The sequence below is a fragment of the Scyliorhinus canicula genome, chromosome 17 (assembly GCF_902713615.1).
Source record: "Scyliorhinus canicula chromosome 17, sScyCan1.1, whole genome shotgun sequence".
NCBI lineage: Eukaryota > Metazoa > Chordata > Chondrichthyes > Carcharhiniformes > Scyliorhinidae > Scyliorhinus > Scyliorhinus canicula.
This window is the reverse complement of record NC_052162.1, coordinates 113,563,600-113,707,778: the sequence shown is the minus strand read 5'-3', so window position 1 is coordinate 113,707,778 and position 144,179 is coordinate 113,563,600. Positions and strand designations below refer to the sequence as shown.

General features: G+C 47.4%; 5 protein-coding genes, 2 long non-coding RNA genes and 1 pseudogene across 7 annotated transcripts; 5 read left to right on the top strand and 3 right to left on the bottom strand.

Annotated features, from left to right (window-relative positions):
• Nucleotides 1–25,534: 25,534 nt before the first annotated feature.
• Nucleotides 25,535–26,728, top strand: LOC119952235 (gastrula zinc finger protein XlCGF8.2DB-like; the record flags this gene model as incomplete). Its single annotated transcript, XM_038775887.1, has 1 exon — nt 25,535–26,728. A coding segment is annotated over one exon (618 nt), but the record flags the coding sequence as incomplete, so codon positions are not given.
• A 5,890-nt stretch (nt 26,729–32,618) lies between these two features.
• LOC119952206 (zinc finger protein 239-like) lies at nt 32,619–36,916 on the bottom strand. Its single transcript, XM_038775838.1, has one exon. The coding sequence runs from the start codon at nt 36,904–36,906 to the stop codon at nt 36,121–36,123; it is 786 nt and encodes a 261-aa protein (XP_038631766.1). The 5' UTR covers nt 36,907–36,916; the 3' UTR covers nt 32,619–36,120.
• An 8,088-nt stretch (nt 36,917–45,004) lies between these two features.
• LOC119952258 lies at nt 45,005–47,735 on the top strand. The gene is made up of 2 exons (XR_005457798.1): nt 45,005–45,137; nt 45,974–47,735. It is a non-coding gene; the product is annotated as an uncharacterized LOC119952258 (long non-coding RNA).
• A 1,702-nt stretch (nt 47,736–49,437) lies between these two features.
• Nucleotides 49,438–93,194, bottom strand: LOC119952156 (oocyte zinc finger protein XlCOF6-like; the record flags this gene model as incomplete). The annotated part of the gene is made up of 5 exons (XM_038775750.1): nt 49,438–51,807; nt 51,880–52,450; nt 53,572–53,591; nt 78,957–78,993; nt 92,104–93,194. Coding segments are annotated over 5 exons (2,439 nt in total), but the record flags the coding sequence as incomplete, so codon positions are not given.
• Nucleotides 93,195–95,666: 2,472 nt separating this feature from the next.
• On the top strand, nt 95,667–102,753 carry LOC119952256. The gene is made up of 3 exons (XR_005457796.1): nt 95,667–95,756; nt 95,921–96,329; nt 102,554–102,753. It is a non-coding gene; the product is annotated as an uncharacterized LOC119952256 (long non-coding RNA).
• Nucleotides 102,754–118,944: 16,191 nt separating this feature from the next.
• On the top strand, nt 118,945–122,174 carry LOC119952164 (zinc finger protein 271-like). Its single transcript, XM_038775758.1, has one exon. It carries the CDS (start codon nt 119,210–119,212, stop codon nt 120,497–120,499), a length of 1,290 nt encoding a protein of 429 aa, XP_038631686.1. The 5' UTR covers nt 118,945–119,209; the 3' UTR covers nt 120,500–122,174.
• Nucleotides 122,175–135,466: 13,292 nt separating this feature from the next.
• LOC119952196 (gastrula zinc finger protein XlCGF7.1-like) lies at nt 135,467–138,002 on the bottom strand. The gene has a single exon (XM_038775816.1). The coding sequence runs from the start codon at nt 136,925–136,927 to the stop codon at nt 136,070–136,072; it is 858 nt and encodes a 285-aa protein (XP_038631744.1). The 5' UTR covers nt 136,928–138,002; the 3' UTR covers nt 135,467–136,069.
• A 362-nt stretch (nt 138,003–138,364) lies between these two features.
• LOC119951532 lies at nt 138,365–140,054 on the top strand (annotated as a pseudogene).
• Nucleotides 140,055–144,179: the final 4,125 nt, after the last annotated feature.

Below are 144,179 nucleotides of genomic sequence, written 5' to 3'. Positions count from 1 at the left end.
AGAATGAAAAGGTGTTTGCATGTTGGAAGATATTTAGTTCCCAAAGCAGCCATGTTGCCATGAAGATGGGCTATGGTGGTTACATGGTTCTTTTGTCTAATTTATCTGGGTGTTTCTCGCAGAAGGAAACTGTCATGGTTTGAGGGGCAAGTTGTCTGGGGTAGATTGGGAAATTACAATAAGCATATCACTGAAAGTGGCAACGCAGATGGATATGGTAGCTAAGAAGGCAGACGGCATGTTTGTCTTCATTGGTCGGGACAGTAAGAAGTCTTACAACACCAGGTTAAAGTCCAACAGGTTTGTTTCAAACACGAGCTTTCGGAGCACGGCTCCTTCTTCAGGTGAATGGAAAGGCTTGTTCCAGAAATATTTATATAGACACAGTCAGAGATGCCCCGGAATGCGAGCACCTGCAGGCAATCAAATCATCAAAGATGCAGAGAGAGAGGTAACTCCAGGTTAAAGAGGTGTGAATTGTCCCAAGCCAGTTCAGTCGGTAGGCCTCTGCAAGTCCAGGCTTGTTGGTGGGGGCCGAATGTAATGCGACATGAATCCCAGATCCCGGTTGAGTCCGCATTCATGCGTGCGGAACTTAGCTATAAGTTTTTGCTCAGCAATTTTGCGTTGTCGCGTCTCCTGAAGGCCTCCTTGTAGAATGCTGACCCGGAGATCAGAGGCTGAATGTCCTTGACTGCTGAAGTGTTCCCCAACTGGAAGGGAACAGTCCTGCCTGTTGATAGTCGCACGATGCCCGTTTATTCGTTGTCGCAGTGTCTGCATGGTCTCGCCAATGTACCACGCTTCGGGACATCCTTTCCTGCAGCGTATGAGGTAGACTACATTGGTCGAGTCGCACGAGTATGCGCCGCGTACCTGGTGGGTGGTGTTTCCACGTGTAATGGTGGTGTCCATGTCGATGATCTGGCATGTCTTGCAGAGATTACCCTGGCAGGGTTTTGTGGTGTTGTGGTTGCTGTTCTGAAGGCTGGGTAATTTGCTGCAAACAATGGTTTGTTTGAGGTTGCGCGGTTGTTTGAAGGCCAGTAGTGGGGGTGTGGGGATGACCTTGGCAAGATGTCCATCCTCGCTGATGATGTGTTGGAGGCTGCGAAGAAGATGTCGTAGTTTCTCCGCCCCAGGAAAGTACTGGACGACGAAGGGTACTCTGTCAGTGGTGTCCCGTGTTTGTCTTCTGAGGAGGTCGGTGCGGTTTTTTGCTGTGGCGCGGTGGAACTGTCGATCAATGAGTCGAGCGCCATATCCCGTTCGTACGAGGGCATCTTTCAGCATCTGTAGGTGTCTGTTGCGCTCCTCCTTGTCTGAGCAGATCCTGTGTATACGGAGGGCTTGTCCATAGGGGATGGCTTCTTTAATGTGTTTCGGGTGAAAGCTGGAGAAGTGGAGCATCGTGAGATTATCTGTGGGCTTGCGGTAAAGCGAGGTGCTGAGGTGACCGTCCTTGATGGAGACGAGTGTGTCCAAGAATGGAACTGAATTTGGAGAATAGTCCATGGTGAGTTTGATGGTGGGATGGAACTTATTGATGTCATTGTGTAGTCGTTTCAGTGATGTCTCGCCGTGGGTCCAAAGGAAAAAAATGTCATCGATGTATCTGGTGTATAGCATCGGTTGAAAGTCCTGTGTGGTGAGGAAGTCCTGTTCAAACTTGTGCATGAAGATGTTGGCATATTGAGGTGCAAATTTGGTCCCCATGGCTGTTCCGTGCGTCTGGATGAAGAATTTGTTGTCGAAGGTGAAGACGTTGTGGTCTAGAATGAAACGGATGAGTTGCAGAATTGCGTCTGGAGATTGGCAGTTGTCGGTGTTGAGGACTGAGGCTGTTGCAGCAATGCCGTCGTCATGGGGGATGCTGGTGTAGAGTGCCGAGACATCCATTGTGACGAGGAATGTTCCTGGTTCAACTGGTCCATGGGTGCTGAGTTTCTGTAGGAAGTCCGTCGTGTCGCGACAGAAGCTGGGTGTACCTTGTACGATGGGTTTCAAGATGCCCTCGATGTGGCCAGAGAGGTTCTCACACAGGGTCCCATTGCCTGAAACGATAGGACGGCCTGGTGTGTTGGCCTTGTGTATTTTCGGGAGGCAGTAGAGATCTCCAATGCGGGGATTACGTGGGATGAGAGCACGTAGGGTGTTCTGAAAGTCTGGATCTAAGGTCTTGATCAGTCTGCTGAGTTGGCGGATGTGTTCCTTGGTTGGATCTGCGGGTAACTGCCTGTAGTGTTCCTGGTTGTCGAGTTGTCGGTATACTTCTTTGCAGTAGTCTGTTCTGTTCAGTATGACGGTGGCCCCTCCTTTGTCTGCTGGTTTGATGACGATGTTGCGGTTGGTCTTGAGAGTGCGGATGGCGTTGCGTTGTGCTTGGGTGACGTTTGAGGCTGCCTTGTGATTGCGAGTGATGAATCTGGCATTGACACGACTTCTTAACCTGGTGTTGTAAGACTTCTTACTGTGCTCACCCCAGTCCAACGCCGGCATCTCCACTTCATTGGTCGGGGCATTGAGTATAAAAATTGGCAAGTCATGCTGCAGCTGTACAGAACCTTAGTTAGGCCACACATGGAATATTGCCTACAATTCTGGTCACCACATTACCAAAAGGATATGTCACCCAAGTCACATCCAAGGCTGGAATCGAACCTGTGTCTCTGGTATTGTGAGCAGCTGTACCACTGTGCTGCCAAACTGTATTGCTTGAGTAGAGATGGGTGTGCGGGAAAAACTTTATTTAGGAACAAGTTTTCAGGACTTCTAACTTCCTGTCTATGAGGTTAGTGGAAGCTGCGATGATTACTGATTTCAAAATGAAACAGCATGGGCGCATGAAGGAACTAAACTTGCAGCGGAACATGGTTATAGAGGGGTAATTGTACTGACTGGATTGCTCAACAGATTCGGTATGGGTTCAAATTAATGAATGGACTCTTTCTGTGCTATAATCACTCTGTGACTGGAAAAATAAAACATAGATACACAACTATATCACAAAAATAGAAACAATAACAAATATATTTTATTACTGAACCATCAATAATATATCTAATCTGTACCATATAACAACAGTAGACATATCTCTTTCTGATAATTTACTGCCCCCTTAAATGTCAGCCATCTCCTGGGGAAATCAGCGCTTTAATTGTGAACATTGGGATAGAGACCATCCTTTTAGCCAGACAAATAAATGTGTCAAGCTGAGGGAGCAAAGGGCGTCAATGCCTTTAAGAGAGAGAGAGAGCTGGGCCAAGCTTTCTAGAGTCTGCACCCTCCCTGGATTCACTTCCTTTCCCTTCAGTTGCTGCAAGTCACCAATTGAAGGTCGGAATGAGAAAATAAATGGAAAGGGGAGAAAAGAAAGTGTTTTACTCACAGATGTTGGAGAGAAGAGGAAGTTTCTGATTGGCAAGTTTGCAGATGACACTAAGATTGGTGGAGTAGCAGATAGTGAAGGGGACTGTCAGAGAACACAGCAGAATATAGATAGATTGGAGAGTTGGGCGGAGAAATGGCAGATGGAGTTCAATCCGGACAAATGCGAGGTGATGCATTTTGGAAGATCTAATTCAAGAGCGAACTATACGGTGAATGAAAAAGCCCCGGGGAAAATTGATGTCCGGAGAGATCTGGGTGTTCAGGTCCATTGTACCCTGAAGGTGGCAACGCAGGTCAATAGAGTGGTCAAGAAGGCATACAGCATGCTTGCCTTCATCGGAAGGGGTATTGAGTACAAGAGTTGGCAGGTCATGTTACAGTTATATAAGACTTTGGTTCGGCCACATTTGGAATACTGCGTACAGTTCTGGTCGCCACATTACCAAAAGGATGTCGATGCTTTGGAGAAGGTGCAGAGGAGGTTCACCAGGTTGTTGCCTGGTATGGAGGGTGCTAGCTATGAAGAGAGGTTGAGTAGATTAGGATTATTTTCATTAGGAAGATGGAGGTTGAGGGGGGACCTTATTGAGGTCTACAAAATCATGAGAGGCATAGACAGGGTGGATAGCAAGAAGCTTTTTCCCAGTGTGAGGGACTCAATTACTAGGGGTCACGAGTTCAAGGTGAGAGTGGAAAAGTTTAAGGGAGATCTGCGTGGAAAGTTCTTTACGCAGAGGGTGGTGGGTGTCTGGAATGCATTGCCAGTGGAGGTGGTAGAGGCGGGCACGATAGTGTCATTTAAGATGTATCTAGACAGATACATGAATGGGCAGGGAGCAGAGGGATACAGATCCTTAGAAAATAAGCAACAGTTTTAGATCGAGAATCTGGATTGGCGCAGGCTTGTAGGGCTGAAGGGCCTGTTCATGTGCTGTATTTTTTCTTTGTTCTTTGTTCTTTCAGTCTTTGTGGGGCTAAATCAGTCACACAAAGCCCACGCTTTGATTGGCTGGAGGAGCAGAGTCCTTCTGGTGTCACCTCTTTCTATTGGTCAAAACCTGAGTGGAACAGTCAGGGGGTGGGCACTCCACTACACATGCGCTGTTTCTCCTCTCCCTTGAACATGCGCAGTCCTGGGCTGCCTGCCGCACGGCGGATACATCGATTTCCCCAGAGGGATTGTGGGAGCGGCAGATGCCATTACTCATCCAGAGCCCAGTGTCCAAACACCTGGGACAGTGTTCAAAAGGGGGGCGGGGCACGGTGACCCCACCCGGTACAAAGTTCACCTGGGTGGTCCCTGGATTTGATTGTGACACCCCCTTACTGGGGGGGGGGGGGGGGGGGGGGGTAGCACAAGTGGATAGCACTGTGGCTTCACAGCACCAGGGTCCAAGGTTTGATTCCCCACTGGGTCACTGCCCGTTCTCCACATGTCTGCGTGGGTTTCCTCTGGGTGCTCCAGTTTCCTCCCACAGTCCAAAGACATGCAGGTTAGGTGGATTAGCCATGATAAAGCCACCAAAAAGGTTAGGAGGGGTTATTGTGTTACGGGGAGAGCGTTGAAGTTTGGGCTTAATTGGGTCCGTGCAGACTCGATGGGTCGAATGGCTTCCTTCTGCACTGTATGTTCTATGTTAACAAAACAGTCTGTTAACTTCAGGTGTAAAGATTTAGACATCTTGGTGACATATTGGGGAGGGAATAGGTGAGAGTGAAACTGAACCCAAGAGTCAGCACCTTCAGGGGAAGGTGTTTTGAATAACATGGCAGCAGAGGATCAACACTAAACTTTGGTGCTTTGTTGGTGTGTAAGAAGTTTTATTCTCCCTCTCTGTGAGAAGAAGCACATTGCTGCTGACATTTTAGTTACAGAAGGGCAGGCTTTGATTTTCCATGAATTTTCTCAGAGGGAGAACAATATCAGGAATAGAACAGTGAAGCTGTGATGTGGACATGGGTCACTTCCTTCCCCTGAAAGAGAAAGCTGGATAGGGCTTTGGCATCATCATTAACAGCAAAATACAAGATTATTTTTTTTTAAAAATAATTTTTATTGAGATTTTCACAAAATATCAAAAACAGAAAATATCAACAAGAAAACAGTATTAACAACAAAAAACGAAAAACACAAGAACCCCCAAACACCCCCCCCCCCCCCCCCCCCCCCCCGCAGTAACTACAAAAAGAAGAAATAGATAAGCACCCGGCATATTCAATAAACACATGTACACATTTCTCCCCTCTCCCGAAACAAACTCCTCCCCCCTCCCCCGGGTTGCTGCTGGCCTATTTTCCTACTGTTCTGCCAGGAAGTCAAGGAAAGGCTGCCACCGCCAAAAGAACCCCTGTACTGATCCACTCAGGGCAAATTTCACCATCTCCAATTTGATGAACCCTGCCATATCGTTGATCCAGGCCTCCACGCTTGGGGGCCTCGCATCCTTCCACTGAAGAAGAATCCTCCGCTGGGCTACTAGGGACGCAAAGGCCAGAACACCGGCCTCTTTCGCCTCCTGCACTCCCGGCTCCACTGCTACCCCATCAATTGCGAGTCCCCAGCCTGGCTTAACCCTGGATCCCACCACCCTCGACACCATCCTGGCTACCCCCTTCCAAAATTCCCCCAGCACTGGGCATGCCCAGAACATATGGGCATGGTTCGCTGGGCTCCCCGAGCACCTAGCACACCTGTCTTTGCGCCCGAAAAACCTATTCATCCTCGTCCCAGTCATGTGAGCCCTATGCAGCACCTTGAACTGTATGAGGCTAAGCCTCGCACAAGAAGAGGAGGAATTCACTCTTTCCAGGGCATCCGCCCACGTCCCCTCCTCAATCTCCTCACCCAGCTCCACTTCCTATTTACCCTTCAGCTCCTCCACCGAGGCCTCATCTACCTCCTGCATTATGTGGTACACGTCCAAAATCCTCCCTTCTCCAACCCACACCCCCGAGAGCACCCTGTCCCGTACCTCACGTGGGGGCAGCAGAGGGAACCCCTCCACCTGCCGCCTGGCAAACGCCCTAACCTGCATGTACCTAAACATGTTCCCCGGGGGGGAGCCCAAACTTCCCTTCTAACTCACCCAGGCTCGCAAACCTCCCATCCACAAACAGGTCCCTCAAACTCCTACCCTGTGCCAGCCAAGAAACCCGCCATCGATGCTCCCTGGAACAAACCGGTGGTCCCCCCGTATCGGGGACACCATCGAGCCCCCCACCTCCCCCCTATGCCGTCTCCATTGCCCCCAGATTTTGAGAGTAGCCGCCACCACCGGGCTCGTGGTATACCTCGTTGGAGGGAGCGGCAACGGCGCCGTTACCAGCGCCTCCAGGCTCGTGTCCACACAGGACGCCATCTCCACCCTCTCGCATGCTGCCCCTTCCCTGTCCATTGCCCACTTCCGCACCATCACTGCTTTGGCAGTCCAATAGTACCCACAGAGGTTGGGCAGCGTCAGCCCCCCCCCCCCTATCCCTGCCCCGCTCCAAAAACACCCTTCTCACCCTCGGAGTCCCATGCGCCCATACAAATCCCGTAATACTCCTGTTGACCCTCCTAAAAAAGGCCTTCGGGATAAGGATGGGGAGGCACTGGAACAGGAACAAAACCCTCGGGAGCACCATCACCTTGACTGACTGCACCCTGCCCGCCAGCAACATCGGCAACATGTCCCATCTTTTAAACTCCTCCTCTATTTGCTCCACCAGCCTAGTGAGGTTAAGTTTGTGTAGGGCCCCCCAGCTCCTAGCCACCTGGACTCCCTAAAGCTCCTCCCTGCCCTTTTCAGTGGGAGCCTACCAATCCCCTCCTCCTGACCCCCGGGTGCACGACGAACAATTCACTCTTACCCAGGTTGAGCTTGTACCCTGAAAAGCCCCCAAATTCCCTCAGAATCTTCATCACCTCCGGCATTCCCCCCACTGTGTCCGCCACATATAGCAACAAGTCATCTGCGTGAAGTGACACTCGGTGCTCCTCCCCACCCCGCACCAGACCCCTGTACTTCCTCGACTCCCTCAACGCCATGGCCAGGGGCTCAATTGCCAATGCAAAGAGCAAGGGGGACAGGGTCACCCCTGTCTCGTCCCCTGGTACAATCGAAAGTACTCCGATCTCCTCCTATTCGTGGCTACGCTTGCCTTCGGGGCCTCATATAACAGCCTCACCCAACTGACAAACCCCTCCCCGAACCCAAACCTTTCCAGCACCTCCCACAGGTACCCCCACTCAACCCTATCAAAGGCCTTCTCCGCGTCCAATGCTACCACTATCTCCGCCTCCCCATCTACCGCCGGCATCATTAGAACATTCAGAAGCCTACGTTTTTTGGTGTTCAGCTGCCTTCCCTTCACAAACCCCGTCTGGTCCTCATGAATGACCCCCGGCATACAGTCCTCTATCCTTGTAGCCAAGATCTTGGCCAACAGCTTGGCATCCACATTTAACAGCGAGATCGGCCTATATGATCCACACTGCAGGGGGTCCTTGTCCCGTTTAAGGATCAAGGAAATCAGCGCCCGTGACATAGTCGGGGGCAAAGCCCACCACCCCCCCCCCCCCCCCCCCCCCACCCCTCCCTTCCTTGCCTTGTTAAAGGTCCTAACCAAAAGCGGGCCCAGCAGGTCTGCGTACATTTTATAAAATTCGACCGGGAACCATCCGGCCCCGGCGCCTTCCCCGACTGCATGCTGCCTATCCCAGTAACCAGCTCCTCCAGCTCAATCGGCGCCCCCAGCCCCTCCACCTGCCCCTCCTCCAGCTTCGGAAATCTCAGCCTGTCCAAAAAGCGCCCCATTCCCCCCCCTCGACCGGGGGTACGGACCGGTACAATTCCCCATAAAAGTCCCTGAAGACCCCATTAATGTCCACCCCACTTCACACCACATTTCCTCCCCTATCCGTCACTCCACCAATCTCCCCGGCCGCATCCCGCTTACGGAGCTGATGCGCCAACATCCTACTCGCCTACCCGCCCGTAGCGGCTCATTCGGCTTGGGCCTCTTGGCCAGTATTCTGTGGGCCCCCTCCAGCTCTAGGGGCCCCTGGAAGGACCCAGCTCCCATCAGCGAGTTCAGCAAGACGACCACATTGGCCCCCAGGTCTGACCCCTCCAGCCCCTCCGTGAGGCCCAGGATCCGCAACTTATTCCACCTCGACCGGTTCTCCATCTCCTCGAACCGCTCCTGCCACTTCTTATGGAGCTTCTCATGCATCTCCACCTTTACCGCGAGGGCCGCGGCCTCATCCTCTCTTTCGGAGGCTTGTTGTCGGAGCTCCTGGATCTCCACCCCCTGGGCTGTCTGCGTCGCCCGCAGCTTGTCTGTATTAGCCTTCAGCGAGTCTAGCAGCTCCACTTTTAGCTCCCGAAAACAGCGCTGGAGAGTCTCCTGCGCCCACTGCCTCCATTCCTCGAGGCCTCCGCCGGCCTCCATCTTGTTTTTCTTCCCCCGCTTTTTTCTAGGCGCTGCCACCACTATTTTGCTGGCCCCACTCCTGGTCCAGACCATAGAATACTGGGGATCTGCTGCTGACACCTTCCCACGTCAGGAATCATTGATCAAGTACAGCTGGGACCCCTTAAAAGAGCCCAAAAGTCCGTTCCTGGTGGGAGCTGCCAAACGTGCAGCTTAGCTCCGCATAGCCGCAACCGGAAGTCAAAATACAAGATTATGAGGAAAGTATTTTCGGAAGTCATTGAGGGTGATTTGGATACTGAAAACTGATTGGATATTCCATTACTGTTTTGGATAAGTAGTATAAAAAAGATGAGTTGTTGGAAGCATATGAAGCATTTGATAGATTTCAGGAAATAGTTGGTCATCCACGGAGAAATATATTACGGACTTTGATAAGTCATGTGAGAGATGAAGGGGTTTCATCTTGAAATCCCAGGGTCTGTATTCTCAGTTAAGTTGCTCGATTGTGGAGGCATTTTTCATGCCGATAGCACTTTGTTGTTGAAGTGAATTTCAATTCCATGAGAAAACCTCTCTCCTCATCATGCTGCTCTTTAAAAGCACGTGTTGTGGAAAATACTCATTTCCAAGTACTTTCGTATTAAATACAGACTACCCTCAGTGAGGCAAAGGATGGAGGATTCCATTGTGGCCGTGTTTCAAGATCGACAAAATACTAGCCACAGATTCCAGAGGAAAGGTATGTTTGCTGATAGGTGACGTAAAAATAGTCAAACTGTTCATCAATTTGAAAGTTGAAACAAATTAATGGATGGTGACCGGAGGTGTTTGAACCCGGGAAATGCACAGGGGATGATTAATCAGTGTTTTCATCTTTGATTCTCAGTATCATTATGTCATGAATTGTCCTCAGCGAACCCAGTAACCCCACCTTACCTTTTTGGACACTAAGGACATTTTACTTTGGCCAATCCACCTAACCTGCACATCTTTGGACTGTGGCAGGAAACCAGAGCACCTGGAGCAGACTCGGGGAGAACGTGCAGACTCCGCACAAACAATGACCCAAGCAGGAATTGAACCTGGGACCCTGGAGCTGTGAAGCAACTGTGCTAACCACTGTGCTACTGTGCTGCCCCTACCCCTGTGCTACCGTGCTGCCCCTACCCCTGTGCTACCGTGCTGCCCCTATTACTGTGCTAACATCCTGCCCTATCACCGTGAAATATCTTGTGGATGGTACCCACACTGCCACCATTGTTCACTGGATGTCAAGAGAGTCACTGTTTCACGTGGTGGATGGGGTACTGAACAAGCAGATGCTTTGTCCTGTATAAAACATGATGTGGAGATGCCGACGTTGGACTGGGGTGGGCATAGTAAGAAGTCTCACAACACCAAGGTAAAGTCCAACAGCTTTATTTAAAATCACAAGCTTTCGAAGCACTGCTCACTTCACCTGATGAAGGAGCAGTGCTCCAAAAACTTTTGATTTCAAATAAACCTGTTGGACTTTAACCTGGTGTTGTGAGCCTTTTTACTGTATAAACAGACTCCATAATTTAAATAAGAGTGGCTGATAAATAATAATTGTTGCCGGAAAGGACTGTGATCGAGAAAATATAACCAATTCAGTCCACTTGAAAAAAGATCTGCTCTTCAATGATATATCAGAAGAAATCACATTCGATGTTTGTAGTTGAATTTATTGCCTCAGCAGCTCACTCAGACGCCAGACTGACAAAGGCATTGATTGGACAATAGCTCGAAACAATGATCTGAAATGTTCTGTGAGTGAAACTTCTCTCTTTAACCTGGAATGGACTATGTCAGAGTTAAAGGCAATACCAGGCTAAATTACATTGAATATACAGCACAGAAACAGGCCATTCAGCCAACCAATCTCTGCCAGTATTTCGACTTCACTTCATCCTCCTCCCATGCTTTATAGAATAGAAGATTCACCGAGAATGGGTGGGCTGGTCTGTATGAATTAGATAGTCAATCAGACTGTTCATGAACAGGTACTTGGTGTTGGGAGTAGTCGGGGAGTTCAAGTGGCCGTCTTCAATAAAACATAAATTTTCATTTGGACAGCACATTTTAAAAAAAATTGAGAATACACAATTATTTTGTTTCCAATTAAGGAGCAATTTAATGTGGCCAATCCACCTAACCTGCACATCTTTGAGTTGTGGGGGTGAAACCCATGCAGACACAGGTAGAATTTGCAAACTCCACACAGACAGTGACCCGGGACCAGGATCAAACCCAGGTCCTCAGAACCATAGGCAGCAGTGCTAACCAGTGCACCACCGTGCCGCCCTCTTTGATGGCGCATTTGACTTAATAAAATACACCAAGGATTTTCCAGGAAGATTGTAAAAGAAAGTTTCACGATTGTGATGTGACACAAATTCTACATCTCAATTCCCAGATATTCTCTTCTTCCTATTGATTTCAACACTAATTCATCCCATTGTCTCCTCCTGCTTTCCCCAAAATCTCCTCCCCTGAAGTCGCTGACTCTCGAGTTCAGTTTCACACTAATCTATGGTCCTCCCCAATATTTCACACAGGTGTCCAACCTTTTCACCTTAAGTTAACAAACTGTTTTGTTAAGGGGGCGCCACAATCAAATCCACTGACTACCCATGTGTACTGTGTATCAGGGTGGGGTCATTCGCCCCCCCCCCCCCCCCCCCCCCCACCCCCACATTTCATCCCGTTCCAAGGAGTTTGGAGACTGGACTCAGGATGAGTAATGGCGGCCATAGCTCCCATAATCCCCCGCGGTGGCGAAACCGCTCCATTCGCCGTGCGACTGCGCATGTCCCTGGGAGCGATGGGAAGCTGCGCATGTGCAAAATGGTCCCACCCCCTGACCTTTCTGCTGATGCTGACCAATGGGAACAGTTGGAGGACCGGAAGGACTCTGGTTCTGAAGGGGAAGGAAGTGAATCCAGGGAGGGTGCAGACTCTGGAAAGCTTGGCCCAGGTTTCTCAGTAAATTCACGGATTGTGCGAAAATTGGAGGGGTGGTAAATAGTGAGGAGGATAGTCTTTGGTTACAGGAGGATAATAATAATCTTTATTATTGACAAAAGCGTCCATCTAATTCAGTTAGAAATTATTGATCATCTCTGCTTGAGGACCTTCATCGGCAGAAAGTTCCAGATCATGATCAATCACTACCTCCTGTATCTTAACCAACTGGAAAAATCCTGTACATTAAACACAATTTTAGTCCTGTTACATATTTCTGTTAGGCTGGCAGTCTGCATGAAGATTTCCTGGGCTCTCTGTCCAGGACTGTAAGCAGTGAGCATGGATGTGTCAATCAGCCTGAATCAGCACCATCAGGAGAATTGGGAGGGTGAATATCAGATACAGCAGAGTGAGAATGGAGGGAGAGAGTGTGGGATGGAGATTTACAGCTTTTGGGAAATGAGAGAGGACAGAATGTTCCATAGAAACTAGAAATGTCTGTTCTGAATTCCGATCCTGTACTGACAATGATGTATTTTGTAAACTCCTTTTACAGGACATTAGAAGAGGAAGAATTACAGACAGAAATCTCAAAGCAAACCTCACGTCTCAATTTGACAGATTCACTCAATTCACGGGGACTTGAATATTATAGGCCTTTGAATCGAGAAGGAAAAGAGTTTGTCTATTCTTTCTGCTTCAGATGGTTTTAACCATCAGTGTGACTGGAAAATCACTGAGACACACACATCTGAATGAGAGTATTCCAGAGCACTGACTGGAAAGAGCTTTAACCAGTTACACAAACTGAAAATAAACAGCAGGGAGAGACCGTACACGAGTTCTGTTTTTGAGCCTTCAACTGATTGTCCAACCTGGAGAGACACAAGGACACCAGCACCATGGAGAAACCATGGAAATGCCAGGACTGTGGGATGGGATTCAGATTCCCATCTGTACTGGAAACTCATCGACGCATTCACACTGGAGAAAGGCCATTCACCTGCTCTCAGTGTGGGAAGGGATTCACTAAGTTATCCGGCTTGCACAGGCACCAGCCAGTCCACGTTAGGGAGAAGCCATTCACCTGCTCCACGTGTGGGAATGGGTTCAGTACTTCATCCGAACTGCGTACACACCAGCAAATTCACACTGGGGAGAAACCATTCACCCACAGTGAGTGTGGGAAGGGATTTACTCAGGTATCCAATATGCTGGGCCACACTGTCACTCACAGCAATGAGAGACCCTTTAAGTGCTCTGACTGTGGGAGCAGCTTCAAACGGTCTCACAAACTGATGAACCATCAGTGCATTCACACTAGGGAGAGACCGTTCAGCTGCTCTCACTGCACAAAGAGGTTTCAACACTCATCCCATCTGCTGACACACCAGCTCCTGCACACCGGAGAGAGGCTGTTCACCTGCTCTCAGTGTGGAAAGGAATTCACTCAAATAAGCAACCTCCGGAGACATGAGCGAATTCACACTGGGGAGAGGCCATTTACCTGCTCTGATTGTGGGAAAGGATTCACTCGGATATCCCACCTACAGACACACCAGCGAATTCACACTGGAGAGAGGCCATTCACCTGCCCTGACTGTGAGACAGGATTCACCCGGTTATCCCACCTGCAGGCACACCAGCGAGTTCACACGGGGGGAGGCCGTTCACCTGCTCTGACTGTGGAAAGAGATTCACTCAGCTCCCCAATCTGCAGGCACACCAGCGAGTTCACACTGGGGAGAGACCATTCACCTGCTCTGAGTGTGGGAAGGGATTCCCTCTCTTAGCCACGTTGCAGGCACACCAGCGTCTTTACACTGGGGAGAGGCCATTCACATGCACCATGTGTGGGAAGGGATTAACTCGGTCAACACTTCTGTTGAGACACCAGCAAGTTCACGAGTGATGACAGGGGTTGAATTCTGCTGTTATTGCTGCTGTTAATCACATCCAGGACTGAAGTGGGAGGGTCGGAGGGTTTCTTTCTGCTGGACTGGCTGGTCTCACAACTTTGCTTCCAGTGGGCTGATGCTCTTTGAGCCTGGGAGAGCATATTTCCATTGAAATGATTCACAAAAGCTGATGAAAGACATTTATTTTATCCTGAATAATAAATAGTGTTTCTCCCCCTCCGACTGGGAGATCTAAATTAAATACAGGAATTACTGGAAAAACGCAGCAGGTCTGGCAGCATCTGTGAGAGAGAAACAGAGTTAACGTTTCATGTCCAATGTAACTCTACTTCAGAACTAAAGAGAGGGAGAAATGTGATGGGTTTGATGCTGGTGAGAAAGGGGGAGGGTCAGGTAGAACAAAAGAGAAAGTCAGGGTTTGGTGAGATTAAATGACGAAAATGTCCTGGAATTACTTCCAGTGGAGGCCATGAATTTATCGGCCGCACACAAGGTGGCTCCTGCTTGGAAGCTTGGGTTTTGACCCTTTCTGCCCGGTTAATGGGGACTTAGTTTGTAAAAAAATCAAAATAGGTGGAGGGAGTTGGTTTCACCTCCAAAGTGGAATATCAGCCGTTACAACACCCGGCAAAAGTGGAGTAAAGCCTTGGCTTGAGATGGAGGATGTGTGGTGCAGCAACTGAGAGTTTGGCGGAGTTGGAGGGTGTTTCAGCAGCACTGGAAAGAGATGCAAGAGGACTGGTCCAGGGCGATTGAGGAAGCAGCAGCCCCTCTTCGTGGGACTTTGGAGCAGGTGGAGAAGCACCTTGAGTCACAAGGTGCGATGATCTGAGAGGGGAAAGGACGATGTTGGATCCCAGTGATCAGATCGTGTTGCTGGAGGCAGGGATAGTGATGCTGGGAGAGGCCTGCAAGGTGCTGAGGGCGAAGGTGGACAACCAGGAAAATCAGTCCAGGCGACAGAATCTGTGAATTATAGGTCTGAGGGAACGAGTGCCACGGGCTATGTATTGAAAATGTTCACGAAGCTGGTTGAGGAGGGGGTCTTCGGTAAGGTCCCGGAGGTGGATCGGGCCCCCGATCATTACAACGGAGGCCGAGAGCTGGGGAGCCGCCGTGGGCAATGATCGGCCGGATGCACAAGTTCCAGGAGAAGGAGAGGATTCTGAGGTGGGTGAGGTTGATGTGAGACTGCAGCTGGGAGGGGAATCTGATCCGGATCTACCAGGACATTGGGGCCGACCTGGCCAAATGGCAGGCGGGTTTTAACAGGGCTCAGGCGGCGCTCTTTCGGCCAAGGTCCGGTTTGGGGTGTTGTCCCCGGACAAACTCTGGGTGACTTTCACAAGGGTAAAGGACATTATTTTACAATGCCAGAGAAAGTGGATGACTTTGTCAAGGAGCATGGTTTGGGGGAGGACTAATGGTTGGATCTGTTCTGTCTCGATGTGTATATACAAGTTTTGTAAATGTTATATTTTTTGCACGTTATGACTCGGGCTCGTGTGGGTGGGTTCTTCCCTGAGGTTGAGGACAGATGTGAGAGGTACAGGAGGGGGCCTGTCAATCATGTTCACATGTTTTGGGTGTGCCCGAAGTTGGGGGATTCTGGCCATTGATTTCCGAGACCCTGCCGGAATTGTGGGGGTGACGATGACGCCGTGCCCTTTGGTGGGGCTTTCTGGTGTTTCCGATCTGCCAGAGCTGCTGGAGGGGAAAGGGGGTCTTCACCATTCTGATTGCCCGGCGGCAAATCTCACTGGGTTGGAGGTCGGTCGCCCCACCGAAGGTATCGGCATGGTTGGGGGATTTGGCGGAATTTCTACTGTTGGAGAAGACTAATTACTCCGAGGGTTAAGAGAGATTCGACGTAAGATGGAGGGTCTTTCTGTCTCTATTTGCAGATCTGTTTGTCATCCGGTGGGGGGGGGGGGGGGGGGGAAGGGGGTGGCAGTTGGGAAAGGGATGTTTGGGGTGTTTAGGGAAGAAAAGGGGGGAAATAACAACTGTTTGAAAGCCAATGGTATTTGATTGTTGTTTGTTTGTATAATTGATTGTGTTTGGAATAAAATACAGATATTAAAACCTCAAACTAAAAGTCAAATGATCTTGTCCATTGTTGGTAGTAAAACCCATCTGGTTTATTAATTCCCTTTAGGGAAGGAAATCTGCCTCCTTACCTGGTGTGGACTACATGTGACTCCAGATCCACAGCAATGTGGTTGACTCTAAAATGGCCCAGCACAAAGCTGTAAGAATCCGCAAGGATGTTTATTCCATAGAATGGAATTCTACAGTGCAGAAGGGAACCATTCGGCCCATCAAGTCTGCACGGACCCCACCAAGAGCAGCTACCTCAGTCTATTCCCCCGCCATATCCCCATAAACCCACTTAACCTGCATATCTTTGGACTGTGGGAGGAAACCCATGCAGACACGGGGAGAATGTGCAAACTCCACACAGACAGCCACCCAAGGCTGGAATTGAACCCAGGTCCCTGGCACTGTGAAGCAGCAGTGATATTATGAATGAAACCGGACTATTTGTGTGCCAAACATCAAAATCAGCAATCAATAGACAGAGCTAAATGATCCAACAACCAATGGATCAGATCTGAGCTCTGCAGTCCTGCAAGTAGCATTTAAGCCACACAAATGCCAGGCAATGACCTCCTCCCTTATGAGAGAATCTAACCACCTCCCCTTGACATTCAATGGCATTACCATTGCTGAATTCCCCACTATCAACATCTTGGGGGTTACCATTGACCAGAAACTGAACTGGACTAGCCATATAAATACTGTGGCTACAAGAGTGGGTCAGAGGCTGGGAATCCTGCTGTGAGTCATTCATCTCTTAACTCGTGAAAGCCTGTCCATTAACTCGAGTTCAGGAATGTGATGGATCACTCTCCACTTGCCTGGATGAGAGCCTCTACAAAATTAAAGAAACTCAACACCATCCAGGACAATGCAGCTTGTTTCATTGGCACCCCACCCACAAACATTCACTCCCTCCACCACCGAAGCACAGTAGCAGCAGTGTGTGTACCATCTACAGGATGCACAGCAGGAACTCACCAAGGCTCCTCGGGCAGTACCTCCCAAACCCATGACCACTACCATATAGGACAAGGACAGCAGACACACGGGACCAACACCGCCTGGATGTTCCTCTCCAAGCCACACACCATCCTGATTTGTAACCATATTGCTGTTCCTTCAGTCACTAATAGCACAGTGGATGTACCAACACCACATGGACTGCGGTGGTTCAAGAAGGCAGCTCACCACTACCTTCTCTAAGGCAACTAGGGATGTTCAATAAATGCTGGGTCGAGCCAGCAATGCCCACATCCTGTAACTGTATATTTTTATTTAAAAATTCAATTGGGCCAATAATGGACTTGGGAGAAATAATACAAGAAGTGCTCACAAGTTGGACGGGGGTAAAGAGAGAGCTGGAGAATCTTTTATGTCCATGTTTGATCTGCTCCTTGAAATATCTGTCCTAATGTACCAGTAACCTAGAACTCACGGCGTTCCTTCAGGAGAAGAAAAGAGCAAGTAGATGTTTTCCCAGGCGGAGCCAGAACAGAACTGGCATGGTGGCACAGGGACGGCTCGGTGGCACAGGGACGGCATGGTGGCACAGGGACGGCTCGATGGCACAGGGACGGCTCGATGGCACAGGGACGGCTCGGTGGCACAGGGAGGGCTCGGTGGCACAGGGAGGGCTCGGTGGCACAGGGACAGCTCGGTGGCACAGGGACAGCTCGGTGGCACAGGGACGGCTCGATGGCACAGTGGTTTCCACTCCTGCCTCACAGTGCCAGGGACCCGGGTTCAATTCCAGTTCGGGTGACTGTGTGGAGTTTGCACTTTCTGCCCATATTTCCGTGGGTTTCCCTCGAGTGCTCCGGTTTCCTTCCACAGACCAAAATGTGCAGGTTAGGTAGATTGGCCGTGCTAAATTGTCCCTACGTGTCCAAAAGAGGTTAGGTGAGGTTATTGGGTTACAGGACTAAGGGTCGGGGCGTGGGCCTAGGTGTGGTACACTTTCCAAGGGTCGGCACAGACTTGATGGGCCGAATGGCCTCCTATACTGCAGAGATTCTATGATTCTATGTTACAATTCAATCGTGGATGTGATTAACAGCAGCAATAACAACAGACCCCAACTCCTTTCACCGCTTGTGAACACACTGGTGCCTCAGCAGGTTGGTCACCTGAGTGAATCCCTTCGCACACTCAGAGCAGGAGAACGGTCTCTCCCCTGTGTGAACCCGCTGGTGAGTCAGCAGTTGGGTAGACTGAGCGAATCCTTTCCCACAGTCAGCAGGTGAACAGCCTCTCCCCAGTGTGAACTCGCTGGTGCTTCTGCAGGGCAATGAATCAGTGAATCCCTTTCCACGCTGAGAACAGGTGAATGGCCTCTCCCCAGTGTGAACTCGCTGGTGTATCAACAGGTAGGATGGATCAGCGAATCTCTTCTCACAGACAGAGCAAGTGAATGGCCTCTCCCCAGCGTGAACTCACTGGTATGTCCACAGTTGGGATAACCAACTGAATCCCTTGCCACACTCAGAGCAGGTGAATGGCTTTTCACCAGTGTGATCTCGCTGGTGTGTCACAAGGTGGGATAACTGACTGAATTCCTGGCGACACACAGAGCAGATGAATGGCCTCTCCCCAGTGTGGACCCGCTGGTGTGTCACAAGGTGGGATAACTGACTGAATTCCTGCCGACACACAGAGCAGGTGAACGGCCTCTCCCCAGTGTGGACCCGCTGGTGTGTTTGCAGGCTGGATAACTGAGTAAATCCTTTCCCACACTGAGAGCAGGTGAACGGCCTCTCCCCAGTGTGAACTTCGCTGGTGTCACAGCAGAGAGGATGAACGAGTGAATGCCTTCCCACATTCAGAGCAGTTGAATAGCCTTTCCCTAGTGTGAACTCGCTGGTGCGACAGCAGGTTGGATGAATCACTGAATCCCTTCCAACACTCAGAGCAGGTGAACGGCCTCTCCCCAGTGTGACTGCGCCGATGGGTTTCAAGTGCAGATGGGGACTGGAATCCTTTCCCACAGTCACCACATTTCCACGGTTTCTTCATGGTGCAGGTGTCCTTGTTCAGAAGATCGATGATGAGTTGAAGACTTGTCGACTCACAGAACACGTGTACGGTCTCTCCCCACTGTGAATGGTGTGATTTCTTTTAGGCAGCGTAACTGGTTAAAGCTCTTTCCACAGTTAGTGCACTGGAACACTCTTACTCGGGTGTGTGTGTCTCAGTGCTTTCCCAGTCACACCGATGTTCAAAATCTTTTGAAGCAGACAGATCTGGCAAACATTTCTCCTTCGAGATTCAAATGCCGTGATATTCAGGTCCCAAGAAATCAATTGACTCAGTCAGATCAAGATGTGCTGTTTGAGGTTTCTGCCTGCAATTCCTCCTCTTCTAATATCCTGTAAAAGGAGTTTAGAAAAGTCATCACTGTCAGTACAGGATAGAAATTCAGAACAAACAATTTTAGATTTACTGGAACATTCTTTCCTCTCTCGTTCCCCAAAACTGTAAATCTCCACCCCACACATTCTTCCTCCATTCTCACTCTGCTGTATCTAATATTCACCGTCCCAATTCTCCTGAAGGTGCTGATTCAGGCTGATTGACAGATCCATGCTTATCCCTTTCTTTCCAACCCTACAAATCTACTTTTAGCGGGAATGAATCCAAAAGAATCACTCGGCATTCAGCTCTGCTCCAAACGTCAAACATTTCATGATTACACCGGCGGGGAGTAAGCCACTGGGGACACAGTATCAGAATATTCACTCTGCCCACCTCGCCTGGACATGAGCCAATCGTATAGATTCTAGATTATGTATCAATCAAATGAAATTAGTTACTCGACATGATGGGGCTGCATGATCAGCTCATGGAAAGGCAGAGGCTTCTTAATAATGTTTTCTACAACCCTTATCAGCTGTCCTTGGGCCTTCACAATACGTCACAAGCTTGAGACTTCCTTATCCTGACTTCATTAGCTGGTTCCATTGTTCAGAGACAGCTGCCTGGGGACGGCCGGTAAGCGGAGTTCTGCTGAACAAACTATCCTCTGTGTGTCTACGTGACCTGATCCTCTGCAGGAATGTGGCAGCTAGGATTTATACATTTTTAGTGTAATAGCAAATAGTATACATTTAATATAAATATGACAGAAAATGCATGTGCCTTTGCCCTTGGAACTCACTTCAACAACTATATATAAGTATATTTACTGATTAGAGTTAACAGGAGAATCTAAGGAAGAGTTTAGATATTGAGTGGTCGTAATCTGGAATTCGCTTTATACAAGGGTGGTGGCAGTGGAGTGGATTAACGACTTTAATATGAAATTGGTATTTTAAGGAAATAAACTTGCAGTGGATTGGGGATATCAAGGGGGAATGGAACTGACTGGATTGTCCTGCAGAGAGTCGGCATGGACTCCAGTTGCTGAACACACTCGTTCTATGCCATAATGACTGGAACTATATAAAACACAGCCACAGTACATATTACACTGGAAATAATAATAAATGTACTTTATTATAGAGCTATAAACAATATATCTAATCTGTACCACATAATAACACTAGACATCCTATATTAATTTACTGTCCCCTTAAATGTCAGCCATCTTCTGGGGAAACCAGCCCTTTAATTGTGAAAATTGGGAAAGAGACCATCCTTTTAGCCAAATAAATGTGTCAAGCTGAGGGAGCAAAGGATGTCAATGTCTTTAAGAGAGAGAGACCTGGGCCAAGCTTTGCAGAGTCTGCACCCTCCCTCCATTCACTTCGTTTCCCTTCAGTTGGGGCAAGTGACCAATTGAAGGTGAGAATGAGAAAAGAAATGGAAAGGGGGAGAAAAGAAAGTGTTTTACTGACAGATGTTGGAGACAGGAGGATATTTTCGTCTGTGTGAAGTTCAATTAAGCAGACAAACAAAGAACGAGGTCTAATTGGCTGGTGGACCACAGTACTTCCGGTCTTCCAAGTCTTCCCATTGGTCAATACTCGGCAGGAAGGTCAGGGGATGCGCTCTCGTGCACATGCGCAACCTCCCCTCCCTTGCGCATGCTCAATTCCGGGCCGGGGGAGAGGGGAAGATCACTCGTTCTGGCTGGATTCGTCAGCCGGTTGCCGAGAAACCATCGAGGAGGTGCAGGGGGCGGGGCTTCCGTGTCCGCGAGTCGTGCCTTTGCGATGGAACCCGGGACATCACCACGAACAGAGTGATTCGTATTGGTTGGTTCAGGCAGGGCTGCATTGTGACCTCAAAAAATAAACAGTGAGTTTCACCCAGACTGAAACGTCCTCCTGTCTCCAACATCTGTCAGTAAAACACTTTCTTTTCTCCCCCTTTCCATTTATTTTCTCATTCTGACCTTCAATTGGTCACTTGCAGCAACTGAAGGGAAAGGAAGTGAACCCAGGGAGGGTGCAGACTCTGGGAACCTTGGCCCAGGTCTCTCTCTCTCTCTTAAAGACATTGACATCCTTTGTTCCCACATGGAAACTTTTCATAGATCATAGAATTTACAGTGCAGAAGGAGGCCATTCGGCCCATCGAGTCTGCACCGGCTCTTGGAAAGAGCACCCTACCCAAGTTCAACACCTCCACCCTATCCCAATAACCCAGTAACCCCACTTGGACACTAAGGGCAATTTATCATGGCCAATCCACCTAACCTGCACATCTTTGGACTGTGGGAGGAAACCAGAGCACCCGGAGGAAACCCACGCACACACGGGGAGGATGTGCAGACTCCGCACAGACAGTGACCCAAGCCGGAATCGAACCTGGGACCCTGGAGCTGGGAAGCCATTGTGCTATCCACAATGCTACCGTGCTGCCCTGAATGTGTTTGTCTTGACCCTCTCTGAATCTGAAATACAACAACCATAAACCATCCATGAGCCCTGCCCCTGACCAGCCTGTATATAACAGGGGCCGGTTCAGCTCAGTTGGCTGGACAGCTGTTTGGTGATGCAGAGCAAGGCCAGCAGCGTGGGTTTAATTCCCGGCTGAGGTTATTCATGAAGATCCCACCTTCTCAACCTTGTCCCTCACCTGAGGTGTGGTGATCCTCATATTAAATCACCACCAGTCAGCTCTACCCCTCAAAAGGGGAAAATAGCCAATGGTCTTCTGGAATTTTGGTGACTTTACCTTTTGGGGCAGCATGGTAGCATTGTGGATAGCACAATTGCTTCGCAGCTCCAGGGTCCCAGGTTCGATTCCGGCTTGGGTCACTGTCTGTGCGGAGTCTGCACGTTCTCCCCATGTGTGCGTGGGTTTCCTCCGGGTGCTCCGGTTTCCTCCCACAGTCCAAATATGTGCAGTTAGGTGGATTGGCCATGCTAAATTACCCTTAGTGTCCAAAAAGGTTAAGTGGGATTACTGGGTTAAAGGGATGGGGTGGAGGTGTGGGCTTGGGTAGGGTGCTCTTTCCAAGGGCCGGTGCAGACCCGATGGTGCAGACTTCTTCAGCACTGTAAATTCTATGATTCTATAAAAATTTAATCCACTCGATATAATCCTCACCCAATCTGAAGACTCGCACCAAATGCACCAAATAATTTGACTCGAGCAAAAGCTTTCTCTGCATTGAAGGAGATCACCAGCCCATCCAATGCATATTTCTGAAAAGCCTGAATCATATTCAGCAACCTTCCAACATTGTTACTGTAAAACCTTCCCCGTATAAACCCAGTCTGGTCCTCCCACATGATTGTCAGAAGGATGTCCTCCAGCCTTCTCGCCAGAACTTTAGACAGCAGTTTCAAATCAACATTCAAAAGAGAGATTAGCCAATACGAATCAAATAGATATTAGCCTCATGAAGAGTCAGTGGCAGCATCCCCGAGTCTAAAGAGTGACAATACAGGCCCTCAACGCGTCTAACAAACCCTCAAACCCCCGATTAAACTCACACCCACAGCCATCCGGTCCCGGTGCTTTACCCGGCTACAGCTCCTTCATGGTCTTTGACACCTCTTCCCCAGAAAGGGGAGCATTAAAGGCCACAATCGATGTTCACTACGGTGCAAGAGGACACCAGGTGTAGGATCATCCTTGATATTAAAAAAGTTGTCGATTCTAGTATGACAATGTGGGGCTGGAAAGAAGATTAAATCTCCGCCCCTCGGGTGCAAAGTTCTCCAAACATCCACAAGCCGATTGTCACACTCTTGCTACTTGATGAAAAGGAGGCAAAAAAAACCTGCCTCACCCAATCCCGCCTCAATTTAAAGTATTCCTCATCATCCAGATGAGTTTCCTGTAATAAAGCTATGTCAACTTTCTCCTAAAGAACGGAGAGGATCTTTTTCCTTCTGATAGGATGATGGATGCCCGTACATTCCCTGAGAAAACTTTTAGATTAACGGCTGCCATTAGTTAGGTACCTGCAGGTACCTAAACTTACTTCCTCTTGGGAGCTCTAACCTCTCCTTCGTTCCTCTATACTGGGAAACCCTTCTTCCAGGTACAGATCCCTCACCTTAAGCAACCCCACTTCTCTCCACTTCCTATACATGCCATCTATCCTCCCCAGCTGAAAACCGTGGTTTTTGCACAATGGCATTAACACCGACATCCCCATTATCCTAAAGTGCCTCCTCAGCTGGTTCCAGATCTTCACCATGGACTACACGACAGGGCTCTCCGAGTGTTTCCTTGGCGCCATTGGCTGTGCCACCGTCACCATCGTCCTCAAGCTGGACTCCCGACAGGATTCTTCCTCCATCCTCATCCATTCCACCCCTTCTCCTTCCCACCACAGCCTCACCTTCTCCACATTCATCGCCCAGTAATAATGTAGCAGGTTTGGCAATGCCAACCCTCCCTTCTTACCTCTGTCTCTGCAACAGGGTCTTAACCCTTGTCACCTTCCCTGCCCATATAAAGTCTGAAATAATCATATCCAGTTTTCGAAAGAAGGCCTTCGGTACAAAGATCAGGAGTGTCTGGAATATGAACCTCGGCAGAATGTTCATGTTCACCACTTGGACCCTCCCTGCCAAAGTCAAGTGCAGCGTGTAGCATTACCCTTTCCCTCACTACCTGAATCCCTAGGTATCTGAATCTGTCTCTGGCCAGCTTAAATGGCATGCCCCCTAGATTGCCTCACTGACCCAACTCGTTCACCGGGAACACTTCACTTTTCCCTACATTTAACTTGTATCCCGAGAACACCCCAAACTTCCCCAACAGTCCCATGATCCTCTCCATGCTCTCTAGCAGGTCAGAAACATACAATAGTAGATCGTCGGTGTATAGCGACACCCGATGCTCCCTACGTCCCCTCGGAATCCCTTGCCACTCAGCCGATCCCATAAGAGCCATTGCCAGAGGCTCTATGGCCAGCGCAAATAGCAGTGGCGACAGCGGGAACTCCTGCCTTGTTCCCCTGTGCACTCAAAGTTCCATGAACCCATGTCATTGGTCCGCACACTCGCCTGCGGTGCCACATATAACAGGCACCCATATCACAAACCTTGGCCCAAACCCGAACCTTCCCAGAACCTCCAACAGGAACCGCTACTCCATCCGGTCGAATGCCTTCTCATCCATGGACACCTGGAGCAATGCCTCATTGACCTCCGCTAAGAGCTGTGGTGCCAGGATTGTCGCAAACCCCTTATACAATTCCGCTGGGTAGCCATCGAGCTCTGGGGCGTTCCCCGACTTCATAACCCTTCTGCTATCCAATACCTTACTCAGCCCCATGAGCTTCCCTAGTGCCTGCCTCTTCTCTTCCTCCAAATGTGGAAACTAGTTCATCTAAAAACCGTCCCATGTGCCCCTCTTCACCCCCGGGTCCGCCCTGTACAATGTGCTCTCCGACTTCCTTTAACACCCTCGCTTAGAAACCGTCAGGTCCTGGGGATTTGTCACTCTTTAATTCCATTAGTTTCCTAGTTAGTGATGGTATAGTTATGTTAATTGTATTAAGTCCCTGTCCTCTATCGACTATTAATTTTGTCGGGACTTCTGGCAAGTTATGATCATCACCCGGGCACCGGGCAGGCAACATACCCTGTGGGACTCTCCGTCCTGCTTCCAAAGGATGTTATCAGTTCCCCTAATTATAGAATCCCTGATGTCGTGGAAATTATAACAGGTATGGGGAATAGGTATTGGAGATGAGGGATTGGGGGATGAGAGGAAGGAATGTTCCATAGAAACTAGAATTATCTGTTCTGAATTTCTATCCTGGACTGAGTGCTGACTTTTGTAAATTCCTTTTACAGATATTACAAGAGGAGGAATTACAGACTGAAATCTCAATTGTCACGTCTCGGTCTTACAGAATCACTTGATACCTTGGGATCTGAGTATTCGGCCTTTGAATCTAAAAGGAGAAATGTTTGCCGGATCTGTCAGCATCAAAAGATTTTAAACATCAGTGTGACTGGAAAAGCACCAAGACGAGAGTGTTCCAGATCACTGACTGTGGAAAGAGCTTTAACCTGCTACACAGCCTGAAAAAACATCACACAAGTCACAGCGGGGAGAGACCGTACACGTGTTCTGTGTGTGGACGAGGCTTCAACTAATCAACAAACCTGGAGAGACACAAGGACTCACCCACCCTGGAGAAACGGTGGAAATGTGGGGACTGTGGGAAGAGATTCAGAATCCCATCTCAGCTGGAGATTCATCGACGCATTCACACTGGGGAGAGGCCATTCACCTGCTCTCAGTGTGAGAAGGGATTCACACTGTGTTCCAGCCTGAAAAAACACCAGCGAGTTCACACTGGGGAGAAGCCGTTCACCTGCCCTCAGTGTGGGAAAGGATTCACTCAAATCTCCAGCCTGAAGTCCCACCAGCGAGTTCACACTGAAGAGAGGCCGTTCACCTGTTCTCACTGTGGGAAGGGATTCACTCAGTTATCTAACCTGAAGTCACACCAGCGAGTTCACACTGGGGAGAGGCCATTCCCCTGCTCTCAGTGTGGGAAGGGATTCACTCAATTATCCAGCCTGAAGAAACATCAGCGAGTTCACACTGGGGAGAAGCCGTTCACCTGCCCTCAGTGCGGGAATGGATTCAGTCAGTTATCCACTCTGCGGGTTCACCAGCGAGTTCACACCGGGGAGAGGCCATTCACCTGCTCTCAGTGTGGGAAGGGATTCAGAGATTCATCCCACCTATTGAGACACCAGCGAGTCCACACTGGGGAGAGGCCGTTCATCTGCTCTCAGTGTGGGAAGAGATTTACTCGGTTACCCAGACTGAAGTCACACCAACGAGTTCACACTGGGGAGAGGCCATTCACCTGCTCTCAGTGTGGGAAGGCATTCACTGACTTATCGAACCTGAAGAGACACCAGCAAGTTCACACTGGGGACAAAGCAATCACGTGCTCTGAGTAGGGGAAGGCATTGAGTGATCCATCCCACCTGCAGACACATCAGCGAGTTCACACTGGGTAGAGGCCGTTCATCTGCTCTCAGTGTGGGAAGGGAAACCATTATTCATCGCGCCTGCTGAGACACCAACAAGTTCACAAGTGATTATAGGGGTTGGATTCTGCTGTGATTGTTTCTGCTCTCAGTTACACCCAGGACTGCATTTTGTTCATTCTGTCAGTTGGTCAATGAGGATGGGTGATGGGTTTCTTTCTGCCGGACTGGCTGGTTTCATAGCTTTCCCTTCAGTGGGTTGAAGCTCTTCGAGCCTTGTTGCGAATATCTGGTTTCAAATTTCACAAGGGGTGAAGGGGTGTTTGGAAGTGAGACGGTATTCAGTTTTCATTTCTGTTTGGTTCCTCCAAAATCATGCCACATTGCCATGAAGATGGGCCCTGGTAGTTCTTTCGGGCTGGATTCTCCCATTGCCGACGGCGAAAATGCATTCAGCGATCGTGCGCAGAATCCATTTTTACCCCGAAATTGGGTGGCAGTGCCATTTTTCTGATGCTCTGCCCCCTCACAAATGGCGGACTCAAGCACTGCCATTGTCGGGGGAGGGGGGAGCCATTTCACTGGCTGGGGGGATTGTTGGGGGGTAGTCCGGCGGTTGTGAGGGAGGGGGTTACAGGGGGCTGTTTTTGGCAGGCCGTGTCCATGCGTGGCCGGCACCATGTTATGCAGCGCGGCTGCTGGAAGCGGCCACATGCAGGCCACAGACCCGGCCATTCTGCATCCGTATCGGCAGGTAATGCCGGGGGCTTTATGTGGTGCAGCTGCTAACCCCCCGCCGGACAGAGCATCGGTGGGGGGGGGGGGGGGGGGGGGCTGACGTTTTGGTTGTCGCAGCATCAGAGAATCCAGCCCATGTTTTTTTTGTTTAATTTATCTGGGTGTTTCCCACAGAAGAAAACTATCAGGGTAGGAGGGACAAGTTGTCTGACGGGGACTGGGAAACCACATTAAATGGTATGATGGGAGACAAGCAATAGCTAATATTTAATGAATTATTATATATCTACAGGAGGGTCAGTTAGCTCAGTTGGCTGGATGGCTGGTTCATGATGCGGAATGACTCCAATAGCCGGGGTTCAACTGTCACACTGGCTGAGGTTATCCATGAAGGGTCCACCGTCTCAACATTGCCCCTCGCCTGAGGTGTGGTGACCCTCAGGTTAACCACCAGTCATCTCTCTCGCTCTCGAAGAGGAGATCAGCCTGTGGTCCTCTGGTCCTTTGGCAACTTTCATTTCACATATATACAACAAATATAGATTCCTTCAGGGAACAAAAATCCAACGGTGATGCCACCGTGGCTAACAAGAAAAATTAATGATTCCATGAGATCAAAGGAAGAGGCTCATAAAGTGGCCAAACTATTAGCAAGCTTGAGGATTGGGAACTTGTTTTAGAATTCAGCAAAGGAGGATCAATAAACTGATCAAGAGAAAATAGAATATGAGAGCAAACTGGGGAGAAACATAAAAACCGACTGGAAAAGCTCCTATAGGAATGTGAAAAGGAAAAGATTAGCATAGACCAATGTGGGTCCATTCCAGGCAGAGACAGGAGAGTTTATAATGGGGAATAAGGAAATGGCAGAGAAACTAAACAATGTGTGTCTCTATACGGATGAAATTGTCCCAAAAACACTGGAGAAGCAAGGAATTAGTGAGCACGAGGAACTGAAAGAGATTAGTATTAGTGAGAAAGTAGTTCTGAAGAAATTAATGTGGTTGAAAGTTATAAATCCCCAAAAGCTGATGCTCTACATCCCAGAGTGTTGAAAGAGGCGGCTGTAGAGACAGTGGATACATTGGTGATCATCTTTCAAAATTCTATAGATTCTGGAATGGTTCCTGCAGATTGGAAGGTGGTAAATGTAACCCCACTATTTAAGGAGGGAGGGAGAAAATGGGGGAACCACAGACCCATTAGCCTGACATCAGAAGGTGGAGAAGGCCACTCGGCCCCTCAAGCCTGCTCCACCATTCAATATGTTTACAACTGATCTAATTGTAACCTCAACTCCACATTCCAGCTGACCTCCTGAAAACCTTTCATCCCCCATGCCTATCAAGAACCTATCCATCTCTGCCTTCAAAATATTCAAAGACTCTGCTTCCACTGCCCTTTGAGGAAGAGAGTTCCAAAGACTCCCAATCCTCGGAGAGAAAAAAGTTCTCCTCTGCCTTAAATGGGCAAGTTATTACTTTTAAAGTGACTCCAATTTCTAGTTTCTCCCACAAGAGGAAACATCCTTTCCACATCCACCCTGTCAAGACCCCTCAGGATCTTATACAGTTCAATCAAGTCACCTAAACTCCATCGGACACAAGCCCAGCCTGTCCAATCATTCCTCATAAGACCAGCCTCCAATTCCAGGTATGAGTCCAGTAAACCTTCTCTGAACTGCTTCCAACACATTGACATCATTCCTTAAATGAGAGCCATACTGTACACAGTGCTCCAGATGTGGTCTCACTAATGTCCTGTATAACTGAAGCATCACCTCCCTACTTTTGTATTCAATTCCCCTCACAATAAACAATAACATTCTATTAGCTTTCCTAATTACTTGCTGTACCTGTATACTCGCCTTTTGTGATTCATGCTCTTGGACACCCAGATCCCTCTGAGTCTCAGAGCTCTGCAATTTCTCACCATTTAGATAATAAGCTTTTTTATTCTTTGTGCCAAAATGGACAATTTCACATTTTCCCACATTATACACTGTTTGCACTCTTTTCCCACTCTGTTAACTTATCTATATCGCTTTGTAACCTCCTTCTATCCCCTTCACAATTTAGTTTCCTACATGTCTTTGATCATTGGAATATAGGAGCAGGCGTTGGCCATTCAGCCCATCGAGCCTATTCCACCATTCAATACGATCATGGCTGATTACCCACTTCAATGCTTTTCCCCACACTATCCCCATATCCCTTTGTGTTATTGGGATTTAGAAACCTGTCAGTCTCTGCTTTAAACACGCTCAGTGACTGAGCTTCTACAGCCCCCTGGGGTAGAGAATTCCAAAGATTCACAACCCTCTGAGTAAAGAAATGTCTCCTCTGAGATCGGTCCTAAGTGACTTCCCCTTTATTTTGAAATTGTGTCCCCTGGTTCCAGACTCTCCAACAGGGGAAACATCTCACCTGCACCCACCCTGTTAAGTCCTTGAAGTATTTTGTAGGTTTCAATGAGATCCCCTCTCATTGTTTAAAACTCGAGAGAATACAGGCCATGTTTCCCCAATCTCTCTTCATAGGACAGTCCTCCCATCCCCAGAACAAGTCTGGTGAACCTTCATTACCCTCCCTCTGTGGCAATAATACCTTTCCTAAGGTAAGGGCAGTAAAACTGCACACAGTACTCCAGCTGTGGTCTAACCAAGGTTCTGTACTATTGAAGCAAGTCTTCACTACTCCTGTACTCAAATCCTCTTATGATTAAGGCCAACATCCCATCAGCCTTCCTAATAACTTGCTGCACCTGTATGTTAGCCTTCAGTGACTTATTGACAGGACACCCAGGTCCCTTTGTACATCTACACTTTCTAATCTCTGACCATTTCAGAAATATTCTGCTCATCTGTTCCTCCTACCAAAGTGATAATCTTACATTTTTCCACATTATATTCCATCTGCCATGTCCTTGCCTACTCAATAAGTCAGTCCAAAGCCTCCTGTAGCCGTTTTACATCTTCCTCACAACACACATTCCCACCGAGCTTTGTGTCATCAACATTCTTGGAAATGTTACATTGGCCCCACATCCAAATCATTGTATAAACTGTGAGCAGCTGGGGCCCAAGTACTGATCCTTGTGGTACCCACTAGTCCCAACCTGCCAAGGTGAGAATGACCCATTTATTTATTTGACAAAGGGTCATCTGGACTTGAAACTTGAGCTCTTTTCTTTCCCTACAGAAGCTGCCAGACCTGCTGAGATTTTCCAGCATTTTCTTTTTGGTTTCAGATTCCAGCATCCGCAGTAATTTGCTTTTATCCATTTATTCCTCCTCTCTGTTTTCTGCCTGTTAGCCAATCCTCAGTCCATGCCAGTATATTACCTCCTCTCCCATGTGTTTTCATTTTGCTAACTGACCTCTGGCGACACAGTGGTTAGCACAACGCCTCACCACGCCAGACACCTGGGTTCGATTCCAACCTCAGGCAACTGTCTGTGTGGAGTTTGCATATTCTTCCCGTGTCTGCGTTGGTTTCCTCCCACAGTCCCAAGGTGTGCAGGATTGGTGGATTGACCATTCTAAATTGTCCCTAGGTGGGGTTACGGGGACAGGCAGGAAATTGTGTCTCGATACGGTGCTCTTTCACAGGGTCGGTGCAGACTTGATGGGCCAAATGGCCTCCTGCACTGTCGGGATTGTTGATTCTATGAGCTCCTGTGGGGTGTTTATCAAAAGCTTTCTGAAAATCCAAGTGTACTCCATCCACAGACGCCCCTTTATCAATTCTGACAGTAACATCCTCAAAAACCCCAAATGGTTCATCAAACATTATTTCCTCTTCCTAAATCCATGTTGACTATTCTTATCCAGGTCTCCATTTATCACATCCTTTATAATATTTTGTAGATTTTCCCAATACTGATGTCAGGCTAACAGGTTTGTAGTTCACCGTCTTCTCTCTCCCTCCCTTCCTGAACAGTGGGGTGACATTTGCCTCCAACCAATTAGGACACAGGAGGGGGTGACCAGGGCTGGTAGTGACGTGACCCCCGGTATTCAGTGCCTGTGTCCAAAATGGGGCATCATGGGAACCGAGAAACCATTTGGGTACTGAACATTGTGAACATCCTTTTACTCTGCTTGCTATTTATCCTCAAGTAATTTTCTGTTTGTTTTTTTAACCATGTTGTATCATTAATAAACAATTAACAGTAAAACTATTTGATTTTGCTGGATTTTTCATGATTAGATTGATGTTGAGAATTCGAGTTCTTTTTGCCCTCAGTCTGATCTTAGTAAATATACTAAGTCGGATTGTGGGTAAACACTTTAGTTTATTTACGCGTCTTGCAAGTTGACTCACTCCGCCAGAGTCTTGTCGAGTCCCCAGAGTGAGTGAGGCACAGAACAAAAGACTTTGTCTCAAATACATTGGTTATAGAAAAATGAGGTTACACACCCGACCAAATAAGGTAACTTGGCAATTGTAGGGTTTCCATAGGTTCCCTTACATTCCTTAACCTAGCCATATAAGGTAATCTTAGCAATTACTGGTCCCAATAGGCTGCCCTCACATTCCTTTTGCCTGAGGCCCCTGTGATCACCCATCCCCCTCACCATGATACTCCTGACTTAGCCTGACTACCCACAATGCTTCAGTGCCATCCCCTTTTGTTCATTTCCTCAATGTAGTTCAGGGAAAGTGGGTGAGAGGGGTTGGCAGGATCTTTAACAGAAAGTGAGTCCCGCTAAGAAGATTGGCAAAGGAGCCAGAGGAGTAGAGGAGATGTGATTTGTCTTTTGACAGACAAAATGGGGTTCAGGAAGTCAATTTTGATTGACTCATTTATTAAGGCTCCTTGAGGGAGTCACATGGGATGTCAATAAAGAGGAACCTGCAGATGTGGTTTATTTAGATTTCTAGAAGGTATTTCCCAAGGTGCCACATCAAAGATCACTGCACAACATAAGAGCTCATGGTGTAGAGGGCAACATATCAGCAGGGATAGAGGATTGGTTAGCTCACAGGAAGCAGAGAGTGGGTATAAATGGGTCATGTTTGGGTTACTAAGATGTGACAAGTGGATATCACAAGGATCAGTGCTGGGCCCTCAACTATTTACAATCTATATTAATGAGTTGGATGCAGTTAAATTTGCTGATGACACAAAGCGGGGTTGAAAACACAAAGTGGGGTTGAAAATTAATTTTTCAAGTGCTCTTCAGGAAAATGCAAACAGCAACAAATAGATTAAGTGAGTGGGAACAAATTGACAGCTGAAGCATAACTTGGGAAAATGTGAATGTGTCAACTTTGGCAGGAAGGATTAAATAGAACATTATTTAAATGGAGAGAGATTACATAACTCTGAGGTACAGAGGGATCTGAGTGTCCTGGTACAGGAATCACAAGTTAGTTTGTCGTGTTCCCACACTCTGGGCTTGTGCGCGGTCAATTCCAGCTCCACGTGCCCCGGAGTCACAGCACAAGTGAATTAACCAATAATTCTCATAAAAATACCCTGGGCGGGATTCTCCGCCGCCGGAATGCTACGCCGGCAGCCTGGGTGTTTCCCGGCAGCGTGGGTCTGCTGGCCCACAATGGGAAACCCCATTGACCAGCTGGTGAAACGGAGAATCCTGACGGCATACTGAACCAAAAATCTGGCACAGCAGGACGGCGAATCCAGCCCCCTATGTCTTTCCCCTCGGCTGCCCAATAATCAGTCTCCATAGTTGCAAATGTAAACACAATTACTGTTTATTTATAACAAGAACAATAATAAAATATGCAGCAAACACAACTGGTTAACTATAAGCCAATTCCTAATTTCCCACTTTAACCTGCCCCAGCCTCTATACACACACATAGACAGACAAACACAGAGGGGTGGAAAGGGATAAAATCATAAGTGAAAGAAATTATTTTTTCAGATGATGCTTTTTACTGCACTTTTCTTCACAGCAAGCTTGCAGATTAAAGTCTTTAGTTTACAGCCTGTAGTGATCTTCTCTGTAGATTAATTTGTTCAGGTTCTCTGTAGTTTAGAAATGCAGTACTCACACTTTTCTGCAGATGCACCTCACCTCTGCTCAAACTTTTCTTTCAGTTTGTGGTTTGTATTGGGGTCTCCATGGTTTCAGGAATACAGCAGCCACAGGCTATCTGGGAAGAGAGATATCACTCAGAGCGTCCTTCTGGAGACAGAGTTAGTCAGTTCTGCCTCTTGTGCTGCTAGAATCAAACTGAAAGCTTGGGACTCTGAAAAGCATCCCAGTGGGACAGGATCCAATCACCGCCCGTTACCGAGGAGCACAGCCTTTTGGGCCAATTCATTGGCCACCAGCCAATCAATCAAACCGAGTCCCAACCCCAATTCTCACACTGGTGCCGAAAGGTCTGCAGCTCCAGTTAAAACCAGCACAGACGCCTGGATTCTTCTGTTTGAATTAAAGATACAGGCTGCGTGCCTTAAAGTGACATGTCCATTAATCATCCATGAATTAAAAATGTAACAGCAAAAATAAATGAAAGGGGAAATAAGGGAATGAAAAGGAAAGGCCCTTACAGCCGGTACAGCAAGTGATTAGGAAGGTGAATGGAATATTGTTGTCTATTGCAAAGAGACTGGAATATAAAAGTTGGGGTGTTTTGCTGCAGTTGTGCAGGGCCGTGGTGAGACCATGGGCTGGATCTCCACTGACTGGATTCTCCATTGCACCGGCAGCGAACTCACGCCTGGGAATTTCCAGACGACGTGGGGCTGGCAACAATGGGAAATCCCAGTGGTCCTCTGGCAGGATGGAGAATTCCACTGCTGGCAGGGGCACACCGCAGGACAGAGAATCCCAGCCTATATTTCGAGCACTGTGTACAGTTTGGGTCTCCTTATTTCAGAAATTAGATAATTGCATCAGAAGCAGTTCAGAGGAGGTTGACTCCCCGGATTCATGGAATGAGGGGGTTATCCTCTGGGGAAAGGTTTGACAGGTTGTGCTCGTGTCCATTGCAGCTGAGAAGAATGAGAGATGATCTTATTGAAACAGGCGAGATCCTTAGTGGGATTGACAGAGAGAATGCTGAGAGAATGTTTCCCTTGTGGCAGAGACTAGAAATAGGAGAGACCCAGTTAAAATATGAAGTGTCCGAGCAAGCCACTCAGTTCAAGGGCAATAAATTCTGATCCAGCAACTCCCACATCCCATTAAGAATTGACAAAACTCTCTCTACAAATCCTCACACAATTTCACTCCATTATTATCCAGTTCTGTTCATGGCTCTGCTAGGGGTAACATCTACTCCATATTTTCTTCCTGTGCGGTGAATTCTAGGTTACTGGTACATAAGGACAGATGCTTCAAGCAACAGATCAAGCATGGATGTAAAAGATTCTCCAACTCCCTCTTTACCACAGCCAATTTGTGGACAGTTCTTACTCAGTATTATTTCTCCCAAGCCCTTCCTTGTCCCATTATCGCTTTAATTTCACTCCTACTTTGCCCGTGTCCAGTGTGTTTAATTCTATCCGGATTGTTTTAAAGTCAGTTTCTCTCTGGAGTGTGTGTCAGTGTCTTGATGATGTCACAATGGTGTCTCAATCCCCTGGCCACATTAACCATTTCATCTCCTGCTGTGTCTCCAGTAGCTGTGTGTGTTTGGGACTCGGACTTCAGTCCATTTCACCATGAATTGAGGCTTGTTATTTTTCACATGTAACAAATCACATCTGCACACCCACACCGGGATCCCAAAATCATGTCACATATACTTAACTCACAGATGCGCTGATGAAAAGATCAAAGTGAGTGTCTGCCTTATCTGCCCTGTTATGGTGCTGATATTTCATGTCGTGGCCGGGCTTTCAAATGTGGAATTCTTTTTAAAAAGTTCATGGTCCAGGATGTAAATATTTCCAGGAGAAAGTGATCAATTTATTCATCCCATCTAAACATTCCAGACTTTCAGTAGAACACAGGTGGATACCAGTTGATATAGGTTTACCTTTCAGTAGTCAATGGTCAGACGCCATGTACCATTTGCCAAACTGGACTATTTGACGAACTGCGCGTTTTAATTAACACCCCTCTTTCCTCCAGTTGCTCTACTGTGGGTAAAATCCCTTCGGTTGTGGACGGGTCAATGGGTATTGTTTGGTACACGGTGGAACATTACCATTTAATGATGCTGGTTCCATCTGTAATAGGCCACAACCATTCTTATCCATTGCCACATTGAATGTTCATAAAGCTGATCTTTCCTGATGGTTCTGATTGACCATGTTACTTTCCCATTCCCAAAGCTCAAGAGAGAATTCAATTGGGATAAATTATCCAGACCCAGAATAGCCTGATCCACTGGGCCTATCCAGACTGAAGATATCAGAGAGAGAGTGAGAGAGATGACTGGTGGTTTAACCTGAGGGTCACCACACCTCAGGCGAGGGGCAATGTTGAGAAGGTGGACCCTTCGTGGATAACCTCAGCCAGAGTGACAGTTGAACCCCGGCTATTGGAGTCACTCTGCATCATGAACCAACCATCCAGCCAACTGAGCTAACTGACCCCTCCATAGAGATATAATAATTCATTAAATATTAGCTATTGCCTGTCTCCCATCATACCATTTAATGCAGTTTCCCAGTCCACCCCAGACAATTTGCCCCTCATACCCTGATTGGGTGTTCACCCAGATAAATTAAACAAAAACATATAACCACCAATGCCCATCTTCATGGCAATGTGGCAGGATTTAGGGGGATCCAAACAGAAATGCAAACTGAATATCTTCTCACTTCCAAACACCCCTTCACTCTGTGATCCTTGTGAAATTTGAACCAAGGTAGTCGCAACAAGGCTCAAAGAGCGTCAGCCCTCTGGAGGCAAAGCCATGAGACTGTCAAGTCGAGCAGAACAAAACCCTACGACCCTCCCCATTGATTAACTGACAGAATGAATAAAATGCAGTCCCGGATGTAACTGAGAGCAGAAACAATAACAGCAATAGCCCCCGTAATCACTTGTGAACTTGTTGGTGTCTCGGCAGGTACGAGGAAACACAGACTCCCTTCCCACATTGAGGGCAGGTGAACGGCTTCTCCTCAGTGTGAACTCGTTGGTGTGACTTCAGGCTGGAGATTTGAGTGAATGCCTTCCCACATTGAGTGCAGGTGAATGACCTCATCCCAGTGTGAACTCGCTGGTGACTCTGCAAGTGGGATGGAACACTAATTGCCTTCCCTTACTCAGAAAACGTGATAGCCTTCTCTCCACTATGAACCCGCAGATGTGTCCGGAGGTTGGATGAATCACTGAATCCCTTCCCACACTGGGAGCAGGTGAACGGTCTTTCCCCAGTGTGAATTCGCTGGTGATTCTGCAGGCTGGATAACTGAGTGAATCGATTCCCACACTGAGAGCAGGTGAATGGCCTCTCCCCAGTGTGAACTCGCTGGTGTGTCCGCAGGTTGGAGAACTGAGTGAATCCCTTCCCGCACTGGGAGCAGATGAACGGTCTCTCCCCAGAGTGAACTTGCTGGTGACTCTGCAGGTGGGATAACTGAGTGAATCCCTTCTCACACTGAGAGCAGGTAAATGGCCTCTCCCCAGCATGAACTCGCTGATGTGTCTGCAGATTGGATGATTTACTGAATCCCTTCCCACACTGGGAGCAGGTAAATGGCTTCTCCCCAGTGTGAACTCGCTGGTGACTCTGCAGGTGGGATAACTGAGTGAATCCCTTCTCACACTGAGAGCAGGTAAATGGCCTCTCCCCAGTGTGAATTCGCTGATGTGTCTGCAGATTGGGTAACTGAGTGAATCCCTTCCCACACTGAGAGCAAGTGAATGGCCACTCTCCAGTGTGAATTTGCTGGTGTGTCTTAAGGCTGGAGAACAGAGTGAAACCCTTCTCACACACAGGGCAGGTGAATGGCCTCTCCCCAGTGTGAATACGTCGATGAGTCTCCAGCTGAGATGGGAATCTGTATCCCTTCCCACAGTCCCCACATTTCCACGGTTTCTCCATGTTTTGGGTCTCCTCGTGTCTCTCCAGGTCGGACAATCAGTTGAAGCCTCGTCCACACACAGAACGCGTGTACCGTCTCTCCCCACTGTGAATGGTCTGATGTTTTTTCAGGCTGTGTAACTGGTTAAAGCTCTTCCCACAGTCAGTGCTCTGCAACACTCTCACTCGGGTGTGTGTGTCTCGGTGCTTTTCCAGTCACACTGATGGTTTAAATCTTTTAATGCCAACAGATTGGGTAAATAATTCTCCTTTAGATTCAAAGACCGATGATACTCAGATCCCAAGGTATTGAGTGACTCTGTAAGACCGAGACGTGACAACTGAGATTTCTGTCTGGAATTCCTCCTCTTGTAATATCTGTGAAAGGAGTTTACAAAAGTCAACACTCAGTACAGGATAGAAATTCAGAACAGATAATTCTAGTTTCTATGGAACATTCCTTCCTCTCATTCCCCAATCCCTCGTCTCCAATATCTATTCCCCAAACCTAGTCTCTAGGGAGCGGACTCGGAGGGACGAAGTTTCGGAGCTGTGAGGACAGAAACCTTATCTCAGGGATTCACAGCCGAGTCTCCAGGGAGCGGACTCGGAGGGGCAGGGTATCGGAGCAGTGACTGTAGGATGAGCTGGCTGACCACTGCACCCTGGTACAGGAGGCCATTCAAGCTGGGGGAGGAAGTGGTAGTTGTCGGGGATTCTATAATTAGAGGAACTGATAACATCCTTTGGAAGCAGGACCGAGAGTCCCACAGGGTATGTTGCCTGCCCGGTGCCAGGGTGAGGGGCATCTCTAAACGGCTTGAAAGGATATTGGAGAGGGAGAGGGTGGATCCAGTTGCTGTGGTCCAACTTGGGACAAACAACATCAGCAAGACTAGGAAAGAGGACCTGTTTGCGGAAAATCAGGAACTGGGAAAGAAGGGTTCCATTTCATGGGGCACTGGCATCAGTATTGGGACAGGAGGGATCTGTACCGTTGGGACAGTCTCCATCTGAACTGATCTGGGACCAGTGTCCTGGTGGAAAGGATAAATAGGGAGGTCACAAGGACTTTAAACTAACAAATGGGGAGGGGGGGGGGGGCCTCAGGGAAACTCAATACAGTTCCCAAAATAAGTAGCAGGATGGTCTGGACTGGGTACCAAATATACCGCTTATAAAGTTTACAGGAGGGACAGAGAATATGAAATGAAAAATGAAAATCGCTTATTGTCATGAGTAGGCTTCAATGAAGTTACTGTGAAAAGCCCCTAGTCGCCACATTCCGGCGCCTGTCCAGGGAGGCTGGTACGGGAATCAAACCGTGCCGCTGGCCTGCTTTAAAAGCCAGCGATTTAGCCCAGTGAGCTAAACCAGCCCCTATGACAGAGGGGGTGGAGTAGCCTTACTGATTAGAAATACTATCACCTCAATGGTGAGGATTGGATTTGTTTATTGTCACGTGTACCGAGATACAGTGAGAAGCATTGTTCTGTGTACAGTTCAGACAGATCATTCCATACATGAGAATACACAGGGCAAACATCAATACACAATGTAAATACAGAGACACAGGCACCGGGTGAAGCATCCAGGAGTGTAGTACTACTCAGTAGAGAAGATGTGTGAAGAGATCAGGTCAGTCCATAAGAGGGTCATGTAACAGCGAGTAAGAAGCTGTTTTTGAATCTGATCGTGCGTGTTCAGACTTTTGTATCTCCTGCCTGATGGAAGAAGTTGGAAGTGTGAATAAGCCGGGTGGGAGGGGTCTTTGATTATGCCGCCCGGTATCCCAAGGCAGTAGGAGGTGCTGACAGAGTCAATGGATGGGAGACGGGTTCGCGTGATCGAATGGGCAGTGTTCACAACTCTCTGTAGTTTCTTATGGTCTTGGGCCGAGCAGTTGCCATATCAGGCGATGCTGCAGCCAGACAGGATGTTTCCTGTGGTGCATTCGTGGTCAGAGTCAATGTGGATTTGCCAAATTTCGATAGTTTCCTGAGAAAGTATCGGAGCTGTTGTCCTTTCTTGGTCGTAGCGTCGACGTGGATGAACCAGGACAGATTGTTGGTGATGTGCACACCTTGGAATTTGAAGCTGTAGCCAATGAATAGGAGTCTGACGTAGGATCCTTATTGCCGAGATGCTCCAGGTGAGTGTAGCGCCAGGGAGATGGTGTCTGCTGTGGAGGATACAATGAGGGGAAGCATCCAGTGGAGACCATGGGCTGGATTCTCCGTCAGTGGGATCCTCCGCTTTGCCAGCAATGCACTCACACCCGCGGACTTCCCGGCGGCATGGGGGTGCCCACAATGGGAAAACCCATTGGCCGGCCAGCTGCCCCCCCCCCCCCCCCCCCCCCTTCCTTCAAACCACTTTCCCCTTCTGATTTTCTGCTTTCAGAGACCCAAAACTTAGAGTCATAGAGGTTTGCAGCACAGGAAGATGCCCTTCGGCCCATCGTGAAAATGCTTCCTGTTCAAGCACAGCAGATCACTAGAGGATTTAAACAAGTCACCATGTAAAGGTGAGAATGAGAACATAAATTTAATGGGGAGAAAAGGAAGTGTTTTACTTACAGAGGTTAGAGGAAGTTTCAGTCTGTGTGAAGCTGGTGGAGCAGCAGCTTTGCTGGGCAGACAGTGAAGGCAGCTCCGTGCAGCCAGTGATATAGGCCCCAGACTCTGATTGGCTGGAAGATCAGCGCCTCTCCAGTCTTCCACAGGTTCCTATTGGCCAATCTCCCTCGTAGAGCCAATGAGGGGGTGGGCGGGTATTTGACCTCCCGACGCCGAGCTGTTGTCCAATCCGGAGTACTTTGTTTCTGTGACCAGGGGTATTGCTCCCAATGGGAGACTGTGTACTGGGAACGCCCCTCTGGGTCATTGTGACATCCAAACGGAGCCCTGCCTGAATCACTGCTCCGTGGTGACGTTTCCAGGTTTCAGTGCGCAGGCCCGGCGGCCGCACACGGGAGCCCCGCCCCCTCCCATTGTTCCCCCTCTCCCTCCCACAGACAAGGTTTCCACACAACTGCCTGACGTTTCCGGCCAGAGCGAGAACTCGCCCAGTGATCTCCATCTCCGCCCAGCCCGGGACTGCGCATGTCCAAGGGAGACAGGGAACTGCACAGTGCAGAGAGCCCACCCTCTGACCTTCATAGAACATAGAACGATACAGCGCAGTACAGGCCCTTCGGCCCTCGATGTTGCACCGACATGGGAAAAAAAACTAAAGCCCATCTAACCTACACTATGCCCTTATCATCCATATGCTTATCCAATAAACTTTTAAATGCCCTCAATGTTGGCGAGTTCACTACTGTTGCAGGTAGGGCATTCCACGGCCTCACCACTCTTTGCGTAAAAAACCCACCTCTGACCTCTGTCCTATATCTATTACCCCTCAATTTAAGGCTATGTCCCCTCGTGCTAGCCACCCCCATCCGCGGGAGAAGGCTCTCGCTGTCCACCCTATCTAACCCTCTGATCATTTTGTATGCCTCTATTAAGTCACCTCTTAACCTTCTTCTCTCTAACGAAAACAACCTCAAGTCCATCAGCCTTTCCTCATAAGATTTTCCCTCCATACCAGGCAACATCCTGGTAAATCTCCTCTGCACCCATTCCAAAGCTTCCACGTCCTTCCTATAATGAGGCGACCAGAACTGTACGCAATACTCCAAATGCGGCCGTACTAGAGTTTTGTACAACTGCAACATGACCTCATGGCTCCGGAACTCAATCCCTCTACCAATAAAGGCCAACACACCATAGGCCTTCTTCACAACCCTATCAACCTGGGTGGCAACTTTCAGGGATCTATGTACATGGACACCGAGATCCCTCTGCTCATCCACACTACCAAGAATTTTACCATTAGCCAAATATTCCGCATTCCTGTTATTCTTTCCAAAGTGAATCACCTCACACTTCTCCACATTAAACTCCATTTGCCACCTCTCAGCCCAGCTCTGCAGCTTATCTATGTCCCTCTGTAACCTGCAACATCCTTTCGCACTGTCTACAACTCCACCGACTTTAGTGTCGTCTGCAAATTTACTCACCCTCTGCGCCCTCCTCTAGGTCATTTATAAAAATGACAAACAGCAGGTAGAGAGCACAGAGTCTCACTCTATGCGGATGATCTGCTCCTCTATATCTCGGACCCACAAAGCAGCATGGACGGAATCATCGCGCTCCTGAAAGAGTTTGGAGCCTTTTCGGGCTACAAACTCAACATGAGCAAAAGTGAGATCTTCCCAGTACACCCGCAAGGGGGGGGGGGGGGGGGGGGGGGGGGGGGGGGGGGGGGGCAGCACTAAAGGGGCTGCCGTTCAATCAAGCCCGACATAAATTCCGCTACCTGGGGATCCAAATAGCCCATGACTGGAAAGGGATCCACAAATGGAACCTCACCAGCCTGACGGAGGAAGTTAAAAAGGACCTGCAAAGATGGAACACACTCCCGCTCTCCCTCGCGGGGAGAGTTCAGACGATCAAAATGAACGTACTGCCCAGGTTCCTCTTCCTGTTTAGATCCATTCCGATCTACATCCCCAAGGCCTTTTTCAAAGCGCTGGACAAACTCATCATGGCGTTCGTATGGGGGGGTAAAAATGCTAGGATCCCAAAGAAGGTCTTACAAAAAACAAAAACCAGGGGAGGGCTAGCCCTCCCGAATCTACAATTCTACCACTGGGCAGCAACAGCCGAGCGAGTAAGGGGATGGATCCAGGAGCCAGAAGCTGAATGGGTGCGTGCGGAGGAGGCCTCCTGCATGGGAACCTCCCTCCGGGCCCTCGCCACGGCAGCACTCCCATCCCCACCCAACAAACACTCCAGCAGCCCAGTGGTGACAGCCACCCTCCAATCCTGGAACCAACTGCGGCAGCAACTTGGCCTGACCAAAATGTCGAACAGGACTCCCATCTGCAACAACCATAGGTTCACACCAGCACTGACTGACGCCACCTTCAAAAGGTGGAGGCAGGACGGGGGGACACTGACAGTCAGGGACCTATACACGGACGACAGGATCGCAACACTGGACGAACTGACAGAGAAATTTCAGCTAGCTAGGGGGAACGAGCTACGGTACCTGCAGCTCAAAAACTTCCTACGAAAGGAGACAAGGACGTACCCACAACCGCTACGACAGACACTACTGGAAGACCTACTGGACGCAAGTATCCTAGAGAAAGGGAACTGTAGTGACATGTATGACCGACTGGTAGATAGGGACGACACCGTACTGGACGCAACAAGAAGGAAATGGGAGGACGACCTGGGGATGGAGATAGGGTGGGGACTCTGGAGCGAAGCACTGCATAGGGTCAACTCCACCTCCACGTGCGCAAGGCTCAGCCTGACGCAACTAAAAGTGGTACATAGAGCCCACTTAACAAGAACCCGTATGAGTAGGTTCTTCCCGGAGGTGGAAGACAGATGTGAACGGTGCCAAAGAGGCCCGGCCAACCACGCCCACATGTTCTGGTCTTGCCCAAGACTCGTGGAGTACTGGACAGCCTTCTTCGAGGTTATGTCCAAAGTGGTGGGAGTGAGGGTGGAGCCATGCCCGATAGTGGCGGTCTTCGGGGTTTCAGAACAGCCAGATCTATTCCTGGGGAGGAGGGCGGACGCCCTTGCCTTTGCCTCCCTGATCGCCCGCCGTAGAATCCTGTTTGGCTGGCGGTCAGCAGCACCGCCCAGAGCTGCGGACTGGCTGTCCGACCTCTCGGAATCTCTCCAAATGGAGGAAAATCAAATTTGCCATCCGAGGGTCGGACGACGGCTTCCACAGAACGTGGGAGCCATTCATGCAACTGTTCCGGGACCTATTTGTGGCCAATGTACAAGAGGAAGAATAGTCGGGGGAAGGTAGCGGGAGGGGGGGGGGGGGGGGGGCTACAGGTTCGGTACGGGGGTTCGATGGCTAGCTAAGGCCCAAAACCAAACTAAATAAACATGTTGAGGGGGGGGGGGGGGGGGGGGGGGGCGGGCGCAGTTACTACTACGAAGATGCTTACCTGTAAATATGTATGTTAATTTTTGCGTGTTTGTTTGTTTTTTTTGTTTTTTTTTCTCTCCTAACAATTTGTAATTTGTTCAATATAAAATATGAAAACTGAATAAAAACATTTATAAAAAAAAAATGACAAACAGCAACGGCCCCAGAACAGATCCTTGTGGTACGCCACTCGTAACTGAACTCCATTCTGAACATTTCCCATCAACTACCACTCTCTGTCTTCTTTCTACTAGCCAATTTCTGATCCACATCTCTAAATCACCCTCAATCCCCAGCCTCCGTATTTTCTGCAATAGCCGACCGTGGGGAACCTTATCAAACGCTTTACTGAAATCCATATACACCACATCAACTGCTCTACCCTCGTCTATCTGTTCAGTCACCTTCTCAAAGAACTCGATAAGGTTTGTGAGGCATGACCTACCCTTCACAAAACCATGCTGACTATCCCTAATCATATTATTCCTATCTAGATGATTATAAATCGTATCTTTTATAATCCTCTCCAAGACTTTACCCACCACAGACGTTAGGCTCACCGGCCTATAGTTACCGGGGTTATCTCTACTCCCCTTCTTGAACAAAGGGACCACATTTGCTATCCTCCAGTCCTCTGGCACTATTCCTGTAGCCAATGATGACCTAAAAATCAAAGCCAAAGGCTCAGCAATCTCTTCCCTGGCTTCCCAGAGAATCCTAGGATAAATCCCATCCGGCCCCGGGGACTTATCTATTTTCACCTTGTCCAGAATTGCCAACACTTCTTCCCTACGCACCTCAATGCCATCTATTCTAATAGCCTGGGTCTCAGCATTCTCCTCCACAATATTATCTTTTTCTTGAGTGAATACTGACGAAAAGTATTCATTTAGTATCTCGCTTATCTCCTCAGCCTCCACACACAACTTCCCACCACTGTCCTTGACTGGCCCTACTCTTACCCTAGTCATTCTTTTATTCCTGACATACCTATAGAAAGCTTTTGGGTTTTCCTTTATCCTACCTGCCAAAGACTTCTCATGTCCCCTCCTTGCTCGTCTCAGCTCTCTCTTTAGATCCTTCCTCGCTTCCTTGTAACTATCAAGCGCCCCAACTGAAACTTCATGCCTCATCTTCACATAGGCCTCCTTCTTCCTCTTAACAAGAGATTCCACTTCTTTGGTAAACCACGGTTCCCTCGCTCGACCCCTTCCTCCCTGCCTGACTGGTACGTACTTATCAAGAACATGCAATAGCTGTTCCTTGAACAAGCTCCACATATCCAGTGTGCCCAACCCTTGCAGCCTACTTCTCCAACCAACACATCCTAAGTCATGTCTAATGGCATCATAATTGCCCTACCCCCAGCTATAACTCTTGCCCTGCGGGGTATACTTATCCCTTTCCATCACTAACGTAAAGGTCACCGAATTGTGGTCACTGTTTCCAAAGTGCTCACCTACCTCCAGATCTAACACCTGGCCTGGTTCATTACCCAAAACCAAATCCAATGTGGCCTCGCCTCTTGTTGGCCTGTCAACATATTGTGTCAGGAAACCCTCCTGCACACATTGTACAAAGAACGACCCATCTAATGTACTCGAACTATATCTTTTCCAGTCAATATTTGGAAAGTTAAAGTCTCCCATAACAACTACCCTGTTACTTTCGCTCTTTTCCAGAATCATCTTCGCCATCCTTTCCTCTACATCCCTAGAACTATTAGGTGGCCTATAGAAAACTCCCAACAGGGTGACCTCTCCTTTCCTGTTCCTAACCTTAGCCCATACTACCTCAGAAGAAGAGTCCCCATCTAGCATCCTTTCCGCCACCGTAATACTGTCCTTGACTAGCAGCGCCACACCTCCCCCTCTTTTGCCCCCTTCTCTGAGCTTACTAAAACACCTCAACCCCGGAACCTGCAACAACCATTCCTGTCCCTGCTCTATCCATGTCTCTGAAATGGCCACAACGTCGAAGTCCCAGGTACCCACCCATGCTGCCAGTTCCCCTACCTTATTTCATATACTCCTGGCATTGAAGTAGACACACTTCAAACCACCTACCTGAACACTGGCACCCTCCTGCGAAGTCAAATCTGTGCTCCTGACCTGCTCAGGTATTGGCTATGGAGAAACTGGGAGGACCAAAGACTCTGGTCCTCCAGCCAATCAGAGCGCGGGTTATGTGTGAATGACAATTGAGCTTCACACCGACTGAAACCTCCAACAATTCCAAGATTTGTGAGTAAAACACTTTATTTTCTCCCCTTTCCATTTCTTTTCTCATTCTGACCGTCAATTGGTCACTTGCAACAACTGAAGGAAAAGGAAGTGAATCCAGACTCTGGAAAGGTTGGCCAAGGCCTCTCTCTCAGTCTCTTAAAGATATTGACATCCTTTGCTCCCTCAGCTTGACACATTTATTTGTCTGGCTAAAAGGATGGTCTCTTTCCTAATGTTCATAAAGGGCTGGTTTCACCCGGAGATGGCTGACATTTAAGGGGACAGTAAATTAATATCAAAGAGAAATGTCCATATATTATTTATGGTTCTGTAAAGTACATTTATTATTATTTCTAGTTTTGTAATATTGTACTGTAGCTACATTATATATTTCCAGTCATCTCTTCCCTCAGAGGGTTGTTAGTCTCCAGAATTCTTCCCCCCCCCCCCCCCCCCCGGGGACCAGTGGAGTCTGGGAGTAATTAAATATATTCAAGGATGAATTAGACAGAATTATTTTTTTGAATTTGAAGTGCCCAATCTTTTTTTTCAATTGAGGGCCTCTCTCCCTTGGACATGTGCAGTTCCGGTCACCCACTCGCCTGTGCGGTGGATAGAGCAGGTTCTTCAGCACGGGAGGGATTGTGGGAGCTGCGGCTACCATTACTTCTCCGGAGCCCAGTCTCCAACCTCCTGGGACTGGGATGAAAAGTGAGGGGGTGGACATTGACCCCCAACATGACACAAAGTATATGTGACGTTTCCGGGTTTCAGTGCGCAGGCTAGTAATTGGATTTGATTGTGAATTTCTAACCTGTACTGACAGTGATGTATTTTGTAAATTATTTTTACAGGATATTCGAAGAGGAGGAATTACAGACAGAAATCTCAAGCATCATTGTTCTGACAGTCACTTGATTCCTCGGTGAACTCACACCCGAGTGAGAGTGTTTCAGAGCACTGACTGTGGAAAGAGCTTTAACCAGACACAGTCTGAAAAACATCGCAGCATACACAGCGGGGAGATACCGTACACGTGTTCTCTGTGTCGGTAATGCTTCAATTGTCTAACCTGGAGAGACACAAGGAAATCCAAAACATGGAGAAACAGTGGAAATGCCGGGACTGTGGGAAGGGATTCAAAGCCCCATCTGCACTGGAAGCTCATCGGCGCATTCACACTGGGAGAGGCCATTCAGCTGCTCTCAGTGTGGGAAAGGATTCAATCAGTCATTTACCCTGCAAACACACCAGAGGGTTCAGACTGGGAAGAGGCCATTCAGCTGCTCTCAGGGTGGGAAAGGATTCAGTCAGTCATTTACCATGCAAACACACCAGAGAGTTCACACAGAGGAGAAGCCATTCACCTGCTCTCAGTGTGGGAAGAGATTCAGTCAGACATTCACCCTGCAGAGAGATCAGCGAGTTCACACTGGGGAGAGGCCGTTCATCTGCTCTCAGTGTGGAAAGAGATTCTGTGAATCATCCACACTGCGGAGACACCAGTGAGTTCACACTGGAGATAATCCATTCAGCTGCTCAGAGTGTGGGAAGGGATTCAATCAATTATATAGCTTGACCTCCCACCGGCGAGTTCACACTGGGGAGGGGCCATTCACCTGCTGTCAGTGTGGGAAGGGATTCAGTGTTTCCTCGTAGCTGCTGAGACACCAACAAGTTCACAAGTGATTACAGGGGTTGGATTCTGCTGTTATTGTTTCTGCTTCAATTACACCCAGGATTGCAGTTCGTTCATTCTGACACTTGGTGAAGTGGGAGCGTTGCAGGGTTTATTTCTGCTGGACTGGCTGGTCTCAAGACTTTGCCTCCAGTGGACTCCAGTAACAAGACAAATTAAAGATTCCATTCGGTCAAAGGAAGAGGCTCATTGATAGATTACAGATTGATTGCTTCACTGATTTATTGGTAACCTTTAAGAATTGATGCAGTATAATTCTTAAATTCAGTATATAGACAGAAAATGCAAAATTCACAAGGCAAAGTCACTGTTTCAGATAAAATATGAGAATTGCTTTACAGCAACGTAATGTGTCAGAATCTAACACTGCTTCATGAAAAGTTGCATAAAAGCCCTCGTAATGAATAAACCATTGTTCTACAAATACATCAGCCTTAGCAACACAAACATTTACAAAATGTAGCAAAACATTCGCAACAAGCAAGGTTAATGCAGAACATATTATCTTCATAGGATTGGTACACATGATGGGAGCATGTAGACATTTAATTAATTTGATAGACATTAATGAATCTTATGTAATTACCAATGCCTAGATAACAAATCATGCTCCAAGTGATAGAGAGTTATTTGGCTCAATCAGGAAGCCTCAGCTGAGAATTCGAAACCAATAAGGGGTTAGACCATTGATAAGAATTTCTTTAAGAATAAGTTTTCATGATTAAAGTTTGTTCTGTATTCATGCTTTAAGAAATTCTGAACCATCTATTGATTTCCTAATATTTTCTTATGTTTTCGTTTAACTCTCTTTAGCTTTATGATTTGATGTTTTATTTGATCTAAGTTTTGATTCATTTTTATGTAAGAGAAAATAAGTGGATAATTAGCAATAAAATTGTATTTTTGAACACCTCCAATCAACCAGATCTTAGGCTGTTATTTGAAGATAAAATAAGAGATCTTCTCACTCATAAAGTTGCCAAAATAAGTGTAACTCTGAGGATTGGAAACTTGTCTTCGAATTCAGCAAAGGAGGATCAAGGAACTCATGAAGAGAAAATTGAATTTGAGAGCAAACTGGCTAGAAAAATAAAAAAAACGACTGATAAAGCTCCGATAGGAATGTGAAAAGGAAAAGATTAGCAAAGACCAATGTGGGTCCATGCCAGACAGAGCCAGGAGAGTTTATAATGGGGAATAAGGAAATCGCAGAGAAACTAAACAATGTGTGTTTGTCTTCATGGAGGACATGAAATTATCCCAAAGACACGAGCGAACCAACGGACTAGTGAGCACGAGGAACTGAAGGATATTAGTATTGGTGAAAAAGTAGTACTGGAGAAATTAATGTGGTTGAAAATAAATAAATCCCCAAAAGCTGTTGCTCTACATCCCAGAGTGTTGTAAGAGGTGGCTGCAGAGATAGTGGATACATTGGTGATCATCTTTCAAAATTCTATAGATTCTGGAATGGTTCCTGCAGATTGGAAGGTGGTAAATGTAACCCCAATATTTAAGGAGGGAGAGAAAGAAAATGGGGAACCACAGACCCATTAGCCTGACATCAGTAGGCGGGAAAATGCTACATCAATTATAAAGGATGTGATAACATACAAATTAGGAGCAGGAGTAGGCCACTCGGCCCCTCGAGCCTGCTCCACCATTCAATACGTTCACGGCTGATATGATTGTAACCTCAACTCCACCTTCCCGCTAAACCCCGATAACCTTTCATCCACTTGCCTATCAAGATTCTTTCCAGCTCTGTCTTCAAATATTCAAAGACTCTGCTTGCACCGCCCTTTGAGGAAGGGAGTTCCAAAGACTCAACCCTCAGAGAAAAAAGTTCTCCTCTGCCTTAAATGGGCAAGTTATTATTTTTAAAGTGACTCCAATTTCTAGATTCTCCCACAAGAGGAAAGATCCTTTCCATATCCACCCTGTCAAGGCCCCTCAATGTCTTACACGGTTCAATCAAGTCACCTAAACTCCATCGGACACAAGCCCAGCCTGTCCAATCATTCCTCATAAGACCAGCCTCCAATTCCAGGTATGAGTCCAGTAAACCTTCTCTGAACTGCTTCCAACACATTGACATCATTCCTTAAATGAGAGCAATACTGTACACAGTGCTCCAGATGTGGTCTCACCAATGTCCTGTATAACTGAAGCATAACCTCCCTACTTTTGTATTCAATTCCCCTCACAATAAACAATAACATTCTATTAGCTTTCCTAATTACTTGCTGTACCTGTATACTCGCCTTTTGTGATTCATGCTCTTGGACACCCAGATCCCTCTGAATCTCAGAGCTCTGCAATCTCTCACCGTTTAGATAATAAGCTTTTTTATTCTCCTGACCAACATGGACAATGTCACATTTTCCCACGGTATTTTCCATTTCCCAGATCTTTTCCCACTCAACCAATCTATATCACTTTGTAACCTCCTTATGTCCTCTTCACAATTTACTTTCCTACATATCTTTATATCGTCGGAGCAGGAGTTGGCCATTCAGCCCATCGAGCCTGCTCCACCATTCAATACGATCATGGCTGATCATCCACTTCAATGCCTTTCCCCCACACCATCCCCATCTCCCTTTGTGTTATTGGTATTTAGAAATCTGTCAGTTCGGTGGCACGGTGGCCCAGTGGTTAGCACTGCTGCCTCACAGCACCAAGAACCTAGGTTCGATCCTGGCCCCGGGTCACTGTCCGTTTGGAGTTTGCACTATCTCCTCGTGTCTTGTGGTTCTTCTTTGACCCCGGTATGATGGTGGTCTTCTTGAAGCAGGTGGGAACCTTGGAACGGAGTAGGGAGAGGTTGAGGATGTCCGGAACACACCTGCCAGTTGGTCCGCGGAGGATCTGGGTGCATGGCAGGGATCCCGTCAGGACCTGTCGCTTTCTGAGGGTTCACTTTCAAGAAGGCCAATCTGACTTTGGAGGCTGTGACGTTGGGTATGGGTGTGTCCAAGGCTCCTGGAGCAGTTTGTTGGTTTCCTGCTCGAAATAAGCATCGAATGCATTGAGTTTGTCGGGGAGGGCTGCGCTGTTGCTAAAGATTCTACTCGGCTTTACTTTGTACCCATTATGTTATTTAAGCCTTGCCACAACCGACGAGAGTCCCTGTCGTTAATCTGTGATCCTAGCTTAGTCTGGTATTGTCTCTTGGAGTCCCTTGATGGCATTGCGGAGGTCATACCTAGATTTTTTGATGAGGTCAGGGTCACCTGTCTTGAATGCCTCAGACCTGGCCTTCAGTACGGAGTGAATCACCCGATTAAACCATGGTTTCTGGTTGGGTAACATAGATATTACTTTCTTTGACACACAATCTTCTACACACTTGCTGATGAAGTCTGTGATGGTGCTGGCAAACTCGTTTAGGTTGGCTGCCGAGTTCTTGAATATGGACCAGTGCACTGACTCCAAGCAGTCGCGTAGGAGCTCTTCCGTTGCCTCAGACCAGCATTGCACGACGTTCCTAACCGGATTCTCCCGCTTAAGTTTCTGCTTGTATGCCGGGAGAAGGAGCGCTATCTTGTGGTCCGATTTTCCAAAGTGCGGTCAGGAGATGGATCGAGAGGCGCCCTTGATGTTTGTGTAGCAGTGGTCAAGGATGTTGGGGTCCCTGTCGGGGCAGGAGATGTGTTGGTGGAATTTTGGCAGTACACTCGAGGTTGGCCTGGTTAAAGTCCGCGGCCACGATGAATAAGGCCTCCGGTTATTCTGCTTCATTGTTATTTATAGCTGTTACAATTCATCAAGCGCCTTCTTCACTTCTGCCTGGGGTGGGATGTAGACTGCTGTGATGATGGCAGAAGTGAACTCCGTGGAAGGTAGTATGGACGGTAGCACAGTCGGGTATTCCAGGTCCGGGGAGCAGTAGTTCGCCAGGGTCGCCACGTCCGAGCACCAGGAGGAATTGACGAGGAGACAAACCCCTCCACCCACTCCAGGTTCAGTCCTGGTTGTGATTAACAGCAGGAATAGCAACAGAATCCAACCAGTCATCACTTGTGAACCGTTTGATGTCTCAGCATGTTGGATGACTGAGTGAATCCCTTCCCACAGTGAGAGTAGGTGAATCAACTCTCCCCAGTGTGAACTCGCTGGTGTCTCTGCAATATGGATGATGTTTGAAACCTCTTTGTGCAGTGAGAGCAGTTGAACAGTTTCTCCTCAGTGTGAATGCATTGGTGGGACATCAGTACCTGAGAGCTTTTAAACCCACTCCCACAGTCGGAGCATTTAAAGGGTCTCTCATTGGTGTGAGTGACATTGTGGCTCAGCAAGTGATGACCGAGTGAATCTTTTCCCAGTTGGAGAGGTGAACGGGCTCTTCCCGGTGTGACCTCGCTCGTGTTTCATCAGGTTGGATGAAGTTCTAAAGCTCTTTGTGCAGTGAGAGCAGTTGAACGGTCTCTCCCCCGTGTGAATGCGCTGGTGGGACATCAGTAGCTGAGAGCTTTTGAAACCCCTCCTGCAGTCAGAGCATTTAAAGGGCCTGCTCGCGGTGTGAGTGACATTGTGTTTCAGCAGGCTGGATAATTGAGTGAATCCCTTATCACACACAGTGCAGATGAACGGCTTCTCCCCAGTGTGAACTCGCTGGTGTGTCTGCAGGTTGGATAACCGAGCGAATCCCTTATCACACACAGTGCAGATGAATGGCCTCTCCCCGGTGTGAACTCGTTCGTGTCTCCGCAGGCTGCTAATGTCAGTGAATCCCTTTTCACACTGAGAGCAGGTGAAAGGCCTCTCTCCAGTGTGAACTTGTTCATGTCTCCGCAGGCTGCTAATGTCAGTGAATCCCATTTCACACTGAGAGCAGGTGAAAGGCCTCTCCCCGGTGTGAACTCGTTCGTGTCTCCGCAGGTGGCCAATGTCAGTGAATCCCTTTTCACACTGAGAGCAGGTGAAAGGCCTCTCTCCAGTGTGAACACGTTCATGTCTCCGCAGGCTGCCAATGTCAGTGAATCCCTTTTCACACTGAGAGCAGGTGAAAAGCCTCTCTCCAGTGTGAACTCGTTCATGTTTCCGCAAGCTGCCGACGTGAATGAATCCCTTTTCACACTGAGAGCAGGTGAAAGGCCTCTCTCCAGTGTGAAGTCGCTGGTGTGTCTGCAGGCTGGATAACCGAGTGAATCCCTTATCACACACAGTGCAGATGAACGGCTTCTCCCCGGTGTGAACTCTCTGGTGGTTCTGCAGGTGGGATAACCGAGTGAATCCCTTCCCACAGTCAGAGCAGGTGAACAGCCACTCCCCAGTGTGAACTCGTTCGTGTCTCCGCAGGCTGCCAATGTCAGTGAATCCCTTTTCACACTGAGAGCAGGTGAAAGGTCTCTCCCCAGTGTGAACTCGTTCGTGTTTCCGCAGGCTGCCAATGTCAGTGAATCCCTTTTCACACTGAGAGCAGGTGAAAGGCCTCTCTCCAGTGTGAAGTCGCTGGTGTGTCTGCAGGCTGGATAACCGAGTGAATCCCTTATCACACACAGTGCAGATGAACGGCTTCTCCCCGGTGTGAACTCTCTGGTGGTTCTGCAGATGGGATAACCGAGTGAATCCCTTCCCACAGTCAGAGCAGGTGAACGGCCTCTCTCCAGTGTGACTGCGTTGATGCCTTTCCAGCTCGTGCGGGGCTCTGAATCCCTTCCCACAATCCTCACATTTCCATGGTTTCTCCATGGTCCGGGTGATCTTGCGTCGCACCACGTTGGATGATCAATTGAAGCCTCGTCCACACACAGAACACGTGTACAGTCTCTCCCTGCTGCGAATGGTGCAGTATTTTGTCAGGCTGTATAACTGATTAAAGCTCTTTCCACAGTCAGTGCTCTGTAACAGTCTCACACGGGTGTGTGTGTCTCAGTGCTTTTCCAGACACACCGGTTTTTAAAATCTCTTGAAGCAGACAGAATAGACAAACTTTTCTCCTTTTCGATTCAAAGGCCGATGATCCCAAGAATTGAGTGACTCAGTCAGTTCTTGACCGGATATTTAGTTTGAGATATCGGCCTCAAACTCCTCTCGTTCGAACTTCCTGCAATCAGATTTTACAACAGTAATCATTGTCAGTACAGGATGGAAACTCAGAACAGACAATTCTAGTTTCTATCGAACATTCTTTCCTCTCTCATTCCCCAAAACACTAAATCTCCATCCCACACACTCTCCCTCCATTCTCACTCTGCTGTATCTAATATTCACCCTCCCAATTCTCCTGAAGGTGCTGATTCAGGCTGATTGACAGATCCCTGTTTACTGTCCCCTTAAATGTCAGTCATCTCCTGGGGAAACCAGCTCTTTAATTGTGAACATTAGGTCAGAGACCATCCTTTTAGCCAGACAAATAAATGTGTCAAGCTGAGGGAGCAAAGGATGTCAATGTCTTTAAGAGAGAGAGAGAGAGACCTGGGCCAAGCTTTCCAGAGTCTGCACCCTCCCTGGATTCAGTTCCTTTCCCGTCAGTTGCTGCAAGTGACCAATTGAAGGTGAGAATGATAAAAGAAATGGAAAGGGGGAGAAAAGAAAGTGTTTTACTCACAGATGTTGAAGACAGGAGTCTGTGTGCAGCTCAAGCTCATTCAGGGTTGGAGGAACAACAGCTTTGCTCGACACAAACCTCCATGTCCAGCTTCCGCATTGAGACAAGGGGGGGGGGCTCTGATTGGCGGAGAAGCAAAGTCCTTCCGGTCCTCCAATCTTCCCATTGCGCACCGCGGGATTGAGCTCACCCTGCACATGCGCAGATTCCCCTCTTCCTGAGACATGCGCAGTCCTGGGTTGGGGCTCCTCGCTCTGGCCGGAGCTGTCAGTCGGTTGCCTTGAAACCGTCATGACGATGTGCTGGGGGAGAGGGAACAAAGGGAGGGGGCGCATATGCCGTGTACTCGCGCACAAATGCACTGACGTCACCGCGCAACGGATTTAGAGGACGAGTTCCATTGTGATGTCACAATGTGGAGGTTGGACAATGAGTTTCAGACTAAAACTTCCTCCATTGGGCAACATTTGGGAGCAAATCAATGTCTCCCCCTTTCAGAAGGTCATAAGATATAGGAGCAGCATTAGGCCATTTGGCCCATCGAGTCTGCTCTGCCATTCTGTCATGGCTGTACTCATCCTGGATTTAATTCCACCGTACTGACAGTTCTTCATTACCCTTCAACCCATTACCAATTAAACATCTGTCTTCTATAAATCTGGATTTTGCCCTTTACATAAATTGTGTGACATTCCTGGAAGTTTGCCAACTGGAGCTTTATTCTCAGTTAAATTCAGCCCTCAGCTCCGTCGCTGCCTGTCATTGACATTAGCAATAGAGAGACAGAAAGGTGCCCGAGGCTCAAATGGGAAGTCAAAACTTGTGACTCGAAACCAACACCTCAACATTTGTCAGTCAAATCCGTGTTATTTATACTGGGGTTTTTATTAATAAATTTAGGCACTGGAGGCAAAGGGTAACTTTCACTTTCTAACTTTGTATTGTCTGTAGTGTCAGCTGTGGCTCAGTGGGCAGTTCTCTCACCTCTGAATCAGAAGATTATGGGTTCAAGTCCCAGTCCTCCTCCTCGCAGCACTGAGGGAGTGCTGCACTGTCAGAACAGCTTCTTTCAAATAAGATGTTAAACTGAGGCTCTATCTGTCCCTATCATGTGGATGTTGAAGATCCCACAGCCACTATTTTGAAGAAGAGCAGGGGAGTTACCCCTGTGTCCTGGTCAATATTTATCCCTCAGTCAACATCACTAAAAACGGATGATCTGCTCATTATCACATTGCTGTGTGTAAACTGATTGCCGCATTTCCTACATTACAAAAGTGATGACACTTCAAAAGTACTTAATTGGCTGTGAAGCACTTTGGGACGCCCTGTGGTTGTGAAAGGTGCGATAGAAATGCAAGGTTTTCAATTGAAAATACTGATCTTGTTATCGAGAACATAATTGATTTCAGTCACCCCCAACTTACCATTTAATAAATTCATTTTAGGTTGGACAGCACTTGAATAAATTAAGACAAATGCAGAATTCTCTGGATAGTAAATTCAAAAATAAGTTTATGAGAAGAAAAAGGTTTACTGAACTTTAAGGCATTGACTTTTCCAACTTCATGTGGGTGATCAGTCTATGGAAGCGTAACCCCCTCTGGCTCCTTCTTTGACAGTAATTCTTGTGGAATTCAGCCTCGGGAGTCTGGCTCCTTCTTTGACAGTAATTTCCTTGGAACTCGGCCTCAGGAGTCTTCAGTACTTGGCCAGCAAGGAAGACCTTCAGAACCTCTACTTTTATCCCCAAAGTGACCATTACCTCACATCAGAGTTGAGGATGTTGTAACATGACAATTGGTCAATTTGGTGACTAGATTAATTGAATTGGATCCCCAATTACTGACACCACTTTCTCTCATTGACGTAGGCAGGAATATAATAGAACTGTTTCATACTATCCTTTTATCTGCTTTATAGAATCTCTTATTTTACAACATCAAATGATGAGGTTAATCTGTCCTTGAAGGTCTCTCTTGTCAGTACATTTAGCGTCATTACACAGTCCTTTTTTAAAAATTTATAAATTTGGGACTACCCAACTATTTTTCTCCAATTAAGGGCAATTTTGCGTGGCCAATCCACCTATCCTGCACAATCTTTTTGGACTGTGGGGGTATGACCCACGCAGACAGGGGTAGAATGTGTAAATTCCACATGGACAGTGACCCTGGGTTGGGATCCAACCCGGGTTCTCGGCGCTGTAAGGCAGCAGTGCTGACCACTGCACCACCATGCAGCCCAAAACATTCTTTACATATACAGCAATTAAGCTTTTAAAGAAATTTAGAGTACCCAATTAATTTTTTCCAATAAAGGGGCAATTTAGCGTGGCCAATCCACCTACCCTGCACATCTTTGGGTTATGGGGGTGAAACCCACACAAACACGGGGAGAATGTGCAAACTCCACACGGACAGTGACCCAGAGCTGAGATCGAACCTGGAACCTTGGCACGTGAGGCAGAAGTGCTAACCACTGTGCCGCTCTGCTGCCCTGCTTTTACATTTTTACAGCAAATAAAAATCAGTCTTTTACGAGAACTACTGATTCATTATTGATTGATTCATTGTAACTGAATTAAGGATCAATCATCTGTTACTGATTGGTGGCTAAATAAAACAGTAATCTTTAATTAATATATTTGGTCACTCCAAGGTACACTGGTTGAAAAAGACAGTTTGTGAAAGACAATAACTTTATTTCTTACTCATCTTGATTGAATTGAACAAACAGCCTTGTGGTTGAGCCAGACATTGGCACAATTTAATGTTCTCTTACTTGTCAAAATTATTGAAGAATTTATTTGTTTCAACAATTAATGCTCACTCAGCAGTGTCAAAGCATTCACGTTTATACAGTATTAATTTCTGAAATAAAGATCTTGTCACATGTTAGAGTTTAACATGGCTTCTCTAGAAACCAACTATTTTCTAATACAACTGACAGGTAAAAGATAGCTATTTAGCGTAAATATTAAGCCCCAGTTTTAAATACCCATTTTAAATTAAGGATTTCAACACTTATAACCTCAGGTCGTCTCAAAACATATAGCTTCAATAGAACAGCGACACAAAACAGCATGACACAGCGTAACTCCATTATAGAATAAAACAGCACACTTTACTGAGTCCATTGTTCTGACAAATACATTTGCAAGACAGTGTGACATTAAAACACAAGCCATACCAGATATCATTCCAAGGACAGGGCAGGCACCACAGAAACATTAAGGTGCTAATGTCCACAATGTGGAAAATAGCAAAGTCAGCAGAAGTCTATTTTAAACTGGTTGTGATAATAGCACAGAATCGCATTCCATAACATACACAAGTATTCAGATATGAAACATTTAAAGCTAATGTTGCACATTGAAGATTGACAGCTAACCGTCAAATCAAACTCATTTGATTCTAACCTAAACCAATTGGAATTACACAGGGATGTAGATAGATGGCTAAAGACTGATATGATTTCGTATAACCGTGAGGGTCCATACGGCCATCTTTATTCATGAATCATTGATACTTTGATCTAAACTATTCTCTGTCTCTATACTTTCGCTTTTCCACTCTAACTCTTGAAGTAAATGCAAGCTGTTTTGCCGTATGCAAGAAACCATTTCTGTATTATTTGAAAGTTAAATTATGTACAAGTTGCTTCTCTTTAAGTCCTTTTTGCTGGCCGGACTTATTAGAGAATAAGATTTAAGCGATTCTCAATTGTAAAAAAATAGAGGCAATAAACGATTCTTGTTTGCACGGGAGAAGTTTAAACTCAAATTTCGACTGAGTTTTAGTGTCGCAAGTGCCACTAAATCTGCATGGTAGATCTCGACAACTGGCGTCGTTCGGCAAAAGGGGAGGAGCCAGCCAGGAAGAAATCAGAAGACTGAAGAAAGACCAGAAGGACGGAAGACCCAAAGAAAAACGGCTAGACTGCGGTAAGAAATATCTTTTTCACCCATTAAAAGGCTGAAAGCCGCATCAATCAGTGCTTCGACCCCTAGAAAGGACCTTTTTACAGACTGTGTTAATTCAATCGGGTGCTGGTCGTTGAAACTAAAATAAAACGGGACTGAAAGAATTGTCTCGCTCGTGTACACAGATACACAAACATAGTTGGCGACCAAAACATTGGGTGTAAGGTTGAGTTTATGGCGGACATGACTTCTAAAATAGATTCAGGACCTTCAAATGGTAGAGAACTACTTCCCACAACGTCCAAAGGAGATGGCGCTGTATCGGATGTCTCTATTGACGATATATTGGGTGATCTTAGATCTTTGATTTGTAGCTAATTTGGACTGTCTGAAGTTGCAAGAAAGATTGAATCAAAATATCATATTCCCAAAGGACAGTGGTCCCTTGATAATATCAAGAAGGCAGGGGGGAAACCACACGCTTAAATAGAGGAAAACATATGAAATGGTCTTTTACAGCAATGGCACAGCTCCAAAAACATCAAGAGACAATCACAAAAACTAAATTCGATCATGACCTTAAGATCACTAAAGATAAACTAGCAGTTGTTGAAGTTGTTGAAGAATTACGAGATGCAAAATCTAAACTTGAACAATGTGATCAGATTAAAACATTATTGCAAAATGGAACCTTTAAAGTTCAACAACAATCATTCCAAATTGATGAACTCCAAAAGAAAGATACTGACTCAGAATCTAAACTTCAACAGTTAATATCAGAAAATGATGGTCTGAAAAGTCAAAATTGCCAGTTACTTGAGGAAAAATGTATTTTGGAAAGTGACATGGACACCATGAAATGTCATAACAAATTACTATCAGACAAATTAACAGCTCAAAAGCCTTCAAATCTGTCTTTAATAAATCAGCTGAACTCTCCAAAGCAAACAGCGCCACCAACGGGGAGAGCTGAAATGATTTTAACTAAGGCCCAAGATATACCAGTGATATCTAAACCAAATCCTACATTATTGCAAGCTGCTACTGACATGAAAACAATTAATACACTGATCAAAGTTCCACAGGGGGAGTCTGACAAAATGAACTATCTGTCAAGGACACTTTTACCCCAGAACAAACCGTTTTCTTACTCTGAGACCGACCATGAAATGCTGCTGGATCCGATCCAAAAGCCTCTCATGGCAGCTTTAATAGGCTGTGAGATTTTTAAATAAGAAAAGCCTGTTCGGTTAAGCAACGAGTCTCATGGCAAACAAAGTGTAATACAAATTAACCCATTAAGCAACAAACAGCTTGAAGTTGAAGTGATAAAGACAACAGCCTGGGTTTTAAACCATTTAAAAGATCTATCAAAAACCCATGTTGTCACTGGTTTAAAACCAGAACTGTCTGCAGCTTTAAACTTGATCCTACCCAGACCTCAGTCCGAAACCGCCTCTCCACCTCCGTTACCGACAAATCTGTCCAGAAGAGATATGAAATTCCTTTCTCGTGTTGAAGACGGCCATTTTGCAAGTTTCAGATTTCATGATTACAAACCGGTCTCCAACGATGAAGGCCCGCCTCCTGGCTACAGGGATACGCCCGAAGTCACGTATCGCTAAAAGTTGCCAAGAACTGTTAACTTGAGAAAACTGTCATTATTTTGAATGTTGCTTTATTAATTTTAAGAAATTAACAAATATTGTTAGCTGTGCTTTCTTTAGCAGAATCAACAAATTTATCTACAGAAAACCAAGTTCATTCAGCACAAGATTGGTTCAGTCATATATTCCATGGGTTGTTGTGTTTGATATTTTAAAATAAATGTTTAAAATTAGTTTGAAAATTAAAACTTCAGACAATGTGGAAGCTGTTTTTGAGGAAAGTAACTCTGATTAAAAGCAAATCCATGGACAGAACACATTGTTCTAAGACACTTGATAACGGGAATTTGGCAGCAATCCAACTTTTACTCTCAGTCCATTTGAGTGACATATATAAAAAACGATTAGAGATACAAAGGCATCATTCCAAGTTATCCACCCACTATACACCCATTTTTGTTTCTGCAGGAACATTAACCCTTTCAACAAGCTTTTGTGCATAATCCAGAAGATGTCAAAGACTTGACAACTCACATCCAATACAAAGTTTAAAAAAAACTTTTTTTTTAATAAACGTTTTATTGAGATATTTCTTTGGCATTTCAACAACAAAATCAACAATATACATAAGAAAAATATAAACATAGTGCAAATTCCACCTTCCTCTCCCACAGTTCTTGCTATTACTTACCCCCCTAACCTACGCGAACCTAACCCCCTCCCTCCCTTTCTGCTGACGATTAGTTCACTGCAAGGAAGTCGATGAACGGTTGCCACCTCCGGGCGAACCCCAGCAGAGACCCTCTCATGGCGAACTTAATTTTCTCCAGGCAGTGGAAGCCAGCCATGTCCGAAAGCCAGGTCTCCGATTTCGGGGGCTTTGAGTCCCTCTACGCCAACAATATCCGCCTCTGGGCTACCAGGGAAGAAAAGGCCAGAACATCCGCCTCTCTCTCCTCCTGGATTCCCGGATCCTGCGACAACCCAAAAATCGCCACCTCCGTACTCATTGCCACCCTCATATTTAATACTGTGGACATGGCATCGGCAAACCCCTGCCAAAATCCCCTCAGTTTAGACATGCCTAGAACATATGGACATGATTCGCTGCCCGCCCCCACCCGCGCATTTCACCTGTCCTCCACCCCATCCGGGCCACTGTCATGTGAGCCCAGTGAACAACCTTCAATTGAATCAGGCTGAGCCTGGCACATGTTGCAGTAGTATTGACCCTTCCTAACGCGTCCACCCAGAGGCCCTCCTCTATCTCACCCCCCAGCTCCTCGTCCCACTTTTGCTTCAGCTCCTCGGTTTGCGTCTCCTCTGAACCCATAAGCTCTCTATATATGTCCAAGATGCTTCCCTCCCCTATCCATCCTCGAGAGACCACCCTATCCTGAATCCCCCTCAGCAGAGTGGGAAGGTTGGTATCTGCTTCCGCAAAACGTCCCGTACCTGTAAATATCAGAATTCATTTCCCCCAGCCAATGCAAACTTCTCCTCCAGCGTCCTCTTACTCGGGAAGCTGCCTTCCAAGAACAAGTCCCCCATCCTCTCAATGCCTGCTCTCCGCCAAATTTGGAACCCCCGTCCATCCTCCCCGGGGCAAACCGATGGTTGTTGCAGATTGGGGACCACACCGATGCCCCCTCTGCTTCCACATGTATCCTCCACTGCCCCCAGACTCTCAGAGCCGCCACCACCACTGGACTGGTGGAGTACCGCGCCGGGGGGGGACGGTAGGGGCGACGTCACCAATGCCCCTAAACTTGTGCCATTGCATGAAGCTGCCTCCATGCGCACCCACACCGGCTCATCCCACACCAGCCACCTCCTAACCATGGCTGTATTAACCACCCAGTAGTAATTGCTGAAATTCGGCAGCACCAGCCCACCATCCTCCCGACTCTGCTCGAGCATTGCCCTCTTCACCCGCGGGGGCTTGCCCTCTTCACCCGCGGGGGCTTGCCCTCCCACACAATGCCCACGATAATCTTATTGATCCGCTTAGAAAAGGATCGCGGGATGAAGATGGGGAGGCACTGGAAAACGAAAAGGAACCTCGGGAGGACCATCATTTTTACCGACCATCCTACCCACCAGAGACAATGGGAGCGTTTCCCATCTCCGGAAATCCTCCTTCATCTGGTCCACCAACTGGGCCAGGTTCAATTTGTGTAGCCTGTCCCAATCCCTCGCCACCTGAATACCCAAGTACCTAAATATGTCCCCTACCATTCTAAACGGCAGTTCCCGCAGTCGCCTCTCCTGGCCTCTCGCCTGAACTACAAACAACTCGCTCTTCCCCGTATTAAGCTTGTACCCCGAAAACCGACCAAGTTCCCCTAAGATTCGCATAATTTCCCACATCCCCTCCATTGGGTCTGAGACATAAATCAGGAGGTCATCCGAATACAGCGAGACTCTGTGCTCCACACCCCCCCCCCCCCCCCCAACCCCCCGGGACCAACCCCTTCCAGCCCCTTGAGGCTCTCAGAGCAATTGCCAGCGGCTCTATCGCCAGCGCAAACAGCAGTGGGGAGAGGGGACATCTCGGTCTCGTCCCCCGGTGTAGCCTGAAATATTCTGGTACAGCAACCTAACCCAGACAACAAAGCCCCTTCCAAACCCGAACCGCTCCAGCACCTCCCACTCGACCCGGTCGAAGGCTTTTGCCGTGTCCTTCGCAACCACCACTTCAACTTCCTTACCTTCCGGGACTTGTGGGAAGAAACGGGAGCGTCCGGAGGAAACCGACACAGACTCTGGGAGAACATGCAGACTCCGCACAGACAGTGACCCAAGCGGGAATCGAACCCTGTTGGGCAGGGATGCTTTCAGCAGACATTGTGTCCCAGGAGCAGGTAGGGTTTGTACTGCTGGGGAATAGATTGTGAGGGGTTTGATGGGGGTGTCTGGGGCATAACGTTGGGAGTTGGGGTGATTGCAGAGGGTTAAAGACAGATCGGAGACAGAGATGGGAAGGTGGTGGGGATGTGTGGTGGTGATCATCAAAAAGGGGTCAGTGATTGAGAAAGGAGGATCAGTGATCATGTAGGTTGGGGTGGTCATACCATGGGAGCTTCCTGCTAAGGAGGTTCTGTTGCGGCAGGGGCCCAGTCACAAGGTGAGAGAAACAGGTTATCTGGGGGTTTGGGAGAAAGCATTCCGGCTCCTCAAGGCCCATGAGGAGTACTGGAAGGGCAAAGCAGTCCTCGCCTACTTTTAGCTGGTGCCTTTTCAAGGCCCGAGAAACTTATTTGGCCAAATTTAAATTTTAAATGGAGCCAGAATATGAGTCTGCAGCCTCATTAATAAATTAAAATGAGTAACTCACCTTCTAGAACAGATTGGTTAACTTTCACCGACTTATAAGAGTCACAATCGCACAGCAAGAAGTTATTCAGCCCATCAAATCCTTGCTGGGTCTTTGTGGAACAATCCAATAAGTCCCAATGTACCTGTTCTAATCCCATAGCCCTGCAAGTTTATTTCCCTTAAATACTGATCCAAAATCCTGTTGAAGTTATTTGTTGTTTCCACTTCTGCCGCATTGCTGAGCAGAGAGTTCCAGGTCATTATGACTCGTTGTGAAAAAAAGTTCTTCCTCACAACCCCCCCCTCCCCCGGCCTGCCGATAGATTTTGCCTTAAGGGCAGAATTTTGCTGTCCAAAACAGGGCGAGAACAGAGGATGCATCTATTAAAACCAATAATGGGTATATTCGAGGTGGTTTGGTTTGGGTTTGAGATATCTTAAATTTCTACATCCCACTCAACCCAGACCCAGCCATTTGTTTTTTTTAGATAAAATTTGCCTCAAAAGATTTGATTGCCATTTGTCTGCTGTGGCTGACCTTAACTTCTTTTTCACAATGGCATTGCTAATAGCACTTTCTGCAAGGGTAGTTGTTATTGCAATTAAACATCAAATCAAACACAGGACATAAATAAGTTTAAAACCGTGAGAGTTAACTGACCTGCCTGAAAAGCTTGATAAGCTCTTATTCAATCCATCTTTAGCCTGATACATCAATATCTGCAGCACATTGTCCATTTTGCACAATTAGATGGACAATCTTCAACTTTTGTGACCTACTTTGTGAGCACATCATTGAAGATGTATCAATTGGCCAATTCATTGAGCAATCATAGAAAAGTTGAGGTTGTAATGATTACACAAGACATGGACATCAGACTCAATGATTGTCTTTTCATTTCTTGACAGACGTACATTAGGGTTTTGAAATACAAACTTTCAAGTTAGGTCAAAATATACAAAATGTGATAAGATCGAGCTTGTTTGTTGACTTCCCCGACTTAAATGCTCTCTTTTCCATGCATTTGTGAATCTTTGCTGTCGGTGTCTTCATCAGCCTGCATTGGTTCCTCATTGTCGGATCCAATAAGATTATGGGTATCTCCTTGAGACTGACAAGAAGCATTGCTGTTATGATCACAGTTATATACTGTTGCAGCTTCTTGCTTGATAACATTGCTAAGAGCTCAAAGTTATGCCAGTAAGACTCAAACTGCTACAAATGTTGCTGCTGCTGGTTGTAAAACTGAAAATGGCAATACTTTGAGTTTGTCACATCTGAATGCTTGGAGATTTTCAATGGGTTATCATCGTTTTCAATTTGGTTTTAAAAGGCACTTGCCGAATGGTTTTTCCAAAACCATTTATCACAAGGAGGTAAATTCCATTTGCTCTTTCAAATTTTGGTTAAACATGCTGAGCACTGATATTTGAGTAGTGTTTCGCCGGGTTGTTAATGAGGTCAGGGATTTTAAATAGCCGGCTGTCAAACATTGGGGAGGTTTGATGCTCTCGTTGTCCCACGCCTGCATAAAACCCATTCGCAAGTAACCATGTTTCTCATCCATGATGTTTGGCTGTTGGGTACAAGGGAATGGTTCCGGGGATGGCAGCCTTGTACCTCAACGTGCCAGGTCAAGGAATAGCTCTGAAACTAGTGATGCTCTGCCCGATGGTACAATATCTAACTTTCCGGCACATGTTATGTCATTCTGGGGGAGGGTAGAGTTGAGTGGCCAGATGTGTATTCTCTGGGGAATGCCGACCACAGTTGTGCCTATTTACTGATGTGTAAGGGTTGTCTTCTGGGTGGCCAGAAGGGCAATAAACAACTACTAATGGCTCTTGCATGTTGAAACCAGACAGAAGAAACTGTGTCATGCTGGAGCCCAGGATCCAATATGCAGCAGTCTTAAACGCTCACGACTTTTAGTATAACTCAGACATCTGACACCAAGAGTTCTATAGAGATATCCTGAAGTAACCGTACGCTTCATTGTAGATCAGTTCTGTAAACTGCACAAATATAGGCAATGGACTCGTGCACCACCCACAAGATCCAGCAGATTGTCTGGCACATAATCTAATGACTTTGGGAAACATTATTTGCACTCTGCAGCTGAGCAAAGGTGCCAGTCCAGGCTCCTACTTATTCTCTGCCACCACCACCATCTAGTTCTCTCATTCATGTTCCGTGCAAAGCCCAGTACATCATCCTCAAACTGACGTTGGGGATGGATGTAAATCCGCTGGTGATAGAGAAGGAGTGAATGATACAGGGTGCTGTGAGGTGCGATCATTAATTATGGGGTTCACTGTAATAGCTTAAAAAGAGGAACACATGTTTGCATGATAACTGCAACAAAACACTTTCAAACTAATGCTCCATAGCTAATGACATGGCAATAGGAGTGTGTGTGTGACATGGCAATGGGTGTGTGTGTGTGTGACATGGCAATAGGAGTGTGAGTGTGTGTGTGTACTTGTGTGTCTCTGATACACCAGGAAGGAGGCCATTCGGCCCATTGTGCCTGGGCAGGCTCCTTGAAAGACCGACTCATGTCCGACTGCCCTGATCTTTCCCCAGTCATTTCTTTCCAACACAAGTATTTATCCAATTCCCCCCTCCTGAGATTTATTATTCAATCTGCTTTCACCGCTCTTTCAGCCAATCCAGATCCATTTTTTCTTCATGTCTCCTCTGATTCTTTTCCCAAACACCTTCAGACGGGAGAGTGAGTGGAACAAGGAGAACAGGAACAGGATGATTCTGACCAGCAGCGTGGGGAAGACGTTAAGCTTCACCCTGGCCGACTGCCTCTATTGTTTTCAGGTGTAAGTCAAAGGGGAAGTTTGTCAGAATGGGGGAGGGTGGGGTGGGGGGGGGGGAGACTGAAGGAAGGTGGGGAAACCACAAGAGAAGAGGAGGGAGGTAAAATAAAAGAAGAACACAGCTGAACCAAAGGGGGGAGGAAGGCTGGGGGGCGGGTGGGGGACAACGGGGAAGGGGGAGGAACTATAGACCGATCCAGAGGACAGTGAAATGTACAAAGAGTCAGTTACACGAAGGACAAAATAAACCTCTATGTACAATAAAGTAAATTAGTGCGAGAAAGAAAAATGTGATGTATATACACAACTCTTTGTAAATTTGAGAAATGCCAATAAAAAGATTTTTTAAAAAAAGAATGGATTCAGACAGGGTTGTTTCCAGGCTTACCTTTTTCCATCCTGCAATGCATCATCTTTTGTGGAGTCTGAGTCAAAAAGCTGAGGTATTGGATATTTGAAAAGCACAGAAGAATGAGATGCAAAATATCCACCCTACACATCAGCCCGGAGTGCAATGGAATACTCTCCACTTGCCTGGATGAGTGCTGCTCCAACAACATTCAAAAAGCTTGACACCATCTAGGACAAAGCAGTCCACTTGATTGGCACCTCATTCACCACCTTGAATATTCACTCCCTCTACAATCGACACGCAGTGGGAGCAGTGTGTGCCACATACAAGATGCACTGCAGCAACTCAGCCAGGTTTCTTCAACAGCACCTTCCAAACCCCCCAACCTCTGCCACTTGGAAGGAAAAGGGCAGTAAATGCATGGGGGCACCACTGCCTGCAAGTTCCCCTCCAAGCCACACACCATCCTGACTTGGAACTATATCGCAAGACATCCCTCATCACAATGCAGAGAACCTTATTGTCTGATGTTGCATTCCAGGTGTTTTTCGCATCCAACAAACTCTTTCTTCCTCAGCAACCATATGCTGCTTTGTCCATTAGCTCTTGTGGGAGGGTTTTTACAGTCCCAAAATAGGGAACCCTCCTTGACGATCTTTTTACAAAAACACCTCTAATTCATCATCAGACAATGAAGGTGCTCTGCATTGTGATGAGGCATGTCTAGTTTTATGCCCATCAAGAGTTAGGAAATCCCCTTAAATACTCACTACAGTCTTTAAAAGCTGTAACAGTCAATTATTTCCTGTACCAGTGATCTCGACTAACAGAATGCTGTACATAATTAACATTGGAAGGGATTGGAAGGCCAATGGTGGGCTGCCTCTGCCACCGCAAAACACCCGCGGGGGGAGCAGAAAATCCCACCCACTGTGTCCATAGCTGGAAAATATAGATAGACACTGACCACTCGGTCCCGAGTTACTGACCATGATCCGATCATGGCCTCTACCACCTCCTCCCAGGCCCGGTTGACATCTGTGGACGACAACCTCCTTCCCACCTCGGGGAACAGCGTGCCCCACCTCTCCTCCATGGCATCCAGTAAAAGCTCGAGCTTTGTATCCGTGAATCTCGGGGCCTGCTTTGGAATTGCACTAGTGCCACGTGGTGTGAGTGCTGCCACATTAGCATGTCCTAAATGGCTCCGGCAGTCACGCCCCCATCAGGACTGGGGAACACCTCCCATTCAGTCCTGGTGTCTACACTTAGCCTCTCAAACAGAGAATTCTGCCCCTTGTTCTTTGCTTCCTGACTTGATTCTCTAAATTGGGGAATTGTGGTCCCTGTGACATCACACTGTCGGGTATGATGCCATTGTGACAGAGTTTCGTGTTGTCATGGTACCCACCATGTTTGTTTACATCATCCCGCATCACCCGTTTCCATAGTTACCCAGTTTAATTTGCTGTTGACAGAATCTTTCCCATTGATTTGGTGTTCTACCTGCCAATTGCTCAGACAGTAAACGATTGCTAATGAGTGAACATTATATCCAGGCACTCAGAACAATGATCGTGACTACGTGGATTATATATTGTTGGGCAAATGGTAAAATACACGGAGCAGTTCGTTCTGTTTCTGTCGCAGAGATTGATGAAGTGACTACTGGAGAAATTGAAGAAATTATCTCCGGTGGAGATCATGGCACAACGTGTCAACGGTCAAAATACCTCAGCTGCTGTTGTGTCTGCAGAGGAGATCGAAGTTGGAACCGAACAGCCAGATGAGGAGCTGAACCTCCAGGCCCTCATGTCAGAGATCAAAGGTCAGCTGTTGTGGAGGAGGGTGATCCTGGTACCGAGCGGCCAGAATGACCAGCAGGATCTGGGAGTTTCCCTGGAGATCAGCGAAGGTGTGAGAGACTGTCAGATAATCGAGTGGACAAGCAGCTCATCTGAACCAATGGTTAAATCTCTTACTCCAGCTGTTAATCTTGATGACATTGAATGCCACATTGAACTGCAGGAAAATAGTGTCAATGGCAGTAGTGATGTGGAAGACAGATCTGCCGGTGAGGTCTCCTCGGTTGTCATCGATCATCATCCAGAGGACCAAGCGTCACTGCTCAGCAACACCGAGGGAGCCCTCTGAAATGGCCGAGCAAGCCACTTAGTTGTATGCAAGAAGGTGGCTCAAAACCAACTTCTGAAGGGCAAATAGAGATGGGCAATACATATTGACTTTGCCAGTGATATTCATGTTCTGGGAATGAAGGCAAACAGTGAATTTGCGGGTGCGTTGTTGGTCAAATTGTTGATAGACAAGGCAGTCAAAGGTAATGGGGTGGGGGGTGTATGGCAAAGTGGAGTTAAGACCACAACTGGATCAGTCATAAGCTCAAAGGGCTGAATGGCCTACTTCTGTTCCTATGATAAGCCATGGTTGATGGAACAGAGAGGCTGAATGGCCTATGTAAAATTACTGAGAGGAAGACGAGGAGAAATGATGGAAAAGGTGTCAAGTTTCCTGATTAGATGTTCTTTTTCCTACCGTTAGGTTGAGTTTATCGATTTAATTGTGCATCCTCTCTGGGAGACCTGGGCTGAACTGGTTTATCCTGATGCCAAAGAGATGTTGGCCAACCTGGAGGACAACCGCAAATGGTTTCAGAGCATGATCCCTCGCAGCCCACCCTCCCCGGATTTGGGGAGAGAGCTCTACAATGGGCCATAATAACCTCCTGCTCAACATCACAACGTACAAGGATGGGTTGGTCACCCAGAGCACCACTGACAGCTCCGACGAAGAGATGTACAGCTTGAGCAGCTGGGAGACCGCAAACACTGACATTTCGGAGACCATAGACGCCAGCCAGCCGATGCCACTCAAAACGTCCAAAAGTGAGGTGGACAACTCCTTGGCCGAAGACGACAGCACCAGGGATTCAGAGAGCAGTACAGATTGCTCAGACAGAAAACGATTGCTAAGAGTGAACATTATATCCAGGCACTCAGAACAATGATCGTGACTACGTGGATTATATATTGTTGGGCAAATGGTAAAATACACGGAGCAGTTCGCTCCGTTTCTGTCGCAAAGATTGATGAAGTGACTGCTGGAGAAACTGAAGAAATTATCTCCGGTGGAGATCAGGCACAACGTGTCAACGGTCAAAATACCTCAGCTGCTGTTGCGTCTGCAGAGGAGATCGAAGTTGGAACCGAGCAGCCAGAAGAGGAGCGGAACCTCCAGGCCCTCGTGTCAGAGATCAAAGGTCAGCTATTGTGGAGGAGGCTGATCCTGGTACCGAGAGGCCAGAATGACCAGCAGGATCTGGGAGTTTCCCTGGAGATCAGCCAAGGTGTGAGAGACTGTCAGATGATCGAGTGGACAAGCAGCTCACCTGAACCAATGGCTGAATCTCTTACTCCAGCTGTTAATCTTGATGACATTGAACTGCAGGAAAATAGTGTCAATGGCAGTAGTGATGTGGAAGACAGGTCTGACGGTGAGGTCTCCTCTGTTGCCATCGATCATCATCCAGAGGACCAAGCCTCACTGCTCAGCAACACTGAGGGAGCCACTGTGGACAATACCCCAGCTGGAGCCGTTGCAAATTTCATAGATGATGAAGAAATGGACAGTATCGATCTGGAATCCTCGTCGGACACTGGGGGCTTCAGGTCGACCAGATTTTTATTCGTGCAATTCCCGAGCAGCAGTGAGAATGACTCACTGCTGAGCAACACTGAGGGAGCCGTAATGGACAATACCAGTGTTACTGACTGTATCTATACTGATATTAATGGAGCTCCCTCACACTGTCACTCAGTAACCCCACCCCCCAGCATCCTGTGTTATTGAGTGTATCTATACTGATATTAATGGAGCTCCCTCACACCATCACTGAGCAAACCCACCCCCCAGCACCCTGTGTTACTGACTGTATCTCTACTGATATTAATGGAGCTCCCTCACACTGTGACTGAGTAACCCCACCCCCCAGCACCCTGTGTTACTGACTGTATCTCTACTGATATTAATGGAGCTCCCTCACACCGTCACTGAGTAATCCCACCCCCCAGCACCCTGTGTTACTGACTGTATCTCTACTGATATTAATGGAGCTCCCTCACACCGTCACTCAGTAACCCCTCTCCTACAGTGTCCTGTGTTACTCAGCATGCCTAATTTTAATGGGACTAATTTTCGTCCCATTGCCCCATACTGCTGGATATGTTCACTTCCACAAACCAGTTTCTCCAATTAGGGCATCAGCAGTCACAGCCTAAAAAAAAGTATTGAAAGTAAAAGGGTTGAAAAATTGAACAATTACAATAATCTACTCCGATTTAGAAGCAAATTGGATCTGAATAACGAGTCTGATTCTGTACCTTCAGTGCCCTCTACTGGCCAGTTCCTCAATGTTTCGTCATTCAGTCACTGAAGGTTTGGGTTGCCAAAGGTTATGTTGCTGGGACAGTAATTTGGAAAGCACAAATTTATGAGACATGACTTCACATCCCACCATTGACGGCTCCAATTGTGAAAATTACACTCCATTAATTTGTTATAAATTTTGGTATAAAAAGCTTGTATCAGTAATGGTGCAAAGGAAACTCCTGTTTTGTTATACAAACACACCTGGTTCACTCGTGGTCCTCTGAGGAAGGAAATCTACCAGCCTTACCTGGTCTGGCCTACGTGTGACTTCAAAGCAACAGTAAAGTGCTTGACTTTTAACTGCCCTCTGAAATAGCCGAGCAAGCCACTTAGTTGTATGCAAGAAGGTGGCTCAACACCAACTTCTGAAGGGCAAATAGAGATGGGCAATACATATTGACTTTGCCAGTGATATTCATGTTCTGGGAATGAAGGCAAACAGTGAATTTGCGGGTGCGTTGTTGGTCAAATTGTTGATAGACAAGGCAGTCAAAGGTAATGGGGTGGGGGGTGTATGGCAAAGTGGAGTTAAGACCACAACTGGATCAGTCATTGGCTCAAAGGGCTGAATGGCCTACTTCTGCTCCTATGATTAGCCATGGTTGATGGAACAGAGAGGCTGAATGGCCTATGTCAAATTACTGAGAGGAGGACGAGGAGAAATGATGGAAAAGGTGTCAAGTTTCCTGATTAGATGTTCCTTTTCCTCCCGTTAGGTTGGGTTTATCGATTTAATTGTGCATCCTCTCTGGGAGACCTGGGCTGAACTGGTTTATCCTGATGCCAAAGAGATGTTGGCCAACCTGGAGGACAACCGCAAATGGTTTCAGAGCATGATCCCTCGCAGCCCACCCTCCCTGGATTTGGGGGAGAGCTCTACAATGGGCCACAATAACCTCCTGCTCAACATCACAACGAACAAGGATGGGTTGGTCACCCAGAGCACCACTGACAGCTCCGACGAAGAGATGTACAGCTTGAGCAGCTGGGAGACCGCAAACACTGACTTTTCAGAGACCATAGACGCCAGCCAGCCGATGCTACTCAAAACGTCCAAAAGCGAGGTGGACAACTCCTTGGCCGAAGACGACAGCACCAGGGATTCGGAGAGCAGTACAGATTGCTCAGACAGAAGACGATTGCTGAGAGTGAACATTATATCCAGGCACTCAGAACAATGATCGTGACTACGTGGATTATATATTGTTGGGCAAATGGTAAAATACACGGAGCAGTTCGCTCCGTTTCTGTCGCAAAGATTGATGAAGTGACTGTTGGAGAAACTGAAGAAATTATCCCCGGTGGAGATCAGGCACAACGTGTCAACGGTCAAAATACCTCAGCTGCTGTTGTGTCTGCAGAGGAGATCGAAGTTGGAACCGAACAGCCAGAAGAGGAGCGGAACCTCCAGGCCCTCATGTCAGAGATCAAAGGTCAGCTGTTGTGGAGGAGGCTGATCCTGGTACCGAGTGGCCAGAATGACCAGCAGGATCTGGGAGTTTCCCTGGAGATCAGCCAAGGTGTGTGACACTGTCAAATAATCGAGTGGACAAGCAGCTCACCTGAACCAATGGTTGAATCTCTTACTCCAGCTGTTAATCTTGATGACATTGAACTGCAGGAAAATAGCGTCAATGGCAGTAGTGATGTGGAAGGCAGATCTGCCGGTGAGGTCTCCTCTGTTGCCATCGATCATCATCCAGAGGACCAAGCCTCACTGCTCAGCAACACTGAGGGAGCCACTGTGGACAATACCCCAGCTGGAGCCGTTGCAAATTTCATAGATGATGAAGAAATGGACAGTATCGATCTGGAATCCTCGTCGGACACTGGGAGCTTCAGGTCCACCGGATTTTTATTCGTGCAATTCCCAAGCAGCAGTGAGAATGACTCACTGCTGAGCAACACTGAGGGAGCCGTAATGGACAATACCACAGCGAGAGGAATGGACGATAACATAGACCTGGAATCGCTGTTGGACGTAGAGACCTATAATTTCACTGGGCATTTACGCTGCAGTTCCCGAGTGACACTGAGAGTGAGCAGTGTACTCGGAGACCATCACTGACACATTCTGCTGAGAGAATGGAGTCTTGGTTGGCTGACAAATCAGCTCAGGTGAAGAAAGGACTGGAAAAAAGTCAAGTCGCTTCAGACACCAGGAACATCGTTGAACGCTCGGCAGTTCGCGTCAGACGTTGGAAGGCCGAAGTTGAAGAAAAGATCCGCAGGCGGCTGGGAAGAGGACCAAAGAATTAAACTCGTCAGAAGTCCAGACTGGAACGGGGGAAAAGCCCAACAGGGAAGTGAATTTTAACTTTTAATATTATTGTTTTATTGTATTTGTAGAGAACATATTGAAATATTGAACATTGAGAATAGTAATCGGTCGTGTTGTTTTGGCTTTGGCGAGTTTCTCCCCAGTCTTGCCCACATGTCTAATTTTCTGCAGCCGGTGCCGATCAGTGCTGGTCCACACAAACGTGGACCAAGTGGAATGGCTCCCTGGGGGGGGCCACCGGAGACCCCTGGGAGGTCAGGTAAGTACAGGTGAATCCCTGGCCCTTCCTTGGAACGCAGGCACATTAGCACTGCCCAGCTGGCACTGCCACCCTGCAGAAGCAGTTCAAAGGTGCCCCGAGTGTGAGAGTGGCACTGCAAAGGGTCAGGGGGCGAGGGGCTATGCCAATGAAATGAGGGTGGAGGGCAGTTTGAAGGGTGGAGGAGTGCAGGCCAGTACATAGGGACTGATGGATGGGGGTCACGGAAGGGAAGGGATGTTGTAAGGGGGCTTGGGGGGACCTAAGCAGGGGAGACCCCCAGCACCCCAGAGTGGGGTGTTGTCACATGGGGGGATTTGGGGTACTGTCCATGTGTGTGGGGTTGACATTGCCCATGAGTGGGGAGTGTGGAGGACCCACAGCTCTCTGAGAGATCAGGGCACCCCTTTAAAATGGCAGCCCGATCTCGGAGTTCAGCTCCCCAGTGCTAAAAACATTCTGCACAGGATTCTCCGTCCACCAGCCAGCCAATGGGGTTTCCCAGTGTGGGCAACCCCACGCCGTCGGGAACTGCCCGGGCACTGGAGCGCTTCCAGCGTAATGGAGAATCCTTGCAACGGAGAATCCCACCCCCTAAGGGCAGGACTCTCTGGCTACGTCTGCCTGGCGACTGGAGCATAGAAAATAGAAGCAGGAGGAGGCCATTCAGCCCTTCGAGCCTGCTCCACCATTTATTATGATCATGGCTCATCATCAAGTTCAATACTCTGATCCCGCCTTCCCCATATCCCTTTAGTCCCAAGAGCTGTATCTGATTCCTCTTGAAATGACACAACTACCTTTTGGCCTCAACTAATTTTTGTGGCAGCGAATTCCACAGATTCACCGCTCTCTGGGTGAAGAAATTTCTCCTCACCTCAGTCCTAAAAGGTTTACCCCTTATCCTCAAACTCTGACCCCTAGTTCTGGACTCGCCCACCATTGAGAACATTTTTCCTGAATCTACCCTGTCTAATCCTGTTAGAATTCTGTAATTTCTATGCGATCCTCTCTCACTCCTTTAAACGCCAATGAATTTAATCCTAACCGATTTAGTCTCTCCTCATATGACAGTCCCGCCATCCCTGGATTCGGCCTGGTAAATCTTCGCCGCACTCTCTCCACAGCAAGAACATCTTTCCTCAGATAAGGACACCAAAACTGCTCACAATATTCCAGGTGTGGCCTCAGCAATGCCCTATACAACTGCAGTAAAACATCTCTATTCCAATACTTAAATCCTCTCGCTATGAAGGCCAACATACTATTTGCCTTCTTTACTGCCTTCTGTACCTGTGCGCTTACTTTCAGCGACTGATGCACGAGGACACCAAGTTCTCGCTGAGTATCCACCTCTCACAATTTACACCCATTCAAATAATAATCTGCTTGACTATTTTTGCTGCCAAAGCTGTAAAAGGAGCATGGAGCTGAATCTGGAACTGAAAGGGGATTTGGATATGAAGGGAGGCAGACTGGTACCGAATGAGTATCTGCCTTTACCACAGACCTTGGTGTCCAAGGCATTGCTGCCTCACGGCACCGAGGACCCTGGTTCGATCCTGGCCCTGGGTCACTGTGTGTGTGGAGTTTGCACATTCTCGCAGTGACTGTGTGGGTCCCAACCCCACAACCCAAAATTTATTTTAAAAAAGAACTTGGTGTCCAAGCCAGAGTGAAAAAGGAGGTAGTCGAGACACTGATTGATGGGTTAAACGTTGACAGTGAGATATTTGATAGGCTGAATTTACTGAAAATCGGTAAGTTACCAGAACCGGATGAGACAGATTTAAGGATACGGAGTTTATATTAACTACAAAGGGGAAGAACACAGCAGGAGGACAGCAGAGGTTACAGAGATAGGGAGGGTCACAGGTACTGAAGGAGGTTGCAGAATTCAGGAGTGTTGTCGTGGTAGACAATGTTACAGAGATAGAGAGGGTTGTCGGGGCTAAAATAATTTTTACCCAGAGAGGGAAATTTATATGGACAGCAGGATGCCGGGGACAGAGGGAGGGCTGTCTGTGATGTAGGGTTATGCATGAAGGTCCCTCCTTCTCAATGTTGCCCCTCACCTGAAGTCTGGTGATCCTCAGGTTTAGCTCACTGGGCTAAATCGCTGGCTTTTAAAGCAGACCAAGCAGGCCAGCAGCACGGTTCAATTCCCGTACCAGCCTCCCCGGACAGGCGCCGGAATGTGGTGACTAGGGGCTTTTCACAGTAACTTCATTGAAGCCTACTTGTGACAATAAGCGATTTTCATTTCATTTTCAAATCACCACAAGTTAGCTCTCCCCCTCAAAGGGGAAAGTAGCCAATGGTCATCTGCAACTATTGCAACTTACTTACTTTACTGTAGGGGAGGGAACTATTATAGAGATAGGGAAGGTTGTTGGGGCTGTAAGATGTATGAAAGTTCAGGTGTGGTGTAACATCTATAGGAGGTTTCAAAGATAGGAAGTGTTGTAGGGATGGGAAGAAGCTACAGAGATTGAGAATGTTGTAGGGGCTGGAGGATGTTACAGAGATTGAGAGTGTTGTAGGGGCTGGAGGATGTTACAGAGATAGAGAGTGTTGTAGGGGCTGGAGGATGTGACAGAGATAGAGAGTGTTGTAGGGGCTGGAGGATGTTACAGAGATAGAGAGTGTTGTAGGGGCTGGAGGATGTTACAGAGAGAGGGAGAATTGTACAGATGAGAAGGTAACAGGCATGGGGTGGTATTCAGAGTCTCAACACAGTAACTGGGATGGAGAGAGTTTTATGGCTATTGGGATTGTCAGACAAGGGAGCAATTGAGGAGATACAGCAATGGTGGGTATTTTTAGAGGCTGGGGAAGATGACAGCACTGCGTGCATTGTGGGGGCATCGAGGATTTCACAGAAAGAAGAGGTTGGAGGGGCTTGAAGAGGTTCCTGGGATAAGGGAGGGTTGCAGGGGCTGTAGGGTTGCAGCATCTGGGGGAGATTGCTGTAATTTGATGTGCTATCTAAGAGTTGAGCTAACGGGTGTTATGGAGGGTGGAGGGGATGTGGGAACTGTAGAATATTACAACGATAAACAGGGTTATACCTCTTAATGAGGTTAGAGAAATAGGGATAGTTTTGGGATTGGAGGATGTCACAGAGATAGGAAGGGTTGTGGGAGCTGGAGGATATAGGATGGAGTCTCTGAATGACAAACTCAGATCGGAAGGGGCGAAGGTTTAGTGGATGGTAAAGAGAACTGGAGGGTTCTAGTGGGAGGAAAATGTTAGATTGATGGGGAGCGTTGCAGAGATTGGAATTGGTAACAGAGATAGGGAGAGTTAGATGGTCTGGATGTACCAAGAGAGATCGGGCGTGGGGTTCTGCGGTTCCCCAGCCGTGTGGTTCTCGGCGACGCGCCATTCGCCGGCGGTGGGATTCTTTTTGTGGAAATATTTTATTGGGGGCATTTTCAAATATATACTTAACAAAGAAGAAAACCAAAAAATAACTATGGCAACAGCGAACAGCCACAACATCCTTACAACCACCCCCCAAGAAATCTCCCCTCCCACCTCAACTTGGTGCCACCCCGGGGCCTCTCCCCCCCTCCTTTTTAAAAAAAATAAATATTTGATTGAGGTATTTCTTTGGCATTGTAACAGCAAAATAAACAATATACATAACAAGGAAAATATTAACCTCGTGCAAATACCACCTCCCTCTCCCACAGGTCCTACAATTACTTACCCCCCTAATCTACGCCAACCTAACCCCCTCCCCCCCTTTTCTCTTGACGATTAATTCTCCACGAGGAAGTTGAAGAATGGTTGCCACCTCCGAACGAACCCCAGCAGAGACCCTCTCATGGGGAACTTAATTTTGTCCAGGCAGAGGAAGCCAGCCATGTCCGAAAGCCAGGTCTCCGATTTCGGGGGCTTTGAGTCCCTCCATGCCAACAATAGCCACCTCTGGGCGACCAGGGAAGGAAAGGCCAGAACATCCGCCTCTCTCTCCTCCTGGATTCCCGGATCCTGCAACATCCCAAAAATCACCACCTCTGGATTCATTGCCACCCTTGTATTTAATACTGTGGACATGGTGTCAGCAAACCCCTGCCAAAATCCCCTCAGCCTTGGACATGTCCAGAACATGGGGGTTGGGTTACGGGTATAGGGTGGATACATGGGTTTGAGTAGGGTGATCATTGCTCGGCACAACATCGAGGGCCGAAGGGTCTGTTCTGTGCTGTACTGTTCTATGTTCTATGTGGACATGGTTCACTGGCCCCTCCGCACATTTTGTGCACCTGTCCTCCTCCCCAAAGAATCTGCTCATCCAGGCCACTGTCATGTGAGCCCGATGAACGACCTTAAATTGGATCAGGCTGAGCCTGGCACATGTTGCGGTCGCATTGACACTACTCAGCACGTCCGCCCAAAGGCCCTCCTCTAACTCTCCCCCCAGCTCCTCCTCCCACTTTTGCTTTGGCTCCTCGGTCTGCGTCTCCTCCGATCCCGTCAGCTCTTTCTATATGTCCGAGACGCTCCCCTCCCCTATCCATCCTCTGGAGACCACCCTATCCTGAATACCCTTAACAGCAGGAGTGGGAAGGTTGGTACCTGCTTCCGCAAAAAGTCCAGCACCTGCAGATATCGAAATTCATTTCCCCCCACCAATGCAAACTTCTCCTCCAGCGCCCTCATACTCGGGAAGCTTCCTTCTATGAACAAGTCCCCCATCCTCCCAATCCCCGCTCTCTGCCAAATTCGAAACCATCCGTCCATCCTCCCCGGAGCAAAGCTGTGATTATCGCAGATTGGGGACCACACCGATGCCCCCTCTGCTCCCACATGTCTCCTCCACTGCCCCTAGACTCTCAAGGCCGCCACCACCACTGGACTGGTGGAGTACCGCACGGCAGGAATGGCAGAGGTGATGTTACCAACGCCCCCAGACTTGTGCCCTTGCAAGAAGCCGCCTCCATGCGCACCCAAGCTGCCCACCCCCCCCCACGCACCCACACTGCCCCCCCCTGCTCACAAAGCCCACAATAACTTTACTGACCCGCTTAAAAAAGGACAGCGGGAGGAAGATGGGGAGGCATTGAAAAACGAATGGGAATCTTGGGAGGACCGTCATTTTTACCGTTTAAACTCTGCCCGCCAGAGACAATGGGAGCGCATCCCATCTCCGAAAATCCTCCTTCATCTGATCCACCAGCCGGGCCAAATTCAATTTATGAAGCCTGTCGCAATCCCTCGCCACTTGGATACCTCGGTCCCTGAAACTGTCCTCGACCACTCTGAACGGCAGATCCCCCAGTCGCCTCTCCTGACCTCTCGCCTGGACCATAACATCTCGCTCTTCCCCATATTGAGCTTATACCACAAAACCGTCCTGGATGATCTGCATCAACTGCTCCGATGGTCGCAGCACCGCCACCCCAGGGGTCCGGTCCTCAGCCATGCTGTCTCCTGCTGCAGCTTCAACACAGCTCTTGGCTAACTTTTTATTTCTGCCTTTTCATGCACTTCTGGTTCTTTGCTCCATACACTAATACGTGGAAACGGTGCCCAATTGCCTCAGCCTTCCAATTCACCGTTTAAAACCAGAAAAAAGTCCAGGGGAAAGGTCCAAAAGTCCAACCGGAGCAGAAGCCACCAAATGTGCGACTTACTCCTTCATAGCCACCACCGGAAGTCTCCCTCCATAGCTGCCACCGGAATTCTCCCTCCATAGCCACCACCGGAAGTCCAGGGTAGGTGAATTGTCCACTCCACATTGCCCCTTAATTGGAAAGAATGAATTGGGTACTCTAAATTTAAAAAAAAAACACTCCTGTCTCTGCCTGGAACGGACCCACATTGGTCTTTGCTAATATTTTCCTTCTCACATTCCTATAGGAGCTTTTCCGGTCGGTTTTTATGTTTATCAACAGTTTGCTCTCATATTCCATTTTCTCTTTATCAGTTTCTTGGTCCTCCTTTGCTGAATTCTAAAGCAAGTTCTCAATTCTCAGTCTTACGACTATTTTGGCCACTTTAGGAGTCTCCTCCATTGATCTAATGCAATCTGTAACATTTCTTGTTAGTCACGGTTGCATCACTTTTCCTATTGGATTTTTGCTCCTTAAAGGAATCTATGTTTGTTGTATTTGTGTGAAATAAAAGTCCCAGAGGACCTGAGCTGCTTTGCCCTCAGAGAGAGAGAGAGAGAGCTCACTGGAGGTGATTGAATCTGACGGTCACCACACCTCAGGCAAGGGGCAATGTTGAAAAGGTGGAGCCTTCATGGATAACCTCAGGCGGTATGGGTGTTGAACCCCCTGATGTTGGAGTCGCTTTGCATCACAAACCAGCCATCCAGCCAACTGAGCTAACTCTCCCTTGTGTGAACTCGTTGGTGTTTCCGCAGGTTGGATAACGTGGTGATGGCCTTCTCACACCGAGAGCAGGTGAACGGCTTCTTCCCAGTGTGAACCCACTAGTGTATCTGTCAATGGGATAAGTGAGTGAATCGCTTCCGACACAGAGAGTAGGTGAACAGCTTATCCCCAGCGTGAACTCGCCGGTGTGTCTTTAGATGGGATAACACAGTGAATCCCTTTTCACATTGAGCACAGGTGAACGGCCTCTCCCCGTGTGACTGCGTAGATGAATCTCAAGTTGAGATGGTGCATCAAATCCCTCCCACAGTCCCCACATATCCACGGTTCCTCCATGTTTTGTGTCTCCTTGTGTCTCTCCAGGTCAGAAAATTAGTTGGAAGTCTCGTTCACACATGTCACTCCCCGCTGTGAATGGCACACTGTTGATTCATTCTGGGGTAGGAGGGGGGGGGGGGGGGGGGGGGGGGGCTCAGTGCTTTTCCAGTCACAATGTTTAAAATCTTTTGAGGCTGTCAGATCGGGCAAACATTTCTCCTTCCCTTCTAGATTCAAAGGCTGATGATAGTCAGATCCCAAGGAATCTGGTGACTCTGTCAGATCGAGACGTTACGTTTGAGATTTCTGTCTGTAATTCCTCCTCTTCTCATATCCTGTAAAAGGAGTTTACAAGAGACATCACAGTCAGTACAGGATAGAAATTCAGAACAGACAATTCTAGTTTCTCTGGAACATTCTTTCCTCTCTCATTCCCCAATACCGAGTCACTAATGCCTATTTCTCCCTGTCTTCAGGGAGCGGCCTTGGAGGGGCAGAGTCTGGGAGCAGTCAGTATAAAGACCTTTCCTCGGGGATTCACCGCCTAGTTTCCAGGGAGCGGACTAAGGGGTCCCGATTTTCGGAGCTGAAGAAAGAAACCTTTCCTTGGGGATTCACGGCCTACTCGCCAGGGTGTGGATTAGGAGCCGGAATTTTAATACCTTCCCCCGGGGATCTGCGGCCGAGTCTCCAGGCAACGGAATCGGAGCTGGAGAATTGAGAGCCGCCTGGTCCTCCAGCCAATCAGAGTGAATGAGGGGCGGGCCTGGAGGACTGAAAGCCGCCTGGTCCTCCAGCCAATCAGAGAGAATGAGGGGCGAGGCTGGAGGACTAAGACAGCCGCCTGGTCCTCCAGCCAATCAGAGTGAATGAAGGGCGGGACTGGAGAACTGAAAGCCGCCTGGTCCTCCAGCCAATCAGAGTGAATGAGGGGCGGGACTGGAGAACTGAGAGCCACCTGGTCCTCCAGCCAATCAGAGTGAATGAGGGGCGGGGTCTAACCTTATTGTGTTCCCTCCCCATCCTCCACTCACTCCACAAATATTTTGGGCATTCACTTCAGGTCCTGGGAAAGAATTTCCCGAACCAGAATCAGGGAGCTGACAACTAATCATCGGGGTTTGCGGCTCCACAGAGTATTTCCAAATCCTCCCACCCACCTCCTTAGTTTCGCTCGGGCTCTCCGAAACGAAGTCCCATTAATCTGAATGCGCATGCTCCAAACACCGACAACCGATGATGCGCATGTGCAGAGAAGAGCCCACCCGCCGACTTCCTGCTGAGGTATTGACCAATAGAAAGAGTAGGCCCACCGGAAGGACTCTGGTCCTTCAGCCAATCAGAGCTTTGTGTCATGCAGATTGAGCTTCACACAGACTAATGGTACCTTCTCTGTCCAACATCTGTGAGTAAAACACTTTCTTTTCTCCCCTTTTCCATTTCTTTTCTCATTCTCACCTTCAATTGGTCACTTGCAGCAACTGAAGGGAAAGGAAGTGAATCCAGGGAGGGTGCAGACTCTGGAAAGCTTGGCCCAGGTCTCTCTCTCTCTCTTCAAGACATTGACATCCTTTGCTCCCTCAGCTTGACATATTTATTTGTCTGGTTAAAAGGATGGTACCTTTTATGATTCACCGGACCCGAGAACATGAAGCTCACCTGTCTGCCACATCCAAGAACAAAACCACACAACCTAGTCCCAGACAGATGTGCCCTGTGCACCACCTTGAACTGAGTCAAGCTGCACCGAACACAGGAGGAGGTCGAGTTGACCCTGTACAGTCTCACTCCACACCCCCTCCACAAATACCAGATCCAATTCCCCCTCCCACTTCCTCCTCACCTCATTCAGTGCAGCTTGCTTTGCAGACAGTAGATATCTGAAATCCTACCCTCACCCACTTCAGCAAGAGATAGAATCCTAATCATCAGAGAGGGCGGGGGAGCTAAAGGAAACGCCCAGATCGTCTTATGTAGGAAATCACGCATCTGAGAAAATTAGAGCTCGCGAGTTGTAATTTTTTCTACCAGTTCATCAAAACCAATAAATCTGCCGTTCACAAACATGTCACCAAACCTCTCCAGCCCTTCCCTCCAGGACCTCAATGGAAATCCGTAGGCACAAAGCGGTGAGTCCCACAGAGAGGGGCCAAGAACAATATCTCATCCATCGTCGAGACTGAGTCCATGGCCACCACACACCCCAACAAAACAGAGCAAAGAGCACGCTGTAGTCACCGTCGATAAACCTTCCCTATCCCCGAGCTCCCCGCCTCTCATTAAAACCACAACCAAAAGCCCGAAGAACACCCCCAAACCCTGAGCTCAACAATCCTTAACCCCAAACAGAACCAAAGCACTCAGCCCATTATCTAAAACCTATACTGTGTTAATGAGCTGCAGTTACCCCCACCACTTCGCTCCCATTAACTACGTTTTTCAGCTCGCAGGGCAACTCTCTCCCGGGGCATATAAAACTGAGTAACCATAACAACCAACTCCCCCCCCCCCCGCACCCAACCTTAAATAAAGGAACCCCCCCACGGCAAAAACAGTAAAATACAAACTGGTACAAGAAACCCCAACAAGACCCCAAAACCACAATCCCTCTCCAATAACAAGAAGACCCCATATATAATACAAAATATACCCAGCCTGAGCTTCCTCACAGAAGCGTCGGCATCATCCAGCGCCTCAAAAGTAGTGATCTTTTGAATGAAAACTCACTCGGAGTTGTGCGGGGTAAGCCGCCCCAAACCGAACTTCATGTATGTAAAGTGCAGCCTTGGCCTTGATAAATGCCGCCCTCTTTTTTGGCAGCTCCGCCCCCTGATGGGGCCTGATGGCACGGCTCTCCCATTTGTAGTTACGGTGATCATTTGCCCACCTCAGAACTCGTTCCTTATCCCGGTAACTGTGGAACCTGACGGTTATTGCCCGAGGTGGCTCTCCTGGGCGAGGTGTCTGACAGAGCGAGTGATGGGCCTGATCCACCTCGGGAGGGAACAACTGCCCACCCTCCCCACCATCTTCCCAAACATCCTGGACGTGTATTCAGTCGGGTCCGGGCCCTCCAATCCCTCCGGCTGCCCCATAACGCGCAAAGAGTTTGTCTCCTGGAGCGATTCTCTAAGTCGCCTACTTTGGCAGAGATTTGTTATTATCAGCCAACAGACCATCTCAGCCTCGAAAGAGACAATCCGCTCACTCTTCATCGAAACAGCCGCCCGGTGCCCTGCAACCCTTTACTGTTTCGTCCATTTTTGCCAATACCAATTGAATAGGAGCTGGGGGCTCCTCGATTGATGTAGGGAGATCCTCGGAGATAGTCGGCTGTTGCTAAGATGCCCATGAGCATCTCAACTGACAACACTATAACTTTCGCTTTGAAGCAGCCGCCGCCATTGTGTTTCCAATGAGCCTGGAAAAGAATCTGAATCAGATGACGATTCTTTGCTCGCTGGCTTCTTCAAACTTGGTTTCTTGGACATTTCCACAGTATGGGAGCTTTATCCCATTGCCAAATTTGAAATATCCCCAAATCCCCGCAAATACCTGGTGAAAAAGATGGAAAACAAAGTCCCCGGATGAGAGCTGCCTCATATGCGGCCGCTCCCGACATGTCGCAACCGGAGTCCCCGTGTGTTCTGAATTTCTGTCCTGTACTGACACTGATGTCTTTTGTAAATTGTTTTTACAGGATATTAGAAAAGGAGGTATTACAAACAGATATCTCAAACTAAACGTCTCGATCAGACTGAGTCGATTCATCAGGGCCTGAACATCATCAGACTTTGAATCTAGAAGGAGAAATGTTTGTCTCGTCTGTCAGCTTGAGAAGATTTTAAACATCAGTGTGACTGGAAAAGCACCGAGACACACACACCCGAGTGAGAGTGTTCCAGAGCACTGACTGTGGAAAGAGCTTTAACCAGTTACACTGCCTGAAAAAACATCACACCATTCACAGCAGGGAGGGACCGTACACGTGTTCTGTGTGAACTGATTGTCCAACCTGGAGAGACACGAGGAAGCCCAAAATATGGAGAAACTATGGAAATGTGGGGACTGTGGGAAGGGATTCACAGTCCCATCTGCACTGGAGATTCATCGACGCATTCACACTGGGGAGAGACCATTCACCTGCTCTCAGTGTGGGAAGGGATTAATTTCCACATCCAGCCTGCAGATACACCAGCGAGTTCACACTGGGGAAAAGCCGTTCACCTGCTCACAGTGTGAGAAGGGATTCACTCAGTTGATCAGCCTGCAGATGCACCAGCGAACTCACACCGGGGAGAGGCCGTTCACCTGCTCTCAGTGTGGGAAGGGATTTGCTCAGTTAGATAACCTGCAGTCACACCAACGCGTTCACACTGGGGAGAGGCCGTTCACCTGCTCTCAGTGTGGGAAGGGATTCACTCAGTTATCCCACCTGCAGACACACAAGCGAGTTCACACTGGGGAGAGGCCATTCACCTGCTCTCAGTGTGGGAAGGGATTCACTCAGTTATGCCATTTGCAGGCACATCAGCGAGTTCACACGAGGGAGAGTTTGTTCACCTGCTCTGAATGTGGAAAGGGATTCCGTGATTCATCGTATCTGCTGAGACACCAACAAGTTCACAAGTGATTACAGGGGTTGGATTCTGCTGTTATTGTTTCTGTTCTCAATTACATCCAGGACTGCATTTTGTTAATTCTGACAGTTGGTCAATGGGGATGGTTGGAGAGTTTCCTCTGCTGGACTGGCCGGTCTCACGACTTTGACTCCAGTGGGCTGATGCTCTTTGAGCCTTGTTGCGAATACCTGGTTTCAAATTTCACAAGGATCACAGATTGAAAGTTGGTTTGTAAGTTGGAAGATGTTTCCTTCTCATTTCTGTTTGGATCCTCCTAAAGCATGCCACCTTGCCATGGAGATGGGCCATGGAGGGTACATGGTTCTTTTGTTTAATTTATCTCTGTGTTTCTTGCAGAAGAAAATTATCAAGGTATGGGGGCAGGTTGTCTGACATGGATAGAGAAACAACATTAAATGGTGTGATGGGAGATGGGCAATAACTAATATTTCAGGGGATTGGTTAGCTCAGATGGCTGGTTTGTGATACTGAGCGACACCAACAGCGTGGGTTCAACTGCCGTACCGGCTGAGATCATCCATGAAGGCCCAGCCTCTTCAACATTGCCACTCGTCTGAGGTGTGGTGACCTTCAGATTAAATCACCACCAGTCAGCTTGGATTCGTTCCTGCTCACAAAAGCAAAACCTACATTTGTTTTCAATTCCCCCACAATAAACAATAACATTCTATTAGCTTTCCTAATTACTTGCTGTACCTGTATACTCGCCTTTTGTGATTCATGCTCTTGGACACCCAGATCCCTCTGAATCTCAGAGCTCTGCAATCTCTCACCATTTAGATAATAAGCTTTTTTATTCTTCCTGCCAAAGTGGACATTTCCACATTTTCCCACATTATTCTCCATTTGACGGATCTTTTCCCACTCACTTAACCTATCTATATCTCTTTGTAATCTCCTTATTTCCTCTTCACAATTTACTTTCCTACCTATGGGGCAGCACGGTAGCACAAGTGTATAGCACTGTGGCTTTACAGTGCCAGGGTCCCAGGTTCGATTCCACGCTGCGTCACTGTCTCTGCGGAGTCTGCACGTTCTCCCCGTGTCTGCGTGAGTTTCCTCCAGGTGCTCTGGTTTCCTCCCACAGTGCAAAGACATGGTGGTTAGGTGGATTGGCCATGATAAATTCGTGTCGCGTCTTTTCGTCCGACGTCACTTCGTCCAACGACACTTCGTCCACGTCTTTTGGTCCAACGTCTTTTTGTCCGCCCGTCTTTTGGTCCAACGTCACTTCGTCCAATTACCCAATTACAAATTAACTCCGTATAAAACCATTTAATTGATAGAATGCAAGTACAATACAGCAAGTGAATTTAATTGCTAAAATGCATGTAATTGATAAAATGCAAGTAAAATGCAAGCTGAAAAATGCAGTTAAAAAGTTAAAAAATCTAAAAATGCAGTTAAAAAGATCTAAAAGTTTACTAAGGATGAATTCCCGAAATTACTTAAAATTGATGTAAATTGTAAGCAACATTCCTCAAAAAATCAATTTTCGCTGTAGAATCATATTCAACGACCAATCTTTTGAGGCGTTCAGTTATTTTCTTATATCGCGTACATGAAGTCGACTGATCTCCCCGAAGAATTTGAGCCTTTTTGCCTATTATTAACCCTTCCTCTTCCTTCAGAGTTTTGATTAACCTCCAGATATTCAAATGAGCTCCACCCGCCGAACGCTTTATCGCAGAATGAAACCCCTCAGCAGCATTATTTGTTCTCGGTAGATCTTGTAGAACACGCTGATTAACATTCCATACAGCTGTCGGGAATGTAGGTGTTTCTCTCCTTCGTCTGGCACCACGTCCTCTCACAATGCCTATGTAAGTCAAGTCGAAGTAAACAATGAATTCAGCAGGTATTTCTTCATCGTCTATCAAATCTTCATAAGCCATCTTTCCATCAGCCACCTTCCGTTTACTCTTCGTTGACACAATGAACTTTGCCATTTCGGGATGGGCGAATTCGGGATTAGGAAAGAGACCGATAATATCTATCCTTTAACGAGGCTCGTTAAAGGAAAGAGACCGGTAATAAAGATCCTTTATTGTATATTATACCTTGCTATGTGCATTAGAGAAGATTTCTATTTACAAAAGTTAAAATGGAGTGGAGTGCTACTAAGCAAGTTACAAAAAGTCAAGTTACAAAAAGTCTTTCACAAAAAAAATCATCGGACAAAATGACGTTGGACCAAAAGACGGGCGGACAAAAAGACGTTGGACCAAAAGACGTGGACAAAGTGTCGTTGGACGAAATGACGTCGGACGAAAAGACATAGCACCGATAAATTGCCCTTAGTGACCAAAAAAAGGTTAGATGGGGTTACAGGGACAGGGTGGAAGTGAGGGCTTAACTGGGTCGGTGCAGACTCAATGGGCCGAATGGCCTCCTGCACTGTATGTTCTATCTTTGTATCAGAGGAGCAGGAGTTGGCCATTAAGCCCACTCCATCATTCAATACGATCATGGCTGATCATCCACTTCAATGCCTTTTTCCCCACACTATCCCCATCTCCTTTTGTATTATTGGTATTTAGAAATCTGTCAGTCTCATCTTTAAACACACTCAGTGACTGAGCTCCCACAGCCCTCTGGGGTAGAGAATTCCAAAGATTCAGAACCCTCTGAGTAAAGAAATGTCTCCTCCGAGACCCGTCCTAAGTGGCTTCCTCCTTATTTTGAAATTGTGTCCCCTGGTTCCAGACTCCCCAACCAGGGGAAACATCTCACCTGCACCCACCCTGTCTATTCCTTTATGGATTTTGTAAGTTTCAATGAGATCACTTCTCATTATTTGAAACTCTAGAGAATACAGGTCAGGTTTCCCCAATCTCTCCTCAAAGGGCAGCCCTGCCATCCCCGGAACAAGTCTGGTGAATGTTTGTTGCGCTCCCACTCTGGCGATAAGGGCAGTAAAACTGTACTCAGTCCTCCAGCTGCGGTCTGACCAAGGTTCTACACAACAGGTACATTCTGGTCGGTCTCACCACTTTGCTTCCAGTGGGGCTGATGCTCTTTGAGCTTTGGAGTGGACGTTGCTGCTGAAATGATCCACAAGAGATAATGAAGGACATTTATTTTGTCCTGGATAGTATGGGAGAGGCGGTGACCTTGTGGTATTGTTGCTGGATTAGTAATCCAGAGACCCAGGGTAATGCTCTGGGGTCCCAGGTTCAAATCCTGTCAGGGCAGATGGTGAAATTTGAATTCAATAATAATATGGAATTAAAAGCCTAATGATGACCATGAAACCATTTTGAACCCATCTGGTTCACTGATATCCCTCAAAGAAGGAAATCTGCCCATCCTTACCCAGTCTGGCCCACATGTGACTCCAGACCCACACAGATGCAGTTGACTAACTGTCCCTCACTGAAATGACCCAGCAAGTTTAAGGGCAATTATGAATGGGCAACAAATTCTGGCCCAGCCAGCGATACCCACATCCCAAGAAATAATATTTTATCCAACCACGACAGGTAGATCTAAAATAAATACATTTGTCTCTGTTCCATTGAGTCTACAGCACAGGGCCAGGCCAGTCGGCTCAATTGGTCTCTGTCAGTATTTATATCAGCTCCAATAAACACATGGTGCTGGAGCATCTCGGTGTTGCTCTTTTATAACCGCAGTGTGTGCTTACCCCGTATGGTGGACAAATGATCACACAAGTATTTCAGTTCAATCACAGTTTGTTTATTAGACATAAGGTTATATACTTAAGTAATCACGCGTTCGTGCACACTAAGACTATAACTATCAATTTAAATGACCTTGACTTAACTTCCAAATGACCGGCTGGTGTAGGGTAGATATGGCCTTATCTGTTTCCTCACTTATGGCAGCTGGAGTTCGAGTAGGTTGCCTGTGCTTGATGGTCGTCCTTTGGTAGATGTCACGGGTCCATGAACTTGGCTGATGTAAGTAGCTGTGCTGCAGTCAGAGGTCAGGTGCAGAGCCGGTCCAAAAGAGAGAGAAATGATGGCCGCACTGCCTTTTAAACAGCTTAAGTTTTCGCCAACCCTTTCATGGGTGGTTTCTGGGTCACTGTCCATCAATTCCTCAGGGCTCCACCCTCTGATCGTTCACATCCAATCAGGGGCTGCCACATCACTTCTGGGGTGGCACTCAGTGGCTAATCCTGGGAGGGCTCCGAGCAGGGCCTTGGTGCCTTTCCGTCTGGAAGATGATGTGATGGACAAGATTGTCCATTGTTCCTTTAATTGCCTTTCAATGGCCCATTTGCAGCTGTGAGTTTCTGCATAAGTCTGGACTGCGGTTTGCAAATATACAAACTGCAGCTTGTCTGTGTCCCAAGCCTGGCCACACCATCATTCTTTGCGGCATTTTAGATGACCATATAGGTAACAGTGATCATAATATTATAGGGAAGTCAATGTTTATTCATTTTAATAGCTTTTGTTAGTTATGTTCAGTTATCACAGAATCATGGTATATGAAACAATTCACTCAATCCGAAATTGCACAATGTGAGTCTCTGTCTTCAGGTGCACTCGTCCTTGACAAACGACTTGTGCCATATTGTCTGAGGCCAAAGTAGGTTAAGTTTTATGGTTTTACCACAGGACTAGTGCTGAATGAAAATCTGTTACATTTTATTGCAGGATTTGGGGATACACGTTTCTAGTAGTTTAATTCTGTCAATGCTGGAGAAATTCTGTGTCTTAAATTGTGTTCACTTTTCAACTTGCAGCAAAGTTGTCACTTTCCTTCAAATTCGACAACAGATTTTCTCCATTGGTGTGGGTTTTATTCTCAGTTTCTGTAATGGTGTTGTGGTTATGTCATTTCTGTGACTTATTTCTCAGAAATATGTAATTTATGAATGAAAATGGTATTTTGTAATGTGTGTCTTGTTACTTAAACTTTAACAAACCAATCATCTTTATGGATTTATTTTTTGTGTTCAGTAGGAATTACTGTATTAGTTTAGGTTTGTGTATCTTGTGTACTTTCAGTTATTTATATTTAAGTAACTTGCTTCAGTCATCAGCAGTCACTAAGAAGTTACACATGACACCTAAAGATGTATCATCTCAGCACGGTGGCACAATGGTTAGCACAGCCTCTTCACAGCGTCAGGGACCCGGGTTCAATTCTGGCCTTGTGTCACTGTCTGTGTGTCCCTGTGTCTGCGTGGGTTTCTTCTGGGTGCTCCAGTTTCCTCCAACAGTCCAAAGATGTGCAGGTTAGGTGGGGTTAGGGTGCGGACTGGGCCTAGATAAGGTGTTCTTTCAGAGGGTCGGTGCAGACTTGATGGGCTGAACGGCCTCTTTCTGCACTGTAGGGATTCAGTGGTTCTATGGTATCAGTTAGGATGATGAGCCTGACGAATATTAATCATGAGGAAGTGACACCACAATGAGAAAGTGACATCACACATCAGCAACGTGACCGATATCCTTCAGAGTCCAATCAGACATTGATCGTGCCCCATTTAACCAATCAGGAACTGATCATGGGCTGCTTGGGCCAATCAGAACCACAGGTTCACTACCATCAGACCATGTGTAGAGGTAATTGCTGGAAAGGGTTAATGAGCTACAATTCTCTGGAGCTCGACACGCAACACAACATGAAGTAAGAGGATGGACTTCAGTCAACAGAACAAGAGATATCGCCACAGTCACCCAGAAGTCGCGAGCTGGTGATCCAGAGTGAAAGGACTGATCCACTGCCTTGGTTGAGTATTGTGATTGAATTGGCAAGTCAATTAAAAGTAGAGGTGTCGGTTAAATTTAGGAAGGGACATACATATTATATATTAGTTGAGTGCCTGGGTCTGTTATAAACACAGGACAGCGGGCAGCACGGTTGTGCAGTGGGTTAGCCCTGCTGCCTCATGGCGATGTGGTTCCAGGTTTGATCCCAGCCCTGGGTCACTGTCTGTGTGGTGTATGCACATTCTCCCCGTGTTTGGGTGGGTTTCGCCCCCACAACCCAAAGATGTGCAGGCTAGGTGGACTGGCCATGATAAATTGCCCCTTAATTGGAAAAAATGAATTGGGTGTTCTAAAAATTAAAAAAATAAACACAGGAGAGCTCATGAGCAAGTAGTCCAGGACGAGTAGCACTTTCTGATGGGGACACCGGTCTGGAGAGGATGTGGTTGCAGTTCGAGCATGAGAGGGACTTAAAAACATGAAGATGTGGGAAAGGGAAGAAAAGATAGAGAGGGAGAGGAGAAGTGAGGGAGGGAGAAGAAAGAGAGAGAGAGAGAGAGAGAGAATTACGGTTGGAGTTAAAGGCAGAAGTGAGGAAAGTTAAAAAGGAGGAGTAACCCTTCCCAGTCCAAATCCTAATGGGGATATTTTTAAATTTATACAGGCCCTACCAAAATTTGAGGGGAAAGATGTAGAAATATTCTTCATGGCATTTGAGAAAATAGCAACTCAAATAGAGTTGATGAAGGAAGAGACAGCATTCCTCACGCAAAGTAAACTGATGGGGAAGTGCAGGAAGTTTATACTTCCCTGTCAGAGGGGTTGTCTCACGGTTACAACAAGATAAAGACTATTCTGGGTGTATTTCAATTAGTTTTGGAGGCATTGAGGCAAAACCTTTGGAATTTAAGGAAACAACAAGGACAGACTGAAACTGAATTTGAAAAGGTTAAACAGGACAATTTTAATCAGTGGGTATGAGCATCGGGTGTTGCAACCAGCTATGGTGCTCTCAGTAAAATCATTCTCCCAGAAGAATTTAAGAATTCAATAACTTCTGTGATAAGAATCCACACTGAAGACCAAAGGGGGATGACCGCTAGACAAGCAGCAATAATGCCTGACCATTATGAGCTGATCGATAAATCTAAATCTTTGTTCCGTCACCCCCATAATTTGGTTAAGGATAGGAAGTGGGAGAGTGAAAGGAAGAGAGGTAGCCAAGGTAAGGAATAGATAGCTGGGAATGCTTGGAGGTCGTCTCCTCAGACCAGGAAGGAAGGGGCTGAGCGTGGAGGTGAGGCTCAAAGGTCTCAGTGTTACTGTTCCAATAAAGTGGGAAGCATTCGTACAGCCTGTTGGACGTTGTGAGGAAAGCCCATGGGACTTGTTGAGATTCATAAGGAGGATTTTGAAAAGGGATTAAAAGTGGAGGATAGCACAGAGCGGACAGTAGTTCTAAGTGGAATTAGGAGACCTGAGGTAAACTCTGCTGTGGAAGCAGGTGTGGTGAATGAGGTCGATGAGAGATATGCAGGGCTTTGATCTGAGAGGAAGATCACCCCATTTTCATCAAATGATGGAGCCAAACCCAAAATTCTTTCAAGGGTCACAGGTCCCACACAAACTCTCTCGCTGGAGAGGGATTTGTTTTTTCCTCTGGAGAGTTCAATGAAAGCTAAGGGACTGGAATCTCCGCTGTCAGGATTCTCCGTTTCACCGGCAGCCTGGGGAATTCCCGATGGCGTGGGGCTGCCCACAATGGGAAACCCCATTGGCCGGCTGGTGAGATAAAGAATCCCGGGGGCCCGCTGCAACAGATTTCCGGTATGGCGGGACGGAGAATCCTGCCCAAGGTATTGGTGAATGGGATAAGTGGAGATTATATCCCAGTTCCACTGTATAAACTACAATTGGAGTGTGATTTATTGTCAGGTCCTCTGGTTGTTAGAGTGGTTAAGAAGTTGCCTGTAGACAGAGTAGACTTACTTTTGGGGAGTGATTTGGCAGTTGTGAAGGTTGTAGCTTCACCCATGATTGCAGAGAGTCTGAGGGAAGAAAAGGAGTCAAAACAGTTCCAGGAACAGTTTCCAGATATTTTTCCGTCATGTGTGGTGACCAGGGCAATGGCTAAACAAAGTTCATCGCCAGAGATTAAAGTCACGCCACAATCAGATGGTAGAGCAGCCAAAACTATCCTTGAGAATTAGGATAATTGTGAGGAAGTATTTGCTAGGACTTCATTAACTGCGGCCCAAGACGCAGACCCAGAGTTATGTAGATTCGCACAGTTAGGTCTCATGGAAGTTGAGGCTGAAATGGCTCCAAAGTGTTATTACATTGAGAACGGAGTTCTGAGGAGGAAGTGGAGACAGCCTCATATACCTGTGGTTGAGGAGTGGATGTTTGTTCATCAGATATCCCAAATATTGTGGGAAATACTGCGGGTAGCACGAGATACCAACGGCAGGATTTATGGAAATTCGGAAAATCCAGGCATCAGTCAACAGGTATTCTTCCTGGCCAGGACGGCAAAGACTGTAGTGCGATTCTCTCGAATTGGTCGTACCTGTCAGGTAATAGGTAAACCACAACACAGGATTAAACCCGTGCCTTTAATACCCAGACCAGTGTTTTAAGAACTGTTTATTCGGGTATTGGTGAGTTGCAGAGGATCGTTGTGTAAAATGAAGGCAGGGCTGAGCGGCCTCTCCCCTGTGTGAACTCGCTGATGTCTCTCCAGGTTGGATAATTGAGTGAATCCCTTCCCACACTGAGAGCAGGTGAACGGCCTCTCCCCAGTGTGAACTCGCTGGTGTGTCTGCAGGATGGATAATTGAGTGAATCCCTTCCCACATTGAGAGCAGGTGAATGGCCTCTCCCCAGAATGTACTCGCTGGTGTCTCTGCAGGGTGGATGTTTGAGTGAATCCCTTCCCACATTGGCAGCAGGTGAATGGCCTCTCCCCAGTGTGAACCCGCTGATGTTTCTGCAGAGTGGATGAATGACTGAAACCCTTCCCACACTGCGGGCAGGTGACTGGCCTCTCCCCAGTGTGAACTCGCTGGTGTCTCTGCAGGGTGGATGAATCACTGAATCTCTTCCCACACTGAGAGCAGGTAAATGGCCTCTCGCTGGTGTGAACCCGCTGGTGTGTCTGCAGGGTGGAGGAATCACTGAATCCCTTCCCACAATGAGGGCAGGTGAATGGCCTCTCCCCAGTGTGAACTCGTTGATGTCTCTGCAGATTAGACGACTGAGTAAATCGCTTCCCACACTGAGAGCAGGTGAACGGCCTCTCCCCAGTGTGAACTCGCTGATGTGTCTGCAGGGTGGATGAATCACTGAATCCCTTCCCACACTGAACACAGGTGAACGGTCTCTCCCCAGTGTAAATTCGCTGGTGTGACTGCAGGCTGGATAACCGCGTGAATCTCTTCCAACACTGAGGGCAAGTGAACGGTCTCTCCCCAGTGTGAACCCGTTGGTGTATCTGTAGGTTGGATGACTGAATAAATCCCTTCCCACACTGAGGGCAGGTGAACGGCTTCACCCCAGTGTGAACTCGCTGATGTCTCTGGAGGTTGGATGAATCACTGAATCCTTTCCCACACTGAGAGCAGGTGAATAGTGTTTCCCCCGTGTGAACTCGCTGGTGTGACTGCAGACAGACTAAATGAGTGAATCCCTTCCCACACACAGAGCAGGTGAATGGCCTCTCCCCAGTGTGAATACGTCGATGAGTTTCCAGCGCAGATGGGACTCTGTATCCCTTCCCACAGTCCTCACATTTCCAAGGTTTCTCCATGTTTTGTTACTCCTTGTGTCTCTCCAGGTTTCCTGGTCAGTTGAAGCCTCGTCCATACACAGAACACGTGTACAATCTCTCCCCGCTGTGAATGGTGTGATGTTTATTCAAGCTGTGTAACTGGTTAAAGCTCTTTCCACAGTCAGTGCTCTGGAACACTCTCATTCGGGTGTGTGTGTCTCGGTGCTTTTCCAGTCACACTGATGTTTAAAATCTTTTGAAGTCAACAAATCGGTAAACCATTCTCCCTCTGGATTCAAAGACCAATGACATTTAGGCCCCGATAAATTGAGTGAGTCTGTGAGACCGAGACATGATGTTTGAGATTTCTGTGTGTAATTCCTCCTCTTCTAATATCCTGTAAAACAGTTTGGAAAAGACATTGCAGTCAGCATAAGATTGAAATTCAGAACAGACAATTCTACTTACAATGGAACATTCTTTCCTCGCCCATTCCCCCAAAGCTGTAAATCTCCATCCCACACACTCTCCCTCCATTCTCACTCTGCTGTATCTGATATTCACACTCCCAATTCTCCTGAAGGTGCTGATTCAGGCTGATTAACAGATCCATGCTCACTGCTGCCTGTCCTGGACACGGAAACCATAACAAATCGGAGTTGCAGTTGGCCATTCGGCCCATCGAGCCTGCTAACCATTCAATGAGATCATTGGCCGATCTACCTCAGCACCATTTTCTCACACTATCCCCCATATCCTTTGATATCTTCAATATCTAGAAACCTATCAATCTTTGTCTTGGAAAAACTTGATGACTGAGGCTCCACAGTGCTCTGGGGTACAGAATTCCAAAGCTTCACAACATCCTCGAGTGAAGAAATCCCTCCTCATCTCAGCTTTCTTTCCATTTTCCCACCTGTTCCCCATAACCTTCTTCAATCAGAAACCTATCCAACTAATCCGTAAAAATATTCAATGACCCTCGCCCTCCCTGTGGAAGAGAAATCCAGAGACTAACAACCATCTGATGGAAGAACATAGAACATAGAACAGTACAGCACAGAACAGGCCCTTCGGCCCTCGATGTTGTGCCGAGCAATGATCACCCTACTTAAACCCACGTAACCCGTATACCCGTAACCCAACAATCCCCCCATTAACCTTACACTACGGGCAATTTAGCATGGCCAATCCACCTAACCCGCACATCTTTGGACTGTGGGAGGAAACCGGAGCACCCGGAGGAAACCCACGCATACACGGGGAGGACGTGCAGACTCCACACAGACAGTGTCCCAGCCGGGAATCGAACCTGGGACCCTGGAGCTGTGAAGCATTGATGCTAACCACCATGCTACCGTGAGGCCCCAAAAAAATCATTGGAAATATATAACAGAGTTATTATACTATATTAAACAGGTAGAAATAATAATAAATGTGCTTTATTACAGAACTCTGAATAATATATCGAATGTATACCATATAACAACACTAGACATATCATACGGGGTGGCACATTAGCACAGTGTTTGGCACTGTTACTTCACAGCGCCAGGGTCCCAGGTTCGATTCCCAGCTTGGGTCACTGTCTGTGTGGAGTCTGCACGTTCTCGCCATGTCTGTGTGGGTTTCCTCCGGGTGCTCCGGTTTCCTCTCACCAGTCCTGAAAGACGTGCTCCTTAGGTAAATTGAACATTCTGAATTCTCCCTCCGTGAACCCGAACAGGCACCGGACTGTGGCGACTAGGGGCTTTTCACAGTAACTTCATTGCAGTGCTAATGTAAGCCTACTTGTGACAATAATAAAGATTATTATTATGATTATCTCTGTTCGATATTAATTTACTGTCACCTTAAATGTCAGCCATCTCCTGGGGAAACCAGCCCTTTAATTGTGAACATGAGGAAAGAGTCCATCCTTTTGGACAGACAAATAAATGTGTCAAGCTGAGGGAGCAAAGGATGAGAGAGAGAGACCTGGGCCAAGCTTTCCCGAGTCTGAACCCTCCCTGGATTCACTTCCTTTCCCTTCAGTTGCTGCAAGTGACCAATTGAAGGTGAGAATGAGAAAAGAAATGGAAAGGGGGAGAAAAGAAAGTGTTTTACTCACAGATGTTGGAGACAGGAGGAGGTTTCAGTTTACGTGAAGCTCAATCTTCAATCACTCTCATTGGCTGCAGGACCAGAGTCCTTCCGGTCGTCCAACTCTTCCCATTGGTCAACACCAATACTGGACGGTCAGGAGGTGGGCTCTCCCTCGCACATGCTCAGTTCACCTTCTCCCTTGGACATGCGCAGTCACTGGCCGGGGGGGGGGAATGAGGTGAGCGGCTTCTCGCTCTCGGCGGAGACGTCAGCCGGTTGCCTGGAAACGTTGTCACGAGGAGGGAGAACAATGAGTGGGGACCCGGCTGGGAGCCTGCGCCGAGAATGATTCCTATTGGCTGATTCAGGCTCTCACACAATTAAAGGTTCTGGTTTCCCCAGCAGGTGGCTGACTTTTCAGGAGACAGTAAATTAATATCGGCCAGGAAGCAGTGAGCAGGGATCTGTCAATCAGCCTGAATCAGCACCTTCAGGAGAATTGGGAGGGTGAATATTAGATACAGCAGAGTGAGAATGGAGGGAGAGTGTGTGGGATGGAGATTTACACCTTTTGGGGAATGAGAGAGGAAAGAATGTTCCAGAGAAACTGCAATTGTTCTGAATTTCTACCCTGTACTGACAGTGATACATTTTTAAAACTCCTTTTACAGGATATCAGAAGGAGAGGATTTGCAGACAGAAACCTCACACCAAACATCAGCTGCAGATCTGCTCTATTCATTAGCCTTTCATTGTTGGATAACCATTTGTCTATTCTGTCTGCTGCAGAAAATTTTATGAATCAACATGACTGGAAAAGCACCGAGATACACATACAGCCGAGTGATAGTGTTCCAGAGCACAGAATGGGAAAGAGCTTGAATCAGTTATATAGCTTGAAGAAAACATAAAGAATTGGTGCAGGGAAAGACCCAACACGAGTTGTATGTGGACAAGGCTTCAATAAATGAATTGAATGTTGAGAGGCAGAAAGACACCTGCAAGGAGAAACAATGGAAATATAGGGAATGTGGGAAAGGATTCATATCCCCCACTGAAGCTGGAAATTCACCATTCCTGGTGGGTATTTTTCATCCTATATTAAATTATAAGTTATTGTTTTATTTGTTCATGGATGTGGGCATCGCTGGCTAGGCCAGCATTTATTGCCCATCTCTGAGGACATGTAAGAGTCAACCACATTACTGTGGGGCTGGAATCACATGTAGACCAGAGCAGGTAAGAATGACAGATTTCCTTCCCTAAAGGACACTAGTGAACCAGATGAGGTTTTACAACAATTGACAATTGCTTCATGGTCATCATTGGACTTTTTTTTTTTAAATTTAGATTAGCCAATTATTTTTTCCAATTAAGGGGTAATTTAGCGTGGCCAATCCACCTACTCTGCACATTTTTGGGTTGTGGGGGTGAAACCCACGCAGACACGGGGAGAACGTGCAAACTCCACACGGACAGTGACCCAGAGCCGGGATCGAACCTGGGACCTCAGCGCCGTGAGGCGGTTGTGCTAACCATCATTGGACTTTTAACTCCAGATTTTTATTTAATTCAAATTCCACCATCTGCCCTGGTGGGATTTGAACCCAGGTCCCCAGAGCATCACCCTGGGTCTCTGGATTACTAATACAGCGACAATACCACTACGCCACTGTCTCCACATAATTAGGGGAGGGACTTTGTTGATTTATTGTTTAAATATATAGTATTCTTTTCAAATTAAAAGGGTTTACTCATGGCAGGAGAGCTCAAAGCCATGGTTTGGTCCTCTTGCTCCATGTGGGAATCCAGGTGCATTTCCAGTTCCCGGGACCAGCATTGTGTGCAGGAAGTGTGTCCAGCTGCAGCTCCTGAAAGCTCAGGTTTCAGAGCTGGAACGGCGGCTGTGGAGCATCCATGAGTCTGAGAGCATCGTGAGGCATGTTCAGAGAGGTGGTCACACCGCAGCTGAAGGAACTTGAGGAAGGAAGGGAATGGGTGACCGCCAGGCAGTCCAAGAGAAAGAGACAGGTAGTTCAGGAGTCTCCTGGGGTCCCCCTCGCTAATCGGTATTCCATTTTGGAGGCTGATAAGGCTGGTTCCTCCAGGGAGTATGAACAGAGGCAAGTTTCTGGCACCACAAGCAGCCTGTCTGTACAGGAGAGGGGAAAGAGAGGAAGAGCAATAACAATAGGGCATCCTTTTGTATCTGAAAACCTCAGATATGTCAACCAGTATTTTAATCAAAGTTCTACCCAGGTGTCTTTTAATAGTGAGGAGAACAAAGGGCAAAATACAATCTTTATTGAACAAAGTTAATCCGTAAAGTAACCCAAGTTTGTATACAAGAAATATCCAGGATTCAGCTCTACTACCCACAAAGGTGGCTGGATTGATCTGTAGATCCAATCCTCAAGCCTCTCTGGTCCATCATCACTAAGTTAGTCTCGCTGGCAGCTTCCTCCCTCCTTCCTTCTCTGGTCAGTCTGGGGTTGGTCAGGGTCATCTCCAACATCAGGTTTTCACTGCTGGTGTGCTTTGGACATCTATTTTTATCCTCCTTCCTCCCCGCCTTTTCCAGAAACTACTCTGGCTTCTGGCCAATGAGATCTCGGGAGAGGGTCCCAACAGCCAATGGGTTTCTTGATGTCTGCTTGACAGGAGACTGAGCCCCGCCCCCAGGTGTCCACCTCTGTGGTGTTTGCTGGCACATAACCTGTTGTTCTGGGTGCACAAGAGTCTGGCTCGATCTGGGACACTGACAATGGGCTTGTGCAATGAATAGAGTGCAATGATCTGTTGATGGCGAGTTGGTAGGGCAGTTCCAGACATGTCGGAGTCTGTATATTCGAACTTGACCAAGTTTGAATTCCCAGCAGGCCATTTGCTGGTGCTGACTCGTTTAACTTAAAATGGCCAATTCTTTAATTTCGGATTTCCAATTTTAATGGAGCTTAAAACTAGGCCGGCTAGGTCACCACAGTCCCTCCTTTTGATTCAGTGAGCATCAGTGAACATTTAAGGGTCAATAAATTAATATCGGCCAGAGATATGTCGAGTGTTGTTATATGGTACAGATTAGATATATTATTTATGGTTCAGTACAGTCAAGAGATAGGGATGAAAGGGCGGCTAGGCAGCAGCTGGTCAACTCCATACTGGAGGTAGATCGCAAATACTCCGAGGCCCCGACCGTAGAGCTCCTGGCGGAGAGGAAAGAGTTACAAAGGAACTTCGATCTGCTCTCCACCAGGAAAGCAGTGCATCAACTCCGCCAGGCATGTGGGTCCCTATACGAACACGGAGACAAAGCCGGCCGCGTGCTGGCACACCAGCTGAGAAAGCAGGCGGCCACCAGAGAAATTGTGCAAAGCAGGGACATTCGGGGCACATTAGAAACGGAACCAGAAAAGATCAACAAAGCATTCAGGGCCTTTTACCAAGGGCTGTACACCTCAGAGCCCCCAAGTGGGGAGTTCGGGATGAAACGGTTCCTTGATGGACTGGACATTCCAGTCGTGGGGGAGGGCAGAAAACGGGAACTGGAAGCACCACTAGCACTGGGAGAAATCATGGACAGCATTAGCTCCATGCAGGCAGGGAAGGCGCCGGGACCAGATGGGTTCCCGGCGGACTTCTACAAAAAATTTGCGACAGCACTAGCCCCGCATCTTTGGGAGATGTTCACAGACTCTCTAGCCAGGGGCACACTGCCACCCACGTTAGCACAGGCCTCAATCTCGCTGATACCTAAGAAGGACAAAGACCCAACGGAATGTGGGTCATACCGACCAATCTCACTTCTGAACCCGGGTGCCAAAATACTGGCCAAGATCTTAGCCAAAAGGCTGGAAGACTGCGTGCCAGAGATGGTAGCAGAAGACCAGACAGGCTTCGTCAAAGGTAGACAGCTTACTTCGAACATTAGGCGCCTGCTGAAAGTGATAATGACCCCACCCGGGGAGAGAACACAAGAGGTGATCGTCTCCCTAGATGCAGAAAAGGCCTTCGACAGGGTCGAATGGAAATACCTCATAGAGGTACTGGAGCGGTTCGGGCTTGGAACAGGATTCACCTCCTTGGCGAGCGTACGGACAAACAACACCAACTCCCGATACTTCCAGCTGCACAGGGGCACCAGACAAGGATGCTCACTGTCCCCGCTGCTGTTCGCTCGAGCGATCAAACCACTAGCAATTGCGCTCAGAGCGGCAAAAAGCTGGAGGGGGACCCGAAGGGGCGGCAGAGAGCAGAGAGTCTCACTCTATGCAGATGATCTGCTCCTCTACATTTCGGACCCACAAAGCAGCATGAACGGAATCATTGCGCTCCTGAAAGAGTTTGGTGCCTTCTCGGGCTACAAACTCAATATGAGCAAAAGCGAGATCTTCCCGGTACACCCACAAGTAGGGGGGGCAGCACTAACGGGACTGCCGTTTAAACAAGCCCGACACAAATTCCGCTACTTGGGGATCCAAATAGCCCATGACTGGAAAGGGATCCACAAATGGAACCTCACCAGTCTGACAGAGGAAGTAAAAAAGGACCTGCAAAGCTGGAACACACTCCCGCTCTCCCTCGCGGGGAGAGTCCAGACGATCAAAATGAACGTCCTGCCCAGGTACCTCTTCCTATTCAGATCCATCCCGATCTACATCCCCAAGGCCTTTTTCAAAGAACTAGACAAACTAATCATGGCGTTTGTATTGGAGGGGGGGAGAAGAATGCTCGGATCCCAAAGAAGGTCTTGCAAAAAACAAAATCCACGATGGGGGCTTGCCCTCCCAAACCTACAACTCTACCACTGGATGGCGACGGCCAAGCGAATAAGGGGATGGATCAAAGAGCCAGAAGCCGAGTGGGTGCGCGCGGAGGAGACCTCCTGCGTGGGGACCTCCCTCCGGGCCCTCGTCATGGTGGCACTCCCATCCCCACCCAAACAACATTCCAGCAGCCCGGTGGTAACAGCCACCCTCCAATCCTGGAACCAACTACGGCAACAATTTGGCCTGACCAAAATGTCAGGTAAAGCTCCCACCTGCAACAACCATAGGTTCACGCCAGCGCTGACTGACGCCAACTTCAAAAGGTGGGGACAGGACAGAGGGACACTGACAGTCAGGGACCTATACACAGACGGCAGGATCGCAACACTGGGCGAACTGACAGAGAAATTCCAGCTAGCTAGGGGGAACGAGCTAAGGTACCTGCAATTAAAAAACTTCCTACAAAAGGAGACAAGGACATACCCACAACCACCACGACAGACACTACTGGAAGAGTTACTAGACACAAGCATACTAGACAAAGGAAACTGTAGTGACATGTATGACCGACTGATAGAAGGAGCCGACACCGTACTGGATGCAACAAGAAGGAAGTGGGAGGAGGACCTGGGGATCGAAATAGGGTGGGGACTCTGGAGCGAAACACTGCACAGGGTCACCTCCACCTCCACGTGCGCAAGGCTCAGCCTGACGCAACTAAAAGTGGTACATAGAGCCCACTTAACAAGAACCCGTATGAGGAGGTTCTTCCCAGAGGTGGAGACTTGTGTGAACGGTGCCAAAGAGGCCCGGCCAACCACACCCACATGTTCTGGTCTTGCCCCAGACTTGTGGAGTCCTGGACAGCCTTCTTCGAGGCTATGTCCAAAGTGGTGGGGGTGAGGGTGGAGCCATGCCCGATTGTGGCGGTCTTCGGGGTTTCAGACCAGCTTGATCTATTCCTGGGGAGGAGGGCGGACGCCTTGCCTTTGCCTCCCTGATCGCCCGCCGTAGAATCCTGTTTGGCTGGCGGTCAGCAGCACCGCCCAGAGCTGCAGACTGGCTGTCCGACCTCTCGGAATCTCTCCAAATGGAGAAAATCAAATTCGCATCCGAGGGTCAGACGATGGCTTCCACAGAACGTGGGAGCCGTTCACCCAATTGTTCCGGGACCTGTTTGTGGCCACAAACAAGCAGAAGAGCAGCCAGGTAGCCAAGAAACGGGAAAGTAGCCAAAGCATGAGAGGGAGAGATGGACCGGGAGAGGGACAGCTAAATCTAAGAGGAAGGAAAGGCGAACCACAGGGCTGGGAGGGGTGGGGGGGGAGGGGGGCAGAAGCGGGGAGAGGGGTGGGGCAGAGGAGAAAGACAGGGAACAATAGAGGAGAGCCAGGGAAGGGCAGGGGGGAGGCAGGGAAACGCTAGCATCCACAGAAATAGAGAAAATGGGGAAAACGGGAGGGCCGCAGAAGCGGAAGTGCACGCGAGACGACAACGTCAGCGAAATTCGTCCGGAAGAAGCAAGGGACAACCACGAACGGATGCCAACATATGTGTGTAAATAACTTTGCCAAGGGTACAGAGCTGCCGCTGTTGAGCGGGAGCACAATACCGTCCGCTGACTTTGCGGGGAAAATGAACACTTCAGCAGCAGCGAACAATGGGAGGGGTGAGTGCCCCAATGGGAGGGGGTGGGAGGATTGAGGCTCGTGTGGTAACGTCTAGTGGATTGCTGATGTGTATTCTCTTTATGCACTAGATTAATGTTCACTAAGTTGCTGGTTTAAGATTATTACTATTTAATATAGAAAATTTTGCAAAACCTTAATTTAAAAAAAAACAGCAACGCGGGGGGGGGTGGCAATTTCTTTTCCTTTTTGTAAGGGGCGCATGCTCTATCCTGTTTTAAATTTAGTGTTAATTTGCTAAACTGTATCGTTTAGAGGGTTAAGTTGTTCTGTTCTGTTGGCATGTTGCCCTTCTTTCTTTGTATTATTTTCCTTTTTGGAGGGTTTTGTAAACTTATTGAAAACTTTGAAAAAATACATTTAAAAAAAAGGAGTGAATTCTTCATTCGAGGATGTGGTGAAGCTTTGGAATTCTCTGCTCCAGACGTCTGTCAGCAAGTATTTTCCATTTCGCGATTGATAGGTTTCGAGATAGTGAAGATATCGAGGGATATGGGAGATAGTGTGGGAAAATGGCATTGAGGAGATCAGCGATTGAGCTCAATAAAGGGTTCAGCAAGTTTAATGGGCCGAATGGCCAACTGCAGCTCCTATTTGTTATGGTCTCTGTGTCCAGGACAGGAAGCAGTGAGCAGGGATCTGTCAATCAGCCTGAATCAGCACCTTCAGGAGAATTGGGAGGGTGAATATTAGATACAGCAGAGTGAGAATGGAGGGAGAGTGTGAGGGATGGAGGTTTACATCGTTTGGGGAATGAGAGAGGGAAGAATGTTCCATCGGAAGCAGAATTGTCTGTTTTGAATTTCTGTCCTGTACTGACAGTGATGACTTTTGTCAATTGTTTTTCCAGGATATTAGAAGAGGATGAATTACAGACAGAAATCTCAAATGTCACGTCTTGATCTGGCAGAATCACTTGATTCCTTGGGACACAGAAGCAGGTGAGAGTGTTCCAGAGCACTGACTGTGGAAAGAGCTTCAACCAGTTACACAGCCTGAAAAAAACATTGCACCATTCACAGCGGGGAGGGACTGTACACGTGTTCTGTGTGTCGGTAAGGTTTCGATTGTCCAACCTGGAGAGACACAAGGAGAACCAAAACATGGAGAAACCGTGGAAATGTGGGGATTGTGGGAAGGGATTCGTTCAGTTATCCGGCCTGAAGACACACCAGCGAGTTCACACTGGGGAGAAACCGTTCACCTGCTCTCAGTGTGGGAAGGGATTCAGTGATTCCTCCAACCTGCGGAGACACCAGCGAGTTCACACTGGGGAGAAGCCGTTCACCTGCTCTTGGTGTGAAAAGAGATTCACTCAGTTAGCCAGCCTGCAGACACACCAGCGAGTTCACACTGGGGAAAGGCCGTTCACCTGCTCTCAGTGTGGTAAGGGATTCACTCAGTTATCCAGCCTGCAGAGACACCAACGAGTTCACACTGGGAAACCGCGTCCGTTCAGCTGCTCTCAGTGTGGGAAGGGATTTATTCAATTATCCGGCCTGCAGACACACCAGCGAGCTCACACTGGGGAGAAGCCGTTCACCTGCTCCCAGTGTGGGAAAGGATTCATTTACTCAGCCAGCCTGCAGACACATCAGCGAGTTCACTCTTGGAAAAGGCTGTTCACCTGCTCTCAGTGTGGGAAGGGATTCAGTAAATCAGTCACACTACGGAGACACCAGCGAGTTCACACTGGGGAGATGCCGTTCACCTGCTCCCAGTGTGGGAAAGGATTCAGTTACTCATCCAACCTGCAGAGACACAAACGAGTTCACTCTTGGAAGAGGCCGTTCACCTGCTCTGTGTGTGGGAAGGAATTCTCTGTTTCCTGGCGCTTACTCAGACACGAACAACTTCACAAGTGATAACGGGTTGGATTCTGCTGTTACTGTTTCTGCTTCAGTTACATCCAGGACGGCATTTTGTTCATTCTGACAGTTGGTGTTGGAGGGAATTAAAGTTGAGTCCTGGAGATTGTGGTGAACTTTAAGGAAAAGTCTTTGTTTCACATGTATGTGGACATACAGAGGCTCGGGCCTGAATGCTGCAGGTCCCAATGAGTCTGTGTCTCTCCCCCATTGTACATTGCAATGACCAGTTGTACTGTCCGATGTCATATTGATATGTTAATTGTTTTTACAGAGTACAGATAGTTGGATAAATGTAAAACTTAATATTAACATTGATTTGTTTTGGCAGCACGGTGGCGCAGTGGGTTAGCCCGGTTGCCTCACAGCGCAGAGGTCCCAGGTTCGAATCCTGGCCCTGGGTCACTGTCCGTGTGGAGTTTGCACATTCTCTCCGTGTCTGCGTGTGTTTCGCCCCCACAACCCAAAGATGTGCAGGCTAGGTGGATTGGCCACGCTAAATTGTCCCTTAATTGGAAAATTTAAATTGGGTGCACTAAATTTATTTTTAAAAAAACATTGATTTGTTTTATTGAATACTGGATGGTCCGTATAATCACATTAAGTACAGAAATTGTTTGAAACAAACCTGATAATTGCATCTCCGGCTGATTCCTGGCCCCCATTTAGCATTTCAAAGGGTTGTTCTAAATGTGATGTGGTGTTAACGGCCTCCCCTCCGTGTTCATCCGGAGATAACCATCTTTCTGGATTTCTGAGCAGTCTGTCTGTCTCAGTGCAGTTTCCCTGATTGCTTTTCTAATTCAAATGGGTTTTTCAGACTTTTGCCATTGTGGGTGTAGATGGCCTGTGTTGATTACTGCCTGCCTGGATGTCTGAATTAACCCGTCCCTATTTTCTAGTGAGGTATGACTTGCCTTTGTGCGTTTGTACATTTATCCCGTCATTAAATGGACATGTGAATAAATATATATATAGAAAAACATGGGCCCCGATATTTTCCCACAAGCCCCCCTGGATGAAAAATAGATCCAAGATTGCCATGAACCGATATCTGTTGTGGTGCACCCCGCTTGTGTAATAAACTATACCTTGTGGATATCGTTGCCTATCCTCATGGAAGCTCTCCTTCCTCGATCATAATTGAGGACACGGTGCTGGACCCTTCGGGTGTCCTGGCCTCCAGATCACGGAAAGTGTCCTCAACCACCCGCTCGGAGTAACAGCCATTGACCTTTTCCCTTCCCGCTGTCATATGCGAACACCTTTAAGAAATAGGTGTTTATTGAATAGCTGTAGTAGGTGTACCTTTATGAAATGGGTGTTTGTCAGATAGCTGCAGTGATGTCAGAGTGTGGGTGGAGCTGGGCTGTCTGTCTTACATTTCGTTTTTGAGCAGGCAGCTACAGTATATTTTAGTTTCGTTTTAAGAGCCGGATAGCCGCAGGAAAAGCAAACATCTGTATAAGGCTCTATCTCTGCAATCTAAAGACTGTCTCCAGATCATTTGAGGATTTCAAAGTGAATACTGCTCTCAGTAGTGAATTTAAATCTGATCTCTGTGTTAAAAAGGGTCTTTTGTCTTATCGATGTTGTAAGGAAAGAATAAGGGTTACTTATAGAGTACTGTATTCTTTGGGGGAGTATTTTAGTTGATGGTTGCTAAGATGTTTATTGTGTGTGTTTAAAATGTTAATGGGATTCATAGAATAAGCATTGTTTTTGTTTTAAAATACTCTTAGTTCTCTGTAGCACCACACCTGTAAAGTGGGCCCTTGTGCTCCCCAGAACCACACTCTATTAAAAGTTGTGGGTCAGGTGAACTCCATGATACACTTTGGGGTTCTCTAAACCCTGGCCCATAACAAATTGGGAGCTCGAGGGGGATAAAAGTCTATCTATTGGGTTGGCTTTGTGAACTTAAAGACAGTGAGGGGTGAGTATACTGTGGTTGCTTTTCAGGTGTGGTATACCAGTTTCAGTAGGAGTGTGTTGTGCACAATGGCTCTTTCAGAGGCTCTGAAGTTTTTGGAGGTGGAGAAGGTCACACGCAGTATCTTATGAACAGAGATTAAAAACAGGCTTTTAGATTTGCCAAAAACATTGCAGTTAACATTACCTGACAGAATACAGAAAGAAAAGGTACTTACGGTACTAGCTGAGCATTTAAAATTGCCTGAGAGACAGTCTGACTCATTAAAAATGGCAACAATTCGGTTGCAAATCAAGCAACTTGAACATGAAAAAGAATTAAAGCAACTTGAATATGCAATGAGAGAAAAAGAAAGGGAAAGGGAGATACAGATCATGGAAAAACAAAGAGAGAGAGAGGAAAGGGAAAAAGAGAGAGAGTCTGAACTTAGAAAAAGGCCATGAAACATGACAGTCAGTTAAAATTGGCGTATGTAAAGGGAAACGTACAGTTGGAGGATAGTGATGAGGATAAAGAGAAAGAGCGTCATAGTCGAAGGCTTGGTGGGAATCTATTTAAATACGTCCAAGCATTGCCACGGTTTGATGAGAAGGAGGTAGAAACCGTTTTCATTTCATGTGAGAAGGTGGCTGTACAAATTCAATGGCTACCGATCATGTGGGCATTACTGATTCGAACAAAGCTGGTAGATAGGGCCAGTGAAGTGTTTGCATCACTACAGGAGGCGGTATCTGGGAGGTATGAGGAGGTTAAAAAAATCCATCTTAGGTGCGTATGAACTAGTGCCTGAAGCCGACAAAGGTTTAGAAATTTAAGGAAAGAACTTGGTCAAACACACATGGAGTTTGAAAGGATCAAACAGAGTAACTTTGATAGGTGGCTAAGGGCTTTGAAAATAGACCAAACGTATGAAGCTCAGAGAAATTAGACTTTTGGAGAAGTTTAAAAATTCAATTCCTGATGTAGTGAGAACTCATGTGGAAGAGCAGAGGGTTAAAACTGCGAGGTTAGCAGCAGAAATGGCAGATGATTATGGATCAGTTCATAAATCAAAGCTTGGTTTCTGACATCAGTTTCAGCTGGTGAGGGATAGAAACTGGGGAAAAGAGAAATACTCAAGTGGTAGAGGTAAAGGAGATCTGATAGGAGATAATAAGGAGAGTGCACCTCAGATTAAAAAAGAAATCCAGGAGTGTGGAAGAGAAATGAAAAGTTTCAAATGTTTTCACTGTAATAAACTAGGCCATGTAAAGTCACAGTGCTGGTAGTTGAAGAAAAGCACTGGGAAGGCTGATGTGGTAAAACAGGAGAGACAGTGGGGTTTGTTAAAATTGTGAAAGAAAGCCCAAGTGAAGTGAAGGAGGTACAAAAGATTGTACAGCCTGATCAAGAGGTGATTGATTGCCAGATCTCTTTAAAGAATTTACTTGTGTGGGTGAAGTTAACTCATATGTATCAGAAGGAACAGATAAAGAAGTCACAATTTTAAGAGTTACGGGGGCTAGTCAATCTCTAATGGTAAGGGATGAGGAGTTATGTAGTTTAGGAAAAATATTGCCAGTAAAGATGGTAATATGTGGAATTCAGGATGTAGTGTTCCATTATATAAGGTAAGGTTGGAAAGTCCAGTGAAGAGTGGTGAAGTGGTAGTAGGAGTAATAGAGAAACTATTTTGTCCAGGAATACAGTTTATCTTGGTTAGTGATATAGCTGGATCGCATGTGGGAGTGATGTCTACTGTGGTTGATAAGCCAGTGGAAAATCAGACAACTGAAGTGTTGAAGGACGAATATCCTTGGATTTTTCCAGATTGTGTGGTAACAAGGTCATAAAGTCATAGGTTAAGACAAGAGAGAAATCAAAAAGTGACGAACCAAATCCAGATGACTGAATTTGACATACCTCAAATTAAATTGGAAAACAAGGATGTTTTTAAAAATTGGGATAAATTGTTGAGTTACCTTCCAGAGGAAAAACGAACTGACCTGAAAGAGTTATTGATATCACATGGGCACGTTTGTGGATATAAATTGTGAAGTACTAAAATTGCTAAAGGTGATGTAGATGTGGGAAATGCTGTTCCAATTAAACAACATCCATATGGCCTTAACCCTTTAACATTGGCACAGGTTAACAAAGAGATTGAAAGTATGCTTATAAATGGCATACTTGAAATGGGTTGCAGCCAATGGAGCTTGCCCATAGTGATAGTACCTGAACCAGATGATGACCAACAGTTGTGTGTGGACTATCGAAATGTTAATGCAGTTAGAAGAACGGACTCTTATCCTATCCCATGTTTGGAGTATTTCATTAAGAAAGTGGGACAATCAGCTTTTATTTCCAAGCTGGATTTACTTAAAGGTTACTGGCAGGTACCTTTATCCGAAAGGATGAAGGAGACTCCAGATTGTATATACCAAATCAAAGTTATGCCATTTGGCATGAAAAATGACCCAGCCACATTTCAACTGTTAACTAACAAAGTCATTTATGATTACTCAATTATGTGGTATACAGCGACGATCTGGTAATTTTCAGCCTGACATGCAAAGAACATTTGTAGCATCTGATGGAGTTACTCCATCGCCTTCAGGAGGCAGGTTTGGTGGTAAACCTAGCCAAATGTGAATTTGGAAAAGCCGAAGTCACTTTCCTGGGCCAGACAATCGGACAGGGCCCAATGATCCCACCGGATGTGAAAACAAAAGTTATTGGGGAGTTTCCAATACCCTCGACAAGAAGGGAAATAATGCGGTTTCTTGGCATGAGTGGATTCTACCGGAAATTTGTGCAAAATTTTCGCAGTGCGGTTGCTCCACTGACGCACTTGCTGAAGAAGCGTAGCAAATTTAAATGAACAGCGGAGTTTCAACAGGCATTTGACTGCCTGAAAGCTGTGATAACCAATGCTCCTGTGTTGGAGAATTACAAGGGGCTCTGTGATCAGATTGAACTAAATGATCTGACTTTAAAGAGAAATGCCGAGACGTAGAGAAATCGATGGATCGTGCAGAGACCTTCTTGTCCAGAGAGACTGTCAAGAAGGATTCCAGTTGGAGGAAGAAGAACTAAAAGGGACTATCTTATTATTAAATGTCTGCGTGTTTTGTTTAAAAAAAACATATATTCACTGTCCATATTTCTTAAAGGAAAGTGAAAAGGTGAAAAATGAAACCATGTTGAAGTTGATGGTTTATTTCTTTTCTTGGGGGAGGTGTCATGTACGAGTAAGAAATGTGTGTTTATCGAATAGCTGTAGTAGGTGTACCTTTATGAAATGGGTGTTTGTCAGATAGCTGCAGTAATGTCAGAGTGTGGGTGGAGCCTGGCTGTCTGTCTTACACTTTCGTTTTTGAGTAGGCAGCTACAGTATATTGTAGCTTTGTTTTGAGAGCTGAATAGCCGTAGGAAAAGCAACAGCTGTATAAGGATCTCTCTCTGCAATCTAAAGACTGTCTCCAGATCATTTGAGGATTTCAAAGTGATAACTGCTCTCAGCAGTGAATTTTAATCTGATCTCTGTGTTAAGAAACGTCATTTGTCTTATGGATGTTGTAAGGAAAGATTAAGGGTTACTTATAGAGTACTGTATTCTTTGGGGGGAGGATTTTAGTTGATGGTTGCTAAGATGTTTATTGTGTGTGTTTAAAAATGTCAATGGGTTTCATAGAATAAACATTGTTCTTGTTTAAAAATACTCTTAGTTCTCTGTTGCACCACACCTGTAAAGTGGGCCCTAGTGCTCCCCATAACCACACTCTGTTAAAAGTTGTGGGTCAAGTGAACTCCATGATACACTTTGGGGTTCTCTAAACACTGGTCCATAACACCGCTCCCTGAGGGCGACTAGTGGGATTTGCTGGAGGACAGTCTAAGGTTTTCTCCACTTACGCTGTAGGCAGCACATAACCGTTGCCCATACCAGCATTATGCCTGTACCGATAGTCATTCCTATTCGGATTACCTCCCACCTGTCTGTAAGTCGGTTGCCTGCTGCCCCGGGAACACATATGTCCCACCAATGTTGTGTTCCGGAGAGTCCCACCTGAATGATGGTCTGGGTAGCTGAGCCCACCTGGATCTTTCCTTTCCTTATCTGATTTATCAACTACCCTGACATTCTCCTGAGCGAGCTCTGTTGCTCCGTGCATAGCCTATCGGATTGTGCTGCCTGGTGTCTTGTCCATGTAAAGTGAGTCATCCCACCAGGCCCCAAATAGGTAGCCTGATGTACGTCGGGGGAGGTGAAATTCCCTCAGTGTTAACGAGTCCGTTACCTGCAGACAGAAGCTGTGGCTGCTACCACATAGGAGGCCTCCCGCGATTATCCCCACCTCCGGCTGTGTGGGACCGACCTGTATGGGCTTAAAAGCTTCTTTCAGTGGCATAACATTGACCGTAACCTTGCTGTGGATTGACAAGGGTTCAAGAGTCCGACAGGTACACACTATGTAATGTGCTGAATTGGAACAGCATTCTGCGGTGCTCATATGTGCCAGGTCATTATGATGTGCTCGGTATCCTCTAGATCCGGTCCGGTAAACCCAACCCTCCTGCACGGTTTCCAATGACTCAAACCTAGAGCTGTCCTTAAAGGTTCCCTTGGATGGGTTTTCCTGGGGGACTGCTAGATTAAACTTTATCCCTTCCTCAGTGGGTCCACCGCCTGGCCTGGTAACCACCAGTTTGTTTGTGTCCCTGTGGATGTGAAGGAGGTTTATTTTGTATAGGGAGGTGAATAAGTGCTGTGGGATTGTCCCAAACCTAAAGTCCTCTATGTCGGCCCGGATACTGTCAATTGAATCTCCTGCAAGAGTGTCACAGGCCCTTCCCTTTGCTTGTGCTTGAATGGTGTTAATTATACCCACAGGTACCTTGTCCAGGACTCACAGAAGTTCTTCTCCCTGTAAATTTATGGAAGCCTGTGCGTCCCATATAACCCTATATTGTAGCCCTTTTCCGATGTCCGCGGCTACCCAGGAGGCATAACTGTTTGTCTCCGCCAGCTGCACCGAGTTCAGGACCGAGTTTGCACAACCAAATAATCCTCCGATGTCCCGTAAAGTGCTCCTTTCACCTCGCCTGCGTACCCTAGATTCCGGGTTATTTTATTGTGGGACTGAAAACAGGCTGAGAAAATACATATAGGCCAGGAAGAGAAACTATCTCATGAAACCCTGGCTGGAATCGATACTGACCATCTGCAAAAGCACCCAAGTCAAGGCACAGACCTGTTACTGTTACATGGACTTTATGATTACCCACTCCAAGTCTATGAATATGTAATAAATTTCCAGACAGGTGATTAGCTTTGCCGCAGGACGAAGAACAGACAAAAGAAGCCACCAGACTCCATAATGAGCTGATGGCGCGTCAGAAAAGGGGGGTTTCAGAGGACAATGGGTCTTGATTTTTTTTTTAAAATAATTTTTATTAAGGTTTTCACAAAATATAAACAACAAAACAATATTAACAGAATAACCATGGTAAAAACCGAAGAACAACACCACCCCCTACAAAAGCAACTACTAAATCGAAAACAAAAAAAACAAACAGAAAGGAAAGAGATAACACCCGCCACATCCAACAAACCCATGAACACACTTCTCCCTCCCACCAAACCCAATCTCCCCCCCCCCCCCCCCCCCCCGGTTGCTGCTGCTGCCGGCCTATTTCCCTACCGTTCCGCCAGGAAGTCCAGGAAAGGCTGCCACTGCCTAAAGAACCCCTGTACTGATCCTCTCAGGGCAAATTTGACAATGGGTCTTGATTGAATCACCATGGATAAACGGGAATATCCTGTCTTTCCCATTACCAAGTTGGGGGCTGGCTAGGACAATGGCCAGTGGTGGGCGTATACCAATGACTCAATCCTAGCTCACCAGTATAAAGAAAGGAACATCGAACAGACCTTCAGCGTTAACCTGGGAGTCCCCCAGGCACAATCATCACAAGAGGAAAGGACCCTGGGTTTGGAACCCAGAGAAGGCATCCAGATGGAGTGGCCGTAGCCTGCCAGCCTCCGTTACTAAGTGTGGGCAAAACCCAAAGCTCAGCTGTGAGACTGAGTCATATTTTTTTGAGTTGTGAATAAAATTATGCTAAACTGTGAATCTGTTTTCATAAAATCATAGAATTTACAGTGCAGAAGGAGGCCATTTGGCCCATCGGGTCTGGATCGGCCTGGCCATTGGAAAGAGCATCCTACCCAAGCCCACACTATCTCCATAACCCAGTAGCCCCACCTAACATTTTTGGCACCGAGGGCAATTTAGCATGGCCAATCCACCTAACGTACACATCTTTGGACTGGGTGAAACCGGAGCACCCGGAGGAAACCCACGCAGACACGGGGAGAACGTGCAGACTCCGCACAGACAGTGACCCAAGCCGGGAATCGTATCCGGGACCCTGGAGCTGTGAGCAACTGTGCTAACCACTGTGCTACCGTGCTCCCTTCAGCGATAACCTGGGAGTTCCCCAGGCACAACCATCGCAAGAAGAAAGGAAAAAAGCAAATTACTACAGATGCTGGAATCTGAAATCAAAGAGCTCCCTGGGTTTCGAACCCAGAGAAGACATCCACAGTGAGTGAGCGAAACCCGCCAGCCTCCTTTACTATGGGCGGGTAAAATGATGGCGGAGGGCAGGAATTGAGAGGATGGGGGAATATGTTTATAAAAGGGAGCTGTCCTAGCTTGAGGCAGCTGGAGGAGAAATTTGGATTGGCGAGGGGAAACAAATTTGGGTACCTGCAGGTGCGGGACTTCCTCCGTAGACAGGTCTCAATCTTCCTGCTCCTAACACCAAGGGAGATTCAGGACAGGGTAGTTTCAAGCGTGAGGGTGGGAGAAGGGAAGGGCTCCGACATCTATAAGGAGGTCATGGGGTCAGAGGACACGCAGACTGAGGAGCTGAAGCGCAAATGGGAGGAGGGGTTAGGAGGAGAGATACAGGATGGTCTCTGGGCGGATGCGTTGAGCAGAATCAACGCATCCACAATATGTGCCAGGCTCTGCCTGATACAGTTCAAGGTCATTCATTGGGTTCACATGACAGTAGCCCGGATGAGCAGGTTCTTTGGAGTAGAAGACAGGTGTGCAAAGTGTGCAGGGGGCCAGCGAATCATGTCCACATGTTCTGTACATGCCCAAAGCTCAGGGGATTCTGGCAGGGGTTTGCAGACGTCATGTGCACGGTCTTAAAAACAAAGGTGGCACGGAGTCCAGAGGTGGCGATTTTCGGGGTGTTGGAAGATCTGGGAATCTTCCCAGAAAGAGGCAGACGTTCTGGACTTTGCTTCCCTGGTAGCCCGGAGACAGATACTATTAGCTTGGAGGGACTCAAAGCCCCCAAAGTCGAAGACCTGGCTTTCTCTGTCTGGAGAAAAAAAAGTTCGCCTTGAGAGGGTCACTGTTGGGGTTCGCCCGGAGGTGGCAACTGTTCGTTGACTTGTTTGCAGAAAATTAATCATCAACAGAAGGGTGGGTGGGTTAGTTTAGCTTAGAGTAGGGGGTTCATAAAGGTGGGACCTGCAAGGGAGGTAACTGGCTTTTTTTTGCACTATGTTTATAGACTTATGTATATTGTTTATTTTGTTGTTGTTGTAAAACCAAAAAATACCTCAATAAAATGTTTATTAAGTTTCTTAAAATGAGATAGACCGATTTTTGTAAATCAAAGATATTAAGGGATATGGGCCAAAGGCAGGAATATGGAGTTCGGTCACAGATAAGCCATGATCTCATTGAATAGCGGTACAGGCTCCAGGAGCTGAATGGCCTGCTACATTCCTAAAAATTGTAAATCTCCATCACACACACTCTCCCTCCATTCTCACTCTGCTGTATCTAATATTCACCCTCCCAATTCTCCTGAAGGTGCTGAATCAGGCTGATTGACAGATCCATGCTCACTGCTTTATAATAATAATAATCTTTATTGTCACAAGTAGGCTTACATTAACACTGTAATGAGGTTACTGTAAAAATCCCCCCGAGTCGCCACATTCCGGCGCCTGTTCGGGTACACAGAGGGAGAATTCAGAATGTCCAAATCACTGAGGGGCTGGTTTAGCACAGGGCTAAAAAGTTGGCTTGTAAATCAGAACAAGGCCAGCAGCGCGGGTTCAATTCCCATACCAGCCTTTCCGAACAGGTGCTGCAATGTGGCGACTAGGGGCTTTTCACAGTAACCTCATTTGAAGCCTACTTGTGACAATAAGCGATTTTCATTTCATTTTTCATTTCACCTAACAGCAAGTCTTTCGGGACTTGTGGGAGGAAACCAGAGCACCCGGAGGAAACGCACACAGGCACGGGGAGAATATGCAGACTCCGTACAGACAGTGACCCAAGCCAAAAATCGAACCTGGGACCCTGGAGCTGTGAAGCAACATCGCTAACCACTGTGCTACCATGTGCTTCATGACAGAATAAATAGGAGCTGCATTTGGCCCATCAAGCCTGCTCAACCATTCGTTGAGATAATTGACCCCTCTACCTCAGCACCATTTTCCCAGGTTATAACCCGACAGGAGGCCAAGGGATCTGCAACCTCAGATTCCCTCAGGCCTCACCTGAGTACAATCTACCTGGATGAGGTGGGCAGAGCTACCCTCTTAACCCAGGGGCCTTTGTGACATAAACACCTCAGCCCACGTGTGGGTCGGGGACAGGAGACCCTTCAGGCGACCGCCGGGCCAGGCACATTGGAACCACCCAGGGGTTCGGTCCAAAAGCCTGGTCCCACTGTCTATGCTGCGTCTGCACGTTCTCCCCATGTCAAGCTGAGGGAGCAAAGGATGTCAATGTCTTTCAGAGAGAGAGAACTGGGCCAACTTTTCCAGAGTCTACACCCTCCCGAGATTCACTTCCTTTCCCTTCAGTTGCTGCAAGTGACCAATTGAAGGTGAGAATGAGAAAAGAAATGGAAAGGGGGAGAAAAGAAAGTGTTTTACTCCCAGATGTTGAAGACAGGAAGAGGTTTCACTCTGTGTGAAGCTCAATTTTCATTCACACAAAGCCCGCGCTTTGATTGGCTGGAGGACCAGAGTCCTTCCAGTCCTCCAAGTCTTTCCATTGGTCAATTCGTCAGCCGGAAGGTCAGGGGTGGGCGCTCCGCCGCAGTTGCGCAGCCCCGGGCCGGGGTCAAGGGAAGGTCACTGACTGGGTTGTTCCCCCGTCAGACCCGCAGCACCGACCTGCGGCACCGAGCAGTGAGTCCCGAGGCTCTCGGCAGCTTGACCAGGCCGCACGGAAAGAGCTGAAGCGGCTCCCTGTCGGAAGGGAAGCCGCGCCCCTCCCGCCAGACACCCGCAAATGTCAATATTTTTATTACTTTTGTTTTCACCATTTTTCAACCAATGAAAGCAGCAGAAAAACTGGCGGGAAATGGGCTCAGAGAACAAGAGATATTGCCGCAGAAATACAAGACATTGAGAATTCATTCAGAACAGGATCTCTGAGGGAGCAGAGCCTCCAGATCAAATGGCAACAATTCAACAACCAGTCAACATGTTGACATAGTGAGTGGGGAAAGAGGGGTCGATTCTAGACAAACAGGAGGGTAACAATGCAGCTCACACACCCCAAAGTATTAGAACCAAAGAACATAGAAAAGTACAGCACAGGAACAGGCCCTTCGGCCCTCCAAGCCTGTGCCGACCATGCTGCCCGTCTAAACTAAAATCTTCCACACTTCCGGGGTCCGTATCCGTCTATTCCCATCATATTCTGTATTTGTCAAGATGCCCCTTAAATATCACTACCGTCCCTGCTTCCCCCACCTCCTCTGGCAGCGAGTTCCAGGCACCCACTACCCTCTGTGTAAAAAAACTTGCCTTGTACATCTCCTCTAAACCTTGGGAAAAAGTCTCTGATTATCCACTCTGTCTATGCCCCTCATAATTTTGTAGACCTCTTTCAGTTCGCCCGTCAACCTCCGCTATTCCAGTGAGAACAAACTGAGTTTATTCAACCTCTCCTCAGAGCTAATGCCCTCTACGCCAGGCAATGTGCTGGTAAATCTCCTCTGCACCCTCACTAAAGCCTTCACATCCTTCTGGTAGTGTGGTGACCAGAATTGAAAACTATACTCCAAGTGTGGCCTAACTAAGGTTCCATGCAGCTGCAAAATGACTTGCCAATTTTTATACTCAATGCCTCGGCCAATGAAGGCAAGCATTCCGTATGCCTTCTTGACTTCCTTCTCCACCTGTGTTGGTAACTCCTGAATGACCCTCTTATGCACTGAACTGATCTATGCATCTTCCCTACTGTTGTTAGCACTATACTCTGTTTGCTTCACACAACATCTATGTATTTACATTGTGTATTTATTATACGTCCTCTGTTTTTTAATAAATAATCTCTCTGGACTGTCTGCAGAACAATACTTTTCACTGTACTTCGGTACATGTGACAATAAATATAAACCTAATCTATATTACATAATTTGTATTAAGTCCTTGTCGTCTATCGACTATTAATTTTTTTCAGGAGTTCTGGCAAGTTTTTTTTTAATGTTTTTATTCTCCATTTTCACATTTTCCTTCATAATTTACAGCCCACCCACAAACAGTGAACGGTAACAAATACAAAATCAATCCCCTTAACAATAACAACAATCCCATCCTCCCACCACCCCAAACAACGGCCCACCTGTCAATATATGCATCCAATAAAACAAACCCTCCCACGGTGGAAACAAAAAACAAAGGAGAAAAAGAAAAAGGAGTCCGGTCACCATAGAGTCCACTCCCCCACTTTCTCCTAATCTTGTTAAATGTTTCTTTAAATATTCTCCACTGATCTTCAGTTGTTTGACCCATTAACAGATCTCCCCAGTTTACCGTGGACAGTCTCCGTCTCATCCCGTTAAAGTCAGCCTTACCCAAGTCTAAAATTCTACTGTCTGGAACATGCTTTTCACTTTCAAACACTACACTGAATTCAATCATGTTGTGATGACTATTTGATCAATGTTTGTGCAGTTAGGCTACCAACTGAATTAGGGTTATTACTCATAATTAAATCTTTTTTCAAATAAATTTAGAGTAACCCAATACTTTTCTTTCCCCATTTAAGGGGAAATTTAGCATGGCCAATTGACCTACCCTGCACATCTATTTGGGTTGTGGGGGTGAGACCCACGCAGACATGGGGAGAATGTGCAAACTTCACACAGACAGTGACCTGGGGCGGGATCGAACTCGGATCCTCGGTGTCGTGAAGCAGCAGTGCTAACCACTGCACCACCGTGCTGGCTCTTATAACTAAATCTAATATTGCCTGTCCCCTTGTTACATCTGGAACATATTGCTGCAGGAAACTATCCCAGACACATTCCAGAAATTCACTCCCTTTCTGACAGGTGCTTGTCTGCCTCTCTCAATCTGTGTGTCAGTTATAATCCCCCATTAATACTACTCTGCCTTTGCTACACACTTGCTTAATTTCTGCCTTTATACAATTCTAGCACCTCAGAACTGCCACCAGGGGGCTCGATACTCAACACCCATTACAGTTTTAGATTGTTTTCTTCCTCCGTTCCACTCCTATGGTCTCCACTGGATGCTTTCCCCTCATTGTTTCCTCCCTCACCAGTGAGGTGATAGTATTTCTGATCAGTAAGGCTGATTCACCCCCTCTGCCAGAGCCTCTGTCCCTCCTGTTAACTTTATAACCGGGATATTTAGTTCCCAGTCCTGACCATCCTGCTGCCAAGTCTCTGTAATAGCGACAACATCATAATCTTCAACTTGCATTTACGACTGCAGCTCGTCTAGTTTATTCCTTACACTTCGTGCATTTGTCAATAGAACTCTTAATCGGGCTGTTCCCCCTGACCGCTCCCTCAGCACTGCTTGTTTGTTATTTGCTTGTTTGTTATTTGCTTGTTTGTTATTTGCTTGTTTGATATTTGCTTATTTGTTATTCACTTGTTTGTTATTTGCTTGTTTGTTATTTTTCACTTTTGCTTTAACCAGTATACTATTTGTAGTGTTGCCATTAGCTGTAGTTCCTGACGTTAGGTTCCTGACTACCTCCCTGTTTATCCTTTCCGTGTGGACACTGATCCCAGATCGGTTCAGGTGGAGACCGTCCCAACGGTACAGATCCCTCCTGTCCCAACACTGATGCCAGTGCCCCATGAAATGGAACCTCTCTTTCCCACACCACTCCTTTAGCCACGTGTTTACTTCCCTAATTTTCTCATCTCTATACCAAATTGCACATGGCTCAGGGAATAATCCAGGGATTATAACCCTTGGGACCTGTTTTTTAATTTTGTTCCTAGTTCCTGATTTTCCCAAACAGGTCCTCTTTCCGAGTCTTGCTAATGTTGTTTGTCCCTACGTGGACCCCAACAACTGGATCGTCCCCCTCCCTCTCCAATATCCTTTCAAGCCGGTTAGAGATGCCCCTCACCCTGGCACCGGGCAGGCAACATACCCTGTGGGACTCTCGGTCCTGCTTACAAAGGATGTTATCAGTTCCCCTAATTATAGAATCCCCGACAACTACCACTTCCTCCCCCCGCTTGAATAACCTCCTGTACCAGGGTGCAGTGGTCAGCTAGCTCATCCTTCCTACAGTCACTGCTCCGATACCCTGCCCCTCCGAGTCCGCTTCCTGGAGACTCGGCTGCGAATGCCCGAGATGAGGTTTTTATACTATCAGCTCCAATACTAAATCCCCGGGGTAAGGTTTTTATACGCACAGTTCCGGTACTCTGCCCTTCCGAGTCCGCTCCCTGGAGACTCGGACGTGAATCCCCAAGATAAGGTTTTGTTACTGTTTGCTCAGATACTCCGCACCTCTGAGTCCCGTGCCTGGAGACTAGGCCGTGAATCCCCGAGGATTACACTTACTGCTCCAATACTCCATCCCTCCCTGGTGGCTAGGTGTGGGGAATAGGTTTTGGAGACGAGGTATTGGGGAATGAGAGCGGAAAGAATGTTATACGGAAACTAGAATTGTTTGTTCTGAATTTCTATCCGATACTGAGTTGACTTTGTAAACTCCTTCTGCAGGATATTACAAGAGGAGGAATTACAGACAGAAATCTCAATCGTCACGTCTCGATCTGACAGAGCCACTTGATTCCTTGGGACCTGAGTATCGTCGGCCTTTGAATCCAGAAGAATTAATGTTTCCGGATCTGTCGGCATCAAAACATTTAACCATCAGTGTGACTGGAAAATCACCGAGACACACACACCCGAGTGAGAGTGTTCCAGAGCACTGACTGTGGAAAGAGCTTTAACCAGTTACATTGCCTGAAAAAACATCACACCATTCACAGCAGGGAGGGACCGTACACGTGTTCTGTGTGTGGACGAGGCTTCAACTGATTGTCCAACCTGGAGAGACACGAGGACACCCAAAACATGGAGAAACCATGGAAATGTGGAGACTGTGGGAAGGGATTGAGAGCCCCATCAGAGCTGGAGATTCATCGACGCATTCACACTGGGGAGAGGCCGTTCACCTGTGTGTGTGGGAAGGGATTCACTCAATTATCTCACCAGCAGTCACACCAGCGGGTTCACACTGCGGAGAGGCCGTTCAACTGCACTCAGTGTGGGAAGGGATTCAATCGGTTATATGCCCTGCGGATACACCAGCGAGTTCACACTGGGGAGAAGCCATTCACCTGCTCTCAGTGTGGGAAGGGATTCACTCAAATCTCCAGCCTGATGTCACACCAGCGAATTCACACTGGGGAGAAGCTGTTCATCTGCTTACAGTGTGGGAAGAGATTTAGACAGTTATCCAGTCTGAAGTCACATCAGCGAGGTCACACTGGAGAGTGGCCATTCACCTGCTCTCAGTGTGGGAAGGGATTCAGTCAGTTGTCCACCCTGCGGTACCATCAGCGAGTTCACACTGGGGAGAAACCATTCACTTGCTCTCAGTGTGGGAAAAGATTTGGACATTTATCCAGCCTGAAGAAACACCAGCGAGTTCACACTGGGGAGAGGCCGTTCACCTGCTCTCAGTGTGGGAAGGGATTCAGATATTCATCCAACCTGCAGAAACACCAGCGAGTTCACACTGAGGAGAAGCCATTCACCTGCTCTCAATGTGGGAAAGGATTCAATCAGTTAACCCACCTGCAGACACACCAGCGAGTTCACACTGGGGAGAGGCCGTTCACCTGTTCTTGGTGTGGGATGCGATTCACTCACTTATCTAGTCTGAAGATACACCAGCAAGTTCACACTGGGGAGAGGCCGTTCACCTGCTCTCAGTGTGAGAAAGGATTCACTCGGTTATCTAACCTGAAGACACACCAGCGAGTTCACACTGGGGAGAAGCCGTTCACCTGCTCTGTGTGTGAGAAAGGATTCACTCGGTTATCTAACCTTCAGTCACACCAGCGGGTTCACACTGGGGAGAGGCCATTCACCTGCTCTGTGTGTGAGAAAGGATTCACTCGGTTATCTAATCTGAAGACACATCAGCAAGTTCACACTGGCGAGAAGCCGTTCACCTGCTCTCAGTGTGGGAAGAGATTCATTCACTTATCTAGTCTGAAGACGCACCAGAGAGACCACACAGTGGAGAGGCCATTCACCTGCTCTGTGTGTGAGAAAGGATTCACTCGATTATCTGACCTGAAGACACACCAGCAAGTTCACACTGGGGAGAAGCCATTCACCTGCTCTCAGTGTGGGATGCGATTCACTCGCTTATCTAGTCTGAAGGCACACCAGCGAGATCACACTGGGGAGAGGCCATTCACCTGTTCTGTGTGTAAGAAAGGATTCACTCGCTTATCTATTCTGAAGAGACACCAGCGGGTTCATACTGGGGAGAAGCCATTCACCTGCTCTGAGTGTGGGAAGGGATTCAGTGATTCATCCAACCTGCAGACACACCAGCGAGTTCACACTGGGGAGAGGCCGTTCACCTGCTCTCAGTGTGGGAAGGGATTCACTCAGTCATCCAACCTGCAGAGTCACCAGCGAGTTCACACTGGGTAGAGGCCAGTCACCTCCTCTCAATGTGGGAAGGGAAAGCATGATTCATTGCATCTCCTGAGACGCCAATAAATTGACCAGTGAATACAGGGGTTGGATTCTGCTGTTATTGTTTCTGCTCTCAGTTACATCCAGCACTGCATTTTGTTCATTCTGTCAGTTGGTCAATGGGGAGGGTCAGAAGGTTACTTTCTGCTGGACTGGCCGGTCTCTCAGCTTTGCCTCCAGTGGGCTGATTCTCTTTGTCTTGTTGAGAATACCTGGTTTCAAATTTCATAAGGATCACAGAATAAAAGGATGTTTCGCAAGTGAGAAGATATTCAGTTTGCATTTCTGTTTGGATCCCCAAAATCCTGCCACATTGCCATGAAGATGGGCCGTGATGGTTACATGGGTTTCTTTGTTGAATTTATCTGGGTGTTGCTCACAGGAGAACGCCATCAGGGTATGGGGGGCAAGTTGTCCAAGGTGGAATGGGAAACTGATGGGAGACATAGAATAGCTAATATTTAAGGAATTATTACATATTTATCAGGGGCTCTCTCTCTCTATTGAGTTTTTTGTGGTATACAGAAGAAGGATCAGTGTGTACATACGTACACGGTTGTTCTTTCTCGTGCATTATACACAGTGGTGGTTGTGGTTTCCTGTTTTCCGTTCCTCACTGTTTAATTTTGTTCCGTCTGTTGTCCCCCCCCCCCCCCCCCCCTTTCTCTTTTCCTGCCCCCCTGCCCTTGTTTCTCAGCTTCTTTTGTTGGGCATGGCTGGGTTTCATGTCTCCCTGCCCCCCTCTCATTCCCCTATCCCCCCCCTTACTGTGTCATGACTGCCTTCTCCTGTTCTTTGTCTTCTCAGCTGTTGGCTACAAACAGGTCTTGGAACAACCAAGTGAACGGCTCCCACGTTTTGTGGAATCCTCTTCCGACCTCGGATGGCAAACTTTTGCTTGGCCCTTCCGAATTTTATTAACTATTACTGGGCAGCCAACATATCGATGGTTAGTGTTGAAGTCAGATTTAGAAAGAAGATTTTAGATAAAGGTACCCTGGCTTAGATGCCTGTATCAGTGGCAATTTGTAGGAATAGATAGTGTATAAACAATGCTTGTGATTTTATAACCTGAGAATTACTACTATCAGAAAGGACACAAAATAGGTGTTAGCTGAGCTAGCCACATTGCTGAACAATCATTAGCTGGGTTACTTGCAAACTGGTACAAATAACATCATTTAATGACAGACAGCAGAGTTAGTCAGGGAGGCAGGAATGATTGATATCAAGGAATTGAATGTGAAACATACATGGGGAGTTTTTAGGGAGGATTTTATCAGCACTGATAACAGCTCCACAGGACAAAGAGCAGAATGTATCCTCACCAGCTCACGGTCTCCAGGTGCAGGCAGGAGACATAACTTTAAGTTAGTTTTGAGTGACTTCTTCATGAAGTTAGGGGTTGGTAAGACACCAACCCACTTTACGTAATGTCAAATTTAATTGGATATATATCTAATGTATGTAATCTATAATCAGTATTGGACAAGGTCCGGCCGAAATGGGCTGTGCAGTTGTTTTGAAAAATATAAGAATGGATGTTTTCCTTTGTTCAGTGGAGAGATGGTCTGGGACTGTAACCATCTCCCCACCGGTGAAATAAAGTGTTTGATGTGAGAACCAGTAACCCTGGGCGTTGAGTGATTTGTTAGAGATTCTCTCCCGCTAACAGTTAGGTAGTGGGGGAGGGGTCGGTGTGGGAGCGAGTGGAGGCGGCATCTTGTAAGGGTACAAGTTTGGAGACTTTACTAACGGCGACTCTACCGTTCTCGCCGGCTCGGTATTCCACAAGCCCAGTGGTAGTGGCAGCCCTGAGGGTGTGGGGGCAATGGAGATGTGAGGGGGTGTTGGTGTGGTCACGGATCTGTGATGGTCACCATTTTATTCCGGGAGGATTGGTCGGAGGCTTTAGGAAATGGTATCGGGCAGGGATCGAGAGATTTGGTAATGTCTTCGTTGAGGAGGGTTTCCCGAGCCTGGAGACACTCGAGGAGGAGTTTGAGTTGCTGCGTGGGAACGGGATTCGGTCCCTGCAGGTACGGGACTTTGCCCAGAGACAGGTCACAAGTTTTCCCCGCCTCCCCCCAAGGGGACGACAGGATATGGTGATGTCAAAAACAGGGGTTCGAGAGGGGAGGGTCTCGGAAATAGACAAGGAATTGATGGAGTGAGAAGGGGTCCCAATCGGGGAGGTAAAGAGGAAGTGGGAGGAAGAGTTGGGAGGGGTGTTAGAAGTCTGACTATGGGAAAAGGCCTTGAAGAGAGTTAATTCATCCTCGTTGTGTGCCAGGCTTAGCCTGATCCAGTTCAAGGTGGTTCACAGGGCTCATATGACTGTGGCCCGGATGAGTAGGTTTTTTTGAGGAAGTGGAGGATAGGTGTGGGCGGGTGGGGGAAACCCGGCGAACCACGTACACATCTGGGCATGTCCGAAGTTGAGTGGATTCTGGCAGGGATTTGTGGACTTCATGTCAGAGGTCCTGGAAGGGAGGGTGACTCCGAGTCAATATTTGGGGTGTCAGAAGATCCGGGGGGGGGGGGGGGGGGGGAGAGAAGCCGACGTTTTGGCCTTTGCCTCCCTGGTGGCCCGGAGATGGATTTTGTTGGGATGGAGGGACTCGGAGCCTCCAAAGTCAGGAGTGTGGGTCAGTGACATGGCCGGGTTTCTCAGGCTGGAAAAGATTAAGTTCACCTTGAGAGGTTCAATTCAGGGGTTTGCTCGGAGGTGGCAGCCGTTCATCGACTTCTTCCAGGAAAACTGACTGTCAGCAGTAAGGGGGGGGGGAATGGGAGGCTCGGCGGGGGGGGGGGAATGGGAGGCTCGGCGGGGGGGGGGGGGGATGGGAGGCACGGCGGGGGGGGGGGGAATGGGAGGCACGGCGGGGGGGGAATGGGAGGCTCGGCGGGGGGGATGATAGGCTCGGTGGGGGGGGATGGGAGGCTCGGCGGGGGAATGGGAGGCTCGGCGGGGGTGGAATGGGAGGCTCGGCGGGGGGGGGAATGGGAGGCTCGGCAGGGGGGGAATGGGAGGCTCGGCGGGGGGAATGGGAGGCTCGGCGGGGGGGGAATGGGAGGCTCGGCGGGGGGAATGGGAGGCTCGGCGGGGGGGGGGAATGGGAGGCTCGGCGTGGGGGGGGGGGGGAATGGGAGGCTCGGCGGGGGGGAATGGGAGGCTCGGCGGGGGGGAATGGAGGCTCGGCGGGGGGGGGAATGGGAGGCTCGGCGGCGGGGGGGAATGGGAGGCTCGGCGTGCGGGGGGGAATGGGAGGCTCGGCGGGGGGGGAATGGGAGGCTCGGCGGGGGGGGGGAATGGGAGGCTCGGCGGCGGGGGGGAATGGGAGGCTCGGCGTGCGGGGGGGGAATGGGAGGCTCGGCGGGGGGGGGGGAATGGGAGGCTCGGCGGGGGGGGGAATGGGAGGCTCGGCGGGGGGGAATGGGAGGCTCGGCAGTGTAAAATAAGGACGGGGAATCTAATATACGGGGAGTTAGCAGCTCGGGGGGGGGGGGGGGTAGTTGGGTATTTTATGGTGATGTTGTGGGTGTCAGTCCGCTCGCTTGTTTAGAATGTTAAATTGTTGAACTGAAAATTACAAATGCTTCAATAAAATGTTTTCTGAAAAACATATCGCCCCTTAAGGGAGAGGAACCTGGGCAGTACGTTCATTTTGATCGTCTGCACCCTCCCCGCCAGGGTGAGTGGGAATGTGCAGGTCCTGTTATACTTCCTCCGTCAGGCTGGTCAGGTTCCACTTGTGGATCCCTGTCCAGTGATGAGTGATTTGGATCCCCAGGTTCCAATTTCCCTTTGGAAACATTCCAACATCTCTGCTTCTACCCCCCTCATAGGAAGTGGCTTCCAGGAATTTCCCACTTTCTTCATATACAAACGAGTCTCAGAGAGCACAGAAAGAGGCCATCCCGCCCATCATTCCCATGCTAGCACTTTGAATGAACTATCTAATTAGTCCCATCGCTCTGCAAGTTTCTTTTCCCACAGAATCTGTCCAGTTCCCTTTTGAAAGTTACAGTTGAATTTACTTCCTGCACCTTTGTCAGGCAGTGAATCCCAACAGCTCGTTCTGTTTCAAATCTAATAATTTCATGATATATTGAGTTTGGATTTTCACACGGTATTTGAAATGGAGAGAAAATCAAGCCTCAGTCTTTGAGTGATCTTCATGAATGGGCACAATGTGATATACCCAAGTTTTCAGTGCCAAGGTGCTATCCGGCAGTGCCAAGGTACCTATGTTCCGGGGGAAGGCCAGGGGTCCACCCTGACCACTCCAGGGCCTCCAATGGCCCGGGAGACCCCTCGGGTGCCGTGATGCCTGGTCCATGTCTGTGTGGACCAGTAACACTCGGCACCCGCTTGACCGCTTGCTGGGGAGCCGGTTAGATCACCGGGGGCTATTAGAGGGTCCTTCCGTTAATGGGATGGATATTGGCCTTCATTGGCGCTCGACCTCGCCAACGGGTGTGGGCTGGTTAGGTCGGAAACTGATTAGCGCTTGGCGTGGTTCCCAATTCCGGACTCTCCAGCGGACTAACCGGCTCACCTGGATCAATATGGTCATTAGATCACGGCTTGAGTTTTATTTGCTGTAAAAATGTAAACACTTAATTGCTATGTATGTAAAAAATGTGCAATGAGGATAAATGTACTGGCAAGAGAGACCTTCAAACTCTGATTCGCCTCAACATTTGAAACTCTGAATAAGGGATTGTATAGAATCAGATAAAGGGATAGTATGAAACAGTTCTATTGTATTCCTGTCTGAGATAATGAGAGAAGGTGGTGTCAGTAATTGGGGATCCAATTAAATTAATCCAGTGACCAAATTGACCAATGGTCATGTTACAACAGGCCCAACTCTGACGTGAGGTAATGGTCACTTTGGGGATAAAAGTAGAGGTTCCGAAGGACTTTCTTGCTGGCCAAGTGCTGAAGATTCCAGAGGCCGAGTTCCAAGGAAATTACTGTCAAAGAAGGAGCCAGACTCCCGAGGCTGAATTCCACAAGAATTACTGTCAAAGAAGGAGCCAGAGAGGGTTACGCTGCTACAGACTGATCACCCACATGAAGTTGGAAAAGTCAATGTCTTAAAGTTGTTCAGTAAACCTTTTTCATTTAATAAACTTATTTTAAAATGTTTTATTTAAAGAATTCTCCCTTTGTCTCAGTTGTTTAAAATCTTGCCTGAACCAAAGTGAATTTATTAAATAGTAAGTTGGGGGTGGCTAAAATCAATTAATTTCCAGATAACAAGATCAGATGACACAAATCTTCAATTTTAAAACTTGCATTTCTGTAGCGCCTTTCACAACCACAGGACGTCCCAAAGTGCTCGAAAGTCAATTAAGTGCTTTTGAAGTGGAGTCACTGTTGTAATGTAGGAAACGCAGCAGCCAATTTACACACAGCAAGATCCCACACACAGCAATGTGATAATGAGCAGATGATCTGTTTTTAGTGATGTTGATTGAGGGATAAATATTGACCAGGACACAGGGGATAACTCCTCTGCTCTTCTTCAAAATAGTGACTGTGGGAACTTTTACACCCACCTGAGAGGGGCAGACACGGGCGGCACGGTAGCACAATGGTTAGCACTATTGCATCACAGCTCCTGGGTCCCAGGTTCGATTCCCGGAATGGCGTCACTGTCTAAGCAGAGTCTGCACGTTCTCCCCGTGTCTGCGTAGGTTTCCTTTGAGTGCTCCGGTTTCCTCCCATAGCCCAAAGGTGTGCAAGTTCGGTGGATTGGCCATTCTAAATTGCCCTTAATGTCGGCAGGGGTTATGGTGGAGGTGTGGGCTTGGGTAGGGTGCTCTTTCCAAGAGCCGGTGCAGACTCGATCGGCCAAATGGCTTCCTTCTGCACTGTAAATTCTATGATGACAGGGCCTCAATTTAACATCTTATTTGAAAGAAGGTTCTGACAGTGCAGCACTCCCTCAGTGCTGGGACAAGAAAGGCTGGATGTGATTCTTGTCCTTGGGTCTGGACTGGGATTTGAACCCACAACCTTCTAACCCAGAGGTGAGAGCTGCCCACTGAGCCATGACTGACACTATAAAGGGAAAGTTACCTTTTAAAACCTTTTTACCCTTTGCCTCCAGTGCCTAAATCTAATAATAAAAACCCCAGTATAAATAACATGGATTTGACTGACTAATATTGAAGTGTTTGTTTCGAGCCACAAGTTTTGACTTCCCATTTGAGCCTCGGGCACCTTTCTGTCTCTATTGCTCGTGTCAATGACAGCCAGGAGACAGAGCTGGGGGCTGAATTTAGCTGAGAATAACGGGGCCTGTGCCCAGTTGGAGAACTGTCATGGGCGTCGCACTAATAGACAGGAAGGTGCTGGAGGACTGACTGGGAAATGGGCCTCCAGCCAATTGTTATATCGGTCACTCGGAGCTAAAGAGAAACTCGTCTCTTTAAATACCTATACAGGGAAGAGGCTGCAATGAAATCTGTCCCTTTAAACCTGCACAAAAGCAGGAGGCTCAGATTCACAGGCTGCAGGAGGCGTCCATTCAGCCCATCATGCCCCTGCTATCTCTTTGAAAGGAATCACTGATTCATCCAACTGCTTTGCCCACAGCCCTGCAAATTCTTCCCTTTCAAGTATTTACCCTTTAGAAAGATACTTTTGAATCTGCTTTGAGGCAGGTCAGAACAACTCATTGCTTCAAAAATTAAAATAAGATCTCATAGAGTCCTACAGCACAGAAATGGCCCTTCGGTCAATTGCGTCTGCACTGGTCAGAAACAACCACCTAACTATTCTAATCCCATTATCCAGCACTTGGCCCATAGCCTTGGCATCGCAAATGCACGTCTAATAATAATAATTTTTATTGACACAAGTAGGTTTACATTAACACTGCAATGAAGTTACTGCGAAAAGCCCCTAGTCGCCACTTCCCGGCGTCTGTTCGGAGGGAGAATTCAGAATATCCAAATGACCAAACAGCAGGTCTTTTGGGACTTGTGGGAGGAAGCCAGAGCACCCGGAGGAAACCCACGCAGAACAGGGAGAACGTGCAGACTCTGCATACAGTGACCCAAGGGGAAAATCGAACCTGGGACCCTGGCAGTAAGTTCCAAACTCATTCCACTCTGCGTGAAAACATTTTTTCCCCTCTAAACCTCCTGCCCCATACCTTAAACCTATGTCCCCTGGTGATTGATCCTTCCAACAAGGGGAAATATTTCTTCCTATCAACTCTATCTCTGCCCCTCATAATTTTATACATCACAATCAAGTCTCCCCTCAGTCTCCACTGCTCAAAGGAAAGCAACCCCTGTCTATCCAATCTCTCTTCATAACTAAAACTCTCCAGCCCAGGCAACATCCTGGTAAATCTCCTCTGCAGCCTTTCCCGTGTTATCACACCTTCCTATAATGTGGATTCCAGAACTGCACACAATACTCTAGCTGTGGCCTAACCAACATTTCATACATTTCCAGCTTCACCTCCCTGCTATTAAACTCTCAGCCTTGGCTAATAAAGGCAAGTATACCATATGCCTCACCCACTGTCTCCACCAGCCCTGCTACCTTAAGGGCCTGGTGTACATGTACACCAAGGACCCCCTGATGCTCGGTGCTTCCCAGGGTGCTGCCATTTATCATGTATTCCCTTAATTGTCTTGCCCGTCTATATTCTCCTGTAATCTAAAGCTATCCTCCTCACTATTTACCACCCCACCAATTTTCATGTCACCCGCAAACTTACTGATCAACCCTCCTACATTCATGTCTAAGCCGTTTATATAAACCAGAAACAGCAAGGCACCAACCCTGACCCCTGTGGGACCCCACTAGACACAGGCTTCCAGTCAAAAAAACACCCCTCCAACTATCCCCCTCTGCTTCCTGCCACTCAGCCAATTTTAGATCCAATTTGCCCAATTTCTTTGGATCCCATTGATTCTCACCATCTTAGTCTCCCATGTGGGACCTTATCAAGAGCCGAGCTGAAGTCCAAATCAACAATGTCAGATGCATTTCCCTCATCTCCAGACCTGGTCACCTCTTTGAAAAAATCAATCAAGTTGGTCAGACATGACCTGCCCTTAACAAAACCATGCTGACTATTCTTGATTACAGTAAGAAGTCTTACAACACTAGGTTAAAGTCCAACCGGTTTGTTTCAAACACGAGCTTTCGGAGCACTGCTCCTTCCTCAGGTGAATGAAGAGGTATATTTCAGAAACATATAAAAAGACAAAGTCAAAGATGCCAGACAGTACTTACAATGCAAGCATTTGCAGGTAATTAAATCTTTACAGATCCAGAGAGTGGGTTAACCCCAGGTTAAAGAAGTGTGAATTGTCTCAAGCCAGGGCAGTTGGAAGGATTTCACAACCCAGGCCAGATGGTGGGGGATGAAAGTAAGGCAACATGAATCCCAGGTCCTGGTTGAGGCTGCACACGTGTGCAGAACTTGGCTATAAGTTTCTGCTCAGCGATTCTGCATTTTCGCGCTTGAAGAACGCTTACCCGGAGATCGGAGGCTGAACGCCCTTGATTGCTGACGTGTTCCCCGACTGGAAGGGAACATTCCTGCCTGGTGGTTGTCGCACGATGTCTGTTCATTCATTGTCGCAGCATCTGCATGGTCTCGCCAATGTACCACTCTTCGGGACATCCTTTCCTGCAGCGTATGAGGTAGACAACATTGGCCGAGTCGCACAAGTATGTACCGCATACCTGGTGGGTGGTGTTCTCACGTGTAATGGTGGTATCCATGTCAATGATCTGGCACGTCTTGCAGAGATTGCAATGGCAGGGTTGTGTGGTGTCGTGGTCTCTGTTCTGAAGGCTGGGTAGTTTACTGGCAAGATGTTCATCTTCATCGATGATGTGTTGAAGGCTGCGAAGAAGATGTCGTAGTTTCTCCGCTCCGGGAAAGTACTGGACGACGAAGGGTACTCTGTCGGTTGTGTCCCGTGTTTGTCTTCTGAGGAGGTCGGTGCGGCTTTTTGCTGTGGTGCGTTGGAACTGTTGATCAATGAGTCAAGCGCCATATTCCGTTCATACAAGGGCATCTTTCAGCGTCTGTAGATGTCTGTTACGCTCCTCCTCATCTGAGAAGATCCTGTGTATATGGAGGGCTTGTTCATAGGGGATGGCTTCTTTAATGTGTTTAGGGTGAAGTTGGAGAAGTGCAGCATCGTGAGGTTGTCTGTGGGCTTGCGGTAAAGCAAAGTGCTGAGGTGACCGTCCGTAATGGAGATGAGTGTGTCCAAGAATGCAACTGATTTTGGAAAGTAGTCCATGGTGAGTCTGATGGTGGGAAAGGACTGGGGCTGTTTAGCTCACTGGGATAAATCACTGGCTTTGAAAGCAGACGAAGGCAAGCCAGTAGCATGGTTCGATTCTCGTAATAGCCTCCCCGAACAGGCGCTGGAATGTGGCGACTAGGGGCTTTTCACAGTAACTTCATTTGAAGCCTACTTGTGACAATAAGCGATTTTCATTTCATTTCATTTCATATTGATCTCATCGTGTAGTTGTTTCAGTGATTCTTCACCTTGGGTCCAAAGGAAAAAAACGTCGGTTGAAGGTCCTGTGTGGTCAGGAGGTCTTGTTCAAATTTGTGCATGAAGATGTTGGCATATCGAGGTGCAAATGTGGTCCCCATGGCTGTTCCATGCATCTGGATGAAGAACTTGTTGTTGAAGGTGAAGACGTTGTGATCCAGAATGAAGCGGATGAGTTGCAGAATTGCGTCTGGAGATTGGCAGTTGTCGGTGTTGAGGACTGAGGCTGTTGCAGCAATGCCGTCATCATGGGGGATGCTGGTGTAGAGTGCCGAGATGTCCATTGTGACGAGGAATGTTCCTGGTTCAACTGGTCCATGGGTGCTGAGTTTCTGTGGGAAGTCCGTCATGTCGCGACAGAAGCTGGGCGTACCTTGTACGTTGGGTTTCAAGATGCCCTCGATGTAGCCAGAGAGGTTCTCACACATGGTCCCATTGCCTGAAACGATAGGACGGCCTGGTGTGTTGGCCTTGTGTATTTTCAGGAGGCAGTAGAGATCTCCAATGGGGATTACGTGGGATGAGAGCACGTAGGGTGCTCTGAAGGTCTGTTGAGTTGGTGGATATGTTCCTTGGTTGGATAACTGTCTGTAGTGTTCCTGGTTGTTGAGTTGTCGGTACACGTCTTTGCAGTAGTCCGTTCTGTTCAGTATGATGGTGGCCCCTCCTTTGTCTGCTGGTTTGATGACGATGTTGCGGTTGGTCTTGAGAGCGGGAATGGCGTTGCGTTGTGCTTGGTTGACGTTCGGGGCTGTCTTGTGAATGCAACTGATGAATCTGGCATTGACGCGACTCCTGACGGCTTGAGCATACATGTCGAGTCTCTGGCAGCGGCCTTCCGGAGATGTCCAATTCACGGAACAGACCTCTTCATTCACCTGAGGAAGGAGCAGTGCTCCGAAAGCTAGTGTCTGAAACACTGGTTTAGCACACTGGACTAAATCGCTGACTTTTAAAGCAGACCAAGCAGGCCAGCAGCACGGTTCGATACCCGTATCAGCCTCCCCGGACAGGCGCCGGAATGTGGCGACTAGGGGCTTTTCACAGTAACTTCATTGAAGCCTACTCGTGACAATAAGCGATTTTCATTTTCATCTCATTTCATTTCATTTCAAACCTGTTGGACTTTAACCTGGTGTTGTAAGACTTCTTACTGTGCTCACCCCAGTCCAACGCCGGCATCTCTACATCATATTCTTGATTAATCCCTGCCTTTCCAAATGCAGATTAATTTTGTCCCTCAGAATTGCTTCCAATAGTTTCCCCACCACTGAGGTTAGACTGACTGGCCTGTAGTTTCCTGGTTTATCCCATCCTCCCTTCATGAATAATGGTACCACATTGGCTATCCTCCAGTCTTCTAGCACCTCTCTTGTGGCCAGAGAGGAATGGAATATCATTGCCAGTGCCCCTGCTATTTCCTCCCTTTCCTCCATCAACACCCTGGGATACATTTCACCTCCTCTGGTGTTTGTCTACTTTAAAGCCTGCCAGACCACTCAGAGCCTCTCTGTCTATGTAACCTCTTTAATTTGATCACAGTCCATCTCCCTGATTGCTGTACCCACATTGTCCCACTCATGAGTGAACATCAACACAAAGTATTCATTTAGAACCCTACCTATTTCCTCTGGCTCCACACACAAATTACCATTGTGGTCCCTAATGGGCCCTACTCATTCCCTAGTTATCCTTTTATACTTAATATATTGTAAAACGGGCAGTACGGCGGCACAGTGGGTAGCACTGCTGCCTCACAGCGCCGAGGTCCCAGGTGCGATCCCGGCTCTGGGTCGCTGTCCGTGTGGAGTTTGCAAATTCTCCCCGTGTTTTCATAGGTTTCACCCCCATAACCCAAAGATGTGCAGGCGAGGTGGATTGGCCACACTAAATCAACTCCCTGTTTTATTTTATCCCAATTTCATCTTTTGAAATCTTATTTTCCCCCAATTGTTAACATTACTGATAAAGGTTGTTAATGAAACTGAAGATGGTTAAAAAACAGAAAATGACTCGAGGATCAAAGGCAAGCAGAGTAAACTGATGTTCACCATATTCTGGACCCAAATGGCTTCTCTTTTGTTGCCTCCTGTTCTCCGTGAGGGTTCACAACTGACAAGTCAAACAAACTACACAAGACTGATTTCACTTAAAGACTTTTTATTTGTACTGATCTGTCACACAAACTTTAAACTCGATAAATGTCACACAGAATATTTTGTCACAGACACTTTTTTAAAAAATATAATTTTTATTGGAATTTTTTACAGAAAATATAAAACATAACGACAAACAATGAAATGCAACAAAATAACCCATAATAAACGTACCACGCCCAGACCGTATCGACGCATGTATCCCATCCCCCACCCCCCAACCCCAATGAACAACAAAAGAACTTCAAAATAAATTTAAATTAAATAAACAAACATAGTCATCGTCCGCCCCCCCCCCCCACCTTTTCCCTCCCCCTTCCCCCCCTCCCCCCCGGGGTTGCTGCTGCTACTGTCCCCGTACCCTATCGTTGAGCCAGAAAGTCGAGAAAAGGTTGCCACCGCCTAAAGAACCCTTGTACCGACCCTCTCAGGGCGAATTTGACCTTCTCGAGCTTAATGAAACCCGCCATGTCATTGATCCAGGTCTCCACGCTTGGGGGCCTCGCATCCTTCCATTGTAGCAAGATCCTTTGCCGGGCTACTAGGGACGCATTGGCCAGCACACCGGCCTCTTTCGCCTCCTGCACTCCCGGCTCCACCCCAACCCCAAAAATCGCGAGTCCCCATCCTGGCTTGACCCTGGATCCCACCACCCTCGACACTGTCCTCGTCACCCCCTTCCAGAACTCCTCCAGCGCCGGGCATGCCCAGAACATATGGGCATGGTTCGCTGGACTCCCCGAGCACCTGACACACCTGTCTTCACCCCCAAAGAACCGACTCATCCTCGTCCCAGTCATGTGGGCCCGGTGCAGCACCTTGAATTGGATGAGGCTAAGCCGCGTACACGAGGAGGAAGAATTAACCCTCTCCAGGGCATCAGCCCATGTCCCGTCTTCGATCTGTTCCCCCAGTTCCCCCTCCCACTTAGCTTTCAGCTCCTCTACTGACGCCTCCTCCGCCTCCTGCATAACCTTGTAGATATCAGATATCTTCCCCTCTCCGACCCAGACCCCCGAAACCACCCTGTCGCTCACCCCCCTCGCGGGAAGCGAAGGGAATCCCTCCACCTGCCGCCTAGCAAATGCCTTTACCTGCAGATACCTGAACATGTTCCCTGGGGGGAGCCCAAATTTCTCCTCCAACTCCCCCAGGCTCGCAAACCTCCCATCAATAAACATCGCTTCACAGCTCCAGGGTCCCAGGTTCGATTCCGGCTTGGGTCACTGTCTGTGCGGAGTCTGCACATCCTCCCCGTGTGTGCGTGGGTTTCCTCCGGGTGCTCCGGTTTCCTCCCACAGTCCAAAGATGTGCAGGTTAGGTGGATTGGCCATGATAAATTGTCCTTAGTGTCCAAAATTGCCCTTAGTGTTGGGTGGGGTTACTGGGTTATGGGGATAGGGTGGAGTTGTTGACCTTGGGTAGGGTGCTCTTTCCAAGAGCCGGTGCAGACTCGATGGGCTGAATGGCCTCCTTCTGCACTGTAAATTCTATGAATAAACAGGTCCCTCAGCTGTCTGATGCCCGCTCTGTACCAACCCTGAAATCCCCCATCAATGTTCCCGGGGACGAACCTATGGTTCCCCCTTAACGGAGCCTCCATCGAGCCCCCCACTTCTCCCCTATGTCGCCTCCACTGCCCCCAAATCTTGAGGGTGGCTGCCACCACCGGACTCGTGGTATACCTCGTAGGAGGGAGCGGCCACGGCGCCGTTACCAGGGCCCCCAGGCTTGTATCTCCACAGGACGCCCTCTCCATCCGTTTCCATGCTGCCCCCTCCCCCTCCATTACCCACTTGCGCACCATCGACACATTGGCCGCCCAATAATACCCCGAGAGATTGGGTAACGCCAGCCCCCCCCATCTCTACCCCGCTCCAAGAAGACCCTCTTCACCCTCGGGGTCCCATGCGCCCAAACAAAGCTCATGATGCTGCTCGTAACCCTTCTAAAAAAGGCCCTAGGGATAAAGATGGGCAAACACTGAAAAAGGAACAAGAACCTCGGGAGAACCATCATTTTGATGGACTGCACTCTACCCGCCAACGATAGCGGCACCATGTCCCACCTTTTAAATTCCTCTTCCATCTGCTCCACCAGCCTGGTAAAATTAAGCTTATGGACAGTCCCCCAACTCCTGGCCACCTGCACCCCCAGGTATCTGAAACTCTTCACTGCCCTCTTAAATAGGAGTCTCCCAATTCCCGCCTCCTGATCACCCGGGTGTACTACAAATACCTCACTCTTGCCTAAATTTAACTTATAGCCCGAGAAGCACCCAAATTCCGCTAACAGCTCCATCACCCTTGTCACAGACACTTTAACTCAATGAATGTTGCACAGACTCTTTACCTCAATGTCCGAATTAATGTTACTCAACTCCCAAATCAAACTCAAGTATCACCCCCAGAACAGCTCGCAGGCTCTTCTCTGGGGGTACTTCGCTGATCTCTTCTGCAGTGGTAGTTCCCAGGGTTTTCACTCCAGGGTTGTCCATCCTGAGTCTTTGGCTACTGTACCTTTATACCATTTCTTCCCCTTCTCGAATGTTTGCTGACTCATGTTTAAGACACTCATGTAGCCGAGATCATTCTTCCCAGAGTCTGGTAATGAGAACACATGTTTCATGTTCCTGTGCTGCTTCCTACCTTAATAGCCCGTTGCAAGGACAAAGGTCAGGTGACTCTCTTGCTCAGCAAATGGCTGTGGTTGCCTGGTTTCAATGTCCCTTTCTCCTTTTGGATACAAAGTTCCTATTTTTTGAATAAGACCTTCCTTGTTGCTCACCGTGGTAGGTCTTGTGTCTGGACACCTGTGGTTTCTATCATTGGGCACTTTTTATTGTGATATTGGACCAAATTTCCCATCGTGTAATGGGTTCAGCTACACTTTAATTCATCTGTAGCCTGTCCCCTGCCCTCTTTGTGGAACTCCTCCGCTCAGTCCACAAGAATGACCCTGACCTTCCGCTTGCTGCCATTAGGATTCACCACCTTGCTCTCAGGCTCACATTTCTGTCCTCGGCCTGCTGCAATGTTCCGGAGAAGCCCAACACAAGCTGGACCAACAGCCCCTCATCTTCCAATGAGGCACTTTACAGCCTTCTGGGCTCAACATTGAGTTCAACAACTTCACACCCTGAACTCTCTCCTCCACTTTGATTTGTATTTTTTTGCCGAGTGCCAGTCTGCATCTTGTTTTCATGTTTTTTGCTTCCAGACAGAGCTGTCCTTTATTCTGCCATTAACACTTACTCTGGACCAATGCTTTGTTTCTTTACTACAACCATTACCTCTCCCTTTGCCTTTTGTTCCAGGACATTTTTGTCATTTAATCTCACCCACCCTCGAACCAATCGCTGACTTTACCTTTTGCTCTACTTGTCCCTCTCCCCCCAACTTTCTCACCAACATCAAACCCATCACATTTCTCCCTCTCTTTAGTTCTGAAGTAGTTACATTGTTCATGAAACATTAACTCTGTTTCTCTCTCCACAGATGCTGCCAGATCTGCTACTTTTTTCCAGTTATTTTAAATGTATTTTACATCTGCTTGTACTGGGGGGAAAGCACTATTTACTATCTGGGATAAAATAAATGCCCTTCATCAGATTTTGTGGATCATTTCAGGGAAATGTGCTCTCCCAGGCTCAAAGAACATCAGCACCAAGGAAACAAAGTTGTGAGATCGACCAGTCCAGCAGAAACCATTGACCCCCCCACCCACTTCACCAAGTGCCAGAATGAACATGGTTCAGTCCTCGATGTGATTAACAGCAGCAATAACAGCAGAATCCAACCCCTTTATTTCACTTGTGTATTCGCTGGTGTCTCCGCAGTGTGGATGATGCTTGAAACCTCTTTGTGCAGTGAGAGCAGCTGAACGGTCTCTCCTCAGTGTGAATGCGCTGGTGGACCATCAATACTTGAGAGCTTTTGAAATCCCTCCCGCAGTCAGAGCATTTAAACGGTCTCTCATTGGTGTGAGTGACAATGTGTCTGACCAGGCTGGATGATTGAGTGAATCCCTTCCCACACGCAGAGCAGGTGAAAGGTCTCTCCCCTGTGTGAACTCGCTGGTGTCTCTGCAGGGCGAATAAGTGGGTGAATTCTTTCCCACACACAGAGCAGGTGAACGGCTTCTCCCCAGTGTGAATTCGCTGGTGTGTCTGCAGGGTGGATAAATTAGTGAATCCCTTACCACACAAAGAGCAGGTGAACGGCCTCTCCCCAGTGTGAACTCGCTCGTGTGTCTGCAGGGTGGATGACTGAATGAAACTTTTCCCACATACAGAACATCTGAACGGCTTCTCACCTGTGTGTATTCGCTGATGTGACAGCAGGTGGGCTAACTGACTGAATCCCTTCCCACAGTGAGAGCAGGTGAACGGCCTCTCCCCTGTGTGAAATCGCTGGTGTGTCCGCAGATTATGTAACTGAGTGAATCGCTTCCCACATTCAGTGCAGGTGAACGGTCTCTCCCTGGTGTGAACTCGCTGGTGTCGCCACAGGCTGGATGGATCACTGAATTCCTTTCCACACTTCAAGCAGCTGAATGGCCTCGTCCCAGCGTGACTGCGTTGATGAGTTTCCAGTGCAGATGGGTACCGAAATCCCTTCCCACAGTCTCCACATTTCCACCGTTTCGCCATGGTGTGGATATCCATGTGTCTCTCAAGGCTAGACAATCAACGGAAGCCTGACAAGGGTACAGTCTCCCCCCGCTATGAATGGTGCAATGTATTTTCAGGCTGTGTGCACTGGAACACTCTCATTCGGGTGTGTTTGTGTGTCTCGGTACTTTTCCACTCACACTGATGGTTATAGCCTTCTGAAGTAGACAGTACAGACAACCATTTGTCCATCTATATTTAAAAGCTGTTAATATTCAACATCCGATAAATTGAGTGCGCAGTCAGAATTTGGTGTAAATCTGTGTTTAAAATTTCTTTCTGTAAATCCTCACCTTCTAATATCCTGTAAAAGGTGACAAAAAGACACTACTGTCAGTACAGGATACAAACTCAGAACAGGCAGTTCTAGTTTCTACAGAACAATTTTCCTCATTCATTCCTCAAAAACTGTAATTCTCCACCTCCAACACTCTCCCTCCATTCTCACTCTGCTGTATCTAATATTCATTCTGCTGAAGGTGCTGATTCAGGCTGAGTGACAGATCCATGCTCACTGCTTCCTGTCCTGGACACAGAGACATGCAAATCTTCATGCAGGCTGCCAGACAGATATATGTTTATATTACTGGACTAAAAATGTGTGCAACATGCAGACTTGATTCATTTCCTTTCCCTTCAGTTGCTACAAGCCACCAATGTCCCCCCCCCCCCCCTCCCCCGAATGAGAAAAGAAATGGAAACAGGGAGACATTGATTTCTTCCCAGATGTTGCCCAGAGGAAGTTTTAATCTGAAGTCTAACTTCCGCTTGTGACGTCACAATGATGCCATGCCTGAATCAGCCAATCGGAATCAGTCTGCTCCGCGGTGACGTCTCCGGGTTCCAGTGCGCAGGCCCGGCGCGCGGACAGCTATCGTTCCCCTTTCATCTCCTCGAGACATGGTTTCCAGGCAACCGGCTGACGGTTCCGGCCAGAGCGAGAAGCCGCCTCCAGATCGCCCCCTCCCGGGACTGCGCATGTCGAAGGGAGAGGATAAGCTGCGCATGTGCAAGAAAGCGCTCACTCCGGACCTTCCTGTGAGGTGTTGACCAGTGCAACGAGTTGGAGGACCGGAAGGACCCTGGTCCTCTAGTCAATCAGCGCGCGGGCTTTGTGTGGATGAACATTGAGCTTCACACAGGCTGAAACTTCCTCCTGTCTCCAACATCTGTGAGTAAAACACTTTCTTTTCTCCCCCTTTCCATTTCTTTTCTCATTCTGATCTTCAATTGGTCACTTGCAGCAACTGAAGGGAAAGGAAGTGAATCCAGGGAAGGTGCAGACTCTGGACAGCTTGGTCCAGGTCTCTCTCTCTCTCTCTTAAAGACATTGACATCCTTTGCTCCCTCAGCTTGACACATTTATTTGTCTGGCGAAAAGGATGGTCTCTTTCCTAATGTTCACAATTAAAGGGCTGCATTCCCCAGGAGATGGCTGACATTCAAAGGGACAGTAAATATCAAACAGAAATATGCCTAGTGTTGTTATTTGGTATAGATTAGATATATTAGTGATGTTTCTGTCATAAAGTACATTTATTATTATTGCTAGTCTTGTAATATTGTACTGTAGCAAAATTATATATTTGGATTCAGTCAAGGATGCATTGGACAAATTTCTGATTGACACGGGAGCCAAGGGTTATGGGGAACAGGCAGTAAAATGGAGAGAAAGCTGAGATGAGGAATTAATTCCTTACTTGAGGATGTGACGGAGCTTTGGAATTCTCGACTGCAGAGGACTGTGGAGCCTCAATGATCAAGTATTTCAGGACCGAGATTGATAGGTTTCGAGTTATTGAAGTCATCAAGGGATATGGAGTTAGAGTTGGAAAATGCTGCTGAGGTAGATCGGCCATTGAGCTCATTGAAGGGTTGAGCAAGCTCGATGGGCAAATGACCGCCAAAATCTTCAATTTGTTATTATCTGTGTACAGGACAGGAAGCAGTGACCATGGATCTGTCAATCAGTCTGAATAAGCACCTTCAGGAGAATTGGGAGGGTGAATATTAGATACAGCAGAGTGAGAATGGAGGGAGAGTGTGTGGGATGGAGATTTACAGCTTTTGGGGAATGAGAGAGGAAAGAATGTTTCAGAGAAACTAGAATTGTCTGTTCTGAATTTCTATCCTGTACTGACAGTGATGTCTTTGTAAATTGTTTTTACAGGATATTAGAACAGGAGGAATTACAGACAGAAATCTCAAATGTCACAACTCGTTCTGAGACCTGATTCCTTGGAATGTGAACATCATTGGCCTTGGAAACTAGAATGAGAAATGTTTGCCCGATCTGTCGGCTTGAAAAGATTTGAATCATCGGTGTGACTGAAAAAGCACTGAGATACACAACACGAGTGAGCGTGTTCGAGAACACTGACTGTGGAAACAGCTTGAACCAGTTACACTGTCTGAAAAAACATTGCACCATTCACAGCAGGGAGAGACCATACCCGTGTTCTGTGTATTTGGCTAAGGCTTCAACTTATTGTTCATCCTGGAGATACACAAGGACACCCACACCATGGAGAAACCGTGGAAATGTGGGGACTGTGAGAAGGGATTTAGATGGCCATCTGAGCTGGAAATTCATCAACGTACTCACACTGGGGAGAGGCCTTTCACTTGCTCTGTGTGTGGGAAGGGATTCACTCAATTATCTGACCTGCACAAACACCAGCGAGTGCACACTGGGGAGAGGCCATTCATTTGCTCTCAGTGTGGGAAGGGATTCAATCGGTTATCCAATCTGCAGACACACCATCGAGTTCACACTGGGGAGAGACCATTCACCTGCTCTCAATGTGAGAAGGGATTCAGTCATTTGTCTAGCTTGCAGAATCACCAGCGAGTTCATACTGGCGAGAAACCGTTCACCTGCTCTCAGTGTGGGAAGGAATTCACTCACTTAGGGAACCTGCAGAGACACCAGCGGGTTCACACTGAGGAGAAACCATTCACCTGCTCTCAGTGTGGGAAGGGATTCAAACATTCATTCAGCTTGCAGAATCACCAGCGAGTTCACACTGGGTAGTGGCCTTTCACCTGCTCTCAATGTGCAAAAGGATTTGCTCAGTTATCCAGCCTGAGGATACACCAGCGAGTTCACACTGGGGAGAGACCATTCACTTGCTGGGAGTGTGGGAAGGGATTCACTCAGTTATCCAGCCTGCAGACACACCAGCTAGTTCACACTGGGAGAGGCCATTCACCCATTCTCAATGTGGGAAGGGATTTTGTGTTTCATCATATCTGCTGAGACATCAACAAGTTCACAAGTGATTACAGGGGTTGGATTCCGCTGTTATTACTTCTGTTCCCAATGATAACCTGAACAGCATTTTGTTCATTCTGACAGTTAGTCAATGGGGATGGAGGTGTGTTTCTTTCTGCTGGACTGCTGGTCTCACGACTTTGCCTCCAGTGGCCTGGCGATCTTTGAGCTTTATTGCGATTACGTGGTTCCAAGTTTCATGAGGACCACAGAGTGAAAGGGTGTTTGGACGTTGGAAGATATTTAGTTCCCATTTCTGTTTGGAACCTCCCAAAGCATGCCATATAACTGAGTGAAGATGGGCTATGGTGGTTACATTGTTCTTTTGTTTAATATAATCACAGGAACGTGTCCACGTATGAGGGGCAAGTTGGCTGAGGGAGTTTTGGATATTACAATAAACAGTATGACGATAGACAGGGAATCACTAGCATTTAAAGAATTATTACATATTTACATCAAATATAGATTCCTTTGAGAAACAAAAATCCAACAGGAAAAATGATGCAACCGTGGCTAACAAAGAAAGTTAAAGATTCCATTAGATAAAAGGAAGAGGTTCATAAAGTGGCCAAAATAGTAGTAAGCCTGAGGATTGGGACTAGTTTTAGATTCAGCAAAGGAGGACCAAGAAACTGATCAAGAGAAAATAGAATATGAGAGCAAACTCGTGAGAAACAGAAAAACTGACTGGAAAAGCTCCTATAGGAATGTGAAAAGGAAAAGATTAGCAAAGACCAATGTGGGTCCATTCCAGACAGAGACAGGAGAGTTTATAATGGGGAATAAGGAAATGGCAGAAACAATGTGTGTCTGTCTTCACGGGGAAGATATAGAAATTGTCACAAAAACACGAGAGAACCAAGGGACTAGTGAGCACGAGGAACTGAAAGAGATTCGTATTAGTGAAAAAGAAGCACTGGAGAAATTAATGTGGTTGAAAATTATGTATTAATAAGTCCCCAAAAGCTGCTGCTCTACATCCCAGAGTGTTGAAAGAGGCGCCTGCAGAGATAGTGGATACATTGGTGATCATCTTTCAAAATTCTATAGATTCTGGAATGGTTCCTGCAGATTGGAAGGTGGTAAATGTAACCCCACTATTTAAGGAGGGAGAGAGAAAACGGGGAACCACAGACCCATTAGCCTGACATCAGTAGGAGGGAAAATGCTACAATCAATTATAAAGGATGTGATAACATACGGATTAGGAGCAGGAGTAGGCCACTCGGCCCCTCGAGCCTGCTCTACCATTCAATAAGTTCACGGCTGAACTGATTGTAACCTCAACTCCACACAGGCCCGTTTAAAAATAAATCTGGTTGGAAGAGCCTTTCAACATCCCAATGATACTAAAGAACAGGGGAGGAGGAATTAAATACCATCACTGGAGAAGTAGCATTAGACAAACTAATGGGGCTAAAGGCAGATAAATCCACTGGCCCTGGTGGTTTGCTTCCTAGGATCCTAAAAGAAATGGCTGCAGAGACAGTGGGTGCATTGATTGTAACTTTCCAAAAATCCTTGGTTTCTGGAGAAATACTAGAGGATTGGATAACTGCCAATGTAACACCCCTATTCAAAAAGGGAGGGAGGCAATTAGGGCAGTAATAGCATATTTAGCAAATTATAATCTGATCAAGTAGAGTCAGCATGGTTTCATGAAAGGGCTAGTTTTTAGAGGAAGTCTCAACCAGAGTGGATAGAGGGGGACCAGTAGATGTGTTGTATTTAAACTTCCAGAAGGCCTTTGACAAGGTCCTCACAAAAAGGTGAGCATGAGATAAGAGCCCATGGAGTTGGAGGTAGTATATTGACATGGATAGAGAATTGGCTAATGAGCAGGAAACAGCGAGTGGGGAGAAGGGGTTCTCTTTCAGGTTGGTGACCTGTAACCAGTGGGGTTCCACAGGGATCAGTGCTGGGATCGCAACTGTGTACAATTTATATTAATGACTTGGAGGAAGGAAGCAAACTTACTGCCCAAGTTTGAAGACAACACAAAAATAGGTGGAAATTGTGAGGGGGATACAAACAGATAGGTTAAGTAACTGGACAAAACGTTTGCAAATGAAGTATAATGTAGGAAAATGTGAAGTTGTTCATTTTGGAAGGGAGAACAAAAGAGTATTATTTAATTGGAGAAAAACTGCCGAAAGCTGCAGCACAAAGGGACTTGGGGGAACTTGTGCAGGAAACACAGGAAGCTAGCAGACAGGTGCAGCAGGTAATCAGGAAGCTAATGGAATGTTGGCCCTGATTCCAAGGGGGTTGGAGTATAAGAGTCGGGAAGTCTTGCTGCAGCTGTACAAGGTGCTGGTGACACCACATCTGGAGAACTGAGAGCAGTTTTGATCCCCTTATTTAAGGAAAGGTATTATTTCATTGGAAGAGGTTTAGAGAAGGTTCACTGTGTTGATCCCAGGTATGGAGGGATTGTCTTAGGAGCAAAGGTTAAACAGGTTGGGACTCTACTCATTGGAGTTTAGAACAATGAGAGGTGATCTCATTGAAACAGACAGGATTCTTAAGGAGCTTCACAGGGTAAATGCTGAGAGGATGTTCCCCCTCATGGGAGGGTCTCGGACCACAGGGCATCGTCTCAGAATAAACCGGTACCAATTTAAGACTGAGATGAGGAGGAATTTCTTCTCTGTGTGTTGTGGGTTTTTCAAACTGTGGGGAGAGCGTCCGTGAGTATATTTAAGGTGGAGATAGATTCTTGATCAGTGAAAGAATAAAGCACTATGGGGAAAGGGCCGGAAAGTGGACATGAGGAATGTTGGATCACCCGGGATTCAATGGCGGGGCAGACCCGAAGGGCCGAACGACTGACTCCTGTTCCTATTCCTCATGGTCTTATTCCCACTGACCCCCCCAATAACCCTTCATCCCCTTGCTTAACAAGAATCTATCCAATTCTACCTTAAAAATATTCAAACACTCTGCTTCCACTGCCCTTTGAGGAAGAGACTCTCAACCCTTTGAGAAAAAATGTTCTCCTTTAGCTTAAATGGGCAAGTTATTACTTTTAAAGTGACTCTAATTTCTAGATTCTCCCACCAGAGGAAACGTCCTTTCCATATCCACCCTGTCAATAAACATTTGATGGAACATCTAGGTAACAGTGATCATAGGGAAGTCCTTGTTTGTCATTGATTCTGTGATAACTGAATATAATGAAACCAAAGTGTATGAATCAATTCACTCAATACGGTATTGCACTATGTGAGTCTCGAGCTCAGGTGCACTCCTCCTTGGCAAGTGACTTGTGCCATATTGTCTTAGGCCACAGGACTAATACTGAATGAGAATCTCTGTTACATTTTCTGACAGGATTAGGGGATGCATGTGATGTTTCTTGTAGTTTAATTGTGTGTGTCAGTGCTGGAGAAATGTCTTAGATTGTATTCACTTAACTTAAAAGCAAAATAGTCACTTTCCTTCAAAGTATACACAGATTTTCCCAATGGTATGGGGGGCTGGTTTAGCACAGTGAGCTAAATAGCTGGCTTGTAATGCAAAACAATGCCAGCAGCGCGGGTTCAATTCCCGTACCGGCCTCCCCAAACAGGCGACAGAATGTGGCGACGAGGGGCTTTTCACAGTAACTCCATTGAAGCCAACTTGTGCCAATAAGTGACTGTTGTTTTTACTATTATTAGTTTCTGTAATGGTGTTGTAGTTATGTAGTTTGTGACTTTCATTTCTTAGAAACATGTAATTTATAAATAGAAAATAGTATTTTGTAATGTATATCTTGCTACATGAACTTCAGAACACCAATCACCTTAATGGATTTATTTTTTTGTATTCTGTAGTAATTGCTGTATTAGTTTAAGTTTGTGTATCTCTTATACTTTTAGTATTTGTATTTAAGTAACTTGCATCAGCAATCACAAAGAAGTTACACATAACACCTGAGATGTATCAGTTAGAACGATGAGCCTGACGAACATCAATCATGAGGAA

Coding starts and splice junctions, on each gene's coding strand:
- LOC119952206 (XM_038775838.1), bottom strand. CDS start 36,906: ATGGAGAAACCGTGGAAATGTGGGGACTGTGGGAAGGGATACAGATTC.
- LOC119952164 (XM_038775758.1), top strand. CDS start 119,210: ATGTCACACCAGCGAATTCACACTGGGGAGAAGCTGTTCATCTGCTTA.
- LOC119952196 (XM_038775816.1), bottom strand. CDS start 136,927: ATGGATATCCACACCATGGCGAAACGGTGGAAATGTGGAGACTGTGGG.